The sequence below is a fragment of the Malaya genurostris genome, chromosome 2 (assembly GCF_030247185.1).
Source record: "Malaya genurostris strain Urasoe2022 chromosome 2, Malgen_1.1, whole genome shotgun sequence".
Taxonomy (NCBI): domain Eukaryota; kingdom Metazoa; phylum Arthropoda; class Insecta; order Diptera; family Culicidae; genus Malaya; species Malaya genurostris.
The window spans coordinates 339422841-339567019 of NC_080571.1; the positions used below are offsets into that span (position 1 = coordinate 339422841).

At 36.8% G+C, this 144179-nt stretch overlaps 3 protein-coding genes and 1 pseudogene across 3 annotated transcripts; all 4 read left to right on the forward strand.

Moving 5' to 3' along the window:
• The first annotated feature begins 7969 nt into the window (after positions 1-7969).
• LOC131431752 (uncharacterized) lies at positions 7970-23081 on the forward strand (annotated as a pseudogene).
• An 11118-nt stretch (positions 23082-34199) lies between these two features.
• LOC131431753 (circadian clock-controlled protein daywake-like) lies at positions 34200-70041 on the forward strand. The gene is made up of 4 exons (XM_058597628.1): positions 34200-34583; positions 69162-69399; positions 69461-69594; positions 69666-70041. The coding sequence occupies exons 1-4, from the start codon at positions 34514-34516 to the stop codon at positions 69965-69967; spliced, it is 744 nt and encodes a 247-aa protein (XP_058453611.1). The 5' UTR covers positions 34200-34513; the 3' UTR covers positions 69968-70041.
• Positions 70042-70511: 470 nt separating this feature from the next.
• LOC131431754 (uncharacterized) lies at positions 70512-85860 on the forward strand. Its single transcript, XM_058597629.1, has 4 exons — positions 70512-70665; positions 82708-82948; positions 83041-83174; positions 85525-85860. The coding sequence occupies exons 1-4, from the start codon at positions 70602-70604 to the stop codon at positions 85827-85829; spliced, it is 744 nt and encodes a 247-aa protein (XP_058453612.1). The 5' UTR covers positions 70512-70601; the 3' UTR covers positions 85830-85860.
• Positions 85861-102845: 16985 nt separating this feature from the next.
• Positions 102846-126813, forward strand: LOC131431755 (putative beta-carotene-binding protein). The gene is made up of 4 exons (XM_058597631.1): positions 102846-103105; positions 125890-126133; positions 126196-126329; positions 126393-126813. The coding sequence occupies exons 1-4, from the start codon at positions 103036-103038 to the stop codon at positions 126695-126697; spliced, it is 753 nt and encodes a 250-aa protein (XP_058453614.1). The 5' UTR covers positions 102846-103035; the 3' UTR covers positions 126698-126813.
• The last annotated feature ends 17366 nt before the right edge of the window (positions 126814-144179 follow it).

Consider the following 144179-nt stretch of genomic DNA (forward strand, 5'->3'; position numbering starts at 1 on the left):
AACCGCCAGTTTCAGTTCAATTATTATTTGCTTCAAAACACGCATTGTAACTATGACAATGTTCATTCATGTGTTAATAACATCAAGTTACAATATGAACAAAATTTCTGAATTTTGTTGCGTATCCATTCTGTATATTCCTAATATGCCAAAACGAAAATCAATGTAAGTAACTAAATATTTTATGCGGACTGTTTCACATTTTTCTTCCTCGTATTGTTCGACGATTTTGAAGAAGGATTAATAAAATTACACTATTACTGAGCTTACTGGTACAACATTTTTCGTTAAAATAAATAAAATATTCTCTTGGATCGATTAACTGTTTATAAAATTAATAAGTTTGTATGTTTCTCGAAGATTATTGTCATAAAATAAAACAGTTTCATTTGTTCAGGATTAAATCTTTAGGTTGTTTGTATCTAAAATTGAGCTTTCAAGTAACTTTGAATTCTAGTTAAAGGACGTTATTCAAAATTTTAACAATGTAAAAAATTGTGGAAAGGGATCAAAATTGAATATAATTAATTATCAAGAAAAAATCTAATTGTCAATTTTATCATTCGCCAACAATCTAAGCGCTTAAACTAGAGCAAGTTTGTAATTAGTCAATTGAAAAAGTTTTTAGTTTAGTGTATCATCATCTCTTTATTTTTGTATATATTATGAAGACCTTAGAAACGTTCCATTTTTAATGTTATTGTGCTCGGTCGTGTCTTGAATACAACCCTCTAATTTTTTTGTTTACTTTCGATAAGCTATTCCACTTGTAATGCTTGTGGGAACTGCTGTGAAACTAATGTTGTTTTATTTTATTGATATGTCGCATTTGGGCAACAGTTATGCTGAAAGATTTTCACACGATTTGAATGGTGTCGTTGTTATCATTCATATTTTCTCTAGTCTGTATGCAACGTTTTTTTGCCGTCTTCACAATTAATTGGTTTGGAATAATAGAGTAATAACGCCAATTATCTTTTATCTTTATTGAAAGAAACGTGTTGAGCAATCAGTTTGTTTTCCTATCTTTTTCAAATACTTTAAAGTGTTGATGATTATAATAGTATTGGCTATAGATATATTTTTTACGACCCAGAGTGAGTCTCAGTATCGTACGGATTGAGATGGTAAATCTCCTTCGCACTAGTCACTATCCTATTCAGAGTTATAATTTTTTTTCTTAAGGATTCTTCTACCTTACTAACAACATAAGACAACTATTTCAGCCAGATGAGACGATTATTTGGAACAGCATTTACAACATAAAATCACGCAAACCCCTGCGCAATTCCGTGCGGCTCTCATCACCGGCAGAATTTCCATAAACATGCTGATTAATATGAGAGATGTGCAGGAAAAAAAAAACAGTGACTAGACGCAGCTCGATGTTAGGCGCAGTTATCTTGCTTTGATAATTCATAAATAACAGTTATGAAAGAGAGGGTAAAACGTACCCCCTAAGGAAATATCACTAAATCTTAGACACTGAACAATAATAGGGAAAATTTGGTTGATTGTTTTCAATCAAAATTGTTTCATCAATTTACGAAAAAGTTTGCATTTGTTCCTAAGAAAATATCTAACTTTTCAAAACCTTTTGAAATTTTTAAAAATTTTACTGTTCACACCAAGAATCGGTATGCTGGTGTTAGTAATTTGTGTATTGCGTACTTTTTATTTAGTCATAGATCTATTCTCAATACCACAAAAATGAAGATTGTGATAATGCCTGAATTTACAATAAGTAGTATTGATGTAAATGAATACAATTGAAGAGAAGTATCTTGATCTGAATGTAAAAAATATAGCAGATTATTTCTTGTCAGAATCTTTATATATTCAAAATGTTCTCCTTGGGCCAATAAAAAAATCATTCTATAACAAGAGTTACTAGTATTTTCATCTCGTAAATAAATAACAAAACAAAAAGTATAATTTTACAAAACCCGACGAACGACCATAATAACGTTGAAACCGGGTCGAAATTAAAGTTGGAAAACAAACAATCTTACACCTGAAGGAAAGCGATCAGACAATTTTAAATTGAAGGTGCAACAACCAACTGATAACTTTGATGGTGTGATACTTTGTTTCCCCATACAGCAGAGGACACTAACACTCACGTGATGCAGTACGCGCTACACCTACAGATTCAGTCGAATTTATATGTTCAGGGCAGCCAGTTGATCAAATTTGCATGCACAATTGCATTTACCGTTTTTCTTGTTCAATAGTTTATTCTCAAACAACTGTAAAGCCTTCTTACTGGTTTGCGATATTGAAATTTTTGATCCATTTTTCGTAAATGTTCGATGGAAACTTGCATACGTTTTTTATTTTTGATTTTTTTTTGCTATCTAGTAGAAAGTTTAGCTACACTTTTTTAGTACATCTGTATCCGATTTCGATATACAAAATACACAAAACTAATAAGCATGTTTTGTTTAAAAGCAGTTTTCTGAAAAAATAAAGAGTTTTACGATAACCTGCTATATCTACTGCCTTTGGCTTCTTGGAACAAAGGTTCCTATTTCGCAGAGGTATGTAAATCTTTATTTTACAACAAAATCTGCGAGATGAAATCCATATGGAAATGTGTTGTAATTTGGTGCCTTTTTAATGTTTACTGAAGCACCATTAGTAAATCATAATTAACACATGGATCAATAAGTCCCGAGACTAACAATGGAAACAACATTTTTTTTACAAAATTTTTTTTATTCGTCAACATAATCACCTTTTAGGGTGATACAATGGTTCCAACGTTTTTCCAATTTTTCAATACCATGTTTATAAAAAAATTTATCTTTCGCTTCAAAATAAGCTTCAGTTTCAGCGATGACCTCCTCATTTGAGCCAAATCTTTTCCCCTGGAGCATTTTTTTAAGATCAGCAAAGAGCCAGTAGTCACTGGGGGCTAAATCTGACGAGTATGGGGGGTGGGGAAGCAGATCAAAGCCCAATTCGTGCAATCGTGCAATACTCGCCATTGTTTTCATCGACTTGTGGCAGGGTGCATTTTGTTCCATCGAAAGCAATCGCGGCACCCACTTGGAAAAAACCTTTTTCATGCTAAATTTTTCATGAAGGATAGTAAATACACTTCCATATGATATCTGTGTCATCTCAGCAATCTCACGGAGCTTTACTTTACGATCTTTCATTATAATTTTTGTCACTTCACTCACATTTTCCGGCTTCCACAGGTCTACCCGAGCGTTCCGCGTCATTTGTGTCGGTACGACCACTCGGCGAACCACCGACAAATCGTTGCTTTTGATGGACAAGAGTCCGGATAACATTTTTCAATCCATTGTTTCGCTTGCACGCTGTTTTTTTTACCCATTAAAAAACAATGTTTTATCAAAACACGAAACTCGGTGTTTTCCATTTTTCTCAACAAACTACAAAACGACTTTACTTCAACCTCGATAACTCAGCTGTTTCTGGTCGGATCGACTTAAAATTTTGACCCGTTTCAAGCAAAAGTTAGTACTTTAGAAAGACGTGGTTACTGGTTTACTGCGAGCGCCATCTCTGCTTTAGTCTCGGGACTTATTGATCCATGTGTTATACAAATACGAAATAAACATTTTGCGTGGCCAAACAGTATAGATTTAAGGGGTAAGTTTCAAATACGTTTTTCGGAAATATAGTGAAATATATGCATATTGTAATTGTTGCATAACTCCGATAAAAAATAGCCTCTTTATGATCATGTTGCTGCGGATAGTTTTCCGGGAGGTCCAAAATGGGTGAGCCGGCTGTGTCTACAAATTAAAAGCTGGAACAAGAACGAAAGTTTCTTTTTTAAGTATATACCTATCATTAACTAGGATACCACTTGTGTATAAATGAAAAGTTCAATTTTGTCGTGAATACGACCTACTTTACTATGAGGTGCCTTTTCAAAATTTACCCTCTGAGAGAGTGATAAGTTTTTGATCGTGAATATCTCCTGTTGTATCTAATGAATCTACATAATTCTTCCTACATGCCATCGGAAATATGATCACAATTTTATGATAAAATTTTCAGTTGTGTGACATAATCGCAAATAGTTCAAAATTAAACTTTTCTGAAATGGTCGGTATAAACGAGTATCAAAGAGGATAATTCATAAGGCGCGTTTGCCTTTCTCGTATTTTGAAAGCTCATAGCTCAGTGATCTGTGGAAGGATTAATATAATCTAACTACCAATAGAATCGAAATTTTTTAACTTGAACGTGTATACAAGAGCATCCATATAAAAGTTGAATGGTTCATTTTTCCTACCAAAATCGTCTCACTGTTTCCCGTTCTGCGAACAGGAAAAGGAATTTTGGCAAAGGGGATGTCCGTACACCGCTGCCAGTAGCAGGTATAAAATAAATTGTGATGTGAGAAATAGTGTCATTTAAGTTAAAGCAGCTACTCTGAACATACGAGACACCGTCAGCACGATGGCACCGAAAACCGGTAGAAAGGCAGCCAGAAAGTCCAGCAAGGCCCATTCAAAGCACTTTTCAGTGCTAAAGATAATCATAAAGAACTAGTTGAATTTTGTCGCTTTCCTACCATCTTTTGAGCAACTGTTGCCGAAACAAGACACACACGAGAACCATCTCAGATCTTGTTGATTGTGACAATTCAAGGCACTTTTTAGTGCCACAATTTCAATATTTCCTACCAAAACATTCATCAAGATGGAAGTTAAAATAATTTGCACCGTCACTAATACATTCAATTACGAACGGCAATGCGAAAGCGAAAGTGACGATGTTGAACTCATCTTTATATTAGTATGGGGTTGTGTGAAAATATGCCATGCAAAACAGGGTTGCAATACAGATTGATCTGTATTCTTATTATTATGATTATTATTATTATTATCATTATTAATATTATTATTATTATTATTATTATTATTATTATTATTATTATTATTATTATTATTATTATTATTATTATTATTATTATTATTATTATTATTATTATTATTATTAAAATTACTCTTGCCTACCGAAGATCGTCGATACATTTCAGACCAGGCCATTGCAATTGTCTCGTACTGAAATTTCGAGAAGAATCAGATATCATCGAACTTCATAGCTTCAATAAAAAAATAAACTACAAATTTGTCGTACCTAGCCTCCTATATTGGCAAATTAAAAAGGAATTGTTTCAAGTTTGGAATCTATAGTTGTAGAATAGTAGCTGTTTAATGTAACTAATCTGTACTTTAATGTAGGTGCATCGCTTCAAACTCTGTTAGTGACAAAGGGGAAAGCTTGCACAATTCATACAATCAATAAACTAACTGATATTCGAAAAAGTGATGGGAGCGTGCCAGTTTTTTTCGTATTCACGACATCCAGTGATGTCTCTGATATTACCCACCCGCCTTTTTTACATGAAAATTGCATATTGTATTGCTCGTGAAAAAAAAATTACAACATATCAAGAAACTTCTCCGTGGTATACTCGATAAAGTGTTCATGAAAGTCTTCTCAAAATTTGGAAACGATAAAGATTTGTAGCTGCTACGAGTTCACCCGATTTGAAAGATCGTGTTTCGTGAAAAAAGCGTTTAAAGTTGTCTCAAGATGTACGAAACGCTTTCGCAAACTGTCGTAAACAACTAGTTCAAGATTCGGTTTGACCACAAGTCATTTTCTTTCGCAATCTAGATGAAAATTTTAGGTTCACAAAAAAATTTGATTTTTTTCAAGTTCCAAGGGGGCTTTACCCCTTAAAATACTGCTCAAAAACTTTGTTTAGAAACGAAAAAACTGATAGACATTTCGAAATCTCGTAGATTTTGGCATATTCGAAATTTTCTGATGAATTGTTAGAATATGCTCTGGAGTATCCCAATTTTAGAGAGGGTAAGGGCTCCCTATTTCATCTCATTTGTAAGGACGTCGCCTTCAAACCCCGATTTAGCCACTAAAATCACTATAACTATTTAATATTACTGCTTCATTCGCCTTGCTCAAAGTTGAGAATTGATTCTCAATTCTTGAAAATATAACTAATATTCATAAACCAGCTAAAAACACTTATGATGTGTTCACTACTCTGCTCCTTGTTTCATCTCAATGGATTTTTATCCATCCTACCGTTGGTCCTTTATTCATCCTATAAATTAGCAATGGCGACAGCAATCAAAACAAAATATTCCACTATTACACTCTCAGGTTCAAACTGTCAGAATTCTTCTTAAAAACGGCCTAATGCCAACTATGAGACAACACACGATATTCATTTTAACGTTTAAAAATTTTTCGATCGTTTCCGTTACCTTTCGCTTTGAATTTAAATTTTGACTGTAAAGTTAATTTGGTGAATTTTAAATAAAAAAAGAGAAATTTTTACTATTCAGGCATTAGCCCTTCTTAAAACAAAATGCAGAGCCAGAGATGCCATTTATACAGATTTATCTGTGTTGTATAGATTTTTGCGTTCGCATACTGATTTAAATCAAAGTACTGATTTTATACAGATTTCCTTAATTTTATACAGATTTGTACAGGTTCATAAAAAGTGAGAAGTAAAAATTAGACTTTTCTCTCTGAGTATCTATTAGGTATCACGGATACCAAAAACATACTTTTTGATGATAATTTGAAGAAGAAAAACAATTTTTGCTTTGTAACATTATGAGATAAATTGGCAACTTTGCGAAATCAAATAAGATGAAAACAAAGCGCAATCAAGTGAACTAAGTGAAAAACTTTCATCTCATATGTTTGAAGACTTTTATTGCTTGTTGGGTAATTTTTGAAGTTTTTAATCGTTAATTAAACAAGTGGCAAGTGAGCATTACTAATTATGAAGTCATCCAGCCTTCATTGGTAGTGTAATTGTGCGAAATAGTGATCATGTTTTGAGACGAATCGATTAGTAGATATTCAGAAACATGACGAACTGTAAATCTTGAGACGAAAATGTGTCCTAAATTGACAAGTGAGTTTATTTTAAATGAAAAAAACGATCACCGAAGAATTTGAAACCATTTCTTTCAATGGAAAAGTGTGACAATAGCTTTTATAATCATTTTAAAACATTTCACTGTTTGGTTCAGGTAGGTTGTAAAATATTATTCATGTTCAAAGTAATGAGGTGAAGGGATGAGATGGAAATAGGAGCTCAGATGAAATAGGGAGCCGTAACCCTACTTAGTTTATGACAATTTTATAATTGAAGTCTGAAAATAATAACAAAAGACACTTGTTTTTTTTTCGAATATATTTTTAATTTTGACATCAGAGCTGCTCGACTGAAAAAAACTATCTTTCTGGGTTTAATTCTATCCACCCCACATACAAAATTTCGAGCTGTTGAAAACTCTCCTATGTTAAGGAACAGTAAAAAGATGTGCGATATCGGAAAAGAAGTAAATTTTTTTTCACAATTCTTGGAAAAAGGCTGTTGATTACTGAATAATCAGCATAATTCAGTTTGCGAGCTTGAAAATCGGTTTTAGGAAATGAAATCGATAATATTTGGTAATAATACTGGGTTTATATTTCTGGGTACGCTTCATTTATAGTTACCAAAATTTTATACTTTTCTTTGCGTTTCGTCTTAGACTCGTCAGTGCAGAGCAGTTCAAATTGAACTGCTTAGTGCAAACTTAAACAGTTCAATTTGAACCGGTAAGCAGATGAATATTTAATACTTTTTGCAAAACACTTTATCAATTGGCACCGACGTCTTTTTCGGCTAATACTAGCCGATTCAGGTATGGTCATTTAGGGGTTATCCTCAATTTTCGGCCCTAGACACAAACTTAGGATAATCCCTAAATGAAAATTTCATAGCTATGAAAATAAAACTTTTCGAGAAAAGCAATGCATTACATTATGCCCACAGGGTGTGTTTTACCCTCTACCTCTACCAACAGGTGAGAATGTCGATACCCATCGAATAATAATAGTATAAATAGATTAGCTCAGGATACGACCTATTCCAGTTGACCAAAGAAGAATTTCTCCGATGCACGGTGGAGCTGCTCCCGGTGAAGCGGGCTTTGTTCGGTAGCAGGAGCATAGAAACCAGCCTACTTGGATCGTGAAATTGGTTAATTAAAGTGACAGGGAAAACCAACCGCGAAAGTGGAAAATCGCTAAAGAGTGATTTTAGTACAAAATGGGTCGATTAGAGCTCATATTTATTTCTAGTAGCGTGCTTAGTCTAATAACTGTGATACAAGTTGACTGTGCTTTGCGTAAGTGAATTATTTTATTTTAGCACTGGAACTGATCGCACGTGGCAGAAAATCAGTTGTGGAAAACTTACTACCGAACATTCTTCTCGATGATATTTAAGAAAAAAGTTTTCACATTCAATATATCGGAAATGTTCCGCCAACGGAAGATTCTTGCGAAATGTCTTGTCATAGCCGTTATATCTCAACCATTTGCAGAATACAGTAGGGTCTCGTATAACGCGGTTCACTGGGGGCGTGCAAAACGAATCCGCGTTAAACGAGAAGTTGCTAGTAAGCTACTGGAGTATTAGGATAAATATCGACATCTGAAATCTGAAGAACTTTATAGAGTGAAACTCGTACTTCATATTAAAATTTTGATTATTTATATAGTGAGATATAATGTTAAGCACATAAATCGTGGCATGTATTGCTTATTTCATTTAGTATAATTTTTATTTTTATTTCTTATTGAACAGGGAAAAGCCCGATGAAGTGAAAATTTCATAGTCTCGCTCTTTATCAGTCAAATAATCTCTTCACCTTGGGATATCGTAATTCGTCGACATTTATCATAGCCCAACCGATACATAATTGAAATGATCATAGACTTAATACTGTCATTTGACACTAATCCTATAACTGAGCCTAGCACTTAAGAATTAAAAAGGTGGCAGCGGTTTTTTCAATCATCTAATAAGTTTTGAAACCCTGAAACACCTTCCAAAAGAAACGATCTTAATGAATCAACACGATTTTGATTAACAGGAATCTTCTACATATAATTATAAAGCTTGCTTTATTTAGAATTGGAACAAACTTTTGCTCATATTGTGGCGCTCCTGGTGGACGGATTTGGAAGCTCTTGGCGCCCACGTGTCGAGAATTTTGTCAGCTTCACGTATGATTTTTGACATTCCGAAAATCGACTGTACTTTGTAAACAATCAACATGGAAGCCGAAAGAAGGAAAAAAAATTGTGCACAGTTATTTGGAAAATCCATTGTGGTCTGCATCTAGGCTAGCTAAACAGCTGAAATTGCCCAGAAATACCGTATGGCGCGTTATCAAACGGTATAAGAAAACATTGACGACGATTCGGAAGCCTCAAGCCGATCGTCGGAGTCGAACTGACGACCGGAAATTGCGTGGTAAGATTTTGAAGACGATTAAGAGGAATCCTAATCTGTCGGACCGTGATCTGGCCAGAAAATTCGGTGCTGCCCATAGTACCGTGAGGAGAACTCGACTCCGGGAAGGCATCAAGTCGTATCGAGCTAGCAAACAGCCAAATCGGACCATGAAACAAAATAGTGTGGTCAAAATTCGTGCTCGGAAACTTTATGACCAGGTGCTGACCAAGTTCAACGGGTGTCTTCTGATGGACGATGAAACCTGTGTCAAGGCTGACTTCGGTCAAATCCCAGGTCAAAAATTTTACTTGGCAACGGCTCGGGGGGATGTTCCAGCCAAATTTAAATTTGTTTTTGCCGACAAATTTGCAAGAAAATTCATGATTTGGTCGGGCATTTGCACCTGCGGCAAAAAAACGAAAGTTTTCGTTACAAATAAGACAAATGACATCGGAACTACACCAAAAAGAGTGTCTCCAAAAACGAATTTTGCCGTTCATTCGATCCCACGACCATCCCGTAATGTTTTGGCAAGATTTGGCAAGCTATCATTACAGCAAAGCCGTTTAAGAATGGTATGCAGAGAAAGTGGTCCAGTTTGTTCCGAAAAACCTTAACCCACTCAACTGCCCCCAGTTTCGCCCTATTTAGAAATACTGGGCAATCATGAAGAGGAGACTCAAGGCAAAGGGAAACGTTGTCAAAGACATCAATCAGATGACGACCTGGTGGAATAAGATAGCTAAAACGATGGACGAAGAAGGTGTGCGCCGCCTACTGAGCCGTGTTACAGGAAAAAATCGAGAATTCCTTTGAAACCGTGACGAATAATTTTATCCGTATTTTTTCTTAAAAGTATGAAGAAAACGCTACATTTGTATAAAAAAAGATCTTGAATACAATAATAAATAACTGAAATACAGGCAATTGTCTTTGTTCCAATTCTAAATGAAGCGAGCTTTACACTAGCACCACCAAGTGAAATTAATGTCTACTACTGTTTATACTATTTAATCTTTTTTGAACTCCGGATATACTAACATTCTATATCATCACTTATTTCCAATAAACAAAACCATCCTATTTGCTACTAACTGAAAACCGAGGTGTAGACCAACGATCGAATCCGTCGGCCGTGCACGAAAAATCAAGAGAATGACATCATTTTGGTCAGCTGGGATTGGTGGATGAAAACATAAGTCTAAGATTCTAACCAAGTTTTCAATAGTATGCTTTTGAAATACTGAAACGGCGTTGCCAAACATGCTTAAGCTAAAAGTTTCCGAATCGATTTTTTTTTTCCATAAATACGTTTATTTCTTAAGGCAGTTTACATAAGTTTTTCTTCGCCGTAGCATCACTTTTACATAATATTCTTATCCTAATTTAATTCTAACATAGTCACAACGTTTTGAATTTATTAAAACATATTCTCTTATAGCTTAAATATCATCTTAGGTAACTCGTCATTAATTATGAAATCTACTCGGAAATATTATTTGAACCAAACGATTAACTTCTATAAATTATAAAATAAGCTGTTACTTTCAGACATTTTGTTGATAATTTCATAAACTGTTTCGAGTTTGTTTGTATCATTACATAATTTTTATTCTAATTTAGCTATTGGTTGAACTCATGGACGCAGCTGGGATCAGAACTAAGTCTTAAAAGGAGCCTTTATTAAATTGAAACTCCAATTTTCTTTATGAAATGATAAATAAGTTTCATGTATGAAAGGTCACGACAAGCAAGAATGTCTCGAACTGGGATATTGGATAGTCTACCTTGGGTACGCAAAGAATTTATTAGTTGAGATCTGACATCACGATACTCCACGCATGTCCAAACGACATGATCAATATCCCGATAACCTTCTCCGCAAGCATAATGATTAGTCTTGGAGAGCCCAATTCGAAGGAGATGTGCATGTAACGTGTAGTGATTGGACATGAGTCTGGACATCACACGAATGAAATCCCTACTCACATCCAGTCCCCTGAACCATGCCTTTGTCGATATTTTCGGAATAATTGAGTGCATCCACCGACCCAGATCATCTCTATCCCAAGATGCTTGCCAGCTGGCAAGTGTTCTTTGGCGAGACGAGCTATAGAATTCGTTGAAAGCAATCGGTCGCTCATAAATTTCACCCTCAATAGCACCACGTTTGGCTAAAATATCGTCTCCTTCATTGCCAGGAATGGAGCAATGAGCCGGGACCCAGACTATAGTGATTAGATAATTATTGTTCAATATGTCGTTCAGGCACTGTTTTATTTTGCCCAGGAAAAACGGTTCATTTTTGCCAGCAGCGTTTGAGCGAATGGCTTCAATTGCACTCAGACTATCTGTGAAGAGGAAATAATGGTTTGGAGATAATGTGACGATTACACTCAAACTATAATGAACTGCTGCTAGCTCTGCTATATAAACAGATGCAGGTTCTTGAAGCCTAAATGAGGCCGAAACATTATTGTTGAACATACCAAACCCTGTCGCTTCTTCAATTCGCGATCCGTCCGTATAAAACATTTTCTCAGAGTCAATATGCCTGAACTTACTTGAAAATATTTTTGGGATTTCTGTCGAGCGTAGATGATCCGGGATTCCACGCACTTCACGCTGCATGGATGTATCGAAAAATAAAGTTGAGTCAGGGGCACTTAGGATGCTGACACGGATAGGAAGATATCTTGAAGGGTTGATTTCCTGTGACATATGGTTAAAATATACTGTCATAAATTTTGTTTGAGATCGAAGCTCGACTAGTCGTTCGAAATTATTAATTACCATGGGATTCAGCACCTCACATCTTATTAGCAGGCGTGATGAAAGCTCCCAAAATCGATCTTTTAATGGAAGAACTCCCGCCAGAACTTCAAGACTCATTGTATGTGTCGAATGCATGCAGCCTAAGGCAATTCGCAAACAACGGTACTGAATTCGCTCAAGTTTGATAATATGAGAGTTTGCAGCGGAACGAAAACAAACGCATCCATATTCCATCACTGAAAGTATCGTTGTTTGATACAATTTTATTAGATCTTGCGGATGAGAACCCCACCAAGATCCTGTTATTGTTCGAAAAAAATTTACTCTTTGTTGGCATTTTGTTATCAGAAACCTAATGTGTCCTCCCCACGTGCATTTGGAATCGAACCACACCCCGAGGTATTTAAAAGTTAAAACCTGTTGGATCATTCTTCCCATCATATGGAGCTGAAGCTGCGCGGGATCATGCTTTCTTGAAAAGACGACTAACTCTGTTTTCTCCGCAGAGAATTCGATACCAAGATGAACAGCCCAATCGGACAAGTTATCTAAGGTATCTTGCAATGGTTTATGCAGATCAATAGCTTTGGGTCCAGTAACTGAAACCACGCCATCATCTGCCAATTGTCTTAGTGTACATGGGGTTACTAGACAGCTGTCAATGTCATTTACGTAAAAATTATAGAGGAGCGGACTGAGGCATGAGCCTTGCGGGAGACCCATGTAACTATTTCTGAGTGTTGCCAAATCGCCATGTGAAAAATGCATGTGTTTCTCTGACAAAAGGTTGTGCAAATAATTATTTATAACCGCTGGGAGTCCATTTTGGTGAAGCTTGTCTGAAAGAACATCAATGGAAACTGGATCAAATGCTCCTTTAATGTCTAAAAATACAGATGCCATTTGTTGCTTTTGAGCGAAGGCAATTTGGATGTCAGACGAAAGTAATGCAAGGCAATCATTCGTCCCTTTATTTCTACGGAAGCCAAACTGAGTATCTGACAACAAACCGTTCGTCTCGACCCAAGTGTCGAGACGTCGTAGAATAATTTTTTCGAACAATTTTCTGATGCAGGACAACATCGCAATGGGTCTATATGAGTTGTGATTGGAAGCTGGTTTCCCCGGCTTTTGAATGGCGATAACTTTCACTTGTCTCCAGTCAGGTGGAACAATATTTTGCTCAAGAAACTTGTTGAACAATTCCAACAAACGTCTTTTTGCGAGGTCGGGCAGATTCTTCACCAAGTTGAATTTAATTCTGTCCAACCCAGGGGCGTTATTGTTACAAGACAAAAGTGCTATAGAAAATTCCATCATTGAAAATGGGTTATTAATAAAACCATTATTTGGAGGAGATTCCCGTATAATGCTCTGCGTAGGAACAGAATCTGGGCAAACTTTCCTAGCAAAGTCAAATATCCATCGGTTCGAGTATTCATCACTCTCATTGCCCACGTTACGATTCCTCATTCGTCTGAACGTATTCCAAAGAGTGCTCATTGAGGTTTCTCTTGACAAACCTTCGACAAAATGTCTCCAATAGCTACATTTTTTGGCTCGAAGTATGCTCTTGTACTTGGTTTCTAAAACCATAAGTTTTTCAAAATTCTGAGGAGTTCCTCCTCCCCGTTTTAGAAACGTCTTGCAAGCATTTTGTTTTGCGAGTTTAGCCTCTGAGCACTCTTTGTCCCACCAGGGGTTGGGAGGCCTTCTGTTAGTCGTTGGCCCAGGAAAGCGTTTAGTTTGGGATTGTTCTGCTGCCTCCAGAATCGAACAAATGAGGAAGTCATATTCTTCAAGTGGAGGGAGCTCTTCCATTGAATTCAAAATACTAGAGATTCTACTTTGGTATTTAATCCAGTCGATATTTTTTGTCAAATCATATGGAATACTAGCTGAATTAGCAATACATTTGTTACAGCTAATTGAGATGATGATTGGTAAATGATCGCTACCGTGTAAATCAGGCAAAATTTTCCAGGTGCAATCTAGTCGAATTGATGTTGAGCAAAGAGATTTCCGAATCGATTGGTTTGTTCAATTATATCAATCCATCAACAAATGACTGAGCTATTGACGTTCAATTATTATTATTGATTATTACGGTCCCCGTATAGTGGAGGGTAAAGCATTTTTAATGCCAAAAATCTAAGCGCCCAAAGTATAGTAATTTTGTAATTTGTCATTTGTTCAGTGCATCCACCATCATCTTTATTTTTGTATTTATTATGGGAACCTTACAATTATTTCATTTTTAATGTAATTATGCTCGGTCGTGACTTACATATAATCAGACCCTGTCAGCTTGGAGCGAAATCAATCTTCAGTTCAGAAACGCCATCGCACGGCATCACATTCAACATATGATGTCAATTGTGTGAGTGCGCAGTGCTACTATTTTGGCGCGCACGAATTTGACATTTCTCTCCCCTACTTCTGTGTACGAGATTCGATGCGGACTCGCCTGAGGGCGCCATGCTCGCAAAAAATGTTGTTGCCAATTATTTGTTCGGGAAATGTGAGAGCTGGATATCTTGTTAATATGATGTCTTTGATATGATCCTTGATTTTTTTTTTGTAAGAGCATAATTCTGATAATTAAAATGTGTATTGAAGCACACTAACTACATCTGATGGAGTGACACCTAGTTAAAACATATTCCGTTTGACAAATTTTGAATCCCCGTATTCTCACAAGTACTATAATTTACGAGATACTTGAAGCTCAAATCGTTTTGTCTTTTGTGAGCAAATTACTTTTTTTCATACATTTTTCGAAGCGCCCCTGGAGGAGCAGCTCTCAACTAATTGTCTGCCAAATGACTCTAAAGCAGTGATTCCCAAAGTGGTCCCAACAGCCCACTGGGTTTGGCTCATCCGGTTTCTATTTTCCTTCCGATCTGGACTTACTAGCTTTCGACAAACGGTCTCCTAATACTATTATGAAAGTAATTCAAGTTAATTTGATCAGATTCATCAATTTCGACTGCTTTGCGAACGAGTAGTATGGATTTTCGCGATGCACAAGCAAAATTTTCTTAAATGCCATTTCCACAATCGAGAAGTGATAATAAAATTAAAACCCTTCTTAATCCACCTAGTGGTGTGATAATGCCTTTCTCTTCTATCATAACAGTCTCATGAAAATATATTTCATACTTTTATTAAATAATTTCGGACACTAATTTTGACACCAATTGATTCAGATTGATTAGAGTAGTTCACAAAAGCATTCTTCAGTGTCGGCATCATTTTTCCAACCTAGTGCTTGACATTTGTGTTGCCTATTTGTATGAGAAGAGTGATGCTAATCTAAAACAACCCTTCTTAGTCCACTTAGTGGAATTTTCATATATCTAGAAAAATCATCATGAAATTTTCGAAATCGAAAAAAAATTGTTGATGCCAAAAGGCTTAGAATTGCATGAAACGTCGAGATTTAGTGTCATCTCGAATTTTTTTTTTAAATCGACTTTCTGGGACTTAGAAAAAATAGCAAAAGTCCCAGAAAGTCGATTTTTTTCAAAAAAAAATTTTTTTCAGATAACACTAAATCTCGACGTTTCATGCAATTTTAAGATTTTCGGCACAAAAAAAAATTTTCGATATCGGAAATTTCATGTACTCCTCCTTGTGGTGCTTTTTCAAGATCGAAAATTTTCAATCTTTAACCGCCGGGCAGCACCCCTTACCCATGTCCGATTTAGCTCAAATTTTGCATGAGGACTTTTTTCGAGGTGCTTAAACTTTTGAACAATTGCGCTTTACGAAATTAGAGGTGATCCCAAATGATTGACACCCTTATATACATTAGAGCGGTAAAAACGACGTTTTTTGTCGGTTACGTCACTTATACCATCATATCTCCGGAACCAAAAGTCACAGTCATTTGATATTCGATCTTGATAAATGGCCCAATAGTAGCTTTCAAACGAGTCTAAGTTTGTTAAAATCGGTTCAGCCGTCTCTAAGAAAATTGAGCGGTAAAAATATCAGCGAAAAGTGCACACACATACAAACACACACAGACATTTTCCGATCTCGTCGAATGGTATATAACTTTATGGGTCTTTGTATCGATATTTGTCGATATTTCAAATTGGATTCAGTAGTTCACATACTAATGTCACATTATGACATCTAATAATCGCCAACTAGCATTAAAATCGTTGTTGAGACTGAGTTAGGGTCAACTGTGGCAAAATATAGATTTGCTATGCTTAGATAATGCTTATTTATGGCTAGTGTGCATTCTGGAAGCTAAATTGTGGTTGATTTATAGCAGATGAACTTTTGGATTACAGATGAAAAGCTATAAGAAGTTTCGGAGATAAAAAAAGCTATTTTAGAACTATTATTAGTGTTTACTGGTTTCTTGGGTTCCCTAGATATATTCTTGTCTATGAAACATTGTTGAAAAAAAATTCTGATCTTTTCTTTATAGATTTAAATTGGGTGTTCAGTAACAAGTGGTGACTTTTCAATCCTATTATATATATGATTTGGATATTACCATGAGGACATCATTTGCTTGTATTGTGTAATGGGGAAAAGGAACTTATATACTAACTTACTAAGGGGCTGTCCATAAAAGACGTCACGCTTTTTTGACGATTTTTTACTCCCCCTCCCCCCTTTGTCACAAATTGTCACAGAAGCAAAGACCCCCCACCACCCCTATGTCACATGTCACGAATTCAAAATAAATAAAATTCATCTCAATACATTCTCAATATGTATGACAAACCATACAAATATGAGGGAAAAATCGATTTATTACATGCTGTCATTAGATTTAAAAATATCCCTAAAACTACGAAATCATCGGAATTATTTTATTAATATCAATTATATAAATTTACAAAAGTATTTGGTTGGAATTGATGAAACATTTAAATCATCTGTTTTATTTCTCCTAGGGGTACACAGATATATTATTGTTTTAGGTAAAACCGGAGAATCTTTTCATTATCAGTTGATCAGTGAATTTTAAATCATATCGATCAATATCGGTACTGATCTTCCGTCGCACAATGGGTAGTGATTTTGAGCTAGAATGATTCAAGATTCATGTAAGTTCAATCATTGGATGATTCGATAAGCTTTGATGTTGGTGGAGGAAAGTCACATATGATCAAGATAAGACATGACATGATCTGTTTCTGAAATCGTTGATCTCCCGCCCTTTTTCAAATGGAGTACAATTGAGTAAACTGCATCAGAATCAGATAAGAGAAATTCTTATGATATACTATTATCAATGCTAGAAAATCAACTTACTGAAAAAATTGTCAGTGCATAGCTTAACTTAAACCGTTTGAAGGCATTTCTTTCTTTTTCACTCGTATTAGGCAAAATTTATTAATTTCGCTAATATACTCGCTCCTCCGTGCACTTCTGCTGATCACAACAGAAATGATTTCCTGCATCATTCATTTCCGAATTTACAAGAAGAAGCTTTTACATCAACAAATACACGTTTTCCTATAGAATGTAAACGTTTATTGTGGAGATTTTTTCAGGAAATAGGGCAAAGCAATAATATAATTAGGTATTTCAAAAATGCGCTCATTGAAAATATTGGACGTCACATTCCAAAAACCTCCCCCCCTTCCCCCTGTCACAAAAGGTCACGTTTTATGAAACACTCCCCGCTCCCTTGCGGCGTGACGTCTTTTATGGACAGCCCCTAACTAGAGAGCGAATCGATTCAAATAAAGATTGCATCGACTTTTGTCGGAATTTGCTTACAATATTATGTGACATTACATCTAATGGTTCTATATTTGTGAGTCTGTGTAACTCATTTGTACTAAACCAGTGAGGACGCTTCAAAATCATTTTCAGAATTTCGCTTCAAAATCATTTTCAGAATCAATTTTACACTTGGTTTAAGAAATGTTTCTGTCATAATGGCAATATGAATTTTGTGAACTTTGAGAAAATTATAAAATTCATCTTCACTCGATTTCAAAGATCGAGCATTCCAATTTAAAATATTCAAATAATTATTTAACATCACTGTTAAATTTCTAATTCATTATAATATTATTTGCAAATTGCCATCCGATTTAAAATGCTTCAAAAAGTGATGAAGTCGAATTCATTCGGATGATCATTTGGAAAATTTGATCTTGTAGGTAGATGATTTTATTTTCAGTTATATCGCCTAAATCAACTTCATTTAAAGAAGCGAATGGCATTGAAGGAATATTTGTAGGTAGACTGCCATTAGAACTGCCATTAGAAGAAGATGATTTCTCCGATCTACCTATTAATAAATTGTTTTCGTTAGAAGATGAACTGCAAGGCGTTCCTTAGCTTTGATTATTTACATTAGAAGAATTTAGTGGTAATTTTCTACCTGTGACACTAGCGTAACTGTCATTAGAAGAAGATGATGAAGAGGTCGATCTACCTGTCAATAAATTGTTTTCGTTAGAAGACGAATTGGAAGGCGTATCTGTTTTTTGTTTTAAATTCGAAGAAATAAGTGCCTTAGAAGAATTAGGCGTGGCATTTGTAACGGTTTTTTTGATTTACAGGTATGCTCTGTAAATTTAAGGTCGCTGATTTGACTTGTTGTCTAAGCGAACGAACGTTCAATTTTTTTAATGTGGAACACATTTTTGTTTTCTATATAGCGGTGCAAACTAGAAACTCAAGAAAAATACACGTAGAAATGTGGTCAGGTTTTGAACAATTACAGCTCAGTCAATTTTGTATCAATTATTAATATTATGTCACCATTTAATAGGTTATATTTCTACGTATTGATTTGAAAGTTCTTAGCCATGTATTTTTAATTGTATATCATTCAAATGTTGATTAATAGCTAGCAGTGTCCTATTTTGTCTGCAAAAAATCTCCGGCATACCGGATTTCCCTGCCATAGTCGACGGTTTTGAAGGAGTAAGCGATATATTAAAGGGAAAGCATCGCTCTGATTGGTCAATCGATGCAAAAACGAAGCTGTTGGACGCACGCGAATCTATAAATAGAAGCGAAATTATAGCTAACTTTCAGTCCCACGCGTACCATGCTAGAGGTAGGTTGTTGCTAGACAGCAGGACAGAAAGCGCCATAAAACGATTTGAAGCTTTAATTGGTATGCTTTGATCATGTGTCATGCAAGATTGGATGAAATCCCATGTTTTGTCGTTCCGCCTGAGAAATTGACAACTACCCCAGGGTAAATTTTGAGTGCATAAGATTAATTTCTAATTTATATAAGATGAACTCGATTGATAATGAGAAATAGTTTATCGCTTCAACCGAAATTGCAGAATGGTAGTAATGGTACAGAAACGCTATAAAAATAACTGCTTGCATACAAAACTTGAACACAAGCTTGGTGAAGAGAAGCTTAAATATCGATATCCGTATCGCAAGCATGTACAAACATTTAATTGTATACATTTGGGCTATTGATGGAATTTCGTCCGCTACGAAACAAATACAAATCACGATAAATAGAGTCTATATTCTGTGTTTGCGTGTTCGGTGTTGATAAGGATCAATCTAAGCAGACTCTTGTGCATTTGCGGATTCAAGAGTGTGACGATTAATTGAAAACGTCAATGATTGGAAATTTCGGTTGCCTTGTTCCACATCAACGGCTCGAACAACCCCATGGGGCTGATCCTTGTAGTTTTTCCCTGACAGGACATTTCAAATAATTGGATTTTTGATTTCCATTGCAATTTGAGCATAAAAATTTATCAGTGGTTTCATTCATAGAACAAACGTCTTTCGAATGATTTACTACAATTCAAACACCGTATATCCATATGACAAATTTTGGTTCCATGGCCGAAGCATTGGCAACGACGACATTGCGCTAAGTTTGCAATACGGTTATGCCGTTTATAATGTTCCCAATGAATTTTAATGTGGGAATGGGCAAAACCAAGCAATTCTTTTAGTTCATTTTTAATTTCATCAGTACTTTGATCATTTGATAAGCCTTTCAAGACAGCCTTGAAGGGTCTGTCTGATTTTATATCACATGAATAAAATTTATGAAGTTTTTCGAACAAATATCGAATAAGACGTTCGTAATCTTCCAATCCATCAAACAAGACTCGATATTCTTCTCTTCGTCCGATTTGAAATGAGACTTTTACTTCCGGGAGAAAAGTAGAAAGCTCAGTACGGAATGCTTTGAAGTCGGAAATCATCACCGTCACTGGTGGCATAGATTGATGTTTCTTCCCAGAACGACAAGCGTTCATTTTGGGAATTTTTGAAGAATTTTATTCTATGTCGCTACAATCGGATTCAGGAAGAATCTCGTAAATATTGTTAGACGGCATAGGATCAACGGAAGGGAAATCCGTCCGTTGTCTTTTATTTTTACATTCGGATTCTATAAGATCGTGAATGTTATTAGAAAAATGTTGAATAACGGATTGTGATTTATTTCGTATTGAATTATTATTAGCCTTAGGCTTGTTGCCTTTTCCGGTTGGACGCAGGCATCTTTGAAATGAATGAAATTTGATATTAACTTAACTAGGCTAAATTAGTCTTCGATTAGACTCCTAGGTGGAAAAGTCTTGATAAAGACTGATTTTGTGGTAGTCTTAATAAGGACTTATTAGTTCGAAGAATAGTTCTTTGAATAGCTAGCCTTAAAAAAGGCTGATAAATTTCCTAGTCTTGAAAAAGATTGATTATATTAGAATATCACTCTTTGTATAGCATTGAGAAAGGCTTTAGAAAGACTGTTAGTGATTCAGGTAGCATTGAAAAAGACTGAAGCCTTAAATCGATGAAACCCTATGTAGCCAGAAAAAATTTCCATGAACCAAAAGCTATACGCGTGGGGTGTGAACGACTGTTCAACACCGACTGAGAAATCGCCTAATTATTACTGGATTTATAAGTTTCTCTAACAATCATGCAATCAAACACTAACAAAATTTCTATTAAAACTGTTGTCTCAATTTTCCATTTGGAAAACTCCAAGTCGTAAATAAACTGTTTGATTTTGAATTTTTTTTCCTCTCACACACAAGAAGTAAAATGTTGCAAAAGTTACTTTTGGGAGAGAGTTCAAGTTTAAATTTTAGAAAATCATCTAAGTGAGGTACACAGTTTTGTCCACACATTCAACAACATTCCCAATGTAGAACTTTTCTTTGCGAATAAAATAAAGATAAAATTTCCGTAAAATTAAAGTAACGAAATACGAAAACTGGAAGACTAGTTAATAATTGGCAACCTTATCCAATCCGGAGAAATCGTTCTGCCAACTGAACTACTGTGGATGTGATTTTCGTCTATTCCTAGAAAGAATAAGTTTACATTTGGCGAACTACAATACTCTGAAACCAGTATTTTGCTCCTTTTTTAAAAGGATCTGTTCAAAACGTTAGTTTTAAGAGTTATTTTTTTTTGGCGTATGATCTTTGTTAAGTCGAGTAATAGATCGTTTTCTTCTTCCATAAAGCAAGTGTCATAAAAGTTTGCTCCCGCTATGAACCGAACATGGAAAAGTGTGTTATCGACGCGTTGGAGCACATTCGGCCCAACCTGGCGAACGGGAACTTCGGTCCGGAGTTCGAGGTACCCAAGATAGAACCGTTCTACATAGACCAGATGAAAATTCAACGAGGCAAGGACCTACAGGCGACGTTCTCCAAGTTTTACATTTACAATGCCAGCAAATTCAAGATCGAACGAGTACAGTGAGTTGGTTTTTTTCTGTTACCGTTGTTGTCGGTATGAATGAACTTTGCTCATTGGTTTTAGCTCAAACCCGAACAATTTGTCTTTCGACATTTCGTTGACGATGCCAAAACTCAACTTCACCGGATAATATGCACTCAAAATGAAGATACTGTTGCTGGATGTGCAAGGCAAAGGAAACATCACGGGAGTGCTTAGTAAGTGTATCGCAATAAATTCTTTCTAAGACGAAATTCTAATACGACGTATGATAACTGTCATACGGTGTTCATCAAGCTCATTTTGTGAGGCTATGTCATTTTCGCACTCATCTACTCGTGCTTGTGCAGTGTTGCCAATTATACTTTTCAACTTTTTTATTCAATTCTGTTTTCAATTCCAGCCAATGTCCGCATGGGGATCCGTATCCGAGGATTCACGGAAAAAATCGACGGCAAAGAGTACGTTCGTTTCCATCGGATTGGCATACGGCTGAAGGTCGGCGATGGCAGGTTCGAGCTGGGCAATCTGTTCGGTGGCGATCCGGCACTCGGAAAGATCGGCAATGCGGTGATCAACGATAATGCGGGACTTTTCATCGAAGAAATGATTCCGGGCTTTGAGCGCAATTTGGGTAAAATTTACACGACCATCGTCAACAAACTGCTGAAGACGGCAACCCTGGACGAAGTGCTCCCGGAAAAGGTTGACAACGTGAAGCGGGACGAAAAAGTGAAGGCCGACAAAGACGAAAAGGATGAGGAAAAGGAGGACGACAAAGAGGATAAAGACGATGAAGATAAGAAAATCAACAAAGTGAAAGAAAACAAGAAAGAAGAGAAAATCGACAAAAAAGATACAGATGGAAAAGTGAAAGAAGTCATCAAAGATGATAAAGTTGACAAAGAACAGAAAAACGTTAAAATGACGCAGGTGAACAAAGTGGAGAAGATCGGAAATGAAGAGAAAATCGACGAAGATAAGAAATCCAACAAAGCGGAGAATGTCGACAAAAAGAAGGTTGACAATGAAAAGAAAGCGGAGAAAGTTAAGTAAGATGCGAAAGAAGAGAAAGTTAGGTTAAACTACTGACTCAACTTTTTGTGATATACGCTGTGTTATTTTACATGCAAATATAGTTCAAACGATCGTTAACTGGATTAGGAAAGCTTTTTGGTTGGAATATCAACTAACAATAGATTTTGATATAAAAAATATTGGAAACGGGCTGATTACCATTACTTGTAACCTGTCGAACTTATTATAGAGAATTCGAAGAAATAAACAATTTGAATTTAGCGAATCCTGAGGTAATTCAAATTATTCCTAGGCTCACAGTAGAATAAACAGTGCGTTAGGTTAGCATCGAATGAAATTCAGCTGTAAAATTTATTTTGGACGTCTTACTCTAGACAAGAAGCCAGTCCTCCGTGAAACTGGAACCAATGGTGATAAATTGGTTGCACTGTTGAGCTCCCATCATACATTCCTAATGCAAATGTCAAACCGTGAGAACCCTTTCGATTCGGTAGCTCATTTGTGTACATTGAGATTTCATGGCACACTTTGGTCGAAATGATAACGATGCAATTAATCTCGCGCTCCACCAAGCGGTGAGTGCGGTCATTTTAGAAGGTACCGGGAACGGACCAGATTTTTTTTAGTATTTGTAAGCACATACATGTCTTTATTATTTATTTTTGTTTAAATCTTAACAATTCAAATTCAACTCATTTCGAAATAAAAAATAATAAAAGAAATGACCTGTCTTAAAATATAGATAAAACATTTCTAATTTTCTTTAACACAATCATTTGATTACAATTTGAGGATTATAGTTGGTTAAAAATCCTTTTCCGTGTCTATTACTGTGGGAATCAGAGGATTTACTTCTCTCGAAAATATCTATAGATCTGGCATCGCTGTGCTGAGGTAGGTGAAATTATCGTGGCGACCATAGATTAGTCAAAATTTTATTCGGATTCGTTATTCCTTTCGCCTACAGTTAACCATTCTCTAGAAGACCTTTTACTACGTCAATCCATAGTTGTGATGTCTTTCTCGAATAGAACTCGCTGAACCGCAAGTCATCCCTAGGTCATAAACAAACAACGATAACGACAGGGAAACAAGCAACTACGAAGTCTGGAAAAAAATGTTTCACATCCCATTCGATGATAGAATGTGGCAAATATCACTTAAAATGATTACCCTTGCTGCACTTACGAGACGAACGAGAAAGAAGACGAGGTAAAATAATAATTCAAGCAGAACATCGGTATAAATTTTGCACGCAAAGAACGTATGATTGTTTAAACCCTTAAATGGACTAAATCTGTAGGAAATTTATTTTCAACAGCACATTTATTTGCTAATATCTAAAATTTTCGCTCTCGCCAATTTTTTCACAAACACCATGAAGGCGAGCATGTGTCATTTTTTCTGTAAGGTTGTCCCAAGTAACATTTTGAATTTGGGTAAATACTTGTAAGAAAACATAGTGCGAAGGCTTTTAGGTTTTGCAAAAGTTTGAATAATTAAATATTTTTTGTTGTTTCACTTTTTGAATACTTGTACAAGTTCTTACACAACAAAGCTGATATATACCAAAATGACAATATTTCGATATATATTAGCTTCGTTGCGTAAAGACTTGTGCAGACTGTTAACGATATTTGTCGTCAAGAGTACTTGTGAACCATTTTCCCTATCCCTCGCAAGAAAGTTACCACAGGGAATAAAAGTTACGTGACTCATGCTCATGTTTGACAGACGACAGCAGGAGTGAAAGAGAAAATTAGAAATCAATCATCGTAAGCAGTTTCGTAGCGCGCAGTGAAATTTATATTTATTTCTTGGATTGTTTAATTATTAAATCTAAATTGATTCAACCGCGTAGTGAGTGGAAAAACTAGTTCATTTGAGGTACGTTGTGAATTGCGGATATTTGCTTAGATTACTTACCTGAATAATTGAATTACACTTACCTGAAAAGTTGCTGACAAATACTTACCTCAAACGTGTTAAAACTTAACCTAAAACTTACCGTTACTAATTAAAGAAGAGGCGTGCAGAAGAGGAGAGGAAATCCCGGAAGTTGGAAGAAGAAGCGAAGCTGAAGCAAATCGATGAAGAGCAGGAGTATTTAAGGAAACGATATGCATTGCTACTTCAGATTGAAGAGGATAAGGATTCTAGCAGATCGAGTCGGAAAAGGGAAAATAGTGTGAAGAGGAGGTGTGAACTGCTGTAGAACTGGCTTAATAAGGGAACACAAGTTGACAAAACGGGACAGTCTAAACCTACAATGTCAGAACAGGAAGTTACCCGGCCAGTACCAGTCGTTTGCCTACAGTTCCGGTATCAAAGCCAACGTCACTTGTCTCGACCATTTGTACTTCGACTATTCCGGATATCCTTCATCCGAATCCAGCAGTTCCAGTTTCCAGTGGAAGTCTTGGTGCTTTGGCGAAATCGAATTGTTTGCATCGATACCGGGAAACACGACGTTAAATTCATGTTTGGTTTCTAAGGCAGTTCCAGATACAGCAGTAGCTACGATAAGCGGAAATTGTATCACGACGGTCGCTACTGCGTCAACGAGTGTTTCATCAATTCATGCACCAGTATCTACTACGTTTCCAAATTCGAATCTGCCGAGTATTACGGATACTCTAATGCATATAACGCCTGTCTATTCGTATCCGAGAATGAGCACTGGACAAGGACTCCAGTTCTTTACTTCGATGCCTTCGTTGCAGTTATCTGACCAATTCAAGACCTGTTATTTCTTCGAATACAGGTGTATAATCAACAGTCCAGTACCCATCTACTTCTACTGCGGCGGTTTCCGGAGTTCCTTGGCTACCGGAATATCCCGTTTTGAATCTTTATCCACCAGCAAGCGTGCCCTTTTCTACTGTAGGATCAGGAGCGATATCGTCTGCAGTACCATCATCGCTAGGAATGTACGGAAATGGAAACCATGTTCCAGTTAGCGTAGGGCCTAATAGTGCTCAGTTGGCGGCTAGGCAGGTTATGCCACGCGAATTAACGAAGTTCAACGGAGATCCTCAAGAGTGGCCTATTTTCTACAGTTCATTCAAGAACACAACGGATGTTTGTGGATACACCGACGCCTAGAATCTAGCAAGATTGCAGCGTTGTTTAGGAGGTCCCGCTCTGGAAGCAGTAAGAAGTCGCTTACTTTTGCCAGCATCCATTCCGTACGTGATGGAAACACTACAAAAGCTCTACGGTAGACCCGAGATTCTTATCAGTTCTCTTCTGAAGAAGGTGCGAAACGTTCCACCGCCAAAGTAGGAAAACCTTAGTTCCATCATCTGCTACTGGCTAGCAATACAAAATCTCGTTGATCATATTGTTTTGGCTGAGCAGTAAGCGCATTTGTCGAATCCGATGTTACTTCAAGAGTTGGTCGATAACTTGCCCACTTCGTTGAAGATGCAATGGGGTACGTTCAAACAAGCGTACACAAACGTCAACTTGGCGACGTTCAATGATTTCATGTCGGGACTAGCTTCCGAGCTGAGTATTGACGTAGTTTCCGCTCAAAACTATCAGCAGTCGCTAAGAACGGAAAATCAAAAGGAGAAGCTTTTCACTCACGTAAGCGTGTCGCCGAATAAATCGAACATGAACAGTTCAGTCGAGGAATCCACATCAAAAGCGTGTTCTTACCGTGAGAAAAACAACCATCAGATTCTAAATTGTCGCAGTTGTAGGACGTGGAAGGTCGCTGGAAGGCAGTTCGGCAGAAGAACTTGTGACGATTGTGCCTGATTCCGCATCGCAATTGGCCGTGTCGATCGAAGAAAGAATGCGGGCAAGACGGGTGTCGAGTTAGACATCATATGTTGCTACACAGTAGTCGCGATGACACCAGTGAGGGTTACAGGTCCGGAGAAGTCGTTCATCAGAACCATCATCATACGAAATCCTTTTCGTTATTCCGTTATTTGCCAGTTACTTTGTATGGGAATGGAAAACAAGTAAAAACCTTCGTATTCCTAGATGATGGATCATCGTGTACACTGCTTGAAGAAGGAATCGCTGCACAGCTTGGCATAGAAGGAGAACCTGATCATCTATGGCTGAGTTGGACCGGAAAGGTTAGCAGACACGAGAAAACGTCAAAGCATTTTTCGTAGTCCAAGGAAAAATCTTAATGCAAGAGATTTGGCGCACAGGAACGAACTGGGATGAACCTATTTCGGAGAGCTTGCACGATCTATGGAGTAGATGGATCTAGTTGTATGATATGATCGACGAAGTAAGAATACCTCGATGTTATTTCGGTGGTCTTCAGTCTCAGGAGGTGGAGGAAATCGAGTTTCGTGTGTTCACCGATGCCAGTGTGTCGTCGTGCGCTTGCGTAGCATATTTAAGGATGTCGCATAACGGCAGTAGTTGGTGTTCGCTAGTAGCAGCAAAAACAAAGGTTGCGCCAATTCGTCCGCTTTCGGTTCCTAGGTTGGAAATTCAAGCAGCTATGATGGGAGCTCGATTGATGCAAACGGTATGCTCTGCACTCACGATCAACATAAGAAGACGTTTTCTGTGGAGGGATTCAACAGTGGTTCTAGCCTAGCTTCGCTCTGACAGTCGTCGTTATCCCCCGTTCGTGTCCTTCCGAGTCGGCGAAATTCTTTCGCTGACCCAAGCAATCAAACACGGTAGATGAGTTAGATGCATCTGTTGAGGAAGTTCGAGTGGTAGCTGTACACCAGACAGTTGATGAGATCATGGACGCTGGAGAAATTCAATTACAAAGCTTGTTCATGCAGATAATTCAAAAATATTACAACTAGTTACCTCAATTTCATACACGAAGTAACAGGAGCACATCATTTGTCTTTCTGGTATGACGCAAAGACAAGAAATCTTACCGCGCCGAGACTGCGCTTCTGATAGATTCTAATATATTCTATTGGAATATGATGCAGTTTTCATGATTTTTGAAAAGTCCAGAACATTGGAAAAAAATTAATTGTTTTCAAAAATTGTATAGCAATAAAATGAAAAAAAAAAATATTAAATTTAATTTTCTTGTATTTTCGATCTGTGAAAGTTCTTTCTAAAAAAATTGACGAAAACTTTCATTTTACTATACTTTTTTCTTACGAATTCTGATCCTCCTTTTGAACAAGATTTTTTCATTATTCATTCTCGTTCAGAGCGCGTCAGAACAGTTTTGTAAAATTTTGTTAATTTGAAAAAATGGCTCCACGAAAAATAGAATACTCTAAATACAAAATTGTCCGTTTCTCATCAAACATTCGTGTATTTTTTAAAGTTTTTATTGAATTGAAAAAAGAAAATTAATATAAACTATTGAAATTACGAGAATAAATCTTACTTTACTATGAGAATACGACTTACTTTACTATGGGGTGCCTTTTCAAAATTAGCCTTATGGAAGAATGGGCAGAACTTAATCGTGAATATCTCGACTTGTATTAAAGGCAGCAACATAATTCTTTTACCATTTCATCAAAAATATGATCAGGAATTTAGGATAATATTTTGAACAGTGTGAAATAACCACAACCAACTCAAATATTAAGTTTTCTCAAACTTTGAAAACAACGCGGAAAACTCTTTACTTTTGCTTGGCTTTTTCGCGCAAGGACGACGATTTTGAGGTAGTCAGGCACATATCTTCAACTGACTGCGCATAAAAGGGGAACCGTTTTCGAAATTCGATCATTAGGTCTCTGTATCCGCTGATTTGTAGAACATCTAAACTTTGCCTGAAGAATCAGATGGCTGTCTATAAACAAATCATCTACCCCGCAATTGAATACGCAGTCCCTGTTTGGCGAGGCTGTGCACGAACACACAAACTTAGGCTTCAGCGCATTCAAAGTAAGATCTTAAAGATGATTCTAAATCTACCCCCTTGGACAAGGACTAGTGAAGTACATGAGATGGCCTCCCTGGATATACTAGAACAAAAATACGAACAATACTGCACGAAATTTGAAGAGAGGTGCTCAATCTCTGAAATACAAATAATTCAAAATTTGTACGTATTAGGTTAGGGATAGTTATAAGTAGGTAGATATTTTATAAATAATTAAAATAAATATTATGATTAAACATTAGTATGTAAAACAAGAGTAACTAAAACACCTATTATTAATAACGAATCGTATGAACAACAAAGATGAAAGGCCAAAGGGTCAAAACACTTGTACTGTAAAATGTTGATGTAATACACAAAAATAAGATTAATAAACAGATATTTATGCAAAAAAAAAAAAAAATGCGAAATTCGATCATTTCTTCTTGTGCGTTGGATGCAAGCAGACGTCGTGGGACCAGCAGCTTCGGAGAGTGCACCTTCTGCGTGGTTAAAAACCTCAAACGCTCAGGTCGTAGTTCTCATTTGCTTCCGGTCTTCAAGGCGAGAAGACGCATTAACCAGTTTCGCATCATTTGGCACTGCGAGCGTATGTGTCGGGTTGTTCGCAAAGCTAGTTTCAATTCAAGCAAGAACGATTGCATCAGCTGCTGGTCGTTTGCATTGAAGAGAAAGAAAACAAGAAACTAAAAGTGGCAACATTATATAAAATCAGCCGTTCTAATGGCTCTAAAACCCAAAATAATTTGATTAGGTTCGTGCACTTTTCGCTGTGCGAAAATCGTTTGAGATAAATGTTCCGAGCTGTGCTAAATATCGTAGAGAACTCCACAATTTGGTCCTTCTAAAAGTCAGAAATGAATCCTGTACAACATCTTGATAGTTTCTTTCAATGAAATATGCAAATCCGAAATGAGATAATCGACGTCAAAACTCGTTGAAAATTTTAGTAGTGAAAAGGGGGAAAGTTTCGCAATTCACACAATCCATCAACTATCAATTCGAATTCGAAAGTGTAAACAAATCGTGTCAGTTTTATTCGTATTCACGGCATCCAGTTATGTCTCTGACATTACACACCCGTACTTTTATTGAAAATAAATTTTCAAGAACAAATACAACAAGGCATATTTGTTCCTTTTTTTCACTATTGTTGCGTAAAATGCCTACTGAAAAATGTACTGGTTTTTTTAAATTTCAAAATGTAATGTTTTTTAATACATTTAAATTATTAAAGACTGTCCCAGAAAGTATGGACACACTTTGATTTCGCTGTAAATAATTCACAAGTGTTAGAAGTGTCAAATTTTATTCGATATACTGATAATATTAGACTACAACAACAGAATATTATTCTAAATATTTGCTACTTAGCCATTGTAGACTAGCTGGCGCACCTTCATGCGAACATTCCTCATTAAATTCCGTACAGACTTCTTGGCGACAAGTTTTGACACTTTTTTCCAATCTTTTTCGAACTGTTGAATGGTTTTGGCTGCCGAGACATGTTTCCTAAGACGTGCCTTCGTTAATGCCCAAAATTCCTCAATTGGTCGAAGTTGTGGGCAATTTGGTGGATTCATGTTTTTTGGGACGAAAGTGATATTTTTAGTAGTATACTCTTCTACCGTTGATTTCGAGTAGTGGCAAGAAGCAAGATCTCGCCAGAAGACAACAGGAATGTGGCTTCGAATCATGGGTAGAAGTAGTTTTTGTAAACATTCCTTGATGTATATTTCGCTGTTCATTGAAGCAGTGGCGATGAAGGGTTTCGAAATCTTACCGCAGCTACAAATTGCTTGCCAGACCATAGCTTTCTTACCAAATTTGTCGGCTTCAATTGATGTCTCGGACTGGTTTAACACTTGCCCTTCTAGCACCGTATAATATTGTGGTCCCGGCAAGGATTTGTAATCGAGTTTCACGTAGGTGTCGTCGTCCATGATTATGCAGTTCAAATTTCCAGCAAGAATCGTATTGTACAGCTTTCGAACCCTCGGCCTGATCTATGCTTCTTGTTTCTGTCTGTTTTGGTTGTTTCTGCTTCTTATAGGTTCGATGATTCAAACGTTTTTTAGCACGAAGAACATTCGACTTCGAAGTGCCCACTTTTTCGGCCACATCCTGAACTGAAACCTCCTTCTTTTTCTCGAACGCCTTCAGTATACGTTTATCCAACTGAGAGTTAGCAGGACTTTTTTTCGACCCGTTTTCGGTTCATCCTCAAAGGTGTTATCCTCACCGAACTTCCTGATCGCATTTCGCACGGCTTTTTCACTTACTCCTTCCATTTTTGCTATCTTTCTTAGTGACAGTCCGCGTTCTGTGCACCATTTGTACACAATTTTTCGACGTTGTTTTGCTGAAAGTCCACGCATTTAGAATCAAACTAATGAAAACGAATAAACAACTGCACAAGTGGTTAGAGAAGAGTTTCTGAGACAGTTTTTATATATCGAATTCATATACTATTCTTTATTGAATCTATCCAACAACAATTTCTTCTATATAAACTTCGTAAACTAAACCGGGCAGCATTTCCTCTACCATCATATAAAGCACGCTGCAGGCTGATCAATATATAAACACATAAAGAACGTCGTATTCTTGCAATGATTTATTTTATTAACGACATTATTTCTCAACGCGTACAATCAACGTCACTATTGAAACAATTAAATTTTTATATACCTGACCGTCAATCACGAACTTGGAAACTCTATTTAGAAAGACACAATAGAACAAATTATGCAAAGAATAGTCTAGTCAACTGAAAACTGCGTCACTATAATCAATTTTGTAATAATCTTGAGCTTACTTTATCAAAAAAAATAAATAAATAAGTCCTAACTGCATCGTAGAAATAGTGCGTAGTATAAGTGAACTTTGTGAATTATTGATGTGGAATACATCTTAGGGGTGCAAATTTAAAATTCAAGGGTATATACAAGAAGAAATATGGTAAGGTTTTAAACACTTACAGCTCAGTCAGTTTAGTTTCAATCAGTAATATTGTCTCACCAATTGATTGGAAATATTACTACGTATTGATATGACTGATCATAGCCATGTATTTTCAATTATATATCATTGAAATGTTGATTAATAGCTAGCAGTGTCCTATTTTGTCTGCTAAAATTCTCCGGCATACCGGATTTCTCTGCCATAGACGACGCTTTTGAAGCAGTAAGCGATATATCAATGAGAAAGCATCGCTCTGATTGGTCAATCAATGCAAAAGCGAAGCTGTTGGAAGCACGCGAATCTATAATTATATCTAGAGGTAGGTTGTTGCTAGACAGCAAGACAATAAGTACCATAAAACGATTTGAAGCTTTACTTGGTATGCTCTGATCTCGTGTCATGCGAGTTCGGTGAAATTCCATGTTATGTCGTTTTCGCCTGAGAAATTAGCAACTACCCCAGGGTTTGAGTGCTTAATTCCTAATTCAGATAAGATGAACTCGATTAATAATGACAAAAGGTTTAACGCTATAAAAATAACTGTTTGCATACAAAACTTGAACGCGAAATCCGTATTGCAAGTATTTACAAAGGTATGATTGCATACATTTGGGATATTGATGTAATCTCGTCAGCTACAAAACAAATACAAATCAAAACAAATAGAGTCTATATTCTGGATTCGCGTGTTCGGTGTTGGTTCCTAAAAAAATCAATCTAAGCAGACTCTCGTGCAGTTGCGGATTTAAAAGTGTGACGATTGATTGAACTCTTTGATTGAAAATGTCGATCAATAAAAATTTTGGTTGCCTTGTTCCACATCAATGGCCGGAACAACCCTATGGGGCTGATCCTTGTAGTTTTTTTATGTAGTCTACATTTGCTTGACGAAATATAAACTTAAATCAACTATCCTCCACTTGATCGATTCACCATGCTCGCTTTGTTCCCCTTTTTGTTTGTTCCGTCTGGATCAGATTCAAGAACCATTTTCACTGGACTATGATCCGGCATCCTTATGACATGTCCAGCCCATCATAGCCGTCAAACTTTAGTTGTCTTTCATCTGTACTCTGCCATAGATGGTCCACAGTTTCTGTCGAAATCACTAAGGGCGCGTTAGTCCTCTGCCAACATGGTCCAGGTCCCGTGGCCAATAGAGAACAACCGGTCGAATGAACGTACGACGTATGACGCTTATTTTCCTTTCCTTTCGAAAATACCGCGCCACGGATCATCAAGGGTTAACCCCATCGCGGATTGCTTTGTTTCCCAAGAGGTTCGCCTGCTTGTTTGTTTTCTGCTTCTTTTCGGGAATTTACCATGCCGCGTATCGGCATTGAGTTCCGCAAGTTTGCGAGTTATCCTTTGTTGTCCGCCTCAGCTCAACAGTCGACCTGTCGGCAGCCTGTTTTTGTTTCTGCGCGCGCACGAATCGGTACCTCTCTGTAGGGTTATGCGGTCCTCGACGGAACGAACTTGTTTTTATGGTTAATGAATTCGCATTGCCGATGCACGCACTACCATTTCGGATGTACTTCGATTGATTGATTATCTTTTTCAGACGGGAGAAACGGAATGTTTTCTGAATCGGCAATCTGCCAACCACGCGATACCTAGCGGAACGGTAAGACTTTGACTTTGATTTGATTCTAGCTCGATCGAATTGGGCCGTATCGATTATTTGAGGTAAGATATAGAATTTAGAATGACCGATGTCGAATACCACACATTCGAAACAAACATAAATAAAAATCAAGAGTCGTTCCACCATTCATTGATGACCGAACGAAACTAATATTCAAGCCATAAGACCTAAACACGTCAGTATGTCAATGGCAACAAAGTTCGCACATTGCACCGTTCATTTGCATTACTGTCTGTACTCCAACGCGCAATATTCGGATATGATGACAACGAAATTTAACAATTGCTTCTGAGATCATATTACGCAGAATTTGTTATTGAAAAAAAATAACGCACATGAAAAAACATCTTCCTCCCATCAACGAAAAAAAAAAAACAAAAACAATCGAATCTTGAATACCAATCACCATTTCCAGGGTTCGTTGCTCCCAGCATCGAAATCTCCGGCAGTCGGAAAAAAATAAATTTAACTGTGTACACTCATAATTGCCCATGCGATGCGTCCATCATCATCTGTTAGTGAAGTAAGAATTTGTGCGATGTCGAACTTTACCTAGTTTACCCAGAGCCCGAGTTCTAGAAGGTTCCTCTGCGGTCAACTGAAAACCCGCCATCACTTGATGAGCATCCCGAACTGCGTAAGCCCACAGAAGTACACAATTTTCCGACCAACATGCGGCATCCGAGTCATTCGTGCAGAACTGTTTTGTTTTTGCACGGTCAAATGTAGGCAAATGTGAGGGGGTTTGTTGGTCCCGCAACTGCAAACCTGCTGCGCTGGCTACGAAGGCGCTCGCATCGGTTGAGAGCTAGTGCAACATGCGACTTGGAACAAAAAAGCCCAACCAGAAAAAAGATGTTTGTACTTACTTCGATGATTTCGCGAGTAGCAGCGATACAAATATAAAAACCAGGCGAATTCGATCGCACCGAGATCAGTTTGGTTAGAGTAATTGACCGGTCAAGTTCACAGCTTTTGTGGAGGTGGAGGCACAGCGGTCAGACGGTCGTTAGCAGTTAACTGAAGTATCCTTTTTCTCGCGATCGGACAAAAGTCGGAATAGTCGGCTACCGAACGCCTAGTAGTCGTCACTTACGGTGAACCGGTTTCCACAGTTGAACTTGACCGTTCGGGTTTAATTTTGCGATCGCGGTGTGCTCAATCGGTTAACACTTAGGAAGTGGCCCCAGTTCGTGTTGCATCCGGAGAGGAGATTCGTGCGGAACATTCGAGTAAAATGACACGGTTAATCTTTGCCGGTCTGCTGCTGCTGGTGTTGAATCTAGGATTCAGTTACGCCTATTTGGGTGAGTAGCTGGGTAACGACTGGAAGGATTGAAGGAAGCGGAACAATTGATTGAAATTAAGGATTTAAATCTAGTGAATTTGAGTAGGTTGCGCATCCTAAATCTACTTTTACTCTGCTGCATCAATCCAATAATCTCCTTTGGACGTAAATATATATTAGTTCCACTTTGATACATAAAATTCTAAAATTTAGTGTGTGATTATGTGAAACTACGAGTGGAGTAACTTTATAAGTTTAATAAATTGAACAAATACAATTTTTAAAGACAAACACAATCCTCAGAAAAAATCTACAAGGATCAGCCCTCATGACGATATTTGAGCTGGTGATGGAACAAGGCATCCAAAATTTTAGACGATCGATATTTACAATCAAACAATTCAATTAATCGTCATATTACTTCATATTTAACCCTCCGTTTGACAGATGGGTCCAACTAGATTTTTTTTTCATAAATACGTTTATTTCTTAAGGCAGTTACATAAGTTTTTCTTCGCCGTAGCATCACTTTTACATAATATTCTTATCCTAATTTAATTCTAACATAGTCACAACGTTTTGCATTTATTAAAACATATTCTCTTATAGCTTAAATATCATCTTAGGTAACTCGTCATTAACTATGAAATCTACTCGGAAATATTATTTGAACCAAACGATTAACTTCTAAAAATTATAAAATAAGCTGTTATTTTCAGACATTTTGTTGATAATTTCATAAACTGTTTCGAGTTTGTTTGTATCATTACATAATTTTTATTCTAATTTAGCTATTGGTTGAACTCATGGACGCAGCTGGGATCAGAACTAAGTCTTAAAAGGGGCCTTTATTAAATTGAAACTCCAATTTTCTTTATGAAATGATAAATAAGTTTCATGTATGAAAGGTCACGACAAGCAAGAATGTCTCGAACTGGGATATTGGATAGTCTACCTTGGGTACGCAAAGAATTTATTAGTTGAGATCTGACATCACGATACTCCACGCATGTCCAAACGACATGATCAATATCCCGATAACCTTCTCCGCAAGCATAATGATTAGTCTTGGAGAGCCCAATTCGAAGGAGATGTGCATGTAACGTGTAGTGATTGGACATGAGTCTGGACATCACACGAATGAAATCCCTACTCACATCCAGTCCCCTGAACCATGCCTTTGTCGATATATTCGGAATAATTGAGTGCATCCACCGACCCAGATCATCTCTATCCCAAGAAGCTTGCCAGCTGGCAAGTGTTCTTTGGCGAGACGAACTATAGAATTCGTTGAAAGCAATCGGTCGCTCATAAATTTCACCCTCAATAGCACCACGTTTGGCTAAATTATCGGCTCTTTCATTGCCTGGAATGGAGCAATGAGCCGGGACCCAGACTATAGTGATTAGATAATTATTATTCAATATGTCGTTCAGACACTGTTTTATTTTACCCAAGAAAAACGGTTCGTTTTTGCCAGCAGCGATTGAGTGAATGGCTTCAATTGCACTCAGACGATCTGTGAAGAGGAAATAATGGTTGGGAGATAATGTGACGATTACACTCAAACTATAATGAACTGCTGCTAGCTCTGCTATATAAACAGATGCAGGTTCTTGAAGCCTAAATGAGGCCGAAACATTATTGTTGAACATACCAAACCCTGTCGCTTCTTCAATTCGCGATCCGTCCGTATAAAACATTTTCTCAGAGTCAATATGCCTGAACTTACTTGAAAATATTTTTGGGATTTCCGTCGAGCGTAGATGATCCGGGATTCCACGCACTTCACGCTGCATGGATGTATCGAAAAATAAAGTTGAGTCAGGGGCACTTAGGATGCTGACACGGATAGGAAGATATCTTGAAGGGTTGATTTCCTGTGACATATGGTTAAAATATACTGTCATAAATTTTGTTTGAGATCGAAGCTCGACTAGTCGTTCGAAATTATTAATTACCATGGGATTCAGCACCTCACATCTTATTAGCAGGCGTGATGAAAGCTCCCAAAATCGATCTTTTAATGGAAGAACTCCCGCCAGAACTTCAAGACTCATTGTATGTGTCGAATGCATGCAGCCTAAGGCAATTCGCAAACAACGGTACTGAATTCGCTCAAGTTTGATAATATGAGAGTTTGCAGCGGAACGAAAACAAACGCATCCATATTCCATCACTGAAAGTATCGTTGTTTGATACAATTTTATTAGATCTTGCGGATGAGAACCCCACCAAGATCCTGTTATTGTTCGAAAAAAATTTACTCTTTGTTGGCATTTTGTTATCAGAAACCTAATGTGTCCTCCCCACGTGCATTTGGAATCGAACCACACCCCGAGGTATTTAAAAGTTAAAACCTGTTGGATCATTCTTCCCATCATATGGAGCTGAAGCTGCGCGGGATCATGCTTTCTTGAAAAGACGACTAACTCTGTTTTCTCCGCAGAGAATTCGATACCAAGATGAACAGCCCAATCGGACAAGTTATCTAAGGTATCTTGCAATGGTTTATGCAGATCAATAGCTTTGGGTCCAGTAACTGAAACCACGCCATCATCTGCCAATTGTCTTAGTGTACATGGGGTTACTAGACAGCTGTCAATGTCATTTACGTAAAAATTATAGAGGAGCGGACTGAGGCATGAGCCTTGCGGGAGACCCATGTAACTATTTCTGAGTGTTGCCAAATCGCCATGTGAAAAATGCATGTGTTTCTCTGACAAAAGGTTGTGCAAATAATTATTTATAACCGCTGGGAGTCCATTTTGGTGAAGCTTGTCTGAAAGAACATCAATGGAAACTGAATCAAATGCTCCTTTAATGTCTAAAAATACAGATGCCATTTGTTGCTTTTGAGCGAAGGCAATTTGGATGTCAGACGAAAGTAATGCAAGGCAATCATTCGTCCCTTTATTTCTACGGAAGCCAAACTGAGTATCTGACAACAAACCGTTCGTCTCGACCCAAGTGTCGAGACGTCGTAGAATAATTTTTTCGAACAATTTTCTGATGCAGGACAACATCGCAATGGGTCTATATGAGTTGTGATTGGAAGCTGGTTTCCCCGGCTTTTGAATGGCGATAACTTTCACTTGTCTCCAGTCAGGTGGAACAATATTTTGCTCAAGAAACTTGTTGAACAATTCCAACAAACGTCTTTTTGCGAGGTCGGGCAGATTCTTCACCAAGTTGAATTTAATTCTGTCCAACCCAGGGGCGTTATTGTTACAAGACAAAAGTGCTATAGAAAATTCCATCATTGAAAATGGGTTATTAATAAAACCATTATTTGGAGGAGATTCCCGTATAATGCTCTGCGTAGGAACAGAATCTGGGCAAACTTTCCTAGCAAAGTCAAATATCCATCGGTTCGAGTATTCATCACTCTCATTGCCCACGTTACGATTCCTCATTCGTCTGAACGTATTCCAAAGAGTGCTCATTGAGGTTTCTCTTGACAAACCTTCGACAAAATGTCTCCAATAGCTACATTTTTTGGCTCGAAGTATGCTCTTGTACTTGGTTTCTAAAACCATAAGTTTTTCAAAATTCTGAGGAGTTCCTCCTCCCCGTTTTAGAAACGTCTTGCAAGCATTTTGTTTTGCGAGTTTAGCCTCTGAGCACTCTTTGTCCCACCAGGGGTTGGGAGGTCTTCTGTTAGTCGTTGGCCCAGGAAAGCGTTTAGTTTGGGATTGTTCTGCTGCCTCCAGAATCGAACAAATGAGGAAGTCATATTCTTCAAGTGGAGGGAGCTCTTCCATTGAATTCAAAATACTAGAGATTCTACTTTGGTATTTAATCCAGTCGATATTTTTTGTCAAATCATATGGAATACTAGCTGAATTAGCAATACATTTGTTACAGCTAATTGAGATGATGATTGGTAAATGATCGCTACCGTGTAAATCAGGCAAAATTTTCCAGGTGCAATCTAGTCGAATTGATGTTGAGCAAAGAGATAGATCTAATGCACTTGGGCGTGCAGGAGGTCTTGGGATCCGTGTCATGCTACCCATATTTAATACCGTCATGCTAAAATTGTCACAAATGTTTTGTATTAAAGATGATCTGCTATCATTGTAAACGGAACCCCACATCATTCCGTGCGAATTTAAATCCCCCAGAATCAATCGTGGAGCAGGAAGGGCTTCAACCATTTCATTAAGCTGTTGCTGTCCAACTTGTGCTTTTGGAGGAATATAAACCGAAGCTATGCAAATATCTTTGCCTTTAATGTTTATTTGGCAAGCAACAATTTCTATACTAGAAGTCGAAGGAATGTTTAATCTATAAAAGGAATAACATTTCTTAATTCCTAAAAGTACTCCACCATACGGAGAGTCTCTTTCGAGACGTATAATGTTAAAATCATTAAAATTTAAAGCTATGTTTGAAGTAAGCCATGTTTCGCATAAAGCAAATACATCACATTTTTGACTATGCAATAAAATTTTAAATGAATCAAGTTTTGGCATGATACTTCGACAATTCCACTGCAGGACAGTGATTGTATCATTTGCGGCGGGTGATAAATTATCCATCAAAAGATACAAAACCTGAGACAATTGGCCATTGAGCTGATAACTGCTTCAAAAAATTTCTAGCTATTGGAAGGAATGCCATTATGAGGGTCTTTAAGGGTTCAGATATATTGAATGCTGAGAAAATCCATTCAACAATTTCCGAAAACTTCAGTAATCCTGTTGGTGGCTGTGAAATGGAGCCCACAGGATTATTACCTTTTTCTGTGCTAGATCCTGGATTGGTTTGTGAATTTGACAAACCAGGAGGCACAGTCTTTGGTTTTGACTTTTTTTGTTTAACACGGGGATCTTTTTTTGAAGATGAAATTTTAGGTGTCTTTTTTGGTAATTTGGAGGAAGACTTCTTTCTCTTAACTGACCCTTGGGTAGTGATAAACGAATTACCTTCACTATTTTCGTCAGAGTCAGAGTCCTCTGGTTCCTCTAGATTTGAAAACCCGTTTTCGGTTTCCAAAGGGGGGACATCAATGACCGTTTTAAGCATTTCTGCATATGTGCGCTTAGACCGTGCTTTTAAAGAAAGCTTAATTTTGTCTTTGTGCACTTTAAATGCAGTGCATACTGAAATATCATCATGAGGACTTTCCCCACAATAAATACATTTTTCAATTTCCTTGTTGCAATCATTATCTTTATGAGGCCCTTCACACTTAATACATTTTGGTTTATTGCTACAGTAAGTAGCTGTGTGTCCGAATTTTTTGCAGTTCGTACAATTCATTACATTTGGAACAAAAAGCCGAACAGGGAGGCGAATTTTATCGACATAGACATGGGACGGCAACGCAGATCCGGCAAATGTCACTCGAAACGAGTCTGATGGGCGATAAACTTTTTTTCCCTCTTCATAAACTACTGAGTACAGTTGTTTGCACTCCAGTATTTTCACACCCTCAAGCATAGAGTTCTTGAAACGACCAACACCATGCTTGAGTAAATCATCTACCGAAAGACTCCCTTCGGTAACAACACCGTCAATTTCGACATCTTTGGAGGGTATGTAAACTTTATACTCTTTAATGAAATGTTCCGAAGAGACAATATCATTCGCGTGTTTCAAACTATTTACCACAACACGAATTTTATCGTTATTTACTTTTATGATCTCTTTGATTGAAGAGAATCGTGATGTCAAACCTTTAGAAATTTGGTAAATGTTTAATGGCTTTGATATACGTCTAAAAAAGACTATCCAAGGCCCAGAAGAGCTCTCCTGATATTTTTTCGTTCGTGGGGGTATCGGATTCATGCTAGGATTTACGTCCATGGATTCATCCATTACATTAAAATTTTTAACTAAACTTTAAAATAAAATTTGAAACCAACACTACACAGTACTCAATCAAAAGGAAAAGAAAAAACTTCTACCTTGAAATTGTTGTCTATCTCCGTTGCACTGCCGTGTAGATCCTCGTTGCTCTAGATGTTCTTGTTGGATGCTGATTGTTGGATGTGATGCTACTGCTACCTGACATCAAGCACCACTCGATTTCCGATTTACTTTTGTCTTCGCCAGGTGCAACCAGCGCAGGTCACCGGTGTATACCTGCGTGTTTTATGGCAGTGGAAAGACCGAGTTGTCTTGTCTCCTTCTTCCTTGTGCTCCGCACCGATATGCTTCTGCACCGAAGTGCCTTCGCACCGGTGTGCCTTTGCACTCTCCTGCTTCTGTGTGCCTTTGCACTCTTCTTCTTCAATGTGCCTTTGCACTCTCCTGCTCAGCACTTGTGGCTGTATATTGTGGCCTGGGTAGAGCTTGGGAAACGCCCTTTGTTGTTTCCTTCACCAGCTTGGCCCAGCACTAGGGCTCTCTTATGCAGCACGACTATACGTTTTAACGGCTGCTGCCAACAGGTCTCTACCTGTAGTTCAACCGTTGTCGTATTTAACGCGTGTAAACTAACCAGCGTTATTAAACTGTACGCTTCTATACACAACCTTCTCGGTTGAACGGCTATTACTGAATGGGTCCAACTAGATATTTTGTCGTATTTACCTGTTAATTTAACATATTTTGAATTGGTTTATCAACTATTTATGTAACGTTCTTTGAACTACTTTTTCTCGGAGATTGCTGAACCGATTTTCATAAAATTAGATTCAAATGAATTCTATACAAAACTTTTGAATTTCATCTGGATCCGACTTCCAATTCCGGAATAACTATATAAAGAGTGTTGAATATTTCAAGCAGCTATACAGAGCAGTGATGAAAAACAAGGAAAAATGGGGTTGCTGGGGGCTCAAATCAGTGCCAATCGATAGGCCTTGTCGTTTGGCGGGCGAACGTATTCATTCCGGCTATACCAGTCTCGACTTTCAGTTCCGGAAGCACCGGAAATATCGATCATGAACTCTAAAATGGAACGAACTCACTTTTCTCAGCGATGCACAGTGGTTTGAGTCGACAAAAACGTGAACTTAATTCCCTAGCTGCTAAACCGTTGATCCGATATAGATAGTTCCTTTGGAGAACTCATTCACAAAAATATACCTCGTGATTTCATCTCAAAAAAATGTGCAAAGCCTACTACGATAAAAGTTCATTTTAACAACTTTTTCCCCTTAAGAGATAGAAAAACGATGTCTTCTACAAAGTTTTAGAACTTCTAACGAGAAAAAACTTTGCCGAAGAAACTATAGGCCTAACGCAAAAAGTTTCGGATATATGAAGCAATTTCGTTTGAAATCAGTTAAAATCAATTTTTTGTACATAACTTTTTCCACAATTATTTTCAGTGTCTACTATGTTGGAGACAATTACTAAAAACGTAAAATTACACATTTTTGTTGAAGGCTGTGCACGGTTTGGCCTTTTCCTTAAAAAGTTATTTTACATTTAAACTTTTATATAACTTTAACTACTAATAGGAAATAGGGCCGCAGACCAAAAGGCACATACATATACTTTTTTATTTAAATCAAGTTATATAAAGTTACGAAGTGTGTAGCGTGGCCCATTTAAATTGTGTAAATAAGACAACGAAATACAGAGTACTTTTTTAACTTTTTCTTAGCAAAAACATTCACTAAAACCTCTATTTTTGGTTTTATAAAAGGAGCTTTGTAGGAAATATTAAAAAATTGAAATCGGTCGTTAGTGTAGCTTTGGTGCAATGGTGTATTGATCAAACTAAAGAAGCATGTTAACGTGCGCATTAAATTTCAACAAGTTGTACTCATCCTTCTAATAGGATATTCCTCATCCGTTCTTTTAATTCCAATCCTATTCATTTCAAGGATATCTTACACCATTATCAAATACGTTCTTATGAATTAAGCCATACACTAAAAAAAATAAGGAAATTTACACGATTTCTAAACAAATAGTACTATGGAATGGACATTAGTTGAATAAAAAAAATCGATTCAAAACCATCCTCGATGTAAAACTAAATTGGATATCATTAATCTCAATGCTAGTTCCATTATCGATATTATTTAACAACTCCTTAAGAGAAGCAATTTTCCCCGAATTATGGAAAGAATCATACATCTTCCCAGTTTTTTAAAAAAAGGCGCAGAAACGAAATTTCCAATTACCGAAGAATAGCGGCATTATGTGCAGTATCTGAATCATTCGAACGGATTGTCTTGGACTTTATTACGCATAACTGTTCAAATTATATATCCGAGAGCTAACACGGTTTTATACCTAAACGATCTACATCTACAAATCTTGTATCATATACTTCGTTTATCATTCAATCCTTACAAGCACGACTACAAGTAGATGCCATATACACCGATTTCTCTGCGGCTTTTGATAAGATAAATCATCAGATTGCCATTTCCAAACTAAGTAGATTTGGTTTCAATGGCTCTTTTACCTAATAGGGCGCAAAATGTCAGTGAAAATTGGTGACTGCTTCACATCACCGTTTGCTGTCAGCTCCGGAGTTCCACAGGGTAGTCACCTAGGACCATTCATATTTTTGCTCTACTTAAATGATTTGAATATTTTGCTGAAATGCATGAAATTATCCTTTGCTGACGATTTCAAACTCTTCCATCTAATCAAAACTACCAACGATGCTATATTTCTGCAGTCACAATTAGACATCTTTACAAATTGGTGCAGAGTAAATAGAATGACTCTAAACGCCTCGAAATGTTCAATTATGTCGTTCACACGAAAACACTCAGTAGTTAAATTCGACAACTCTATTTCACAAACCGTTCTTAAAAGAGAATCGTTCGTTAAAGACTTAGGAGTTATCCTGGATGCAACAATGAACTTCAAGCAGCATGTGGATTACACAATCAACAAAGCTTCTAAGGAACTCAGATTTATTTTTCGTGTTACGAGATGCTTCGAGAATATACATTGCCGAAAAACCGCTATATTGTACTATGGTTCGTTCTACACTCGTTGTTGTTTGGTCACCTTATTATCAAAATGATATTCAGCGTATAGAAGCCATCCAACATAAATTCATTCGTTTCGCGCTTCGTAAACTTCCTCGGAGAGATCCTCTGAATCTTCCGACTTACACAGACCGTTGCACACTCATAGGTCTTGATCTATTGTCTGTTCGTAGAGACGTGTTTAAGGCGACTTTCGTCACAGATCTGCTTCAATCTCGAATCGATTGTTCTGAACTCTTACGCTCACTAGACTTCAATATTCGCCGTCGTGTTCTTCGAACTCATACTTTTCTCCCTCTTCCTTCCGCTAGAACCAATTACGGTTACAACCAGCCTTTCGTTAGTATGTGCCGTCTGTTTAATCGTTGCTGAAATGTTTTCGATTTTCACTTAACTCATAAACAGCATAAAGAATTTGTTTCTAAGATTTTTGTCTAACTAGCTATTAGTATTAGTATTAGAAATAAGAATGGTGCTGTGTGTAGTAGTAACCAATGTCATTTAAGAAAATGTATCATTTGGATAATTATAATCTGTTGGTACAAAAGATGAGAGGTTTTATGCCTGCTGGAGAGAGAGCTAAAATTTGGTGATGCTCAGCTTCAGTGGGCTTTTCCCTGCTCCAAATAAACAAATGAATATGACAATTTATTTATATTGACGCTTAGTTTTACTTTTAATGGATATCGAAGAAATGAAGCACAGTGAAGTAACTTCATATTAAATTTCCTGCTCCAAATATGCACTGTTGGTGTTGGTGAGAGCAGCGCTACATACTATTTATAAGAACACAAAAGAGTTGGTTGACAATACAAATGCTGGAGCATTTGGTCGATGATAATATTACAATAAAATGCGTGAGTGGTTCAACGTTACATACAGGCGTACACGTTAAAGTATCAAATCAAATTATGTATATTATGAGTCTAGACATTTGTGACAACGGTCAATAAGGCACCTATCAACATTCACTTTGAAGAGGAGTTCCGAAAGACTCGGTACTCGCTGAGAGTAATACTACCCGAGTAGCAATCCGCAACTAGTTATCATGCGACTAAGTCCAAACTATGTTGCAACAAGAGCACGAATATGTTTTTTATGTTATACTGGTTGAAACAAGGTGACATCAATGTTTCTTCATAACACAACTAGTTACAAAATAGTTATTTAGGTTCCAAATCACCACATATTTTTGTCATATTGAATTAATTATAATTTATAAGCTATCGTTACTTAATCCAAACATATCTTTAATAACAACTATGCTTCTAGCTACTAGTTGAAAATAAGTTTATTTGACTCCAATATTAGCAACCCGTAACTAGTTCTGATACCACTTAGCCCAACTATGTTGCAACAAGAGCACGAACATGTTTTTTTTATGTTATGTTGGTTAAAACAAGGTGACGGCAGTGTTTCTTTATAACATAAACATTAAACTAGCTATCATTTGTAAATTATCGTTACTTGATTCTAACATATCTTTAATCACAGCTATAGTTTTAGCTACTAGTTGAAAAAAGGTTGCGAAACCATTACAAATACGTAAGCGTATATGTAAATCGTTACGGTTAATTGATGTAGCAATAACTTAGATATTATAAGATTATAACATACAATTTCTGCATTGATTCAGATAGTTATCGGTAGGTTTTCCCAACGTTATGATAACGAAAATGTAACCAAAAAACTTTTATTGGCTTGAATATGGCGAACACAATATGGGGTCTCAAGAAGTGTATGAAACGTAAATAAAACCAGGATATTACTTTTTTCAAAACTACTTTTTTTTTTTGAAAGGCAGAATAGTCATTTTTGTTCTATGCACTGTCATAAACACGAAGAAAATAATATAGGGATTAAACATCGCTTGTGATAATATTATAATTCTCATGATATATGAATTTAAAATGATGAGAAATCACTCTACTTGGAACAATTTTGAGCATTCTGAACATAGGGTTATTTTGTTGTTTATTTTTTATATCTTTATAAACAGATTTTGATTGACGGCGCATAAAAAACAGTTAAGTAAAATTGAATTCCGCTCGACAGTTTTATAATCGTTGTGAAAATTGTACCTTGTATTAAATTTTTATTTTCAAGTACTATATATACTATACTGTCTTTTTATTGTTGATAGAAAAACATTATGGATTCATTAAATGTTTATAATGTCGATGGTAACAAAGTTTTAACTAGTTTACTTGAAAATAAGTTATATTCAAGTTATGGAAAATAAGTTATTTCAATATGGCATTACAACGTTACGACAACTTATTTTTAACCGACATAGAAACTAGTAGAAACTGCGCTTTTTGAGTCACGCAAGTGGTTAGATGTTAGTAACAAAAACTCAAATTTCTGGTTGCAAACTAGTCACAAATAAGCTAGCATACCAAAAATTGTTACTTGGGTATGTTCACACTATGAGTTAAAACATGTTATAACTCCGATTTCATGTTTTAAGCGAAATAACATATTTTACTTGTGCGTTATTTCATATTCATAAATGTCACATTAAAACATGTTTTCCCGAAATAACATGATATAATTGTCAGTAAAGCACAACCCTGCTAGCATTTTCCTTCACTTTTCGACTATGTCAATTGACAAGCTGTTCAACAACGGCGGTTTTCCATCAAAGTAGCCATGTAATCATAATATAACAAAACTGAAAACTGGTATCAACGTTGCCAGGTATACCGATTTCTCGGTATTTATACAGATTTTTGACCTCCATACCACCATACAGATATGTACTCCCAAAATACCGATAATTCACGGATCACACAGATAAGTACCGATTTTGGTTTTTAGCTTGAATAGACATAAGAAAAGGTTGTCGTGGGACCTTTTTTTGCCCATCTCTTGGTGACATTTTCTACTACTTATGTAGAAGAGATTCTGATACCGATGTAATACAGATAGATGTTTGCGCCGAATACAGATTTTCGGAAAAATGACCTGGCAACGCAGATAGGTACAACCATTTTTCTTAGTGTGAACAGTGCGGTTTTAACTTTATATTACTATCGTTAAAACATGTTATTTTCGGCCGGTGTGAACATAGTATTAGGTTAAAGTGTTATAATATGACCCCCTCCCCCCTTAAGAATACATTGAGATATTTCTAAATGTACTGATATATTTTCTTCGAGAATGTAGGTATTTCTTTGCAATACTTATGAGCAAAAAAATTTTCAATGATTTCGGTAGAAGTGATGAGAATTGCTTGATACAAACACATTTTCCAAAACGACCACATAATGACCTAGCAACCGTATAATATGCCTCACAACAAAGCGGTGGAATACCCCACAACAATGATGCAATATGCCCCTTGAAATGTCGTTATAGAAGAAAAGCAGATAAAGAAGATATTCTTTGCATCAGAAATCAATTGCATAATCAACTAATTACAACAATAAAACAATAGTTTAACTAGCAGCATACTGTTGAATCGAAGGTGGAGCATAATGTCCGTAGAGTGACTGTTATGAGAAAATCGTCATCGACAAAATATTGATCAAAATTCATATTTCAATATGAAATCATGCTTTACATTTATTTGACCATATTGAATTGAAATTTGAAATTACATTGTAAACGCGTCTTTGATAAACTGGTTGCACTGAACATATCAATTCGGCGGAATCAACAGGACTAGTACCGGTTGCATCACATGAGTGGAGGTGTCCCATGCTGTAATTGAAAAAAAAGTATTACACCACTAAATTTATCAGCTGGTAGCTGCATCTTTCTTGTATAATTTTCTTCGGGCGTAAGCTTATACATGAAGCTATTTATATACAAATGTTGCGATGAAAAAACTGACTGCGCTTGTGATAGAGTTAAAAGAATATTGTGGAACAGGAAATATTTTTAATGATATTTCGTGTATCATATATTCAAAGACCTTACATCAACATGCTAGAATGCGCAATTTAATATTATTGGCCCAGGGTGATCATTGCAAAATTTATCAATATTTTTTCCAAAATTTAATCTACAGTATTCTGTTTTGTTCGGAACAAGATCTACGACTATTTTTACCTATAACCATCATCTTCATCACTTAAAAATTAACTTTGATTGTATTCATTGTTATCCATACTACCCATTGTAAAGACAAGAAATTGTACCTTCTTTATTTTGGTGGTGTGGGGTGTCGATCTATGATATACGTATCAGATATGAAGTACGTGATACACAAATTTCTGACATCAGGAAATTTGGTTTACACTTGATCACGGCTGCTCGGCCATCTATGGAAGTTGACCATCAATGTTTAACTTCCCTCTCTGAGCAGCCTAGATAGCCGTGTAGTGTCGGTAGCGGTTTCCCAACTGGCTAAGAATAACGCTACGGTCCACCTGTACCGGTGGTATAAGTCCACCAAACAGGTAAGCCGTGTGGCATCCGGCGGAATTATTTTTTACCAAGAATTGATCCACTGGTTTCCTGTTCCATGTCGTAAAAGGCCACAAAAATAGGAACTCCTAAGCCAAGGTGTATTTCCGTGCCGATGGCTGAATGGCTGCAGGAGGTTAAACAATGCAGTCGTGAACGGAATATCTTGGGGTTTTCCCTTACTGGATACACGCAATGCTTAGCAATCAACTTCTTTGATCATCGCTTCGACAGGCCAGAGATTAGAAAGCCGAGTGTCCGTGGGTGTCCTCAAGGTGGTGTACTATCCTCACTTTTATGGAACCTAGTCGCTGATGGTTTGTTGAGGAAACCTAATAACCTTGGATTTCCGACTTATGGTTTTGCCGACGATTATCATATATTGATGACCGGTATAAGTATTAACACTCTCTTTGATTTAATGCAGCAAGCCCTGCGATCTGTTGAACAATGGTGTTGTCAGGTTGGATTATCTGTAAATCCGGGTAAAACATCAATGGTGCTTTTCACTCATCGTAGGATAATTACAGGAGCTCGTCCGTTACAGTTCTTCGGTTCAGAGGTCACTGTGGTCGATCAAGTTAAATACGTCGGAGGTATTCTTGATTCAAAACTGAATTGGTCTGCTCACATTGACTTCAGGATTAAAAGAGCTTGCATGGCTTTCGGCCAATGCAGACGAGCTTTTGGAAAATCATGGGGACTCAAACCCAGATATATTCATTGGATCTACACAACTATTGTTAGACCAATTTTAGCATATGGATGTCTTTTATGGTGGCAGAAAGGAGAAGTCGCGACAGTTCAGTCAAAGCTAAATCATCTCCAAAGGATGGTCCTAATGGCGATGACAGGAGCATTCACGACAACTCCTACTGCTACTCTAGAGGGGCGCTACTGTGCATTAAACCACTACATGTGTTCCTAAAACAAGAAGCATTATCTTGTGCATATCGTCTTAGGGTTGCAGGGCTTTGGAACAGTAACCCATTAGATTATGCTACCAGTCACACTCGCTTGTGGTCTCAAATGGTTACGTGGGATGAGTATTTACTCGCTCCTAGTGACCTAACTCTCACATGCAGTTTTCCTTTCAAAACATTCAATGTGAGCTATCCTTTTCGTGAGGAATGGTTGTCTGGTTGTCTGGAACGACAACTTGATGAACACATAGTTTGTTATACGGACGGTTCTCTGTTGAATGGTCGTGTTGGTGCTGGTGTCTACTGTCGTGAAATGAGGCTGGAGCAGTCTCATTCACTTGGTAGATACTGTACTGTGTTCCAAGCAGAAATCTACGCAATTCTGTGTGGAGTACAATCGGCACTTCAGCAGAGGATCTGTGGTAAACGTATTTATTTTTGTTCCGACAGTCAGGCAGCCTTAAAAGCACTCAGTTCGAATGACTCACGGTCGAATCTAGTGATCGCATGTCGAACTCAAATTGAAGACCTCAGCATTTCAAATGCTGTTTACTTCGTATGGGCACCCGGCCATTCTGGTATTACTGGAAATGAATGGGCTGATGAGTTGGCTAGAGCTGGTGCAACGAATGATTTCGTTGGTCCTGAACCAGCTTTACCACTTACAACTAGTTGGATAAAGCACAAGATACGTTCTTGGGCTGCATCCAAACATGCCAGCTACTGGCGCAGCTTGCAAACTTGCGCTCAGACAAAAGCATTTCTACCAGATTTAAATCTAAAAATGTCAAAGTGTCTACTGCATTTTACCAAGTATCATTGAAGTATTCTGGTCAGAGCTCTGACTGGACATTGCAAACTCAATTATCACATGGCTACTATTCAACGTGCTGAGTATTATTCGTGTGATTTGTGTGAATGCGATTATGGTACTTCATATCATCTGATATGTAACTGTCCCGCATTGACGCAGCTACGTATCCGGGTTTTTGGTTCTCCATACATGGTTGAGTCTGTGTATGCGGAGCTAAAATTGAAGGATATTCTCTCGTTTCTCACCCAATGTGGTAAGGAGCTATAGACAGAAGGGTTCATCGTTCTTCCTGGAGTGAATGAATCCCTTCTGTATTCACCTTAAATAGGGTTTGGCAGATTGTTTGGCATCCTTTGGGGGGTACCGAATTTACTTCTGCTCGTACATACTGCGAGTCGTTCTGCATTCTTCCGGGAGTGCAGAATGGTGTCGCTTTTGTAAGATCTCTAAATCCTCTCGGGGGTTGGAGGTTTTATTAACAGCAGACTGTTCGGGACCTCGTAGAGGTTCAGAATTTCCTTCTGCTTCCACTAAATGTGATCCTCAGCAGATTGTTCAGCATCCCTTAGGGGTGCAGAATTTACTTCTGCTTTTATGTGTTTTTGTGTCGTCAATTTTTCCCATCCTCCTAGTCCAACCCTTACCATTTCCTTTCAATCCTTCCCTCTTATATATCGGGAAAATGATGCTAAAAACAAATTGATGGCAAGGCACAAATCTCCAAATATCAAGGGGAACGTGCCATTTGAGCCAATTTGTTCTGATTCCTGATTCCTGAACATCAGGAAATTTGGTTTACACTTGATCCTTAAGTGGTTTTTGATTTCCTTGTACCTGTTTTAATCCATCTAGTGGTGTGATGATGCCATTCTCATAGTAGTCATATTTTCATAAATATTACCAAAGGATTCTTCTTTCTTCCATTGAAACTTGCATAAAGTAGCATAACTGTTTTATTCTGTAAGTATGTTGGTTACCGGCCAAACAAACTTTCTTGCTTTTAATCAAACCATTTTTGGTAAAATCCCATAGAATCCCGTTTAATTTTATTCGAATTGGACTTTCGGTTCCGGAATAGCAGGTTGATAAGAGCTAAATATTTACACCCGTCGAAAAAAACGGTACGATAATTTGTAAAACTCTCAAAAATATTTCTATCTATAATTCTTGTTAGTTGGTAGCCATATAAACTTTTTTTGCTATGTTACACCCGTCCCCAGTTTCCTGTTCCAAACACATCGTCAAGCCAAAGTCAAAAATGTCAACATGGATCTTGTGTGGGATTTTTCTCGTATAAAACCGTAGCCTGATCGGCATCATTATACTACATAGTAGATTGGAACAGGTTCCTTGAATCATGCGATACTTTCAATTAAATAATAAAATCGCCGGAATGACCAGATCGCGTCAAGAGTTTTTCTTCTTGATGTTCATTGAATTTCGTTGAAACTTAGATTCTGCAATATTTATAACTATTTCGCACGGCTAGAAAGTTGTATCGTAAATTGTTGAAAATATTTTTCTATGGCATAGATCAATACAGACTATGTTACGTTCGCTACAACAGAAGACAATCGCGATCAAATATTTGAAAAGGCAACCTAAAATAAAGCATTCATGAAAAAAAATGAAAAACTGCACATTTTAAAGATCTTTTCAACGGCTGCCTATTTCTTGACTAATATCTTGAACAGAGGAAAAGGGAGCAACTGCAAGTGACAAGAGAAATGTCTGATAAAAATGCAAAAAAAAATCAAATTTTATATGTTACAAAACTCTTCTTAATGCATCTAGTGGTGTGATAATGCCTTTCTATTTCTTCAAAACAGTCTCATGGAAATATATTTCATACTTTTATTAAATAATTTCGGATACCAATTTTGACACCAATTGATTCAGATTGATTCGAGTAGTTCACAAAAGGCATGCTTCAGTGTTTATGTCACACAGTCAGCTTCATTTTTCCAAACTAGTGCTTGACATTTGCGTTGCCTATTTATATGAGAACAGTGAGGCTAATCTAAAATAAAAAAAAAAACCCTTCTTAGTCCACTTAGTGTAATTTTCGTATATCTTGAAAAATCACCATACATGAAATTTTCGAAATCGAAAAAATAATATTGATGCCAAAAGGCTTAGAATTGCATGAAACGTCGAGATTTAGTGTCATCTCGAAAAATTTTTTTTGAAAAAATCGACTTTTTGGGACTTATCAAAATTTTTCCAAGTCCCAAGTGAGGAGTTGATTTTTTCAAAAAAAATTTTTTTGAGATGACACTAAATCTCGACGTTTCATGCAATTCTAAGCCTTTTGGCATCAATATTATTTTTTTAAGAGTTTCGGCATCAAAAAAAATTTTCGATTTGGGAAATTTCATGAACTTGATCAATGGCCCGACAGTAGCTTTTAAACGAGCCCAAGTTTGTTAAAATCGGTTCAGCCATCTCTGAGAAAATTGAACGCGTTCAAACATCTTCGAAAAGTGCACACACATACACACACAGTCGGTTTTTTCAGCAATTTCAATACCTTTCTATAGAGAAAGGCAAAAACACACAATGTTCTTAAAAGTTTGTGACGCCTCAACATTTAATCATGGGTTCGAAATGTTTCTTAATTTTATGACGCTATGAGTTCCGGATTTCGAAGTTTCATTATACGCAAAATTTGCTAACTTTACCCATCACAATCACAGTAGAACTCGCAAAATTTCAGAGACAAACAGATAATGAGAGAGGTTGCTTGAAGCAGTAAAAAAACATCACTTTTAAAACAGTGACCCGGTGTTTAGATGGCCGGTTCAAATTAGGATTTGCAACCTTGCTAACGCGCCAAGCATGCTAACGCGTCACGCAAGTACTAAGATTACATGGTTTTATCATGTCTACTGCAATTGAGTGGGATGGGAAAAATGTAATAAACGGGTTATGCTAGCAGAATCAATGGAACAAATCGTTTACCATCATCACAACCGGGCAACTGTACCTGTCTTCGTCATATTAGTATGCCCGAGTTATTTCCTAATAGTTTATTAACGAAAAAAACTAAATTCTTGAAAAAAAAAATAATTTGAGAGCTGTGGAATCCTATGCAATGTAAAAATTCAAATTGAATGCAAAAGTTTGTAGTTCTTTTTCATAGCTGTAATTTAATCATGTGTACATGCTCTGTTTCTACTGATGGTTTCGTATAATTAAACGTAATTTGGAAACTGGGTCCAAAATAGGAACAGTTTCGCCAGAAACTAAATCGCACGCAATGCAAAACATGAACTACATCCATTGACCATGTTATTAGCGAACAACGTGCAACATCCAAACAAACACGGTTGTGTGTAATTTGTTCGTATCAAGTCGGCCGCTCATCGCCGTTTATGATCGATTATTAGAAATATAGTCTAGTGAACACAGATTTAATCGTTTTTACTTCCTAGAAGCGACAGATGCGGCTTCTAGGCAGATGCGGAGATAATTGTCAATCTGCTTTTTTTTAATCAATCGATACCAGAGTAGCCGGTGTGACAAATAATGAGTGAGAAATAATACTATATATATTTCGTGGTCAAGATCATCATCGATCGCGCCTTGTCAAGTTACACGCTGGGTCGGTGAACGCGTAGAGCAAATTTAGCTGAAACTTTACCGGCCGGAGTAACGGTCGGCTAGGTTTGTTATCTACCTGTAGGCGTTTAATCGAGTAACAAGCACCTTCCGAGTAAGGTGGATTGCTTTGATTAAATCATACTCTATACTATACTAAGGTATGATATCTGGTTTAGACTAGTTATACACTAGTTATTCTGAATAAAAAAAATCGTGTGAAAGTTTTATGTATATTATTGTTCTTAATTCCACTGAACTTAACTAGTGCAATTATTACTATCAACATCAACTCTATCTGGTAGCAAAAATCAATATTTGAAAGATGAAATCTTCAATGCCGAGAGACTACAAACATTATGTTTATGTAGCAACTATTTTTTCGAGCTAATAAAGCTATGATTACTTCCTACTTTCTCTCTGATATCAGATAAAACTACTACTGGGAGTACAAATTAGTTCGGTCCGTTTTCAAAAGATGTAGGGTTACCACATATATAGATTAATCTGTTTTTTTAGATTTTTCAGGTAAATTTGTGACCAAGATTCTGTATATACATATTTTACAGGTTTTTGTAGCGTCAATCAAGGCTTGAATAACGTTCGAGTTAAAATGTATTAAATATTGGGACTATTTTTTCACGAAGTAAAGCCAATTACCCTGATTTTGTGTAAATTTTTAAAATGAGAATAAAACTTATATAAAAGAGGATATTAATGTCAAATGTTCCCATCTGCTAAAACGATATTTCTGTGTTCATTTCGTAATTACCTATGCTCACAGAAATTTCTTTTGATTAGATGAAAAGATGATGGTCTCGGTCATAGAGCTAGATTATAGGGGAGAGTGTTCGGTTAACGGCACCCTTTTTTACTTTAAGCTCATAGATTTATTGCACAATACGCGGACATCTATACATCAATGGAAAGCTAACAACTGATTAAGAAACTAAGCTGATTCATTTGGTTGAAAAAAAAAATATTATCAATTTAGTAAAGCGATAAATTTTGGCCATTTCAAAAAAAGTGTTCGGTTACCGGCATCCCAAGAAATTTCTAACTAAAAATGGAAAAATATAAGTAAAGACGGCAGTTACTCAAAGAAAAAAACAGAATTTTTTTTCTTTTCGGTAGCGTTTTGGACAAAAGTCTTCATATGTATGTTGTATAACTACTTGCCAAAAAAACTTACGAATAGATTCTTTCATAATAATTGATTCTAGCATTTCCAGAACTTCTTATATGACAGTCGACTTTTCAATTCTATTATCTACTGGCTTTATGCGTTTAGTGCGAAAGTTCGGATTGTTGTGATTGGCTCGTGATAACACAGGTAAATTCAAATCGATTTTTTTGATGATGTACTATTGAAATATCTAAACGACGATTCACAGGTGTTTGAGTTAAATGTTTCCGAGTCGATTGGTTGTTAATTTATATTAATCCATCAACAAATGACTTATGAGCGCTCAACACTATGACAGAAAAAGTATTTTTTTGTTTAAAATTAGAGGTTTTAACCTTCGGGTCAGAATAACTTTCAGACCCTATGTGCGGGGTTAGGAATCAAACCTAGGTGGGCTGCGTGATAGGACTTACCCATCACGATATACAGAAAAAGATTGCGCGGCTAGTTTTGAATTCTTGTTGAAAATAAATGATATTCAAAATACTCATTATGATATTTTCACGCTCATTTGGGGTAAACATTTTGGATCCATTGTATACAAATATCCATATAAATAGCCGAACGATATGCGTCGTTTTTAAAAATAGTCATCTCTCTGCGCTTCATAGACCGTTGAATGCCGTCTTTGAACCGGTTGTTACCGGGAAGTGCAGCAACATGGCAACATGAATCATCAGCCATTCTAAATAAAACTGACTTAGCGGACAAAACTACTTTTGAACCCGTATAGGCTTTGAAAGCATCACAGTACTCGCTGATGAAATCCCAGTATTGTGAAAGATCTAAGAATGAGTTCTGAATGAGCTAATTTATATGGGTTTTAAGCTTAACGAACTTATAACTTATGTTTGCATCAATACATAATGAACGTTCCAACGGGTAGCATTTGGAATCGGTGGAAATTTTTGTTGGTTTAGATTAAATGCTTCTCTGTAGTCAACTTTGCGATAAGCTTTTACAATGTGAATTATATTTGGCATAATTCGACCTGTTTCCTCATTATTCAATTCGTTTGTAATATCGCCCACAACTAAATTCAACGAGTGAGTTCCGCATCTAATACAAAGCATCTCATGATCACCTAACAACTTATTGTACATTTCGATGTGCGAGGTGATTTCTTCATCAGTCATATTTTCTTGTTCCAAACATTCGGCACATTCTTCCACCCATACCTTTTTTTCTTCACGCTGTGATTCTTGAAGTTTTTTTACTGTTGCACAAACATTCCGAGCATTATCCACAGTACCCGTATAAATTTGCATGGTTCGATTTCAAATTTACGATATATTTCTTCTATCTTAATTTTCAAATTTTTTGCCGTATGTTTTTCATGTAGTTCGATCATCCCTTTAAAGAAACATGTATCATAAAGCGGTATATTGCTACTCTGTACTAGATGTACGCAAATCAACATGACTCATTAATGTTTGAACAAATAAACAGAGAATCTCAGTATTTTACAACACTGATTTAAAAAACTGTTCGTCTTTCAAAGTAAAGCTTTTATTTATAGTAAAGTTTTCAAATCGAACTTCATAATTAATAAAATAATTAAGACTAGTAATACAAAGCACAAACAGATAACTTTTGTATAATATTGACAAATATTTTTTTCAAAATGATGTTGATGAAATCACGGACAAATAATTATGAGAATACAATTTAGAAAAAAAAAACATTACAAAAACCTACCAAAACTTACATTACAAGACTATATATTTTATTAAAATAGGTTACGAAAAAAATGCTTTGGATTATCGAATGGTTTACGCACTTCATTAGAACATTGATACTTACCAAGAGTGCGTTTAACGAGTTGTGTTCCCTTGAAAAATTGCACATTCACTCCAAGGACACTTTTGTAGTTTTTTGTTGTTGTATCAAACTTGATCGAAATCATTTGGTGCTTTACTTCCTTGGTAATGATTTTATCCACTTCTGATCGCACGTGACACCTACATATTCGGCAATGTTTTTGTTGTTCATTTTTACGCCGAATGGCGCTAATTGGGTATCTACGAGATCACGTAGCCCTTCCCAATTCAGTATACCACCTAGAATACGTGTTTTTGATATCTTCATCATATAGCTCGATGCCCGCTTTTCGTAAATTCTGATGTTCCTGATGGTTTCAATTCAATTTTCTTTTCACGACTTCCTCGTCAGATATTGGATCCAGTCACGTACTTGAAGGGGGAGCCCGAGGGGCCCTGGCCCCTCCCGAAATCAAAACCAGATATATAATTATTTAGAAGATCTCAGACATGTGTTACAGAAAAAACAAGACAGTAAACGTAAAGAAATGTAATACAATAACAGTTCCAGTGGAAAAGTTTATAGTGTCTGTTAAAGACTGTCCCAGAAAGTATGGACCCACTTTGATTTCGCTGTAAATAATTCACAAGTGTTAGATATTCAAATTTTATTCGATATACTGATAATATTAGACTACAACAACAGAATATTATTCCCAACATTTGCTACTTAGCCATTGTAGACTAGCTGGCACACCTTCTTGCGAATGATTCTCATTAAATTCCGTACAGACTTCTTGGCGTCAATTTTTGACACTTTTTTCCAATCTTTTTCGAACTGTTGAATGGTTTCGGCTGCCGAGACATGACATCCTAAGATGTGCCCTTGTTAATGCCCAAAATTCCTCAATTGGTCGAAGTTGTGGCAATTTGGTGGATTCATGTATTTTGGGACAAAAGTGACATTTTTGGTAGTATACCATTCTATCGTTGATTTCGAGTAGTGGCAAGAAGCAAGATCTGGCCAAAAGACAACAGGATCCTTGTGGCTTCGAATCATGAGTAGAAGTCGTTTTTGTAAACATTCCATGATGTATATTTCGCTGTTCATTGAAGCAGTGGTGATGAAGTGTTTCGAAATCTTACCGCAGCTACAAATTGCTTGCCAGACCATAGCTTTCTTACCAAATTTTTCGAGTTCAATCGATGTCTCGGACTGGTTTAACACTTGCCCTTCTCGCACCGTATAATATTGTGGTCCCGGCAAGGATTTGTAATCGAGTTTCACGTAGGTTTCGTCGTCCAAGATTATGCAGTTCAAATTTCCAGCAAGAATCGTGTTTTATAGCTTTTGAACCCTCGGTCTGATCGATGCTTCTTGTTTCGGACTACGTTTTGGTTGTTTCTGCTTCTTATAGGTTCGAAAATTCAAACGTTCGTTGGCACGAAGAACATTTGACTTCAAAGTGCCCACTTTTTTGGCCACATCCCGAACTGAAACCTCCTTCTTTTGCTCGAACGCCTTCAGTATACGTTTATCCAACTGAGAGTTAGCAGGACGTTTTTGGAATTAAAAATGCCTTACTATTCACTATACGGGGCCGGGGATCAATTAAAAGTTTCCAAAACAGCCGCGTAACATTTTTTCGTCATAATTTTGAACGTTAATAACTCAGTCATTTGTTGATGGATTGATATTATTTAACAACCAATCGAATCGGAAACTTTTAACCTAAACATGTATGGCAACGTCGTTTCAGTATTTCAATCGCATACTATTGAAAAAATGGTTTGAATTGAACTATGTTTTCATTCACCAATCCCAGCTGACAAAATTGACGTCATTTTCTTGTTCGGCATAGAGGGCTTTGCGTCATGCATAAAAAACACCGCATCGTTCTGCGTAGTATGAATAGAAATCTATAAATATAGGCTGCACAATATTTCTTTGTCTAGTTGATGATTGACTGTGAATGAAACAAGTAGCTCGTCCAGTGAGGTGATGACTAGATTGTATATGCGTTCGCTCGTTGGTTTGTCGCTTTTGCTGAATCTTCACTGTACGAGGCTTGGGTGTCAATTTAAAAAAATACAAAAATAACCGCGTAACCTTTTACTGTCATAGTTTTGAACGCTTAGAACTAAGTCATTTGTTGATGAATTTATATAATTTAACTCCCAATCGATTCGAAAACATTTAACTTAAACTTATGCGGTAACGTCATTTAAGTATTTCAATTGCATACCATTGAAAAATTGGATTGAATTGACCTATGTTTTCACGAGCCAATGACAGTCTCAGTGAATGATGTCAAACTCTCGTCCGATTTGCGCCGTATGAACTACAGCACAAAAGGGAATCTAAAAATATATGCACGAATGAATTTCTGCTTTAGTTTACCCATGGCTTATCTTGATTCTCCGGTAACTAGCAGGCCAACTTAGAATTATCGGCGATAGATTTTTCGAACATAATTTGAAGCACTTGATTCGAAAAAGTTTAAACATGTTTTAATTTATCAACGAGTAGTTTGCCTACTGAAATCTCCATTTACATACGAACAACACGGTGGCGCGCAAATAAATTCAGTATAAAGTTGTGTTATGATGATAATCATAGATAATTCTTTTTCATTAAATATGGCTAAATACAAAGAACTATCTTTCAGCATAATCCCTCAGACCCTATTATTAAACCAAACAATAATCGTGTAACCTAATTGAAGTATAAAGTATAATATTTTGGTCTAATCTTGCTTCCAAGAATCTTATAGAAGGGATCCAGACTAAGTGTAGCAAAAATAATGCAATGCAAATCGTTATGCAGTATCGATTTGAACAAGCTGTTGTCCCACCAGGAATAAAACGCTTCAAAAGATTTGGAACTTAGTACACATAAGTTTCACCTACTCACATATATAGAATTATCAAATGCAATAAAATACAGTATTAGAGGTAAACTCAAGACAAGCTGATCTGCGATTTTACATGTATCATTTAAATCCTTACTAAACTCGGGTCACCGCCAGTTTCAGTTAAATTATCATTTACATCAAAACAACAAGTGTCTTATCACTACATGCGTTGTAACAATGACAAATTCGTTCATGTAATAATAAAATCAAGTTACAATACAACAAAATTAAGGAGTTTGGTTGCATGTGCATCGGTTCCTTAATATGCAAAAGTGAAAATCAATGTAAGTAACAAAATATGTCTTGCGGACTGTGTCATTTTCTTCCTTGTATTGCTGCCATTCTATTTTCAGACACTTTCCGAGGATTATCGACGCTTTTTAACGAAGGATCATTAAAATTATACTATTATACTGAGTTTATTGGTTGACGGTTATTCAAATTTTTCACATTCACATTTTTCGATCAAAATAATTAATATCTTCTCTAATCGCTGTTTATAAAATGATTGAGTTTGTAAGTTATCTGTCTTGAAAATTATTATGATATAAAATCGTTTCATTTGTCCAGATTTATATCCTGAGGTTGTTCGTAATTGATCTTTTAAGTAACTTTGAAATCATTATAATTGACTTTCATTCAAAGGATATTTTCCAAAAATTGTCAAATGTACAAATTTGTTGAAGACATAAAATAGAGTAGAATCAATTGTTTTGAAAGAATCTAATTGTCATTTGAATCATTCGCCAAAAATGTAAACATTAAAAGTAGAGTAAGTTTGTAATTCTTCACTGTCTAATGAATCCACCATCATCTTTATTTTTGTATCAATTATGGGTACCTTAGAATTATTTCATTTTTAATGTAATCGTAATCGGTCGTGTCTTGCATACAACCCTCTAAATTTTTTTTTTCGACTCGTTTTCGGTTTATCCTCAAAGGTGTTATCCTCACCGAACTTCCTGATTGCATTTCGCACGGCTTTTTCACTTACTCCTTCCATTTTTGCTATCTTTCTCAATGACAGTCGCGTTCTGTGCACCATTTGTACACAATTTTTCGACGTTGTTCTGCTGAAAGTCCACGCATTTCGAAACAGACTAATGAAAACGAATAAACAACTGCACAAGTGGTTAGAGAAGAGTGTAAACAACAGGACGCAGCCATAAAAAGTGACAGATTCTGAACCTTTGCGAAATGGCAGCGGTTTTTGGTTGCGTCCATACTTTCTGGGACAGTCTTTATAAACACCCGTAAAAGCCACACCGAAAATTAGGTACATAAGCAATCTTCAGTAACATTATTTTCTATCTTTGGACCCCTTCCGAAACGAGATCCTTGGTACGGGCCACCATAACCACTATTTCCGGAATCAAGAACAGAAATGAGTTTTTTGGTCATCAAATAACAAGATTTGTTAATTAGAAGATTTTACCAACCAGTTTCATATAACACAATCGAATTTTTTTCGAAGCTCAAAAATAGGTTTTCACAGTGATTACAATCAATGTCAAAATGATAGTTTTAGCAAGAATCTGCGAATGAAAAAGATGGCCTGCCGCTTGCATACTCAGGATTAAAACGATGAACGCGAGCACACTTCGGAAGCATGTCCGCCTATGATGATGGTGTCGGTTAGTTACTGTTGACGAAGTCTGGATCCATTATTATACACCAGAGAACAGAATGATTAACCGACAATATCGAAGCGACCTAGGTAGGCTAAATTGGGCGGAAGGGTTATGAAGTCGGTTCTTTGGGTTTGTCTCGGTATACTTTTCGTGGACTACCTCGAACAAAGAAAAACACTTTCGACAGTAAGTATGAGTGTGCATTATTGGAGCGATTGGAAATCGGTTTTTCGAGACAATGCACAGATACACAAGTTCGGAGTGTCAGCTTCATTTAGGAGTTCTGACCGCTTCTTCTGGACCTGTTCCGAAACCGGTAGCCGGAATGGGTTAAAATAGCATACAAGTCTATGTATTCATAAGACCATCCATTCTTACATTTGTGCAAATCGTCCTAGTTATCTCTGAGAAATTTATGTGAGTTCCATTTTGGAGTTTTTGACCGCTACTAAGAAGGTTTTTCTGTTGTTGCATCATCACTCCCAATGACGAATTTAAATTTGTATACTTTGTATTAGCAGACCAGAGACGCAAAGTAAACATTTTGAATATATTCATGCAGGGTTGAAGAAGTCTGTAAAAACTCTGCGAACTCCAAGTTTTCTTCAAAGAATGATGTAAGGAAATGGTGTAGTGAACAAAAAAAGACCGCGGCGATTTCAAAAGTCTGAAATTTTTTACAAACGTCTACAAAAAAACTACAAGGATCGAGCCGTTGATGTGGAACAAGGTAACCAAAATTTCTAATGATCTACAATCAAACAGTTCAATCAATCGTCACACTTTTGAATTCGCAAATGCACGAGAGTCTGCTTAGATTGAACCAAAACCGAACACGCGAACCCAGAATATAGACTTTATTTGTCGTGATTTGTGTTTGTTTTGTAGCCGACGAAATTACACCAATAGCCCAAATGTATGCAATTATATGTTTGTACACGATACGGATATCGATATTTAAGTTTCTCTTCGCCAAGCTTGTGTTCAAGTTTGGTATGCAAGCAGTTATTTTTATAGCGTCAAGTTTCTCTACCATTCTGCGATTTCGGTTAAAGCGATTAACCTTTTCTCATTATAAATCGAGTTCATCTTATAAAAATTAGAAATTAATCTTAATCACTCATTTACCCTGGGAACTTGTCAATTTCTCAGGCGAAACGACATAACATGGAATTTCATCCGAGCTTGCATGACACAAGATCAGAGCATACCAATTAAAGCTTCAAATCGTTTTATGGCACTTTTTGTCTTGCTGTCTAGCAACAACCTACCTCTAGCAAGCTACGCATAAGACTGAAACGTTAGCTATAATTTCGCTTCTATTTGTAGATTCGCGTGTTTCCAACAGCTTTGCTTTTGCTTTGATTGACCAATCAGAGCGCTGCTTTCCCTTTGATATATCGCTTACTCCTTCGAAACCGTCGACTATGGCAGGGAAATCCGGGTATGCCGGAGATTTTTTGCAGCCAAAATAGGACACTGCTAGCTATTAATCAACATTTGAATGATATACAATTAAAAATACATGGCTATGAACTTTCAAATCAATACGTAGAAATATTACCTATCAAATGATAACATAATATTAATAATTGATACAAAATTGACTGCGCTGTAATTGTTCAAAACCTGACCACATTCATTCTACGTGTATTTTTCTTGAGTTTCTAGTTTGCACCGCTATATAGAAAACAAAAATGTGTTCCACATTAAAAACAAATTTGCCTTAATCTCTTTCACTACTCCGAGTATCTTCATTTTCAATGAAGGAGCGGAATAACTATCTATAACTATGACTATCAATAAATTTAAACGATAATGTTACTTCTAGACCGCATACAGAGCCACATAATGAAATCACCACTACATGGCTTAAATGAGAAGTTTCATTGAAATACAGGCACATGAACTCATCCTCATCTGGTTCAAGTTTCGTTTTTTCTTTGTTCGTTGGTTCATTATATTCATTAAAGTACGATTCACACGATCCGGTTTCCTATCCGTGTCCGTCATGTCATTTTCCTACACGCAGAATTTGAAGAACTTAGTTTCGCACAATTTTATTCCACTAGTACAAAATCTGGGAGCTTTTGAAGCCAATCGATCTGTTGCTTTCCTACCTTTTAATCGAATAAATAACTTTCACAATTAACTAGAAAGAGGAAACAACAAAACAATCAGTTCCACTCAACAACGTAACGTACTTTGCAAATCTACTGATAAGTTTAATTACTTATCGATAGTCCCACGACAAAAGGGCCTAACTGCAGATGAGAGCCTCTCTTTGTTTACCTTCTCTTTTGATTATTACGGAGCCATTATTACAAATTCTCTAAAGTTTCCAATATAAATCGAAAGCTTGTAGTTTTACCTTGAAAGTTTTGTGAAGAGTGAAGTATCAAATATAAAATCAGTTCGGTGAATCGTGAAAGAAAAAGTACGCAAGGAGAAACTGTCATTTGCAGTTAGGCCCTTTTGTCGTGGGACGGTCGAAATATTCTTTCGGAGAAATGTTGACAGAGCTTGCCGTTGACGGACGTTGACGTTCCGGATCTCTGCTGGATTGGCACATTGTCGCAAAGCTGATTTACCGGTAGCGACACCTGCCAATGAAAACTGGAACCAAGAAAAGGAGGATTCTTTCTGAAATTTTCATATTGGCAGTAGTGATTTGCAACATTTTTCTCGTTTATTCAATAGCAGAGCTAATAAAAGTCATTTTCATTGACTGCAAAATAGACGAAAATGACAAGAAATTACTGTCACTCTCAGCTTCGCTTGCAAACTATGAGAACGAAATTCATGTCCAGTCAATGACATAAGTGGGACAGTAGTTTCAAAATTGTGTTTTTTCTTCCATTTGCCCTTTCTGTCATGTGCAGTTTTCAGTGAAAATCCCATAGTATGCAGTGTCGATATTCAACCAAAACTGTGAGAATTGAAAACGACAGAAAAAGGTTTCACAATAAGTTTTAACTGTTGGTGCTCGAATTTGTAGTAGTTTTAGTTTCCAAAGAAGTTCTGTGATGTAATTAGGGTAAGGGCTCCCTATTTCATCTCATTTGTAAGGACGTCGCCTTCAAACCTCGATTTAGCCACTAAAATCACTATAACTATTTCATATTACTGCTTCATTCGCCTTGCTCCACATTGAGATTTGATTCACATTCCTTGGAAATTAAAATAATGTTCATGAAACAGCAAAAAACACTTATGAAATGTTCACTACTCTGCTCCTAATTTCATCTCAATGGATTTTTATCCATCCTATCGTTGATCTTTTATTCATCCTATAAATCAGCAATGGCGACAGCAATCAAAACAAAATATTCCACTATTACACTCTCAGGTTCAAAATGTCAGAATTCTTCTTGAAAACGGCCTAATGCCAACTATGAGACAATATACGATATTTTTAGAACCAGTTTGAAATCATTTCAACGTTTAAAAATTTTTCAGTCGTTTCCGTTACTTTTCGCTTTAAATTTAAAATTTTACTTTAAATAAAAACAAAACTGTGATTGTTACTATTTATTCATTAGCCCTTCTTAAAACAAAGTGTAGAGCCAGAGATGCCATTTATACAGATTTATTGTATTGTATAGATTTTTGCGTTCGCATACTGGTTTAAATCAAAGTACCGATTTTGTAAAGATTTCCTAAATTTAATACAGATTTGTACAGGTTCATAGAAAGAAAGAAGTAAAAAATTAGACTTTTCTCTCTGAGTATCTATTAGTATTTGATTGCGGTGATTCTTTAAAAGTTTATTAATCAACGGACATGTTAAAGTGGAAATCTTTTATGTAGATAATTGATTATGAACACTGACAAACATTTATATTAAAATTTGGAACCAATTTGAACTATTTGAAGCCATATATTTTCATAGAATATGTATTACGTTGCATAGAAAGTCTATATCTGGTCTATCTGTTTTCACTAATAAAATGATGTTAACAGATTTTATTAGTGGAAACAGATTTAACATCATTTTACTAGTGAAAACAGACAGACCAGATACAGAGCCTCTACGCAACGTAATACATATTTTCTATGAAAATATCTGGCATCTCTGTGCACAGCCAATGAAACACATACACTTAACAGCGTTATGTTGACGTATAGCGGAATGAAACCAGTGCTACTAGATTTGCCACAATGGTTTATTCATTAGTATTTAACATGCTCTTCCTGGTAATATTCGAAGCCAAAACAGTTTTATTGAAATATTAATATCAATAATATAATTAAACTAATGTCACGGATACCAAAAAACATACTTTTTGATGAGATTTTGAAGAAGAAAAACAATTTTTGTTTTGTAACATTATGAGATAACTTGGCAACTTTGCGAAACCAAATGAGATGAAAACAAAGCGCAATCAAGTGAACCAAGTGAAAAACTTTCATCTCATATTTTTGAAGACTTTTATTGCTTGTCGGGTAATTTTTGAAGTTTTTAATCGTTAACTAAACAAGTGGCAAGTGAACATTACTAATTATGAAGCCATCCAGCATTCAATGGTAGTGTAATTGTGCGAAAAAGTGATCATGTTTTGAGACGAATCGATTAGTAGATATTCAGAAACATGACGAACTGTAAATCTTGAGACGAAAATGTGTCCTAAATTGAAAAGTGAGTTTATTTGAAATGAAAAAAAAAAACGATAACCGAAGAACTTAAAACCATTTCTTTCAATAGGAAAGTGTGACAATAGCTTTTATAATCATTTTAAAACATTTCACAGTTTGGTTCAGGTAGGTTCTAAAATATTATTCATGTTCAAAGTAATGAGGTGACGGGCTGAGATGGAAATAGGAGCTCAGATGAAATAGGGAGCCGTTACCCTACTTCGATTTGCCATATTTTAGTCACTTTTTATAGCCAAGCGTCACATATTTTCAATACATCGATGAAAGAATGAGAATTGAAATTCTACTGTGGCTACCTGAAGACGTTAGGCTACCTGGTTTCGTCTTGTCACAGAGGAAAGAGTGACGTTGGCAATTATGCTCTCTCATTTTTTCGTTGAGAAACGAAAATGCTTCGTCTCTCTTCGTTTGTTCTGGTGTCGGTCATTTACGAATGAGACAGTAAAACATTAAAAATGAGACTGCTGGAACGGTTTATTTCATTGAAAATGCGTGAAATTTTTAAGCTCTGTTCAATAGTACAAATAGATATCAGCAATAAAAGTACCTCGGAGTAGAAGAAAATCGATTTCAAAGTGATTACCTATTAGCTCTCTCCGGACTGTACCAGCCTAGATGCCGTGTGGAATCCGGCGGAAAAAAATGAACCAAGAATAGATCCGCTGGATTCCTACTTCCATACCGCAAAAGGCGACAATTGCAGGAGTGTCTTTTTCCTTCCAGTTATCAGATATTTTCAATGTTTCACTTCTGATTACTCTATTTTACTAAATTATCACTTTATTCAACCTATCAATTTCCGTTTAGCTTCTGAGAAAAGTTTTATTAGGAATGATTTCTTCTTCCATGTTATTGATTTCTTTCAGGATTATAAAAAGAATGATGAAAATCAACCATTGCGCAAATCCGTTTATATTACAAAGTTAATAACAGAGATAACATATATCGGTATATTGAATACATAGTAAAAACCTGTTTTAATCCACCTAGTGGTGTAATGATGCCTTTCTCATATCAATCATACTCTCATATAGAATACTGTGGTATTCTTCAAAATAATTTTCTTCGATTTTTAAAAGAATAACCGAAATCGGTTTGTTTGACCGTCACTGATAAAAACTGTCAATTGGAAAAGATTTGAGGTCGATTTAGAATTTTTTTTAAAGTTTTTCCCCATTTTCAGTGATGGTATACAATTTTTAACCCACTTTGCCCTATATTTCCAGATCCGGAAGTCGGATCCGCATGAAATTCAGGAATTACGTATGGGACTACAGGACCTTTCATTTGAACCTAAGTTTGTGAAAATCGGTCGTGCCATCTATGAGAAAAGTTAGAACACATATTTTTTTTGCACATTTTACCCCATAACTCTCGAACCGGAAGTCGGATCCAAATAGTATTCAGGAATTTTTTATGGGACATCAAAACCTTTCATTTGAATCGAAGTTTGTGAAAATCGGTTCAGCCATCGCCGAGAAACGTTAGTGCAAAAAAAAAAACGTTACATACACACATACACACACACAGAGATTTTGCGTACTCGACGAACTGAGTCGAATGATATATGACAATCGGCCCTCCGGGCCTCGGTTCCAAATTCGGTTTTCACAGTGATTGCATAACCTTTCTATATGAGAAAGGCAAAAACACTTGTTATTAATATTTCAAACAATAAATTAATATTTTTTTCGGTAGTCGGCTGCCCAGATCAACCAATACAACCAAATAATAATTTTAATAAATAATTAAAATAATAAAGCGAAAATAATAATGAATCAAGACGCGTGTGAAATCTCAATGTCAATGCAATGAATCAACTTTTTTGTCTAAATCCTATTCACTCGTTTATTTTGTATCACGTAGTTTCATTTATTAAAAATAGGGAAGTTTTTATTCTTTACGCGATAATATTGCAAATTTTTCTTCAGTTTCCTCGAATAAGAGCTGTTAATCAAGAATTCCCGGGACTTCAATATATGATATTGTTGAAACGTTCACTCGGGAAGTTAGTGAGTTTAGTGGTGCATCCGAGCATCTTGAACATCCGGAACATACTGAGTCGCAAGCGAATAACACCAATACTGAAATTTGTACTAACAAATATCCTTTTCTCCCGTGTCACTTGTGGAGTGCGCAGTAGTATAAACGGCCTCTAGTAACAACAAGTGTTGGACTAACATCCCTTCCCATTCCCATTAGACGATATACGTTCGGGCCTGGCCGGCGCCGATACTGATCAATGATTTCTGTGAATACCAGAAGATGTACATTGAAGGATGATTTACCAGTCGCGGGTCGGATCATCTAAAAACTCCCTGTACAATTTCAGCTAATCCCGATCAGTAACGGAGTAGCAACCAGGGGTGGTCGCTCAAGCTCAAGCTCAACATTTTTTAAACACAAACCAGTGTAATGTTGATTTCTCGAGTATTAGAATGTATAGCGATCGAGTTCTATTTATTTTGGATACTTTATTTGTTCTTTCCAGGCATTTGAAAAATGGTATCAATGCTCTATTCTGAATAAACATTACCACCTCAGAGTAAAAACATTTTCTTCAACTACTACTATGATTTTTCAAATAAATTTGCCCGTTTTCATAAGAAATCGTTAAAAAGATGGAGTAATTAGAAATTTTCCTACCGATTTGACAGCTCTAAACAAGCAGCTCCTCTACATTTCAGTTTTGCGACAATATGCCAATCGTGTGAATGTGCAAAGGGAAAACTCATTGGACTAATTTTGACGGAGGCTGACGTTCCGGTGACGGTGCCGGAAGAAGCCGGATCGTCTGAATCGTACATGAATGTGCAGAAGCATTTGATAGTTGACGATCATCAGTGTTTTGGCGAAAACTGAATAATCAATCCTTAGCACTGCCAAGTCTGGTAAGGCTAGTTGTTTGCTATGAATTATGGGTTGAGACATTCTCTCTTACCGAGAGAAGGAGAAACGGTGGTATACGTAAACATGTTTCGCTCTCTTCCATTCCCGTGCATTGACAGTTGTTCCAATGAAGTAACAAGGCTCACGTTTCCTCAAAAGCGACATAGTTCGTAAAGCAGATATATTCATGAATAGCACACGCCGTGAAGCATGTATACTCATCTTCACTGCTTCGTTCATCCAAACCCTGCAGTAATGAAACATGGTATGGTTCAATGGCATTTTTATGATGAGATGTGTATATTTACATAACACTTTTCGTCGAACACTTATGATTTTGAATGCAAAATATGTTCTACTTACCTTTTTGCAAGGAAAAATGTAACAAAAATGAAATATGCCATTTCCATATTCTATTTCGATTGAAAACAAAATTTAATTATGTAAGTCAGTATTAATTGATATAGGCAATAACGCATTTAGGTGTAATTCGCTAATCTACATTCTGGTACAATTTTTGACTGCAAATGAGGTCTACTATCACCAGTCACCCTGTGTTACATATATACGTAGTGGAAGATAACAACTTTTTTTTTTAATTCACCGAACTGAGCCGGAAAGTACATAACACTAAGGGTCTCCGAGTTCCGAGCAAAAGTTTGGTTTTTCAAAAAAAAAACCCGTTCCGGAAATATCCATTTTGTTACGCGTTTTGAGAAACATCAATGAACCGGAAGTCACCATTTTGGATATTGAAACAAGTTCAAGTTTCGTTTTCCGACATCTACTTTGTTTTAATTTTTGTAGGTACATGTATGTCTTTATTATTTATTTTTGGTTCATCTATCTCCTGAAATCACCAAGTCTAAAAGTCCGTTTTCCTTCATAATTCCAGAACCTGTCCTGTCGGTATGCAAGGCGAAAGATCCAAACCTTGACAAATGCATCGTCGAAATAATCGAACGCATCCGACCCAGTATCGCCTCGGGAAACTACGGTTCCGAGATACAGCATCCCAGGATTGAATCGATGATACTCGAGCAGATCCGCATCGAACGGGGCCCATCGTTCTCGGCTAACTTTTCCGATCTTATGATCAACGGGTCTTCCAAATTCATCATCAAAAAGCTGAAGTAAGTGCGCAAATGTTTCTATCGATCAAGTGTTTTTTTCTGTCAATCTCATATTTCTCAGGACTGACCTGTCGCAGAAACAGATCAATGTCAGTGTGATTCTGCCGGTTCTGGATGTGCTAGGAAAGTACGCCCTAAATATGAACATTCTGGTCCTGCGCATCATCGGAAAGGGCGACATCAACGTTCAGCTCAGTTAGTTGTTTTGTCAACTCAGCAATTGTTTTCACCTATTAACTCAAAATCAACACATTCTTCGATTTCAGATGACACCAAAGCCATCCTGCGCCTGCAGTACTTCACCGAACAGGTCGACGGGAAGGATCTCGTTCGCTTCCGGCCGATTGATTTGAAGCTTAAATTCGACAAGGCCTCGTTCTACCTGCAGAATCTGTTCAACGGTGATCCGATGCTGGAGAAGGTCGGCAACGATGCCATCAACGAGAATCCGCACGTCCTGCTGGATGAGGTGAAATCGTCCTTCGAGGAGGGCCTCTCGGAGAAGTTCACCGGCATCGCCAACAGTCTGGTGAAGGATTCCGAGCTGAAGGAAATCTTCCCGGAGTAGAAACGACTGAGCGATTAGATCAGTAGCGATTTATGCTTGTGATGAATGGGATAATATAAATATTTATGTAGAAACGTGTCAAGTTTTTTTTTCTCTTTGTGAAAAATGCGGCACGTGTTTAACCGAGATCGTCGTGTGAGATAGTACTTGTCTGTCGGCTAGTGACTAGTGCTAGTCAGTGCAATTCAATTAGCAGGAGGTCATTAGTTTCGAGTGGAGCTATTCCTCAGTGTCTGAGAAGTGGGATGATTCTTGTTCGAGTCAATTTTGTAGGTCCACCCAAATAATAATCCCAACTAAGATGATTAAGGAATAAGATTTGGATACTCACACGGATTCGATCGGGAAGAGGAGAATGTTCATTGTTGCTAATTTACCAAGTGATGACGTCTGTTTATTGCAGTTAGGTTGGCCGTCGGCGGTGAGGTCGGTAAAGATCAAGTACCTGGACGGCAAACGTTGAATCCTACAGTCACAATCAAATAACAATTGGCAATGAGCAGTGACAACTGAGTGCTATATATAAAAGATTGTTACGGGGATACGCTCGGATTAGTTTTGTACTACTATTTAAACGTACGGTTAGTGTTCACCGGTGTACTGCAAGTGCATTAACGGTTACTGCCAAGTCAGGATGAAATTCGATGTGATTGTGGTGCTTGTTTTTTTACACTTTGGATTTTGCTGTGCTCGACTTGGTCAGTTTCAATATTTGAGTAGTAGTAGTAGTTGAAGTATAATTAATCAAACATAACTTGACAGTGTAATATTTTTGGAGTTTTTGATAGGATACTAGTTCGCCAAGATTTCGGTGTTGGGATGAGATCACGTCACGTCAAAGTTGTATCTGTTAAAACCACAACTATGTACAGTATTGAAAATAGCTATGCTGTGTTCCATTTCAAACATCACCATGAAGACACAGACATTTAAATAGTGTTACTTCGTTATTGATCAAGACCATTGTTGGGAAAATAATGATCAAAAAAAGTTCATTTCACTATCACTCGGCAAAAAATCACTTCAAGAGATACTCTGAAAAAACTCAATGACTGAAAAAATCACTTCCGATATTTTCTTTGGTGAAACAAACATCCACAAAACTCTGAACCTCGAAGTTCACAAGAGATTTTTTTGTGTCAGCGAAACTTGATGACGAGTTTTCACCCAAAGAAATATCGCTAAAGAGATAATTTAAAATGAGAAGAGTCTCCGATGATACTTCGATGCTAAATTTCCACCACGCTTCAGTTCGACACCGAAGTGATTCGTGCAAGATTTATATTTTCTTCAATGAAAAAATCTTTACTGAATAAATTCGCAACTGAGCCGCAACTGTAAAATAATGACTGCAATATTTTCGATGCACGTAGGGTGATTGATATGAACAAACATATTTTGACACATTCCAAATAGTGATTATAGCGACGAAAGGCTGTTTTCATTCCAGCTGGCTGATTACACTGAACTATTTAGATTAAACCCAATAAAATGCTATTTAGCATGAATTTGATTCATAGAAGTAACAGGAGCGCTACATCGTCAGTAAGACTCAAACCAGAGATGGAAATAGACCCATTTTGCGCACGAAAATGTGAATCAAGATTTCCGATTGTGAATCAAAAAACCGTACACCGTGAATTAAAAAATTGGACAACAAAAGTAAAATTGAAATTATTTTTTCTAAATTGTGGAAACTGTATATTACACAGAGTCAAAGTAGCAGCATACCGCGTTATTTTTATTGCGCTTAGACAAATTTGTTCTCTTTCTTAGAAGACAACCAAGCGCAAGCGCAGAACTTTAGCTGATCTCTCAAAAACTCGTTTGCGCATTTTTGTATCGCGGCAGAAATGAATGTACAACGTTTCGTACGGTTTTAGCACATTTAGCCAAGAACGAAGTTCGAGTGACTTAACTCTCCGATAAGTCCCCGAGAATATCAAACCCTACATTTTTTGCCAGTTGTGTTTTCTGAGGCTTGTTTAATTACTTTCCTTGGCGTACGGCTCAATTGTTAACAATTAGACTATCAAAAGTGGGAAAAATGGTCTGTAACTATTCAATCATTCTAAATTTTTCATCTACTTCTTGAAAAACCTGATGCGATCTTGTTCAATACCACCTTAAAATTTATTAAAAATTGTTTGCGTTGTCATACAAGGTCTGTTCAAAAAGTTCCCGGAATTTTTTAATTGCGCGCGTCTGGAGAGTCCGGTGGTCAAAATTTTTTTTTATTGTGTTGGTACATATGTCCCTAATGTATGGTGAAATTTTCAGCTGTATTCATTGTTTACATTCTGTCTTGTAGCGGCAGGTGTAGACGTGTTTTTTTTTAGATCGGCGATTTTTGTTAGTTTAAACAATGGAAGAATTGAAGAGTCAAAGAATTTGTATTAAATTTTGCGTGAAAAAAGAAATAAAGTGTAACCAAGTGTGCGAAATGTTACAGAAAGCCTACGGTGAGTCTGCTATGAAAAAAACAAGTGTTTACGAGTGGTATAAGCGTTTCCAAGATGGCCGCGAAGACGTTGAAGACGACGAACGCTCCGGTCGACCCAGCACGTCAATAATCGATGAAAATGTGGGAAAAGTGGAAAAAATGATTATGGATGATCGCCGAGTCACTATTAGAGAAGTTGCTGATGAAGTTGGCATATCAGTTGGCTCATGCCATCATATTTTTTCAAATGTTTTGGGCATGAAACGAGTGGCAGCAAAATTCGTTCCAAAACTGCTGAATTTTGATCAAAAAAACAAACGCATTACCATACTTTAATCATGCCCCAACCTCCTTATTCACCAGATATCGCTCCGTGTGATTTTTTCCTGTTACCAAAGTTGAAGAGACTCATGAAAGGACTGATCGCTGAGAGTGCTACAGAGCATTACAAAAAGTGACTATCAGGGGTGTTTCGAAGACTGGAAAAAACGCTGGCATAAGTGTATTATATCTAGGGGGATTACTTTGAAGGGGACCATATAGATATAGACGAATAAGTAAATATTTTTTTAGAAAAATGAGAATTCCGGGTACTTTTTGAACAGACATCGTACATAAAAATCTTTCAAATACGGTCTAGCATTAAATATAGTAATTCTGTTAGTAATTTCATTTATAATTAAATACTTTTCAAACCTGATAGTATGGATAGTTAAAATAATTTTTGACACGAAGACGAAACATTAAGTATGTGACTAATGAATTTTGATTCCGAAAAATATTTTAACATATACTATCGAACTTAATTTGTCAAAATAACAATATCAGATTTCTACACAATTAGATTGAAATAAAAGGTTCGTCATCAGTATCCTGTTTTTTAAAAACCTTTCAGAACTCAAAAAAGTTGTAGGTTAAATAGTGGGATGAAAGCGCATACGTTGAATTAATACAGCAAACGACTTTGAATCTGTTAAATAAAATACATAACATTCAATATGTGTAATGAATCCCGCAGCCGAGGGAAACACGTAGAAAGTTTTCATGCAAAAATCAACACATTTGCTCTGACAGTACCGGCTAAGATGTTGTCCGGTCATCCTATTCAAAGTTTTTTGCATGGTTCTTGCACTAAAAATTATTTCAAATGTATTCTGCTCACAAAATATTATATCGGTTTTCGTATTCAAAACTACTAAAAGGGGCTTTCAACGATAAGTTGCACTTATCAGTCGTTCATATAACGCTCAATCACTTTAGGAAATCTGCTATGTTTCGAACAGTATCACACACAGAGAGTTTTTGATAAAAAGCTTTGTAAATTATTGTTTCATTCAGGATAATAATTATTTTTTGTTATTGTCGCTCTTTTCAATCACGATGTAAAAGTCTAATATTAAATAAATTCAAAATGGAACTGGTATCGATCAATTTTCACGAACTTACAACTTACTTACGGTTCAAAACGAAGTTATTATGAATTGAATTTAACCAACTTCCCATTCTACATTTCCAGAATTATGAGTCTTTTAATCTTATGGTTGTTTACCTCTCGGGGTCAGAAAAGCTTCACCAAATAAAATTAAAACTGGCACATAAATGAACACAAAGAGGTTATAATGTACGATTCAGACGATCCGACTTCTTCCGTCACCGGAACGTCAGCCTCCGTCAAAATTTGTCAAATGAATTTTCCCTTTGCGCACGATCCAGCAGAGATCCGGAACGTCAACGTCCGTCAACGGCAAGCTCCGTAAACATTTCTCCGAAAGAATATTTGACGGACTGTGATTATCGGACACATGCACGATTCATATGATTACGGTATTGAGCTGACGTTTGTTATGTATGTATTCGGTGTCAAGATCCCATTCTTATACGAAATGTTCCACTTATAAGTAATTAAACTTATTAGTACATTTGTAAAGTACGTTACGTTGTTGAGTGGAACTGATTGTTTTGTTTTTTCCTTTTTCTAGTTGATTTTGAAAGTTATTTATTCGATTAAAAGGTAGGAAAACAACAGATCCAGGCGCGTACCCAGAAAAAAATTTCGGGGGGTGTTTCAGAACATGTTGATCATTTTCCATACAAATGGAACTTTATATATAATTATTTGATTTTTTTTTATTGTGAAGTCGTTTGTTGAAAATTATTCATTTTATTATTTACTTATTTGAAAAAAAGAGTTTACATAATATAATACTTTTTTGAGTTTCGGAAGGGGTTTGAACCCCTAAAACACCCCCCTGTATACGCGACTGAACAGATCGATTGGCTTCAAAAGCTCTTAGATTTTGTACTAGTGGAATAAAATTGTGCGAAACTAAGTTCCTCAAATTCTGCGTGTAAGAAAATGACATGACGGACACGGATAGGAAACCGGATCGTGTGAATCGTACTTAAATCTTCAAAACTGGCCTCACACATACATTTCAAATTACCTTTTATGTCGAATATATAAACAGAATCACGAATATATTCAAAAAATATGTCAAGTTTTTCTGCTCATTTGATGGATCGTTTTGCTGAGAATCTACGAGTAGTTTAGACATCATTTTTCAAATGTTTGCTTCTAATTAGAAAACGATACCCATATGTAAAAGATCCTGCCGTAGAATTCTTGAACTTTACAAACAGTGAAACAGTTAACTTCGAAGATACTGAATACTGAATACTGAATCAGGGCTGGAAAAATCAAGATCTAAAAATCATCAAATCGTAATCACTAGCGAAGATGATCGCTTGTGACCTTTCCCAATAAAGATCACTCCTGATCTAATCTTTCTAAGATCAGTTGATAAGTGATCTTTGAATCACATTGATCAAAATCAATCCTGATATTCCGTCACACAAAATCGGTAGTGATTTTGAGCTACTATTATCAGTGATTCCTGTAAGATGAAATTACTGGACGATTCGATCAGCTTTGAGCATTGTGGATGAACATCACATATGAGCAAGATCAGACATGAGTGCCGATTGATTTACGTCTAAAATCGTTGATCCCGATGAGGGGTGTGAAAACTTGTGACAACAGTAATCATACAGGAATTTTTAACTAAGGATAACGCGTGTCAATGAGACTTTTAAAATCGTGGAAAATTGCCAATTTTTTATCTTTGGGATGTTTAGTGATGGGTGATAAGGAATTTCAAAGGAGCATGTACATAAATGATTTTTGTCAATTTATATGCATGAAGGTGCTCAAATTGGGGAAAATTGTCAATTGGTAACTTTCAGGAATGTTCCTTTAACAGTCTTTATCACTAGAGTTGGGAAAAAATTGGTTTCATCACGGCACGGTTTACGAAGTTTCAACACATGTTCTCGTTCTCGTTCGGAGGATTTTCCGAGTATTATCAAAAATACCTCTGAAAAATGAGTGTTTTTGTGATCTTTCACAATTATCTGGAAAAATAATGCGATGACATAATTTTTTTTTCAAATAAACCCTATGATGGATACAAAAATTACATTCGGAATTTGAATTGAATTTGAAATTTCGGAATACTCTGAGTTGATATAATTCGAATCGCGTTTGGGCCAATTGAAGACGTTTGGACTCAAATAAATAACCGAACTTGCAATTTGAAGCAATTGACGAAATTTGGAGATCGTTTCCAGAAAAATTTTCACAAAATCCCGTCCAAAAAATCCTTCGAAGGTATAGCACGGGAAATTTAAGTCGAAATAAAAACAGAAAACATCTTTCTAATTGGAATGGAATTGTTCCAAAAAGTAGACAGCCGGACAGTTTTGGTGTTTGAGTTAACGGTCTTAATTTGAAGTGGCAGCACACCTCAATCCTGTTGTCTCAGTGCATTATGACAGCAATAATTATATCTATCAAGAAGATAAGATTCACATTTTTGGAGTTTTAGTGAAACAATGAACCATAAAAAAAAAGTTAAATACTTTCTTTTCTTAGAGTCGCTTTATAATTTGACTTCACGGTATTGAACCCAAATTTATATATCGGAAAATGGAAACCTGTATACTGTTCATTTGGCGCCCTTACCTAATTGAACATGTGATTCGAAATAAAGAAACACGTGAATCAAGTAGGCTGTTTTCTCATGCGGACTTTGGTTATGATTTTGGATATTTTTGTTCTTATTTCGAACTAAATAATGTTAATTTCTACCACTGTTTAGTTTTGAAAATAAAATTTGTTCTTGATTTGCAAATCACTTCTTCCCGGGTTAGTAACTATTTTTTATCCGAAATTTAGAGCTGTTAAAATACATGTTTTAGGTTTAAAACAAAGTTATATAAAAATAAATTGAAGGGACATTTTAAATACAATTTTTTCGGTTAATAATTTAATTTCTGATGAATTTTTCGACAATTCGACAACAGCTTTTCAGTGTACATATTTTTAGCAGCTCTCAATCTCTCAATTTCTAGGAACTTCTTTCTCGATACAATCCAACTATCAGTAACAATTTGCGAGTTATAACGATTTGAAGAAATGTTCACGCAAAAAAAAAACAAACCTCCTTTTCAAAAATCAGTCCTACGTCAAATTGATCGGTTCATTCGTGCAAAACAAATGGTTTGTCAGTTCGTGCTCGAATCTCATCCGACACAGTCGAAAATTTCTTACGGTCGAGACGACAGAAACAAAAACAATACAGTCAACAGTGAACAATAGAGTGTACGAAATGGGCAAATACGATTTAACCGTGCCACATTTGCGGCTAGACTAAAGTACCATTCTAAGCACATACTGAACGAGCTAATGTAGTTTTTTGTTTTATAATGTATTTATCGTCAACAGTATTTCATATTAATAACTGATTTCCTAATATATTTGTACTTTCTTTCCAGCGCTATGTAGTACACTAAGGTCTCTTTTTACACGGTTTTTTTTCGCACGGTTTTTTTATACACGGCTTTTTTACACGGATTCCGGAATTAACACGGTTTTTATTTACACGGTTTTTGCAATTAACACGGTTTCTAATGAGAATATAAAAAGAACTGTCATTTGTTTTTTTTTGGAAAAATTTTAAAAAAGGGAACAGGTTGTCTGTAAGAAAACGATTATGAGAGTTAATTAAAAGTTTGAAAGTTAACTAAAATCATTCATTCAACAATTCACGGGAGTGTTGACTGTCGTTCCATAAAATGATTAATCAGTCTTCAGATCTTGAACCCCTGTCGTAAATTATACGACAACGTCTCTTCCGCTCAGTTGTGGTGTATGATGTCAGCATCATCATTGATATCATCGAGAATTTCGGAGCGTTGAAGAACTAGTCAAATTTACTTCAACCCTTCATCATATCGAGCAGTACAGTATTTCATACCCATTTGAATGATATAGCTCTAGTAGCATTATGATTTACGCCGATGAAATGAGTTACTTCAGCATGACACATAGTTAACGCTCGTATCCGTACTGTATTTTACAGTATTGTACTGTATTTTCGACTCAAATACTGTGTACTGTTTTTACCCTCAAATCCTATCCCTATTTTAATTTGTACTGTATTTTTATACTGAAATGTACTGTATTTTTCACACTTAAATTTAATACAGAATTTTAAATCTTCAACGCATCGAATTTCGATCTGCCCTAAAAAGGAAATAAAAAATAATTGAGTTTATGAACTTGCTTTGAACGAGTTCTTTAGTCTTGTTAATACGTAGAGCCGTATTGAGTAAGTTTTACATGATATGCGAATACAACTGTGTGATAAAAACCGCGAAAAAGCTACCGCAGAAACGGTACTCGAACCCGATAATAGTTCCTATCCTCCTAAATCGTTTTGCCAATTAAGCTATCCTGCATGTGAAACATACAAAAAAAACGGACTAATTGAGGGCTGAAACACCTTGCGGAGGAATTGTTATTGAGAAATGACTAAAAATAAACGCCGTAGGGCCCGAGCACAGGAACCTAAGACAAGACCTGACAACTGGGGGGGCTGCTTTTGTTCCAAAATGGACCAGTTTCTGATTGGCTGATTTTGATGTTGCTACGCACACATTGTGAAAAAAAAACCTTTGGAGGGTACGCGAGCAACGATGCCAAGTATAAAGAAAATCAGAAAACAAGTTTATTGTAATGTATAATTTTAGCTCACCAATGAAAATGAAAATTTTCACTTTTTTCCAATCTCATTTGTAATAAATGTTTAGAGGCAGCACTGTGTAATTAAAATTAGTATCAAGCCGTTTTTCTCTTTAGTGAAATGAAGTGTTTCTAAAAAAGATTTGTTAAATTGGTGTAAACTCGAAAGTGTGTTTTACGAGAAGAATGAACTGTTGTGTTCCACACTGTGGTCACACTAAGCATTTATATCCAAACTTGATTTTTTCCGGTTTCCAAAAGATCCGGTAATACGTCAACAATGGACTCGATTTTTCGTGTTTTGTAATCAAATATTTCGTGTTTTGTCATCAAAGCTCAATTAATTGTTTTTAAGCATTAATATATAATAATAAAACCGGGTCTAAAAATTTAAATTTAAAGCACTGTAGCCGATACGTTGGCATTCATTCCACAGGACGAAAATGACGAGAAGGATGATTCGGAAGGAAGAATAAGAAGCCAGTTGTCAGGTCTTGTCTTAGAGCTGAACATGCTCGGTTCTTATGTTCAGTTAGACTGTTTGTATGTGTGTCTCACATGTAGGATAGTTTAATAGGCAAAACGATTTATCCGTATTTGGCTTGCTACGGGTTCGAGTCCCATCTCTGCGGTGGCTTTTTCGCGGTTTTCATTACATAGTTGTTTTCGCATGCCATTTTTTCAATCTGTTTTCCTCGTAAGATGCTGATCAAATTTATTTGCTTTTGTTTTTTATTCACTATTTTTAGAAAAAAGCGTACTGTAAAATGTACTATATTTTCAAAGTCGATGTACTGTATTTCCTTGATGTTTACGCCAAATGTACTGTTTTTCGTAAAAAAATATACGAGCGTTACACATATTATTACAACTTTTCTAATTTGATTTATATTCATCTCTATGAAGTCTTCCCCTTTTTTTCTGTCTCTGGGTGCATAGATCTTCATCCAATACCCATGTCTTCCCACTCAGTTTAGTTGAAAATGACTGCTAAGATCGTTAGTGTTATCTACATCGCACCTTCGGAATTGAAAAGAACTTATTCTCAAGCTTTGTTTGCAGTGAAAGTTTTTATTGGTGGTATTACTAGCACTTCTTTAGTTGAACGTTCTAAATTGTACGTTATATCGTTCTTTTGAAAACTGAATGCATTATACAGAAGGCATGAGCCATTTAGATTAATTTGCTTGTCGTACAACGCGTTTTCTAAGTGTTCTAATTTTAATTTATCATCCAATGTGTTTTATCTGCACGGATTTTTTTTTAACACGGTACGTAACTCCCGTGTAAAAAGAGACCTTAGTGTAATTAAATTGTGGAACTCTTGGAAGGAAATCTTTTCCACTGGGACTCCACTTTATGTTAATAATAAATTGCACATCAACGCATGAATAAATAGAATCTCAGCGGAATTTGTATCAAAATTAAATTTGTATTTCCAGTAAAAAAAACAAAGCCTGAAACTTGGCCTACAAGACAAAATTCAATTTGTATTGATCTCAAGCGCTGCAAAGTTAGATCAGCAGCAACGGAAATTGAAATCTTGCTTAAGGAACGAAGGCATCTAAATGTTAATGATGTAAGTGAAATTCAGTTCAACAAGGCGTCTAACTGTGTATACATTATGTTCAAACGTGAAAGAGGTGCAATTGCATTTGCTTCGGTTAATAACGGGGTGCACAGTGTTGATCATGACAATGTGAAATATAAAATCCCTGTGTACTTGATGAACAATGCCATAAAAGTACGCGTCCATGACCTTCCCCCGCAGACCAGCGATCAGTCCGTTGGAAAATCATGTCGCAGTATGGTGAAGTTCTTTCCATCGAAAGGAAAGTATGGTGGAATTTTTTCCCGGGTATCCGGAATGGCGTGCGAGTGGTACGTATTTAACTACGTAAAGCAATTCCATCTTACATCATTTGTGATCAAGACGGGATACATCCGTGTAAAACGCTGATTACGTATGAAAATCAACTGGTTACATGTCAGTTTTGTGAACAACCTTCACACTACGGTAAACCTTGCACTGAAACTGCGAAAAGGACATCTTCAAACAAAAACAAGGACAACCGCTCAACAACGGAAACTAGTGAATGCAGTGCTCCTCTTTCAAAAACACTTTCACTATCAAACCAAATATCAACTGCAATTAATGTACAAACTAGCAATGAACCCAAGACTGCGATCAACAATGAAAACAAGGAAACGGAAACCACTCACAACTCCAACGATGTAGTAACGGATGATATGAGCCACGGACAAAGTGACCTCCAATCTTCGCTTGAAGGAAATGGAAGCTCCTCTCCCATCAGAAGAAGGGTGATAATGAGATCCAACAATAAAAAAATAATATTGTGTAACAAAAACATGGGTCAATCGGCCACGTAAAGCTTATATATACGCAAATTGGCCTGAACAAAATTGTTATAAAAAAATGGTTTGTCATACTGAAGATGAGTACAAAGTTTCATCCAAATTGGAACAAGTCGATCCGGATTTTACTAGTTTTTCTGCTGTCAATTTCTTGAATTTCTCATTTCTAGATGGTTTTATCTGTTACTTTTGAAGGTATTCATGTCAATATGGAATTGAAAAATATCTCGATCTCGGTAAATTGAGTTCATTAGGGCATAGTACCTTAAAAAAAGTGGTTTATTTTAACTATAACGAACAAGTTTCTGTTACATGCAAATCTCACATGTATTGTTAAAAATAGTTTTCTTGCAAAAAGTGGTTTTGGGAGCCCTTTTTCAGAAAATGTCTTTCATCTTGAATTCTATATGAGTGCCAGCTATAATTTAGTATATTTGTACATTCAAGACTAAGGTAGGAAAAAGTTCCGTTAAATGCGTAGTAAGGAGATAAAGCTCGAAGAGAGTGTGATAAGTGTCTAATGTGTTATCTGACGTTTCACTAATCGGCAATATTTTTCATTGTGCTATTACATAAGAAAGTTTAATTTTGGTTTGAAGAAAATACTGTAATTACCTGCGCCCATCGAAAAACATTCGGTAATTTACTGTTGGAATCAGAGCTTAAAATTGTCACACATTCTCAATGAAAGAAACCATTCCAAAAGTCTCATTTTCAATGTTTTACTGTCTCATTCGTAAATGATCGACACCAGAACAAACAAAGAGAGACAAAGCATTTTCATTTTCATCGAAAAATTGAGAGAGTATAATTGCCAACGTCACTCTCTTCTCTATGACAAGACGAAACCAAACTAAGAATTTCAATTCTTATTTTTTCACCGATGTATTGAAAATCTGTGACGCTTGGCTATAAAAAGTTACTAAAATATGGCAAATCGAAGTAATTACATCCCATAACCTCATTGGAAACTAAAACTACTACAAATTCGAGCACCAACAGGTAAAAGTTATTGTCAAGCCTTTTTCTGTCATTTTCAATTCTCACAGCTTCGGTTGAATATCGACTCTGCATACTATGGGATTTTCAATGAAAACTGCAAATGACTGAAAGAGCAAATGAAAGAAAAAACACATTTTTTAAACTACTGTCCCGCTTATGTCATTGACTAGACATGGATTTCGTTCTCATGTTTGCAAGCTAAGCTGAGAGTGACAGTAATTTCCTGTCATTTTCGTCTATTTTTAGTCAATGAAAATGACTTTTATTAGCTCTGGTTGGAATTCCGATGTTTGGGCATCGGAATGGGATCACCGAACAGGGTTTAATCACATAGACATTTCAAATTGAGGCATGCTCTTGCTCCTATGAATAATGCAAATCGGTACTCGACTGAATGAACTTTGAAGCTTATTTTTTGCAATAAATCAAAGAGACGTCGGTTTTGTTCTAAAGAGCTATTGTTATGAAGAACACTTTGGATAAATTTATTCGATATTGCAATGTTTCCTGGTACGCTTAGTCATGAATGAGAGACAAATGTGTAAAATAAAATAGCGGATTCAAATTAGTCTTTTATTATTGAAATTATCATCTGTTGACTGGGATCGGATCGGATGAGTTGATGGAAATGATTAATTATCTAAATTAATTTTCCTAACTTAAAAAGAAACTAAACATCAACAAAAAAGTTTACTAACCGCGTCAACAGTGTGACAGAGTGTGATGTTCACTTTTGGAACCTTTGCAGGCCGCCCTGGTTCTAATGTATTAGACAAGTCCCATCGAGATTGTACCAGTTTACATTTACAGCAACACGTCATTTATCGTTACTTTCAGCCCCAATTCTGACGGCATGCTCACGCACCGATCCGGAGTACGAGAAGTGTGTTAAGCAGGCAGTGGAGCGGATCCGATCCAACATTGCGGTAGGAAACTATGGCGAAGGACAACCGTCGGCCCCACCCCTGGAACCGATTTATATCGATCAAATGAAAATCGATCACGGTGCCAGTTTTCAGGCCGTCCTCAGCAATGTGACAATCAAAGGAGCCGGAGATTTTTCCATCCGACGGGTTAGGTAAGTCGATCCGACAGAGGATCGAAGCGAGGTAGGCGCTGAGAAAAGTAAAAATTTTCATTATTTAATTTCGGCATCGGCTTTGGAATCAGGCTTGCTTTAGACGAGAAAATGATGTACGTGAGCGTGGATCTTCCTAGCATGCTGGTCAAAGGGCAATATACTCTGGACATGAAACTAGTGCTGCTGAAAGTCACCGGACAGGGAGATTTCGAGTTACAGCTAAGTATGTTCTTATTAATGTGTGTAGAAATTTTGCATTAGTTTGCCATTAAGGGCTGAGGCCAGTAGGTCGCGTAAAACCACGTGGCTCGCTGTGCGTATTACATTTCTCTTCATGCTCTCTTGCAAATGTACAAAATGACTCTCGATGTGGCCGGGTGGCCAAGAAAGTTTTGATATTTTCGGTTACAAGTTTGCATAACATGTGTCTGTATCCAATAAAGCTACCGCTTGTTTGGCGTTACGTTATCAGGAAACTGGATGGTGCTTGCAGAGAAATCGACTTACCTTCACAAAAATAACATTCACTTCATTTTTATCTCGACAGCATCTATTTTTTATGCACTAATCGCATCTAAGTTAAAATATTTATACATTGTCAGGATAGATTTTTGATCCATGCTTTTGAAGGTGAGATATTCAATGAACAAATTCAAATACGGCGTTTTCAGCTATGCAATTCTTCCGTCAGAAAAAAGACTTTCCCGATTGCTAAAGTCGATGAATCATTCTGAAATTTTCACAGAATAATCTAAACTGATTTTGTAAGAGATTGTCGGTTGGGTTTCTTGATATTCGTCACCGTTTCTGAGAAAATCAGATTTGAAACGTGAAAATAGCCCTCTGAAACACACTAACCTCAGCCATCCTAAAACACACTGCTTCACGGAAAGACCGAAATTAGCATTTTGGCGAAAAAATTAGTTGATTTTCTGATTTTAGTTAGTTATTTTTTGAGACAACTAAAAAAATCTTACTTTTGCTAATTTAAATTTTTTAATTCTAATTTTCTTTATAATAATAAAATATTTGTTGAAATGGCTATTTTTTTAGTTGAATTCACCAATTAAACGTGCTGTCATTTCTTAGCTAAGGCACGCTTCATATCCATTCAACTAATTTTTTAGTTGAATTAGAGAAATAAAACGTTGTTTTCAACCAACATAAATGGTTGAATTGGTTTCTGCAATTAGCAGCTATATGGCGCTCGTTAACACCGTAATGACTACTAGCCACTAGATGGCACACTACTACCGAAAAAAATTTCAGTCGCAGTTATCTTTTCTATATTTGCAGGTATAAATACGATGTTGTATTGGAGAAAAAGACATAAGCGAAACATAAACTTCTTTTTGAAAATTTTACTTCTAAATCGCTGTTTTCTTCATTCGACTTCGCGAAATCGACTCTCTCACTGAAAACTTTGAGCACTCGGAAAACAAAAACCGAATACAAGTAGTACACCGGACGGCGTAGCCCGGAATGAGAAAATACAAAAAAAACATCATTTGACGTGTACAATTAGAGTGCAACATTCGAAACTCACTTCACTGTTTCGCGTAAAAACATTATTACCCACAATCGCTTTAACTGCGCACAATTTCTGAATAAATACACTTTCCACTAACAGTTTACGTCAATTTACATATCGGTTTAGAAAATTATATAGGGATATATCGTAACACATGCGAAAAACATCTAAACAATTTGCGAGCAGTTTCAACAAGACTGTCCCTTTTAGCTTTTTAATGGATTGTTTTGCTTTGACACTGCTGTCCTTCAGTAATGACGGTGATAGATAAATAGAATCAAAGTTTCTGATTTTAATAACGAAATTAGTTATCAATGAGAATTTCGTGTTGGATTGAAATATTGCTGGTTTGTGTCCAGAATATTCGCCAACTAAACACTTTCTCTAAAAATAAAAGTTTTTTTCAGCTCAGTAAATTCTAAATTTTAACTAATTTTATAGTTATTTTGGAAATGTTGTTGTTAAAATCAACTAATTCAAAAACAGTAATACGAATTAGGCGCAGAGCTAATTTCGGTCGTTCCGTGTTCAAATCTGATTTTCTCAGAAACGGTGACGAATATCAAAAAACCCAACCGACAATCTCTTAGAAAATCAGTTCAGATTATAATGTGAAAATTTCAGAATGATTCATTGACTTTAGCGGTCGGGAAAGTCTGTCGCGATAAAAATGAAGTAAATGTTTTTTTGTGAAGGTAAGTCGATTTCTACACAAGCGCCATTCCAGTTTCCTGGTAACGTAACGAAACATGAGAGAGAAATAAAATCGGCTCATCAAGGCTGCCAAACAAGTGGTAGCTTTATTGGATACAGACAGATGTTATGTAAACTTGTAACCGAAAATATCAAAACTTTCTTGGCCACCCGGCCACATCGAGAGTCATTTTGCACATTTGCGAGAGAGCATGAAGAGAAATGTAATGTAAGAGAAAGAAATTTTTCAGGAACGAATGAACCAGATTTGTTTTTTTTTGACGAGCTAGAGTTGAACAGTTTTAATTGCAATAGAATTAAACTATCTGAGCTCCCAAATAAATTTCAGATAACACCATTGCCAACATGCGACTGAAATATCATCTGGTGGCAGACGAAAATGGCCAGGACAGGGTTGTGATGTATCCGATTCCGGTGAAACTACGCTTCAACCAGGGACAGTTTAAGTTGCAGAATCTGTTCAACGGAGATCCGGTGCTGGGGGAAATCGGAAATAATGTCATCAACGAGAATCCACTCGTTCTACTCGATGAAGTGAAACCGGCGTTCGAGGAAAATTTGGGCCGAATCTTCAGCGAAATGGCTGACAGTGCGGTTAGCGGGGCAACGGAGTTGGAAATTTTTCCCTTGTGACAAGAAATAAACGTAATCGTTAGATGAAATATTATTTGCTTGAGAAAAATGTTTAGCCGAAAACTCAATCAACAACAGGTTGAATTATGGAAGTCAAGCAACTGAATAAGGTATGCGCACAGGTAAGGGAGAGTGATCGGTTACCGGAACCCTTTTCATTATAGCTTATAACTTCTGACTAAGTGCCCATTATGCGAACATATATACATCAATGGAAAGCTAAAATGCCTAGCTAACAGCTGAATAAAAAACTAAGTTGATTCAATCGATTGAAAAATTTTATTATAAATTTAGTAAAGTGATAAATTTTGGCCATTTCAAAAAAGGTGTTCGGTTACCGGCACCCTAAAAAATTTCACTAAAAATGGAATAATATATGTAAAGACTGCAGTTATTCAGAAAAATACAATTTTTTTGGACAAAAGTTTTCACTGTCTGATGGTGACTTCACCTGGGCTCTCTTGGTCGATGATTTGGCCGGTCTTCCACGTTTTTTTTCTTAGCCGGAGCATCTGCTGTATAACCAATGTGTGGCTGAAACTTTGGCTTGCTTTGTCTCGACAGCAGCCTGCATATCGCTAACAATGGGGTGTCGGTAATCGAAATCGGTAGACATTTTGAAAATGACAAAACAAATCTTTGGTTGCGAAAATTTTGATAGCATCCAGTATAAAATCACAGAAATAGATCGATTTCACCTCATAAATATTCAATCCACTCACCTTTCCGATTGATGCTTTTCAATTTATGATACTGGCCCTTATTACCGTTCTCACTTACACTTTTACATTCACTTTACTTACATGTCACTTCACTTTATTTTACCTATTACCAGTATCACGCATAGTGAAGTGATCACTGTGGTGGAAAAAAACTAATTTTTTCAACAAAATGTTGGTAGCGTGATAGTAATAATAATATCAAGTGCATCCAAGTATTTACTTTTGTCTCTAGAGCGACTTTTGTAATAAGGACCTAAATTCACTTCATTCGATTTTCACCGTGAAGTGACACCGGTAATAAGGGCCACTATAAAAAAAGTTATAAAAAACTTTTGTGTTGATTTTCACGCAATTAAAATTTGTTTTGAGCGTACCAAAAAGTACAAGCGTCTGTTTGCTTTGGTATTCGCCACAAAAAGCACGTGCTGCTGTTACACACACATGACATTTGTCGGAATGACGCTATCTGCTTTCTGTCAAAAGTTACGGTAGGGTGCCGGCAACCGAACATCTTCCCCTAGTATAAGACGACTTCCATCAATCAATTTCTGATACCACAATCTTTTTCAGTCTACTGCCTGGAAGCACAATCTTTCTCGTTATTTTTCTGTTTGGAAGATTTCAGTTCTTCGGTACAATGTGGATATTGTTTCCTGCATATCACTTCTGTGTTGTGTCGATTTCACTTTAGAAAACAAAACGGACCCTGGGTAGTTTCATAAAACAAGCACTTTTCAAGAAAATGTGCTGGTTTTGCATTTAGCAACGTCTCACACCCACGATTAAAAAGAGCATAAGAATCATATCGAAACTGACTTTGATTTCAGTTCAATGACGTGGGCACTAGGTTCGATACTGGCTCCAAACAAACGATTTGAAAACTGGGTTAGGTTTGGCATCAAACAGAAACGATATTAGAGAAAATGAAAATTGCACATGACGTAAATCCAAGCAGGCCATATCGTATGTCATTTTCAATTTCTAACCGTTCATTTGAAGCCAGTATTCGCGACCTAGAAGGAGCAGGGCTGCTATCTATGAAAGTTTTTCTCTGAAAAAAAAAATTCTCTGAATATTGTAGATCATGCATCTAAAACATTCCCTGACAGTGTTTGTTATGCCTACGAGAACAACAACAAATGCAAATTGTTGAGCCAAATTGTATGTTATGTTCCAGATTGGTAAAGTAAGGTATCAATAATCTTCTATATATATAAAGGGTGATTTTTTAAGAGCTTGAGAACTTTTTTAAACAATAAAACGCATAAAATTTGCAAAATCTCATCGGTTCTTTATTTTAAACGTTAGATTGGTACATGACATTTACTTTTTGAAGATAATTTCATTTAAATGTTGACCGCGGCTGCGTCTTAGGTGGTCCATTCGGAAAGTCCAATTTTGGGCAACTTTTTCGAGCATTTCGGCCGGAATAGCCCGAATTTCTTCGGAAATGTTGTCTTCCAAAGCTGGAATAGTTACTGGCTTATTTCTGTAGACTTTAGACTTGACGTAGCCCCACAAAAAATAGTCTAAAGGCGTCAAATCGCATGATCTTGGCGTCCAACAGCATCTTTGAAAAAATACGGTCCAATGATTCCACCAGCGTACAAACCACACCAAACAGTGCATTTTTCGGGATGCATGGGCAGTTCTTGAACGGCTTCTGGTTGCTCTTCACTCCAAATGCGGCAATTTTGCTTATTTACGTAGCCATTCAACCAGAAATGAGCCTCATCGCTGAACAAAATTTGTCGATAAAAAAGCGGATTTTCCGAATGGACCACCTAAGACGCAGCCGCGGTCAACATTTAAATGAAATTATCTTCAAAAAGTAAATGTCATGTACCAATCTAACGTTTAAAATAAAGAACCGATGAGATTTTGCAAATTTTATGCGTTTTATTGTTTAAAAAAGTTCTCAAGCTCTTAAAAAATCACCCTTTATAAAAATGGATGTAAGTTTGTATGTTTGTAACGCGATAACTTCGGAACTACTGAACGGATTGCCACCAAACTTGGCACAGGTACTTCTTGTATTTCAGAGATGGTTTAGGGAGTATATTTATATGGGAGGGAGCGTAGCAAGTGTCATAAACAAAAGGGGGGGGGGGGGGGGGGTCATGGAAAAATTCATATAACTTGACAAGAATCGATACGTTTTCGAAACCGTAGAACCATTTTGCATACCTTAGATATGACTATACGGGGGGTGGATGTAGCAAGTGCCTTTAAATAGGGGGGTGTAATGTTTGTAATGGAATAAATCCGGAATTACTGAACGAATTGCTATCAAACTTGGCACATGTACTTCTTGCTCTTCAGAGATGGTCATAAGCGTATTTTTATGGGGGGAGAGAGCGTAGCAAGTGTCATAACCAAGAAGGGATCATGAAAAAATTCATGTAACTTGATGCAAACCGATATTTTTGAAGATCTTAGAAACATTTTGCATACCGTAGATATAATTTAATGGGGGATGGATGCAGCAGATGCCTTTAAAAAGGGGGGTGTAATGTTTGTAATGGCATAACTTCAAAATTACTTAATGGATTGCTATCAAATCTGGTACATGTACTTCTTGCTCTTCAGAGATGGTTATAAGAATATTTCCATGGGGGGAGGGAGCGTGGGAAGTGTCCTTAACTAAGGTGGTCATTAAAAATATTATCTAATTTGACGAGAATCGGTACTTTTTGAAGACAATTATGGCACAACTTAGATAAGAGTATAAGGATATTCTGTGGGGAGAGGGTGTAGTAAGTGCCTCTAAAAAAGGAGTGTAATGTTTGTAACGGCATAACTCCGGAACTATTGCACGAATTGCTATAAAATTTGGTGCAGTTATTTCTTGCTCTTCAGAAATAGTCATAAAGGTGTTTTTATAGGGGAGGAAGCGTAGTAAGTATCATTAACAGGAGGGGCCATGAAAAAAATCATAAAATTTGACAAGAATCGATTATTTTTGAAGATTAGCAAACATTTTCCATACCTTAGATATGATAGATATAAGGAGTGGATGTAGCAAGTGCATTTAAAAAGGGGGATGTAACGGAATAGCTCCGACACTACTGAACGGATTGCTATCACACTTGGCATAGCTGCTTTTTGCTCTTCAGAGATAGTTGTAAGTGTATTTTCATGGGGGAGAGAGCGTAGCAACTATTATTAACAGGGGTCATGAAAAAAATTATTTAATTTGACGAGAACCGATACTTTTTGAAGACCATAGATACTTTTTGTGCAACTTATTCGGGGTATTCGTGTTGGGTGGATGTAGTACATCCCTCTAAAAAGGAGATGTAAAGTTTGTAACGGCGCAACTCCGGAACTACTGAACGGATTGCTATTAAATTTGGCACAAAGAAGCTCTTCAGAAATGATCATTTGGACATTTTCAGTGTGTAGGAAGTGTCCTTAACATGGGGGGAGAGGGTCAATAACGAAATTTGAAGAGAATCGACATTTAGATTAGAAGGAGGGGTTTTTGAAAATAAATTTTAATCTCCCATTTTTTATAAAACAAGAGAGTGGCAAGAATTTCAAGGTCGTATTTTTCTTTAAATAATTACAAAAGATCTGGTTCTATTTTGCCGGGGAATTCAAAAAACTAAGGGAAAATAATCTTTGTCGGCCTATGAACGTGAGTGTATTGAAGTCTCAGCCTAACTACAAAACAACTAAACGAATCGCCACCAAGTTTGGCACATGTACCATCGATGGGAATTGATATTTTTTGAAAAGCAAAGATACTTTCTACACTACTCAGGGTAATCATGAAGGAGATTTGTAGTAAGTTCACTGACAAAAAGTAAGTTAAATAAAAATAGATTATAAGATTATTTAGAGGGTGAGAGAGTGGAGTAAGTGCCTCGAACATGGAAAGTGAAAGGGAAAATTGATCGGGTTTTACGAAAAATTGGTACTTCTTTACGAGTACAGTATGTTTCTAGCAACTAAGTGAAGTTCACAAAAATATTCACAAGAGTGAGGGGGAATAAGTATTCTCAACATTGATCTGGATTGACGAAATCATATAACCAATGTGCATTTTATTATGAAAATTGAAAAAACTGTCGACTCAAGATAATGGAAATAAGTTTACAACAACATTTGTATTAACTGAATCATTATTCCATAAGTTTTGAACGGGCAAAATGATTAAAGCCTTGATAAAATAAATTATATAAAAATGTTATTCTATAGTACGAATGTAGTTATGATGTTAAACAATCTTACGTTATAAAATAATCATTATCAAATGGAAATTTTGAACAATTGATGATGTCATAAAATTTTTATAAAGAGGAGGGAGTAGCAAATGATTATATCCATGGAAACCAAAGGTATTGTAGATTGAATGTGACGAGGAAGTACGGAAGTACGTTACAAGCACATATACATATGAAACTCGGAGGTTACTAAAAAGGTATTAATAGAGAGAAAGGTGTTTTAAATGTTTCTAACAAAAGGGTTCAAATATAAAACTGACCCAGTTTGTCGAGAATACCATGAAAATTATGATTATTGTGAGATCTGAGATGGGACACTGTTCATTCGCAATCTGAACATGAACGGAGTATTGTTCAATCGAGTTGCCGTCTAAGTTATGTTTCACTACAATCAGAGTATTTCACTAAGCAGGACAACTTCGAGAATTTTTTTCGGCCTTTCCTTCACGAAACATTTCCGAGCAACGCCGGGTAATTCAGTTAGTAAATAAAATGAAAATCGAGCCAACGAAAATAAATTTCGTTTCCCCAAGTAAGTTTCAAATATTATTCTAGCTCAAATTCAGACAACTGTAGCTCTTTTTCTTTTCCCAGATATGAACAACACAACTAAACGAGGAATTCTGAGGACTTCTTCTGCACCCGTTGTCTTCATCGATTGTCGTTCAATGCGTCCCACCAATTTGTTTACTTATATATTTATTTAATTTATTCATTTGTCAATAAAATATACTTAATGAATAAATGGCAAATGTCCTTAAAATGTTATAGGTTTGGAATATCCAAACGCCATTCGTGTAATGTCGTTGGATGTTGATCGTTCTATAAAGTCGATTTTCTGTAAAAAATCAAACGTTAATAATTTTGTAATCTCAATTACGGATGTTAAAAAAACAAACCCATATAAATGATTCAAAACAGCCATTTCATGTTTGCATTTTCATTTACTGGCTTTGCAAGTACATGAAAATAACCATACAGAAAGGTCACTTCTAGTGCAAACTTTTACTGCGTGCGGCTCAACAGTTGAAGAGGATTACTGTACACACTTAAAAAAACCGTGTGATTTTACATCTTATTAGATGCACATAAATGGAGCGTCGCAGCTCACGCAAATTTACGTGGGAGAACATTAATAATGGGTCTAAAACTCCATGACATGAAATTCGTTGAAATAAAAAAAAAAAAAAAGAATACTGATAGCAACCGTCGCGACTTGAACCGAGAATCATTGGATCGCAAGTACGTCTGTTAACCGACCGAGCCACAGAAGCATGCATCTGCTTGGCTGGTAAAAGGTGCATTTAAATTTATACAGTCGCACCTGCTAGCAGAACGCAAGTTACAGTCGAAACCAGTAAAATTCAAGCTCATCTAACATTAAGTCGTTACAAATAAAACCTTCCGTCATTTGACAAATTAGGTCTTTATAAATTATATCGTATGAGGGATTAAGTCACCTGTAAAATTCCAATTTTTTTGGAGTGTAGACAAGTCGAAAATAAGCCAAATCCATCATTGTAGATCTCATCTACTCCAACTATTCGAACGGTTTCCTCCGGCAGCGTAGTTAAAAAACATCCGAAAAGTTAATTAACACAGTGCACGTATCACCTTTTCAAAAATAGCAGTAGATTTTCATTCATAAATATTGTTCTGAAATTATCTTTACTTTTTTCCACATCACTTGTATTTTACACGAGAAAATAGACACCGCTCAAAGCGATTATTTTATATTCATTAATATCTTCAAAGATTTTAAGAAACACTGGTATTTACCATTTCAAACAGCAAAACTGAAATCTAAGAAAACGGTACGGTTTAAAATTTATCAAAAAAAAGTTGCTTTTGCTTGTTTACTTCCACTTCATACACATAAGCTGTCATTGATTCCTGTATCGAGTGGTCTTACATCACCGTTGCTGAGTGAAAACCCAACTCAGTTTCGTGAAAGTTGTTTCCACTGAAACTAATCTAGATATGTTCCAAGGTTATCAAACAAGAAGTCAATGGCATGATTGATACTTCTTTAATTTGTATCTTTCAATACATAAATTTACATGATTTTTTCAGAACTGTGCATAATGCTGCCAAATCCGGTTAACCAAACACAGAATTCAAGCGCTTCTGGATGAACAGGTGCAGCCGATATTGTAGACACTCGTTAGCGTGAACTTGATGATTAACCGCACCTGTAATTATGAAAATATTTCTCTTCAAACTACTACTACAAATAGCCTTCCAAACCGTTTACTTATTTCGACAGCTTCTTGCCTTCGACCTTGCCTGGTTGTTGTGCGATATAAAACTCTAGACTACTTGAAGCTCAATTTGACAATGATCATAACCACGCTGTCAAATTATGCTCTTGTTTTCAAGCTGCCTCTTGTTCCTGCTTGAGGTTTTAATCACCCTGAACTACCGGTCTCTTTACTGGCTTCTTGAACGAAAGAATAGGGTGTTTGGGCCGGTTTTAGCCCTATTTCAGGTGAAATGTTTTGGATTAATCAACCTTAGCACACAAATAAAAATGATGTGACTAGTGCACCATGATTAGATTTTGTTGTGAACATACCGAAAAGGCTTTGCGTTAATACGGCAAAATTTAAACAGCCAAGTTATCGGTAATGATTTCAGCATATCGTAAAACTACCGAAAATCTCGATATACACTTATCACACCGAAGCGCTATGTCTTTACTGACGTACCGAAAGAAACGAAATTAAGTGACGACGTTCCGGCCGTCAACAGATAGTAGATTTTTAGGGGTTTGGTACCGCGTGGGTACCAGATTTGTGCTAAGTACACATAATTGATGAGCTGAAAGCGAAACGGTAACCAAATGAAAATAGTAACGCGTCTTGAGACCAGGTAAATGAAATGAAAATACTTTTATATTGAGAGAAGTAGCTTTGCATATCATGTTTGGTAGTGCAAAATATATGATAATGTCCATCATTTAAACTTCTAATGAACAAAATAAAACCAAAGACGCTAAAAATGAAAAACCGGTGTGTGGCAAAAATCCGACAGAAGCAGAACCGTTAATTACCGCGGGGCGAAATTCTCCACTGGATGCGGTTGTTGCATTGGTACCAAACCTTCTGGCAGACACTGTCAGTCGTCAGGGGGGAAATCTGCCAGGCACATGCAAGCGGGATAAACATTCGTTCGCGAAACAAAACGGTTACGGTTCGTCGTAAGTTGAATCAGTTCGTAAAAAAGTTTATGTTTGCTTTAAAAAAAGTTCCATTGATTTTAACTATGTTTTAAAAATCTTCACTATCTCATATTTCCAACCGACAGCATAATGCGTATATCACCCGAACTTTCAACTCACTCACAATACAACTTCATGTCCTAAGAATAATGAAAATAGTTGATAGTTGTTTTTCATCCAATGACAAAATACTACTTATTGCCAAATACTACGAGCATGTACTACAAGTATCAATCTCGATTCAAGTAGATTCCAACAGCTACTGGTTGATACTTGATTCTAAGTTAATATGAATAAACCTAACTGTTAACGTCTCCAAATCCGCATGCAATCATCATCTTATTCAACAATAAAAATAAACACGAAAATATGTAACAAAGGCTGATGTTAAACTGTGACACTAATTAACCATACCTGACAATGTTTGAATTAACGTCATTCCCACCGATTCGGGGAAGCGCTAAATGAACTCTTATTTCAATCACCACAAAATGTGCTGCGTCAGCTTGACAATGCGAAAGCAAAATACTTGAAAGACGGTTCCGACCAGTCCGGGAATTAGTTCTACTTTAATTATTTGACGATGAACCGTGAAATGATGGAAACCACACTCCACCCTGTTCCGATCCAGATTATAGCTCAAATTAGTTGATGTTAGGGGATAATCGGGTTGTTAGATAGAAAAAAATGGGCTGCAAGGGTAATGAAATGTCGAACACGTCTTATTTAATATAATTAGTTCAACCAACAACGTGTTTCACTCGACAGATTCAAAGTGCAGTAAAAAGTGAGATTGTAATTAAAACCATTTCACGAAACATTAACCAGAAGCACATGGAGCTGGTCATCTTCAAAACGGCAAAAAAAATTTACTCCACCTCTGCATGACATTAAATTTCGAGTCATTAAACGTTCCATGCATGTAGCTGAACTTATGGGAATATTATTTGCATTTTATTGAAATTTTCCTAGCACATCTCGATTCGAGCATTTCGAATTGAGTTTGATTTTACACGATCTTTTTTGAATTAATCGGTAAGCGAACTACGACCACGATTAAATTCGTTAAACCAGGCCTTTAGACTTGCATATGATGGTACTACACTGCCAAAAGTCGAAAAGTATTGTTATAGTTTTGCAGCAAAATACAAAATTCAAAATTATTTGAGCGTGTTCATCCAACTGTTTTATCGACAATGTCAAAAGAAACAAAGAAACACATTATAAATGTTTTGTGTTTAAATGCACCTTTTACCACCTAAGCAGATGTGTTTCTGTAGCTCAGTCGATTAAGGAGTGTATCGAAAATAAGCTATCCACAAATTTTTCCTTCAAATTATGATAAAAAACGATATTTTATTCAAACTAATAATTGATCCTTTATTGTACGAGGTTAAACTTGAGCATAATGAAAACCGGATGAAATATAAGCTATTCCTCAGCGAATTTTCGAACTTTTAATCGAACGCTCTTCATCAAGTACAAGTGTAGCATCGCATTTTTTGGACGCTTGAGCCCAAATTTTTTGGAACTCCTGCATGTTCCCAGCTGCCTTATCAGTCTTCTTGAAAACCCTCTTCACGATTGCCCAGTAACGTTTGATGGGTCGAAGCTGAGGGCAACCAATTCTGAGTGGTTTTGGCATAGTGAGCCGACACTAAATCCGGCCAAAATAGTGGAGGTGTACTATGCTTCTTATATAAAGACAGCAATCTCTTCTGAAGACACTCAGATCGATAAATTTCTGCATTTATAGTTCCGGTAGTGTAAAAAATGGTTGACTTCAAACCACAGGAACATATTGCTTGCCATACCAGTACCTTTCGGTCGTATTTCTCCACTTTTAACGACCTGTCCGCATCGCTCACATCCTCTCCAACGACGACAGTAAAGTATTGTGGACCTGGAAGGGATTTTGAGTCTCATCGTCCATCAAAACGCATGCATCCGGACAATGCAATAGACGCGAATACAATTTCCGGGCCCTTGTTGCTGCTCACTTCTTCTGTTCTACACTTTGTTTGGAGATTTTCTGCTTCTTGTAGGTTTTCAAGTGATTTCGCCTCTTGATACGCTGGAGCATTCCGACACTTGTTCCTTCTTTTTTCGCCAAATCACGTATAGACATTGAATTGTTCTTTGTGATTAGAGATACCATCTTCTGGTCCAGTTTCGGGTTGGAAGAACCGGGTTTTCTGCCTCTTCCTGGTAGCTCTTCCAAAGAATAGTGTTCCCCTTACTTATTAATGATGGTTTTAACACTGGCATGATAAATTCCAAACCGATTCGCCCATTTTCGCATAGCCATGTGTCGAGAACCTGAATTTTCACTTCCTTTTCAATGCGCGACATTTCGAAAACGCAGAATTCCAACCGCACAAACAAGTAAACAAACGAAAGCTGACAGCCAAACGCACAGCATGCTGTGATCTGAGCATAAAAAAGTACGGGTTTGTAATGTCAGAGACATAACTGGATGTCGTGAATACGAATAAAACTGACACTCTTTCTTTATACTTCCGAATATCAATTAATTGATCGATTGTGTGAATTGTGCAAGCTTTTCCCTTTTTCATTGCTAGAAACGATACACCTAAACTAAAGTACAGATTAGTTACATTAAACATTCTGACATACAATTAAATATAACAAGCAAATCAGTATAGTTATTTATAATAAAATAATGGTGGATCTGCAAAAAACCTTTTGTGAAGGCGTTCGTGATGGAGAGTGACGAGTTTTTTGATGTCGATTACTTCATTTTTGACTTGAATAATTCAGTGAAAGAAATTTTCAAAAGGCTGCACGGGATTAATTTCTGGCATTCAAAAAGGCCAAATTATGCAATTCTGTAAAATATTAAAAACTGTTGCGAATTTTGCACTGCGGAAATTGCAGCAAACCAATCAAATTATCCCAGATTTGCATTACACTGATGGTTTTAATTAGCGATTTGCAAAAAAGCAATCTTTATAGTTCTTTAGATAACATTTGGAGCCATTAGAAGGACTGATTTTGCATAACGTTCCCCATTGTTGTTCATTTTTCGCTGTATTTTGCTCCAATGCAAACGACCAGCAGCAGGATGACGCAATGTTTTTTGAAGGTAAACTGGCTCTGCGGTCTGTGCGTTTGAGGTTTTGTACCACGCAAAACGTCTGCGCTTTCATTGCCGTCTACTCCTCCTGGCGATCTAAGTCCAAATGAGAACACGACCTGAACGTATCACGCTTTATACTTGGTTTGTTCTTACTAATGTTGGTGGGAGAACCTCACCTCGACATCCAGTTCCGTCTGAAGCACTAGAAGAAATAAACGATTTTCAATTAAAGTTTACCTTTTATACTCGTTTAGGAGATAATCGGAACTGATATGCGCTTGACTACCTCAAAACCGTCGTCCGGGTGCGAAAAAGGCAAGCAAGCGTGATGAATTTTCCTCATTATTTCCAAAAGTTTTAGAAAACTTGGTTTTTCAGTTATTTATGGTTATCGGACGCTGTTGAAAATTTAATCACAAATTCCTGATTATATTTCCAATAGCTTGTAGAAAAAAATATGTTGTTGGGTTAGGTACATCAAAAGATATTCGTGATAAAGTTCTGCCCATTCTTGTACAGGGTAAATTTTGAAAAGGTGCGCCATAGTAAAGTAAGTCGTATTTACGACAAAAACCATCACAAACGTACTTTGTGATCCAATGGCTCTCGGTTCAAGTCGCATGGTGGTCGCAATCAGTATTAATTATTTTCTTAATTCAATGAACTTATGTCTTAGAATCTGAATCACAATATTGAATGATGTTCCACGTAAATTTGCGTGAACTGAGATGCTCCATTTATGTGCATCTAATAAAATGTAAAATGTAAAATGTAATGTTTTTTTCGAATTATATATTATTAACTTTCGATAGAACACCATATGGATATATGTATAATTTCTATTTTTGTTTTGTCCTGTCATTTAACGTTTGAATAACCGCGGTGCTACAGAATTCGATAGTCCCACGACAAAAGGGTCTAACTGCAAATGACATTTTCTCTTTGGTGGGACAAAGTGTGCTCAGATGCTAAACACGCGAAACAAAATGCTTTCAAAACAAGGAGAAGGAACTCCTCAGAATTTTGAAAAATTCTTGACTTTAAAAACCAAGTATAAGAGCATACTTCGGGCCAAGAAAAGTAACTATTGGAGACATGTTGTCGAAGGCTTGTCAAGAGAAACCTCAGTGAGCACTCTTTGGAATACGGCATGACGAATGAGGAATCGTGACGTAGGAAATGAGAGTGAGGAATACTCAAACCGATGGATATTTGATTTTGCGAGGAAAGATTGTCCAGATTCTGTTCCTACGCAGAGCATTACTCGGGTATCTCCTTCAAATAATGGTTTTATTAATAACCCCTTTTCAATGATGGAATTTTCCATAGCACTCATGTCTTGTAACAATAACGCTCCTGGGTTGGACAGAATTAATTTCAACTTGGTGAAGAATCTGCCTGACCTTGCAAAAAGATGTTTGTTGGAATTGTTCAACAAGTTTATTGAGCAAAATATTGTCCCACCTGACTGGAGGCAAGTGAACGTTATCGCCATTCAAAATCCGGGGAAACCAGCTTCCAATCACTACTCATATAGACCCATTGCAATGTTGTACTGCATCAGAAAATTGTTCGAAAAAATTATTCTTCGACGTCTCGACACTTGGGTCGAGACGAACGGGTTGTTGTCTGATACTCAGTTTGGCTTCCGTAGAAATAAAGGGACGAATGACTGCCTTGCATTACTTTCGTCTGACATCCAAATTGCCCTCGCTCAAAAGCAGCAAATGGCATCTGTATTTTTAGACATTAAAGGAGCATTTGATTCAGTTTCCATTGATGTTCTTTCAGACAAGCTCCACCAACATGGACTTCCAGCGATTATAAATAATTATTTGCACAACCTTTTGTCAGAGAAACGCATGCTTTTTTCACATGGCGATTTGACAACATTCCGAATTAGCTACATGGGTCTCCCGCAAGGCTCATGTCTCAGTCCGCTCCTCTATAATTTTTACGTGAATGACATTGACAGCTGTCTAGTAAACCCCTGCACACTAAGACAATTGGCAGATGATGGCGTGGTTTCAGTTACTGGACCCAAAGCTATTGATCTGCAAAAACCATTGCAAGATACCTTAGATAACTTGTCCGTTTGGGCTGTTCATCTGGGTATCAAATTCTCTGCGGAGAAAACAGAGCTGGTCGTCTTTTCAAGAGAGCATGATCCCGCGTAGCTTCAGCTCCATATGATGGGAAGAATGATCCAACAGTTTTTGGTATCTGATAACAAAATGCCATCAAAGAGTAAATTTTCTTCGAACAATAACAGGATCTTGGTGGGGTGCTCATCCGGAAGATTTAATAAAATTGTATCAGACAACGATACTTTCAGTGATGGAGTATGGAAGCGTTTGCTTTCGTTCCGCTGCAAACTCTCATATTATCAAATTAGAGCGGATTCAATATCGTTGTTTGCGAATTGCTTTAGGGTGCATGCATTCGACACATACAATGAGTCTTGAAGTTCTGGCGGCAGTTCTTCCATTGAAAGATCGTTTTGGGAGCTTTCATAGCGACTGCTAATAAGATGTGAGGTACTGAATCCCCTGGTTATTAATAACATCGAAAGGCTAGTTGAGCTTCAATCTCAAACAAGATTCATGACAGTATATTTTAACCATATGTCACAGGAAATCAACCCTTCAAGATATATTCCTATCCGTGACAGACTCCTAAATGTCCCTGACTCAACTCCAATTTGCGACACATCCATGCAGCGCGAAGTGCGTGGAATCCCGAAACACCTACGCTCGATGGAAATCCCAAAAATATTCACAAGTAAGTTCAGGCATATTGACTCTGAGAAAATATTTTACACGGACGGATCACGAATTGAAGAGGCTACTGGGTTTGGTATATTCAACAATAATGTTTCGGCCTCATTTAGGCTTCAAGAACATGCATCTGTTTATACATCAGAGTTAGCAGTAGTTCATTAAAGCTTGAGTGTAAACGGCACATTATCTCCAAAGCATTATTTTCTTTTCACAGATAGTCTGAGTGCAATTGAAGCCATTCGCTCAAACGTTGCTGGCAAAAATGAACCGTTTTTCTTGGACAAAATAAAACTGTGCCTGAACGTCATATTGAATAATAATTATCAAATCACAATAGTTTGGGTTCCGGCTCATTGCTCCATTCCAGGCAATGAAAGAGCCGATAGTTTAGCCAAACGTGGTGCTATTGAGGGTGAGATTTATGAGAGACCGATTGCTTTCAACGAATTCTATAGCGCGTCTCGCCAAAGAGCACTTGCCAGCTGGCAAGCATCTTGGGATAAAGATGATCTGGGTCTGTGAATGCACTCAATTATTCCGAAAATATCGACAAAGGCATGGTTCAGGGGACTGGATGTGAGTAGAGATTTCATTCGTGTGATGTCCAGACTCATGTCCAATCACTACACGTTAGATGCACATCTCCTTCGAGTTGGACTTTCCGAGACTAATCATTGTGCTTGTGGCGAAGGTTATTGATCATGTCGTTTGGACATTCGTGGAGTATCGTGACGTCAGATCTCAACTAATAAATTCCTTGCGTACTCAAGGTAAACTATCCAAAGTCCCAGTTCGCGACATTCTTGCTTGTCGTGACCTTTCTTACATGAAACTTCTTTATCATTTCATTAAGTCCATTGGAGTTCCAATTTAAATTTTATTTTATGTTAGACTGTTTTCTCTTCCATGAGTTCAACCAATAGCCAACTATCTTATGTTGAATAAAAGTGATGAACTGATATAAACAATCCTGAAATAGTTATAAGATCATGTACAAAATAAATGTATTTTATTGAATGAAATTTAAAATAGCAAATCGCTTGATAAAAACAGTGTTTAGATTAACTAATGAATACCAAAATACTAATATGCCATGCAATGGTTCTGTACACTCTGAATCGGCTGCGAAGTCTGTTGAAACAGATGGTCAAATTCCACTACAGGAATGTAATACCGAGGCTTTCTGATGACCATACAAACGTGATTTGTCCGGTTCCCGGATTCAGGTTCCGTAAGTAGTGATAGAAAATTTGAAATTCACATCGATTTCTAAAAGGTGGCTGTGAACAGATTACAGTTCGAGAAAGTCATATCGGGTAAATAAGGAGGATGGGGAAGCGATCGGGGCCTTAAAACGTTAATTTTTGCCATGCACAGTTCGAAAATCTAGTGCCGTATTTCTAACAAATTTATATTCAAGAAAATGTAAAATTGTGTATTTTACATGGCTTGAAATAGCATAAAATAAAAAAACAAAACATCGATAGCAACAGCGCGACTTGAACCGAGAAACATTAGAGATCAGAGCACGCCAGTAATCGACTGAGCCATAGAAGCACATATCTGCTAGGTATAAATCCATACAGCGGCACTTGGTAGCCGAATGCAAATTACATTCCGAATTTAAATGATTCGAACTTTTATCTCGGCTTTTTTTTTGCAGGTGTAATTCGTCCGAGCAGCAGTCTTCATTATCATAAACAGTACTTATCTAGTGCTAGTGCTTGAATAGGATGATTTGCAGCTGATGGTTTTGTTCAAGAAGAATCAATACTTTTCGATGGGAATCGAAGATCATTCATCATTGAGAATATTCTCGCTCAAAAAAAATGATGTTCGACTTAAGTGCGATCCTGTTTTCAGTCACAGCGACCTCGGATTCTGAGTGTCAGTAGATTCGTACTACAAGCCGTGCAATTGTTCTGTAAACTGGCTGTGAACTCTGTTGTCACTCAGCAGGTCAAGTTCCGCATCGGAATGTAGTAACCTGACTTTGATTTGTTTACCTTGTCACATATTTTGGATTGCTAATTAGCTACCGGTAGAACTAATCCCATGAAATACGCGTAAAATTTACTGTCTCACTCCATCCAAGCGATTATCGAAAATCATCGTCTTCGATCTGTCTCAATAGACAAAGACACTTCGAAAAGCCAGCTAAGAGATTCGCACTCAATCCTGTTTTGGGCCATCTGCATTCGTACGGCACTAAAACCAAATTTATTTATTTTATGATTTCATTAGTTTTTTTTTTTGGCTGCCGGTGTTCTTGTTTGCGTCAGCTAATCCAGACAGAACGCAATGAATCACGAAACCTAGAACGAGTTTCCTGATCGGCGGTGTTCGGCGGCGCAACGCACCGCGTCCGCGCGATCTCCAAATGGTTTCGCTAGAGATCAACTAAACTAAAACAAGCAAAACATACGTCACAGACGTAGACGGCGGTGTCTTCGTGCTTGTCGTCGATGGCGACGGGGATTTCACGTGTCTCAGCGCGACTGGCCTGGTCTGGTCTCAATGAACGGCAGCCGTCGAAAGATTTCAACGCGATGCGATGCGACGAACCCAAGCAGAAGAGGATTTCTTCAGAAAAGTTTCCAACCCAGCAAACACCGTCTCCGCCGCCTACTTCGCCCGGTTTCCGGAAGGTATTGGATCGCAGAGTAGTCGTAGGGTGGTTTAACCATGCGTAGAAAGCGAAGGAGTCGGCTGTCTTCGAGGGTGATTAGCGCGTTTGCCGAAACCGGTGTCGGTTATTTTGTTTCTTTTTTTTTGCGGCCGCTACTGCCGGCGCTTAGAATATTTTGTTTTTTTTTTTGTTTTTTGATGAACCTGTTTCGTTTCGGCTTTACGCACAGGATCACATCAGTTCTACGGTCGTTCTGAGCAACAACAACAAAAAAATACTTGTTAGACATTCTATAAAAGCTGCCCGATTGCACAACCGTCCGAGTAGTCAATTTTTGGGAAGCTGCTGTGAAAGACGGACGATTGGGAAATTTTTGCGTGATTAAAAACACGCTGTCGTTTAATAGAATTCAACAGTTTTTGGTTCTGAACAGAAAGTGAAAGTGGTTGAGGTGTGATTGTGGCAAAACAGAAACAAACGATCTCAGTTAATAAACAAAAAACCGAAAGTGTACTGATCCGCAGCAATGAAGCAGTTCGTATATTGTCTCGTTTTTTGCGTTCTACTGAGGATAGAGTCGAGTTTTGGAACCTTACGTAAGTGTTGAAGAATTCGTTGGATCATTCAGTAAACTGAGCTGAGTCTAAGATTTTCCTTGAAGCAATTCTTGACACCAGCTGCTTTATGCGAACGATCTCTTTCAGAATAAGACGGAATAAATGCTAAATTTGAACAACAAAAGATACCTAATCATTCCATCAATAACAACGAACGCTATTACAAATCGTAAATATGTTTTCGTTCACACATCATCGAACAGATCGTCGGAATGTTTCCGAACGAACGGATGAATCATTACGATGCTTCAGTGTGTAAATGTTATCCGATGGTACTTAATTGCCAAATAAACTTTGCAGTTTGCATATCTTTCGGAAACGTCACCGTATTGAAAACAATCGGAATGACTTGTTGTGATAGCAAAAAAAATATGGTCAACATTGATTGGGTTTTTTACAAAAGTGCATTCGGTCTGAACAAATATTGTGCTAAGTCATGTTAATCATTTAAGATACTTGTAATTTACCGGATCGGTAACAAATCAATTTGTGACGACTTCCATGCTGAAAACGATAAAAAATCTTTTCTTTCGATGAAATGTGGGAGCGTATTTAACCTATCCCAAACCCTCTGTCTGACAGCGGTTCACAGATAAAAGATGTTTCCATGTGTTTTATTTATACATGCAAATAATTCTAGTCCAGGACTCAGGACGGTGTTAACTCAATCGAATTCCGATGACCCATTTCGTATTCAGGGGAAATCATGTTCCGAAATCACCGTCCATCGATCAGCCCTGCCTTTTTGCAATGTTGACCTCAAATGGATTTAAACATTACAGAAACACTTTCAATCCCTTGCAAATACGTCATTTGTGCATATTTAGTTTTTGTCCTTCAATTTGGCATTAATATTTTCCGATCTTAACAATACTCCAGTTTGGAGTTAGTCTTCGGAACCAGCCAATTACATCCTTGTGACATAGTATGATATTGTACACATCTGGAAATTTTTCCTATAGAAGCTACTACATAAAATACTCATAATAAGAAAAGAAAAATTATTCATACCCAACTCTTACTCATAAGACGTATTTTGTTTTATACGTCGAATTATCTGAAAAATGCTAATTTATAAATAATGAAAGGAGTTTTACAGGTGTTTTTTAAAAGCAAAAGTTGACAAAAAGGCTAGATACATTACCGTCAATTTAAAACCTATCTAAAGGACTTTTCTTTAAAAATAACTATTTATTGAAATATGAGTTAAAATCAAATTATTAAGATTTAAATTGGGTGTTCAGCCACAAGTGGTGACTTTTCAGCTCTATTACATATATGATTTGGTTATTACCATGAAGACATCAATTGCTTCCGCAATTCTGAGATTTTTGTGTAGGGAAAATTCTAAACCTACTTGTATTGTGTAATGGGGAAAAGGAACTTTTATACTAACTTACTAACTAATACAGAGAGCGAATCGATTCGCATCGATTTTTGTCGGAATTTGCTTATAATATTATGTGACATTACATCTAATGGTTCTACATTTGTGAGTCTGTGTAACTCATTTTGTACTAAACCAGGGAGGACGCTTCAGAATCATTTTCAAAATTTTATTCTGAATCCTTTGAAGCGTTTTCTTCCTGGTGGAACAACAGCTTGACCAAATTGGTACTGCATAAAGCATGGCTGGTCTGAAAATTTGTTTATAAATTAACAATTTGTTTTTTAGACAGAGCTTAGAATTTCTGTTTATAAGAGGATATAAACATTTAATATATTTATTACACTTTGCCTGGATTCCTTCAATGTGATCCTTGAAAGTGAGTTTTTTGTCATACGTTAAACCTAAGTATTTAGCTTGATCAGACCATGTCAATTCCAAGCCATTCAATTTGAGAATGTGATTATTGTTTGGTTTAATAAAAGAAGCTCTTGGCTTATGAGGAAAGATAATTAAATGCGTTTTTTCTGCATTCGGTTTAATTTTCCATTTTGACAGATAATCACTGAAAATATTTAAACTTCTTTGTAGGCGACTGTAGATCACTGTCGTCACAGAATAGCAATTTCTGACAACCAACGGGTAGTTTTGGAAGATCAGAAGTGAAAATATTATACAAGATTGGAGCTACGCTCAAACCCTGCGGAACACCTGCTCGTACGGATAGGAATTCAGATTTACAATTCTGATAACTAACCTGAAGAGTACAATCAGTTAAATAATTTTGAATCATTTTGATCAAATAAATATGAAACTGGAAATCAGACATTTTTGCTATTAAACCTTTGTGCCAAACACTGTCGAATGCTTTTTCTATGTCTAGAAGAGCAACTCCAGTGGATAACCCAGAAGATTTATTTGCTTTTATCATGTTCGTTACTCTGACAAGTTGACGAGTAGTTGAATGTTCATGACGAAATCCAAACAGCTCTGGTAGAAAAATTGAATTCTCATTTATATGAGACATCATTCTCAACAAGATAATTTTTTCGAAAAGTTTACTGATAGAAAAAAGTAAGCTTATTAGTCGATAACTTGATGTTTCTGCTGGGTTTTTATCAGGTTTGAGGATAGGAATTTTTTTGGCGTTTTTCCATCTTTTTGGGAAGTAAGCTAATGAAAAACACTTGTTGAAAATTTTAACCACGAGTCTCAAGGCAACATCGGGAAGATTTTTAATAAGAATATTAAAGATTCCATCATTGCCAGGAGCCTTCATGTTTCTAAGTTTCCTAATAATTGACTTAATTTCATCAAAATTCATCTCAATAATGTCATCTTGTGATAACACTTGGGTTCAAATATGATCATATTTCAGTGAGACTTCCTTTTCAATAGGACTCACAACGTTCAAATTAAAACTCTTGAACTGCTGAGCAAGTTTTTGAGCTTTTTCGCCATTCGTAAGAAGTATTTGATTTCCTTCCTTGAGAGCAGGAATTGGATTCTGAGGTTTCTTAGGAACCTTAGAAAGTTTCCAGAAAGGTTTAGAATAGCCAAAATGCCTTAACTTACTTGAAAATATTTTTGGGATTTCCAACGAGTGTAGGTGATCCGGGATTCCACGCACTTCGCGCTGCATGGATGTATCGAAAAATAAAGTTGAGTCAGGGACATTTAGGAGGCTGACACGGATAGGAATATATCTTGAAGGGTTGATTTCCTGTGACATATGGTTAAAATATACTATCATGAATCTTGTTTGAGATTGAAACTCAACTAGCCTTTCGAAATTATTAATAACCAGGGGATTCAGTACCTCACATCTTATTAGTAGTCGCGATGAAAGCTCCCAAAAACAATCTTTCAATGGAAGAATTCCCGCCAGAACGTCAAGACTCATTGTATGTGTCGAATGCATGCAGCCTAAGGCAATTCGCAAACAACGGTACTGAATTCGCTCAAGTTTGATAATATGAGAGTTTGCAGCGGAACGAAAGCAAACGCTTCCATACTCCATCACTGAAAGTATCGTTGTCTGATACAATTTTATTAGATCTTCCGGATGAGCACCCCACCCAAAATGTTGGCATTTTGTTATCAGATACCAGAATGTGTCCTCCCCACGTGCATTTGGAATCAATCCACACCCTGAGGTATTTGAAAGTCAAAACCTGTTGGATCATTCTTCCCATCATATGAAGCTGAAGTTGCGCGGGATCATGCTTTCTTGAAAAGACGACCAGCTCTGTTTTCTCCGCAGAGAATTCGATACCCAGATGAGCAGCCCAAACGGACAAGTTATCGAAAGGTATCTTGCAATGGTTTTTGCTGATCAATAGCTTTGGGTCCACACGGAACGACCGAAATCAGCATTTTCGCGAAAAATTTAGTTGATTTGCTGATTTTAGTTAGTTATTTTTTGAGACAACTAAAAAAATCTTACTTTTGCTAATTTAGATTTTTTATTCTCATTCCCTTAATGATAATAAAATATTTGTTGAAATGACTATTTTTTTTAGTTGAATTCACAAATTAAACGTGCTGTCATTTCTTAGCTAAGGCACATTACATTTCCATTCAACTAATTTTTTAGTTGAATTAAAGAAATAAAATGTTATTTTCAACCAATATGAATGGTTGAATTGGCTTCTGCAATCTGCAGCTATATGGCGCCCTGTCACCGAAACGGTAACACCGTAATGACTACTAGCCACTAGATGGCACACTACTGCCGACAAAATTTCAGACGCGGTTGTCTTTTCTATATTGGCAGGTATAAATACGATGTTGTATTCAAGAAAAAGACATAAACGAAACATAAACATCTTTTTGAATTTTTTTCTTCCAAATCACTGTTTTCTTCATTCTCACTGAAACATTTAGCACTCGGAAAACAAAAACCGAATACAAGTAGTACACCGGACGGCGCAGCTCGGAAGGTTTGAAGATACAAAAAAAATTCATCACAATTAGGGTGAAACATTCGAAATTCACTTCACTGTTCCGCGTAAAAACATTATTACGCACAATCGCTTCAAGTGCGCACAAATTCTGAATAAATACGATTTCCACTAACAGTTTACGACATTTTTAAATATCGGTTTAGAAATTTAAATAAAGATATATCGAATACATGCGAAAAACATCAAAACAATTTTCAAGCAGTTTCAATAAGACTGTCCTTTTTAGCTTTTTAATGGATTGTTTTGCTTTGACACTTCTCATGAGTTTTTGGCTAATAAACTTGTTAATAATACCCATTTCAGTTTTGGTTTCTTTGTGCTGTCCTTCAGTAATGATGGTGATAGATAAATAGAAACAAATTTTCTGATTTTAATAACAAAATTTGTTGTCAATGAGAATTTCGTGTTGGATTGAAATATTGCTGGTTTGTATCCAGGATATTCACCAACTAAACACATTCTCTAAAAATAAGAGTTTTTTCAGCAAAGTAAATTCTCAATTTTTACTAATTTTATAGTTATTTTGGAAATTTTGTTGTTAAAATCAACTAATTCAAAAACAGTAATACGAATTAGGCGCAGAGCTAATTTCGGTCGTTCCGTGCAGTAACTGAAACCACGCCATAATCTGCCAATTGTCTTAGTGTACATGGGGTTACGAGACAGCTGTCAATGTCATTCACGTAAAAATTATACTGGAGCGGACTGAGACATGAGCCTTGCGGAACACCCATGTAGCTAATTCTGATTGTTGCCAAATCGGCATGTGAAAAATATATGCACTTCTCTGACAAAAGGTTGTGCAAATAATTATTTATAACCGCTGGGAGTCCATGTTGGTGGAGCTTGTCTGAAAGAACATCAATGGAAACTGAATCAAATGCTCCTTTAATGTCTAAAAATACAGATGCCATTTGTTGCTTTTGAGCGAGGGCAATTTGGATGTCAGACGAAAGTAATGCAAGGCAGTCATTCGTCCCTTTATTTCTACGGAAGCCAAACTGAGTATCAGACAACAACCCGTTCTTCTCGACCCAAGTGTCGAGACGTCGAAGAATAATCTTTTCGAACAATTTTCTGATGCAGGACAACATTGCAATGGGTTTCTATGAGCCGTGATTGGAAGCTGGTTTCCCCGGATTTTGAATGGCGATAACTTTCACTTGCCTCCAGTCAGGTGGAACAATATTTTGCTCAAGAAACTTGTTGAACAATTCCAACAAACGTCTTTTGCGAGGTCGGGCAGATTTTTCACCAAGTTGAATTTAATTCTGTCCAACCCAGGAGCGTTATTGTTACAAGACATGAGTGCTATGGAAAATTCCATCATTGTAAAGGGCTTATTAATAAAACCATTATTTGAAGGAGATACCCGAGTAATGCTCTGTGTAGGAACAGAATCTGGACAAACTTTCCTCGCAAAATTAAATATCCATCGGTTCGAGTATTCCTCACTCTCATTTCCTACGTTACGATTCCTCATTCGTCTGGCCGTATTCCAAAGAGTGCTCATTGAGGTTTCTCTTGACAAACCTTCGACAAATTGTCTCCAATAGCTACATTTCTTGGCCCGAAGTATGCTCTTGTATTTGGTTTCTAAAGTCAAGAATTTTTCAAAATTCTGAGGAGTTCCTCCTCCTCGTTTTAAAAACGTCTTGAAAGCATTTTGTTTCGCGTGCTTAGCATTTGAGCACTCTTTGTCACACCAAGGGTTTGGAGGCCTTTTGTTAGACGATGGACCAAGAAATCGTTTGGTTTGGGCTTGTTCTGCGGCCTCCAGAATCGAACAAACGAGGAAGTCATTGAAGTTAAGACACTTGAAATATTACTTTGGTATTTAATCCAGTCAATATCTTTTCTCTAATCATATGGAATATAAACTGAATTAGCAATGCCTTTGTTACTGCTAATTGAGATGATGATTGGTAAATGATCGCTACCGTGTAAATCAGGAAATACTTTCCAGGTGCAATCTAGTCGAATTGAAATCGAGCAAAGAGATAAATCTAATGCACTTGGACGCGCAGGAGGTCTTGGGATCCGTGTCATGTAACCCATATTTAGTACCGTCATGCTAAAATTGTCGCAAATATTATATATTAGAGATGATCTGCTATCATTGTAAACGGAACCCCACATCATTCCGTGCGAATTGAAATCTCCTAGAATCAAACGTGGACTATGCAACAAAACTTTAAATGAATCAAGTTTAGGCAAGATGCTTCGACAATTTCACTGCAGGACAGTGATTGAATCATTTGCGGCGCATGATAAATTATCCATCAAATGATACAAAACCTGAGAGAACTGGCAATTGAGCTGATAACTGTTTCAAAAAAGTTCTAGCTATTGGAAGGAATGCCGTTATGATGGTCTTTAGAGGTTCAGAAATATTGAATGCTGCGAAAATCCATTCTACAATTGCCGAAAACTTCAGTAATCCTGATGGTGGCTGTGAGATGGCGCCCACTGTATTATTGTCCTTTCTTGTGCTAGCTCCTGGATTGGTTCTGATCCGGCAAATGTTACTCGAAACGAATCTGAGGGTCGATAAGACTTAATTCCATCGTCAATAGATGCTGAGTACAATTGCTTTCACTCGAGTATCTTAACTCTCTCAAGCATGGAGTTTTTGGAACGACCAACTCCATTTTTAAGTAAATCATCGGCTGTCAGACTTGCTTCAGTCACAACACCGTCAAACTCCACCTCCTTCGATGGAATGCAAACTTTATATTCAACAGCAAATAATTTAAAGGTTACAATATCGTTTGCCTGTTTCAAGTCGTCAACAAAAACTCGAATTTTATCTCTATTAACTTTAGAGATTTCAACAAGTTTTGAAAAATGTGATGTCAATTCGCATCAAATTTAATTCCTTTTCTGTTTTTCGAAGATAGACTATCCATGGCCCAGTGGTACACTCTGGATAATGTTTAGCCCTTGGAGTATTTAAGATCTTTCTATTCCGGAATCGGATGATCTTTCACGACTGTTTTTTTCTTCCATTAAATGTTTATTAAATTAATAATATCAAAATGAAAACTTATGTATAGTGAAATTTCAGTTATAAGAGAAATAAATTAAATTAAATTAAATTAAATTAAATCTACCTTGTTGCTGTTGTCTCTGTTCCTCTATCGTAAAGAACGACGCGAAGCTTATCCAACGATTTCCAATAGGAAGTCTCTTGGTACCGTCTTCTGCTATCTCAGTTGCTCTGTCGTCGTTGTGGACACCACTGAACTTGGTGTGCTACCTGTACCTGACCACAGGTACAGTGCTTTTGCTCTTGGTGGCGAACAAATGTGATGCTTGCAGTGTAGCACCTCGCGATATATGTCGTCTCTTTCGATCCTTCGCAACGTACAAATTCTGGTACCTGGTAGATCAGCACTGGGTTGCTTTAGCACCTCTGTGTCTCTACACCTCTGTGCGTATGAATGGGATGGCCTTCGTTGCTAGCTTTCCAGTCGGGAAACGCCCCGAATATTGCCTTGGCTGTTAGCACCAGCAGTTTTAACTACCTGCAGCCGTTAACTCACGAGCAGTATAATCGAAACACAACGTCTTCGCTTGAATGGTTTTTACTGAATGAGTCAAACCGATTGTTTGAAGCTTTAAAAAAGGAGTTAAAAAAGGTTGTTCTGCTGAAAACGGTTGGCAGCGTATAAAAATGCCCTGGAGACAGCGATACAGGAACAGAAGAAACAGACAGATTACCTGTATTCAAAAATCAGAAAAATGTTATCAATTAGCATTAATATGGGCAGTAATATTAGAGCACCGAAAGTTATGTTAGCTCTTAATCAGCATATTAAAAGCTTATCTGTTATAAATCGATCTGCATTCGGAGCTCTGAGTGCACATAAGACATAAATAAGCATAATAAACTAAAATCTATAGAGCGACTTAAATGTCAATTAGCGATTGTATGCTGTCATGATGTGGCACCATGGTTATCTGGGTATTGATTGCTTCGAACCGGTATATAATAGATTCTAAACGAACGTTCTTTCAAGCAGGTCTAAAATGCAGTTATTTCATGATTTTTGTTGTTGTAGAAGTGCAATTTATAATCGATCTTCTCCTTGCGAAACAATCTGTTTTGATGATGTGTAAATTTAATGCTTCAATGGACTTACAAAATTCTCGAAATAAGACTTGATTGAATTTTTTAGTGCCAGAATGCTTATACGTGTTGCGAACAAAAAATATATAAAAGCTGATTTTATCAAGTTCGAAAAACGTTGCTCGTTTTTAAATCACGTTTCATTTCTTTCTAGTTTTGAGAATCACGCAGGCTGTAATTAATTTTGATTAACTTTTTTAGGAGAATATTTTAATGCACCTATGGGCTAGGTACGTTCAAAGTCACAGCAGAATATTCACAAAAAACTTGATTATCCTTTTTGAATTTCTATCACCCAGCAAAGTCGAGTTCTCAGAACCAATCGACGCAATATTCAAAAGATATGTCCGGTTTTAACCGGATCCAGAAATGAGAGAAGAACTAAACGCTTGTAATATTCTTTTCCCGCTGGTCAAGGTAAAATAATTTGAATTTTTCGGATAATGAACTAGCTTAAAAAAAAAAACAAAAGAAACTCGAGCTAATGATATGCGTTTGCATCTTTTGCCATACTAACCAGAGAGGGTCGGTCTTATCTATCGAGCATAGGAAAAAGACTGTGCAAAACTGTTTTGAAAGTTTGTTTGACTGAAGATTGATTGAATTTTGATGGTGCTTGGTTCCGCTTCGTCATTATAAATAAAAGGGTTGGAACATTTAACACGGTTTACCCTGTTATTTCGAAATCGGGAGGCGGAATCCAAATAAAATTCTATGGGATCCGATTCAATAAGACCGAAAGATCTTTCAAGTTTGTGAAAATTGTGTTTGTGAAAATTGGCCATGTGAGTTTTGTGGTTTTTTACAACTATGCTACAGTAAAATATCTGTTTTTTCAGGAACACCCTAAGTTACTCTTTGAAAATAGCTGTAAGACTAAAACCGTTGGAGATACCACAATGGTGTCTTCAGCAAAGCTGCTCGATATAAGTTTATCTACAATTTTGCCGAAGGATGCAGTCCTGTATCTCAACACATCCGCAAAATAATTTTTAAATCACCTTAATAATAAGAGCCACCCTAATACCATGTACATAAAAATATAGCTTATCTTTCATTGATCATTTGTTTTGAAGACATCATAGCTCTAAAGTATAAGGTTAAGCCACAAATGTTTTTGTCCCCCTAAATTGTGGATCCGGACCACTGTGCAATGCAATTTAACTCGGAAATTTTAAAATTTCCTATCTCTTACCTATTTTTTGAGATTTTACGGCAAACCTAAAACAAAATCAGAATTTTAGTAGTTTTTTTATTCAATATTATAATATAATTTTAAGGCACACTGCTTAAGCTCTAAGATGCCAAGGGTATTTACTAATCTTAATTACGACTAACTTAAAACTAGAATAGTATCATTATGTAATGTAGCGGTAGCGGATTCTCGAGAAGCGATCGGTAGTGGCCGGTGAATTGAATATCGCATGAGGGTCTTCCATATGCCGTTGGCGAAGATCCATGTTGGCCGCATCCTTCGGTCCGTGTGGGTCCGCGGGAAACACCCCCAGGCTACGAAGGCCCGGCGGGTGGCCCGCATGCTGGTTTTCGACTGGGGCGGCCTTCCGTGGACGATGATGGTGATGTTACGGAAGAGAATGAAAAAAAAAGTAAATATTGTGGAAACGGGGTAAAAAGGGGATGTGGGAACAAAATGTTTGAAAACGATAAAGATCTAATTAGTTGCCATCGAGATGGTGAAGAGACAGGGAAGGGGTAACGAAAAAGTTAGTGACAAAAAAAGATCTTGTTAGTTCCAATGAAGATGGTGGACAGGGACGGGGATCGAGAGAATCGGGCGGATGTTAGTGTCGAACCTGTAGGTGGAGTTTATACTTTCTGAGCGAGGGATAACACATTACACTTGTATATCAATGTGTTTAAGGTACTGGTATATGAGAAGCATATATAAACTATCCCGACTCGCCAACACATCCCGAACCGGAACCTCAGGCGGTCTACCTCGGGCCCTAAGGGATTCCAGTAGCTTCGACCTGGCGTCACGATACTCTACGCACGACCACACGACATGCTCGATGTCCTGATAACCGTCGCCACAGGTGCAGAGACCGCTCTCCGCAAGCCCAACACGCCGGAGATGTGCGTTGAAAGTGTAGTGATTTGACATGAGCCGTGACATAACACGAATGAAATCGCGACTCACGTTCATCCCCCTGAACCAAGGTTTCGTCGATACCCTAGGGATAATGGAATGTAGCCATCGTCCCAGTTCGCTTTTGCTCCATGAAGTTTGCCAACTTTCGAGAGTTTTCTGACGAGAGATACTGAAAAATTCATTGAAGCAGATTGGTCTTTCATAAATATCACCTTCTAATGCGCCCACCTTAGCCAATGAGTCTGCCTTTTCATTGCCCGGAATGGAACAATGCGAAGGGACCCAGACTAACGATATTAAATAAGACCGTTCAGATAAAGTTCTCAAATGTTCCCGTATTTTCCCCAGGAAATATGGGGGATACTTTCCTGGCTTCATTGCCCGGAGAGCTTCTATTGAGCTTAGACTGTCCGTGACAATGAAGTAATGGTCTTTGGGCAAGGTTTCAATGATCTCAAGGGTGTACTGAATAGCAGCTAATTCTGCGACGTAAACTGAAGCCGGATCATTGAGTTTGTGAGAAGCGGTGATGTTTTGATTGAAGATGCCGAAGCCTGTGGACCTGTTGATGTTTGAACCGTCAGTGTAAAACACCTTTTCACAGTTGACTGTTCTAAATTTATTATAAAAAATATTTGGGGCCACTTGAGGGCGCACGTGATCCGGGATTCCACGAATTTCTTCTCTCATGGATGTGTCGAAAAACACAGTAGAATCAGAAGTATCCAAGAAATGAGCACGGTTGAAAACAAACGAAGAAGGATCAATATTCTGAGCCATGTAATCAAAATACAAGGACATAAAACGGGTCTGAGAATTGAGCTCGACAAGTCTTTCGAAGTTTTCAATCACCATCGGATTCAAGATGTCGCATCGGATTAGCAATCGATATGAGAGATCCCAGAATCGGTTTTTCAACGGTAAGACGCCCGCGAGCACTTCGAGACTCATCGTATGAGTCGACTGCATGCAACCTAAGGCAATACGCAAACAACGATACTGAATTCTTTCCAGCTTGATAAAATGGGTGTTCGCCGCGGATCGGAAGCAGAAGCATCCATATTCCATTACGGACAATATCGTTGTTTGGTAAAGCCTGATCAGGTCTCCTGGGTGGGCACCCCACCATGATCCGGTTATTGTACGAAGAAAATTGATTCTCTGTTGGCATTTTTGTTTCAGATACCTAATGTGACATCCCCAGGTGCCTTTGGAGTCGAACCAGACCCCGAGATATTTAAATGAGAAGACCTGAGCTATGGTTTCACCCCCTAGTTGAAGCTGTAATTGTGCTGGTTCTCGCTTCCTTGAAAATACAACCAACTCAGTTTTCTCCGTAGAGAACTCGATACCCATCTGAAGAGCCCACGTCGACAAGTTGTCGAGGGTATCTTGCAATGGTCCTTGGAGATCGGCAGCTTTGGGTCCTATAATAGACACAACGCTGTCGTCGGCAAGTTGTCTTAGCGTGCAAGATGTGTTGATACATTCATCAATGTTGTTCACGTAAAAGTTGTATAAAAGGGGGCTTAAGCATGAGCCCTGAGGAAGACCCATGTAACTGAATCGTATTGTCGACAAATCACCATGCGCGAAATACATGTATTTCTCGGACAACAGATTATACAAAAAGTTATTCAAAATTGTTGAAAGACCATGCTGATGCAACTTCTCAGATAGGATGTTTATGGAAACTGAATCAAAAGCCCCCTTGATGTCTAGGAAAACTGACGCCATTTGTTCTTTACGAGCAAATGCCATTTGAATTTCGGTTGAGAGCAACGCAAGACAATCGTTCGTTCCTTTGCCCCTGCGGAAGCCGAATTGTGTATCTGAAAGTAAGCCATTAGTCTCGACCCAATTGTCTAGACGAAAAAGAATCATTTTTTCGAACAATTTCCGGATACAGGAAAGCATAGCAATCGGCCGATACGAATTGTGATCGGAGGCTGGTTTCCCTGGTTTTTGAATGGCAATAACTCTTACTTGTCTCCAGTCATGTGGGACAATATTATCCTCAAGAAGCCTATTGAATAAATTCAATAAGCGCCTTTTGGCAGAGTCAGGCAAATTTTTCAACAAGTTGAATTTGATTTTGTCTAACCCCGGAGATTTATTGTTACACGATAAAAGCGCAAGTGAGAACTCGACCATCGAAAAAGGTGTTTCGTTTCTGTTTGATGAAGCGACGCGCATGATTGTCTGTTCCGGAACAGAGTCAGGACATACTTTTTTAGCGAAATCGAATATCCAGCGGTTAGAATATTCCTCGCTTTCGTTTGTGGTGTTTTTGTTGCGCATTCGTCGGGCTGTGTTCCAAAGAGTGCTCATTGATGTTTCTCTCGATAATCCGTCTACGAATCGACGCCAATAACCGCTTTTCTTCGCTTTAATCAAGCTTTTCATTTTAGCGTCTAATGCCGCGTAGTTTCTAAAATTATCAGGTGTTCCGTTCTTCCTAAACTCGACAAATGATGAAGTTCTCTCCGCGTTTAATTCTGAGCACTCTTTGTCCCACCACGGGTTGGGGGGACGGATGTTAGTTTTCGCGCCGGGTACACGTTTCGTCTGAGCTTGAATCGCGGAGTCGAGAATCAAGCCAGCCAAAAGCGTGTACTCTTCCTCCGGAGGAAGTTCTTGTGTTGTTTCCAGTTTCTCAGATATCAAATTTGCGTAGCATTTCCAATCAATATTTCGTGTGAGGTCATACAAAACATTGATTGTTTCCGATGGTCTTAATCCGCTGGCGATTGAAATTACGATAGGCAGATGATCGCTACCGTGGGGATCAGGGATTACCTTCCACGTGCAATCCAACCGTAGCGATGTCGAGCAAAGGGATAAGTCTAGCGCACTTGGTCTTGCTGGTGGTGCAGGAATTCGTGTCATTTCTCCCGTATTCAAGATTGTCATATTGAAGTTATCGCAGATATCATGGATCATGTTGATCTGTTATCGTCGTGAAGACAGCCCCATCCCGTACCGTGTGAGTTAAAGTCTCCTAAAACCAACGTCGGTGCGGGAAGAAGCTCTATGATATCATTGAGCCGCCGATGCCCAACCGAGGCTCTTGGGGGAATGTAGATGGAAGCAATGCAAAGGTCCTTGCCTTTGATTGTAACATGACATGCGACAACTTCAATACCTGGTATCGAGGGGAGGTTAATGCGATAGAAAGAATAGCACTTTTTGATCCCCAAAAGTACTCCTCCATAGGAATCATCTCGATCCAGACGAATAATGTTAAAATCGTGGAGGTTTAAGGGTATTTCAGAAGTTAGCCAAGTTTCGCACAATGCAAATGCGTCACATTTCAGATTGTTTACTAGAAATTTGAAAGGATCTATTTTTGGGATGATACTTCTACAATTCCACTGTATAACAGTGATTGTATCCGTGACCTCGGTGGGTGTCTTAGCCATCGAAGGATACGATCGCTGAAAGAAGGGGCCATTTTGCAGTCAACTGCTTCAAGAATGTTTTAACTGTAGGAATAAAAGCCATTATCAGGCTTTTAAGAGGTTCAGAAATATTGAAAGTAGACATGATCCAGTCCACAATATCAGAGAATTTAACAAACCCAGTATTTGGTAAATTTTCTGACTGATCTTTAGGGACTTTCGGGGGTTTTGAAGTCCCAGGAAGTGATGGAAATTCTTGCTCGGAATTTAATTTTCCAAGGCCTGAAGCTTTTCTCTCTGGTTTTTTGCCATCACTACCAGTTGTTGTAATTTTTCGAGACCCATCAGAGGACATCTTCGAACCCTTACTAGGGAGCTTTTGAAAAGATTTATTTCTTCTCTTTCTGTATGATGAGCTAAGAGGGACAGCCGAAGATGTACCTTCGAGGGGGTCATCATATTCGCTCTCGTCAGTTGCCAAACAAGCGTACAGGTTTACTGGAGGCGTAGCACTCTTCAACATTTCAGCAAAAGAACGCTTTGAATGTTGCTTAAGTGAACGCCTCATCTTATCCTGGCGCAATTTGTACGCGGGACAATCAGAGAGGTCATGCGGCCCCTCCTTACAGTAGAGACACTTTTCATTGTCTCCACTGCAGGAGTTATCCGCATGACTCCCTCCACACTTTATACACCGGGATTTATTGCAACAATGGGATGCTGTATGTCCCAATTGTTTGCAATTAGTGCAGTTCATGACCCGCGGCACAAAAAGGCGAACAGGTAAACGAATTCGGTCCAGGAGGACGTAGTTAGGCAAAGCCGAGCCAACGAAAGTCACCCGATACGAGTCTGATGGGATATAGGACTTAGTGCCATCCTCAGCGGTCGATACTGAACGCAATTGCTTGCAGTCCAGTATCTTAACGTTCTTGAGTAAGGGGTTTTTAAAACCGCCTGCCCCATGCTTAAGAACGTCCTAGCAAGTCAGACTCGGATCGGTGATCACGCCGTCTATCTCGACTTCGCGAGCTGGTACGTATACGCGATACTCCCGCGTGAAATGCTCACTTCGAACGATCTCATTAGCCTGTTTTGCACTGGCTAACAAGACCCTAAGCTTGTCCGGGCGTACTTTTTCAATTTTTTGTACGGTATTGTATCGCGAGGACAGGTCTTCAGAAAGTCTTAGAAGATTCAATTTTTTACCGTTGGCTTTGGTCCGGATGTAAACCGCATACGGTCCGGCCGGGAGTGCAAGTCCATCGGGATAATTTTTTACACGAGATATTTGGCTATAAGATGATTCCATTTTGTCATCTGGAGGGAGGTCAGGCAATTCTGTGCCTTCTGTCATGGCACGGAGATGTGTCCGTGCGGGTAAATATTGGAGGACAAATGTAGTGGTATTGAAGAACAGGGGGAAAAAAGAAAAAGGCAAAAATACTTAGCTTTAGCTCTCAAAGGGTGAACGGCAGACAAGGCCCGGTCCTAGGCAATCGGTGGATATTCCTGATCAATAAAGTGCAAAAAACCTCCTAGAGGAAAAAGCACTTTTTTGCAGTCTCTTTCTGCACTGTACAATGAAACCAATCTTTTTATCACTATATATATTTATCACTGTTTCTAATGTACAACGATATATACGCAGCGCCCAGCGCTGGCGCTGGCTAACGGTACCACACGCAGTGCTGCTTTACACAACTCACAATTGACCTTGAAGACGGATTAATTCGAACTATCACTCGACCGCACTGATTCAGACAATAGAATACGAAATGACCTTGAAAGCGGAATAAAACAATTTACCGCACCACTGGAGAAACACGAACTTGCGTCCGATCAGCCCGATAGTTCCAGTGGAACTGATGAATTTTAGTAGTTATCAATTGCGTTTGAGTTGTGCATAAAAATTGTTTAAATTATTTGTCCGATACAAAACTATAATTATTTTTATAGTTTAGGTATATTTACCAAAATTTTTGAGATTTTCAGTGAAATCCAAGTTTCAGTTTTTTTTTTGTAATTTTTGTTCATATTAAATTTCCAACTGAAATAATAAAGAAATAAATGTCATATAATTTAAAAGTTTTGTTTTGATTTTGTTTGGAAAAATTTTCCCAATAATAGAAATTCTCTGAATTTGTACCAAATTTCTTGAGATACTTTGAACGGATATATAATTTTGATCATCAATACATTGTTTCTGGTAATGATTCCAATATTCTGAATAAAAAAAATGTACATGTCATCGCTTTAATTTTCGAGTTATATACAAACATGTGAAAAAAATCAAAAATTCATATATATTTATAAATTCACAAAATTCGAGGGTGTAACATTTATCGAAATTGGTCAAGTAACAACTGAGCTATGATAGCTCAAAGTTACCGTTCCAACTTTTTTTGAGGCTTGGTATTAGGAGTGTTACATTCAATATTGATCAAAGTAAGCGAGGAAATAGGAGCAGACAAAAACAAAATAAACAACTTTCCACAATGTTCTGAAACATGAAAGAAAGGAAAGGTTTCCTTATACAGCGTTCCTTCCAATAAAACCACTGAACAGATTAACAATATTTAATTGAAGAAAACATTGAAAAATTCATCTAAGTTTCGGAAATTCTTTTTTCTTCTGTCTGAAATTTTCCATTGCTCCTATTTTTTCGTTTACTTTAATTAATATTAAATTTAAGGTGCAGGGTTAGTGAATACTGTATGTGAGGGTGCGACATATATTTTGGAGAATGTTAGGACATGCTTTTCTAAAAGTGTTAAGTTGTCACTACTATTTTTTCTAATAGTGTTTTGATCATACTTTCAAACTTTATCGAAAATTTTTGCACATATTTTCGAGATATTCATACTTGAATGTGTAGTATTTTGTATTTAACACTTAATTGCATTGAGTCCCAATAAAAAACTATTGATTTTCGTGATTTTCAGATAATTAAATACACAATGTCCCATATATAAAACAGACTGTTTTTTCACCCCTGAAGCGGTAGTTTTGTCAGTTTTTTTTGGTATTTTTCCCGTGTTCCTGACCACTTTTAGTTTGTGAACTTAAAAGTATGTAACCTTTGATAAAAAAATGTATTTTGATAATTAAAATATAATTGTAGAACAATCGAAAATTCTAAAAATGTATGTCCACAATAAACAACACATTATATGTCGGTACCAATGCATTTTAAAGTATTCATATCTTCGGTATGTTTTCTTGTTTAAACATGATCTACAACTTTTTGAAAGACATAAATGCTCTACCTCTTCAGAAATTCTTCTGAAGACATGAAAGCTCCAAAATCAACTCCTGAAGCCATAATTTCTTTGGCGCAGGGGCGCAATTCAATTGGTTGAAGTTAAAATTTATTTTTTGCCTTTCTCTATAGAAAGGTATTAGAATTGCTGGAAAAACCGACTTTCGAACGGAGCCTCGGAGACCCATAGTGTTATATACCATTCGCCTCAGTTCGACGAGATCGGAAAATGTCTGTGTGTATGTGTATGTGTGTGTGTGTGTGTGTGTGTGTGTGTGTGTGTGTGTGTGTGTGTGTGTGTGTGTGTGTGTGTGTGTGTGTGTGTGTGTGTGTGTGTGTGTGTGTGTGTGTGTGTGTGTGTGTGTGTGTGTGTGTGTGTGTGTGTGTGTGTGTGTGTGTGTGTGTGTGCACTTTTAGAAGATATTTGAACGCGCTCATTTTAGATTAGCATCACTGTTCTCATACAAATAGGCAACGCAAATGTCAAGCACTAGTTTGGAAAAATGATACTGACTGTGTGACATAAACACTGAAGCATGTTTTTGTGAACTACTCGAATCAATCTGAATCAATTGGTGTGAAAATTAGTATCCGAAATTATTTAATAAAAGTATGAAATATATTTTCATGAGACTGATATGAAAGAAGAGAAAGGCATTATCACACCACTAGGTGGATTAAGAAGGGTTTTTTGAACTTGTCTTTGACGAATTTTGAATTTTTTTTAGATTTTTCTGCACGATGCGTTTCTATTACAGTGTTTAGTGAAATGCACTCAGCTGCAATTGTTAAACTTGATTTGAGATGCAGATGCTTGGCACCGTGTCCCGGAGAACTTCCTCCCCCCTTAAACTCATATTTTGTTTAAAATTGTTTTTCGCAATTATGAATTTATTCGAATTTAAACTGAAGAACTATCAGATTCTAAGTTATTCGCATTTCACTATGAATTTAATACATTTATTGAAAAAAATCAGGACTTTGTTTAATTAATCGAATAAAGCTCAAGCACTCTCTTATTTCTTTTTATTCATATTTAGCTACAAAAATTGTTAGAATAACCTTAACGAATCCAAAAGACTAATATATTAATCATCAAATTATATGCGGAAAAACAATGATATGTTTTCTTTTATATGTCGAATTAATAATAACTTGTAAGCTCTCCTAAAATATTTGAATCTAATAACAATGTTTTGAAATTAATATTTTATTTTGGGGCATTTTTATAGGACATGTTCAAATTCTAGTGTTGTTATTTAAGGGATAAACAAACTGGTTTGGTCAGTCAAGTCAACGGTGAGAATTCAACATCATTAAGAATCAATTTTACTTTCTTTCATTGAATTCTACTGTCCACTGTCACCTCATCACACTTTCACGAAGGTGTAATAATTAAAATACACATACCAGTCCCGATCTAATTTTGTAGTCTTCGTCAATGTTTGAAAATAAATAATGATTGGCGCCCTCAGTAGGAGTATTGAATGTATTCAAAAATATTACCACCCTGCGCCCTGGAATCATTCTTTAGGCGCCCTTTCAAATTTTCCTCACAAGATTTTTTATCTAGTTTTAAAATACATAATGATTTGCGCCCTCAGTAGGAATATTGAATGTATTTAAAAATACTTTCACTCTGCGCCCTGGAATCAAGTATAACATATAAGCGCCCTTTTGAATTCTACCTCCATGAACACGTTCTTTTAAAATTCTAAATTACTTTTGCACCTTTCGTGTTTACTTGAATCAGTCATTATTTAAATTTCCGAAAACCAATTGTCTCATTTTCTGAGATGTTTCAGTTTCATGAACTGGTTAGTCATTGACTAACTGTAACTAACCGCAACTACAGCACTGATTGGGACCCATATCCGATTTTGCTCAAATTTTCCATAAAGACTTTCTTTTAGAGGCGCTTAACCTATTGAGCATTACCGCGTAATAAAATTAGAGATGACCCTAAAATATTGGCACTCTAATGAACACATTAGGCATGCGATTATTTTTGCTAAAGACTGTCCCAGAAAGTATGGACGCACTTTGATTTCGCTGTAAATAATTCACAAGTGTTAGATATTTAAATTCAACAACACAATATTATTATCAACATTTGCTACTTAGCCATTAGCTACTGAGCGAAGTTGTGGGCAATTTGGTGGATTCATATCTTTTGGGACGAAAGTGACATTTTTGGTAGTATACCATTATACCGTTGATTTCGAGTAGTGGTAAGAAGCAAGATCTGTTCAGAAGACAACAGGATCCTTGTGGCTTCGAATCATGGGTAGAAATCGTTTTTGTAAACATTCCTTGATGTATATTGCGCTGTTCATTGGGTTTCGAAATCTTACCGCAGCTACGAATTGCTTGCCAGACCATAGCTTTCTTACTAAATTTTTCGACTTCAATCGATGTCTCGGACTGGTTTAACCCTTTCCCCTTCTCGCACCATATAATATTGTGGTCCCGGCAAGGATTTGTAATCGAGTTTCACGTAGCTTTCGTCGTCCAAATTTCCAGCAAGAATCGTATTGTACAGCTTTCGAACCTTCGGCCTGATCGACGCTTCTTGTTTCGGACTACGTTTTGGTTGTTTCTGCTTCTTATAGGTCCGTAGATTCAAACGTTCTTTAGCACGAAGAAAATTTGACTTCGAAGTGCCCACTTTTTTGACCACATCCCGAACTGAAACCTCCTTCTTTTACTCGAACGCCTTCAGTATACGTTCATCCAACTGAGGGTTAGCAGGACCTTTTTTTCGACCCGTTTTCGGTTTATCCTACAAAGGTGTTATCCTCACCGAACTTCCTGATTGCATTTCGCACGGCTTTTTCACTTACTCCTTCCATTTTTGCTATCTTTCTCAAAGACCGTCCGCGTTCTGTGCACCATTTGTACACAATTTTTCGACGTTGTTCTGCTGAAAGTCCACGCATTTCGAAACAAACTAATGAAAACGAATAAACAACTGCACAAGTGGTTAGAGAAAAGTATATACAACAGGACGCAGCCATAAAAGTTGACAGATTCTAAACCACTGCGAAATGGCAGCGGTTTTTGTTTGCGTCCATACTTTCTGGGACATTCTTTATGTTAATGCATTTAAACAACTTTTAACTCAATAATATTCCCAAGTCCATAAAATTTTCAAAAATTTCGAAATTCTTGGTGAGGAAATTGGAATTTTGTGGTCATTCGGTAAATCTCCCCCCCCCCCCCCCCTTCTTTATTTTTCCGAAGTCTGTGAAACTCCTGCAGCCGAATTCGGGTTACAATAATTTATTTATTGAAAGTAAAGGAAATTACAAAGAGATTTTAATTCCCGTCAAGTTACAGAATGTTGTGTCAGTTCTTTGACACTGGAGAAAGAAAAAGAAATTAATATATTTAACATTTTTGTGAGAATTCTGATTGAGTGATAAAATTCTGCTAAACTATTAAAAAGTTATTGCATAGGAGCTATGAAGTCATTATTCGTGCAATAATATCAGCAAAAGAAAAGGAATTACCCCCGGTAAAAGAAAACTAAGCTGCTTCACCACCATCGATTTTTATAGGATATTAGCAAACCGTTCAGAATACCGAATCGAAACTCGAATAGTTGTGAATATCGTCAGACAGGGTTGCAAAAGTCTGTGGGCTTCATGTGTCTATGAAGTATGAAACACAAAACCTTGTTCGGCGAGCAAAAAAAAACGATGTGGCCATTTCAAAAGTCTGTAAATTTTTAAGCAAGTTGGCGAAAAACTCGATTTTCAGATGTCTACAAAATGGTCTGCAACAAAATTTGTTAGCAGCACTATTTAAGAAATCTGCAGATTTACAGACAAATCTGCATTTCTGGCATCTCTGCTCCCTGGAGACGTTAGTTTGGTTTCGTCTTGTCCTACACGCTCTTTGAACATAACTCATGGTTTGAGTTCCGATCACTCAAGTTCATAAACTGGAACAATATGTCAAATTTTGAGTATCGATTTGAGTAAAATTTGCTCAGGCCATGAGTTCTCTCGCATTTATTCATACAATAGAGTAAGCGTTGAGTTTTCAAACATTTGAGTGAAAAAAAAACTTCTAGCAATTCAATGCGTTTTCTTTATCGGGATATTGATATCGAATTTGAGGATGCAAGAATACGTCGGTTTTCATTGCTGTTTCTGCATCTGGTTTTTGAAACCATAAATTATCAATCATAGATGTTTTCAATAGAAATTTTGTGGTTTGAATTATGCTAAGTGAGAAGTACAACATAAGGATATCAGCATCGTTCAATTTTGATTCCAAACCGGTCAAAAGGTTTGGAATCACTCTTCTGGGCTTTCCATTAAAAAGAATGAAGAATGACTTTGCATATAAACATTTACGAATAAGAATGTCTTTATTTTGAGTGCAAGGAATTCAAGTTTTGACTCAATTTTGGAAAAAAATATTTTTTTCGATATTTTGAGTAAAAAATACTCAAATTTTGAAAGCTTCCTCTCTTAACTCAAAAATGAGTAGATAGTTGGTAACTCAAGTTTAGGGTACGTGCACTTTTTGTGAATTTGAGTGGCGTGTCACTCAATTTTGAGTTATGTTGAATGAGGGTGTAGGAGAACAAGTGACGTTAACATTGATACTCTCTTTTTTGCAATGAGAGACGAAAATGCTTCTTTTCTTTTAGTTTGTTTTGGATGCGATCAGAGATGCCAAGTCTGCAGATTTCTTATATAGTGCTGCAGACTTTTGAAAATCGAGTTTTTCAAAAATTTTCATCAAAATTTACAGACCGAAAATTTTTATTTTTGCTCGCAAAGTCAGTTTAACGTATCATACTTTCTAAAGAAATTGAAGCCTGCAGACAGTTTTCGGATTCACTGACTCTTGCAACCCTGCCTGAAGTTATTTGAATGAAAATCGAATATGAGGCTGTTGGATTGGAATCTTTCATTGAGAATTCGTGACAGTTTTAAGCTCTGGTCTCCATTGCTTCTACGTAATAATGTTTTAACAATTCTGCTGAATTTTATCGCTCGAAGAATTTCAGTGTTTCAAAATTTCTTTCGCAAAAATGATGAAAAGAATATTGTTTTCGTTTTTCTTTCTCAAGTGTAGAATTTAAAATTTGGAAAATAGGAAAAATCTACTTGCAATTTTGTTTTTCTTTCTATACATTTTGTGATCGGACCTCAGCTGATAAATTGGTTGAGAAGGAAGGACAGTTTTGTGAAGAGAAAGACATTTTTCGATTTTGCTCTCTTAAAGAAAATTGTGAAAAAAATTTCTGCAACCAGAATTCGGTTACTGGTATGCTAAAAGCAAAACAAAAACACGACTTTTGTAATTGGAGTTGCGATATCGAAAAATTTATAATCAAAAATAATACAAAAGTTGCGTTTCCCATATTTGCATGTTTGCTCATTCATTCAATTCACACCCGGTCTCTTCGCACCTAAAAGACCGCATTGAACTACTCTTTGACGCGAATCCACAGCTAATTACACGCAAATAATGTACTTACAGCTTCGATCCTGCCGACTACCTGTTCCCGGAGCGACCCGAACTTCGAACGATGCGTCAAGGGCGTCGTGGAGCTGATTCGACCCAACATCGCGTCGGGAAACTACGGTCCGGGTCAACCGAAGGCCCCCGCCTTGGAACCGATTTTCATCGATAAGATGCTCATCGATAATGGACCGAGTTTTAGGGCCAAGATGTCCAACGTGACGATCAAGGGTGCCGGAGGATTTCTGATCGGAAGAATAAGGTAGGACAATTTCAGGATTGGTTTCACTGATAACGAATGTCTACTTCAACACTTCAACACAGTCTGAACTTGGCGGAGAAGGCTTTCAATGTGAGCGTGAAACTTCCTAGCATGGTGGTCGATGGAAAGTACACCCTCGACATGCAACTGCTGCTACTCAGGATCACCGGTCAGGGAGATTTCAATCTGCGCCTGGGTAAGTCAGCGCCAACATTCATAATCCCCAAAAACCCCAATTGAAACGATTCTTCAATTTCAGATGATACTCTCTGCAATCTGAAGCTGAAATATTTCTTCACCCGCGGGGCTGACGGTAAGGAATCCGTCCAGTTCCAACCGATCCAGGTGCGACTGAAGTTTGTCAAGGGACGCTTCAATCTGCAGAATCTGTTCAACGGTGATCCAACGCTGGGCCAGGTTGGCAACAATGTGATCAACGAGGATCCGCTGGTGCTACTGGAGGAGGTACGGCCGGCATTCGAGCAGAGTCTGGGCAAAATTTTCACCGCTATTGCCAACAGTGCAATCAGTGGGGCATCGGAACTGGAACTGCTGCCACTTTAATGACGGTTGTCCGGCGGTCCGAGTTTACTATTGTTAGTACAAACCTTTTGTTTTTTTTTTTTTTGGCACGAATTTCCTATTAAAATACTGTTCTTTACTGACTGGTGTATGACACTTTATGGACAAGAAATAATATCATTTTTTTTTTAAATAAAATCTGCTTGGTGTTTTTTATTCATGTTTGATGCAAGATGGCTGGACCGATTTCAACAAACTTCTATCGAACCTTTAATCAAGTTCAAGGATAAAATGGCTGTAATATTTTGTTTCGGAGATATAATGGTAACAGTGACGTAAATGTCAAAACCTATTACCGCTCAATTTTTTGTATATGAATTAAACGATATCAATAAATTTAGGCTCTGTTTTTAAAAGATGACTTGTTATGAATATTGAACAGTAACAGCTGATGTCGTTTCAAAAGGTTAGACATTTGTCATTAATGCTCCGTTCATATTGTTTCGATTTTTGTCGTGAATGCGACTTACTTTACTATGGGGTGCCTTTTCAAAATTTACCCTCTGAGAGAGTGATAACTTTTTGATCGTGAATATCTCTTGTTGTATCTAATGAATCAACATAATTTTTGCTATGCCATCGGAAATATGATCACAATTTTTTGATGAAATTTTCAGTTGTGTGACATAATCTCAAAAAATTCAACATTAAACTTTTCTGAAATGTTTGGTATAAACGAGTATCAAAGAGGATAATTCATAAGGCACATTTGCCTTTCTCGTATTTTGAAAGCTCCTAGCTCAGTGATCTGTGGAAGGATTTATATAATCTAACTACCAATACTATCGAAAATTCTCAACTTGAACGTGTATTGCAACGTATATTGAAGTTTTTCAATAGTACACTATTGAAAAACCTGTCTGATTTGACCCATGACCAGCCAATCAGAACGCGAGATATCCATATAAAAGTTGTGTAGTTCATTTTTCTTACCGTTTGCTGAGCAACAGTTGCCGAAACAAGACACACACGAGAGCAACATCGAGGACCTCACGAAATCCAGATCCAGCCGGGCCGGCTACACAACTATATCACACCAGAAGGGATCAGTCGTCTCGAAAGCGCTGCTCAGTTAAGTTGTGGGAGACCAATACGATGGAATGAAGTCGGGCCCAGGCACTACGTCAGAAGCGAACCACACCAAAAGCCTGCTTGCTAAAGCCACCATGTTAGCACCAGCGAATCAGAACGCATTCTGAGGAAAAGAACAAAATATCTGCTGCTGTACAACAAATCGTTCCGAACAGTGCTTAATATCGTAGTGAGTTCCACAATTTGATTCTTCTGAAAGGCAGGAATGAATCCCGTACAGCATCCTGATAGTTTCTTTCAATAAAATGCAAATCCAAAATGAAATAATCGACATTAAAATTCTATATGTTGCTATTTTTATAGCCGTTAGGACCGCTCATTAGTGAAAAAGCTACAAACGAAATCATGTAAAAAGAAATCTCTTAAGTAAAATTGATTCAGTTTGGAATCATCCGCACTGCGAGCGGATGTATCGCGGTTCGTTCACAAAGCCAGTTTCACTCCAAACGCTTCAAACAGGAGCTGCTGATCGTTTGCATTGGAGCAAAATACAACGAAAAGTGAACAACCTTGGGCAACATTAGCAAAATCAGCCCTTCTAATTGCTCTAAATGTTTTCTATAGAACTATCAGAATTACTTATCTGTTAAAATATGCAAATCGGAAATGAATATAGTCAGTTTAGTGTAGTTCTACAGTCTGATAGATTCTAATTTGAAAAATTTCGAATTTTTTTCTCCGTTATTTTTTGTATTGAAAAATTAATCCGCTGTTGCTGGCAATTTAGTATTCTCGTAAAAATACGCCGATGATAGTTGTGGGGGATTTAAATATAGATGCTTCAAAACAAGATAGTATTAAATTCATTGATTTCATGAACAAGTGTATCAAGTTGGACATGGAATCTTTTTTCTTTTCATATCAAAGGCCTATTGTATCATTGATCTACCCAACGAATTAAAGTTTTCTTCATTGGAAGATTATAATCGATAAAAACGCTATAGATACGCCTACAGACAACAGGTCAGGTTGAAAATAGATGTCAGTCAGTCAGCGACATCCATCGGAACTCGAATTCTACTCGTAACTCTCCAACACGAACGCCTTTATAAAAAGTTCTTTTCCACTATTATTTTATAAAATAATTTATTGATTAATTAATAAGTAAAGGACTGTGTCAGAATGTTTGATTTGAAATTTTTCGCTTTTGTCGTGAATACGACTTACTTTACTTTCAAAATTAGCCATATGGAAGAATGGGCAGAACTTAATCGTGAAAACTCGACTTGTATTAAAGGCAGCAACATAATTCTTTCACCATTTCATCAAAAATATGATCAGGAATTTAGGATAATATTTTGAACAGTGTGATATAACCACAAACAACTCAAAAATTAAGTTTTCTCAAACTTTGAAAACAACGCGGAAAACTCTTTACTTTTGTTTGGCTTTTTCGCGCAAGGACGACGATTTTGAGGTAGTCAGGTACATATCTTCAATTGACTGCGTATGAAAGGGGTGGTCAAAAATCGATCATTTCTTCTTGTGCGTTGGACGGAAGCAAACATCGTGGGACCAGCAGCTTCGGAGAGTGCACCTTCTGCGTGGTTAAAAACCTCAAACGCTCAGGTCACGGTGCCAAGATTGATTACATCATCCTGTTGGTGGTCGTTTGCATTGGAGCAAAATACAACGGGAAATGGACAGCAATGTGGAACATTATGCAAAATCAGCCTTTCTAATGGCTTTAAATGTTACCTAAAGAACTATAAAGATTGCTTCTTTGTAAATCGAAAATGAAAATTAGCAGTGCAGTGCAAATCTAAAAAAATATGATCCGTTTTTTTTTGCAATTTTCACAGTTCTATATTTGCAACAGTGTTCAAAATCGTTCATATCCAATCAGTGTTTAACACCTTAGAAAATTATACAATTTGGCCCTTCACGCACGCCTTCATAAGAGGTTCTTTCCAAAACCACCAATATTTTATCATAAAGAACTATACTGGTTATTTTATAATATTTGTGTGTCAGAATGTTTGATGTAACTAATCTGTACTGTAGTTTGAGTGTATCGTTTCAAATTCTAATGGTGAAAAATGGAAAAGCTTGCACAATTCACACAATCGATCAACTAATTGATATTCGGAAGTTTAAAGAAAGAGTGTCAGTTTTATTCGTATTCACGACATCCAGTTATATCTCTGACATTACCCACCCGTCTTTTTTTTTGTAGAAAACCCTTGTTTTTCACTGTTTTAATTATGAGCAAATTTGTGTTAACTAAGCAGCATTTGCGGGAAGTTTTAGTTTACTGTTTTAGTTGCAAAAAAAAAAGTGCAGCTGAACCATCAAATGCTTGTGAATGTTTATGGTGATAATGCTCCAACTGATAAATCATGTAGGGAATGGATTCGACGCTTCATGAATGGAGATTTCAGCGTTGAAGACAGGCCTTGCTCTGGACAACCAAAAAAAATCGAAGGCAAACAGTTGAATGCATTACGCCAAGTCAAACGCAAGAGGAGCTTGCCAAATCGTTGGAAGTGACTCGACAAGCAGTTTTTGTACGATTAAAATTCATAATTCAAAATCTAGGCAGTTGGGAGCCTTATGAACTGAAACCGAGATACATTGAATGGCAATGCTTCACTTGCGAGCAGCTTATTTAAAGGCAACAAAGAAATGTTTTTTTACCACGAATTGTTACTGGGGGGAGGAAAAATTGATATTTTTTATGATAACCCCAAGATGAAAACATACTACGCTATGCCCGGTCAATTGTTGCTATCGACATGAAAACCAAAGCCGAACATTCATGGTTCGAAGGTCATGTTGTGCATCTGGTGGTCATTTTAGAAAATCAGTTCAGGTGATATTTTTGTAGGAAGTTCCACGAGGAAGAAAACCTTTGATAACCGCAAAACAATCCGACATTTGTAGAAAAAGTTACTAAAGGAAAATCGATATACATATTTTTTAAATGATATGAGAAAGAGAGTTTATATCTCCGACAAAGTTATGGAAAGTTATCTAAAACATTGTCTTAGAAACCAAAAACCTATTTTTGTCTTTCTCATATAGGAAGGCAATGCAATCACTGTGAAAACCGACATTTTAACCGAGGCTCATTCGCCTCAGCTCGACGAACTGAGCAAATGTATGCGTGTGTGTGTGAAGATGAGTATGTACGTAACAAAAATATGCACTCACTTTTCTCGGACCCTGCTTCCTATAATTCAGTTTAAGTCAGTGCATAAAAAAGTTAAAAAGTCAAACAAAATTTTGTAATTTTACGTTTCTAGTAATTCTCTTAAACAAAAAATTGATTTTAATTCAAACATTCAAACGAAAATGCTTCATATATCCGAAACTTTTCGTGTTAGACCTATAGTTTCTATGGCCTCTACAGTTTTTCTCGTTAGAAGTCCTAAAACTTGGTAGAATACATCGTTTTTTTATTTGTTTGACTGAACTTTTATCATAGTAAGCTTTGTACATTTTTTACTGTGATCAAATCACAAGTTATATTTTTGTGAATGAGTTCTCCGAAGGAACTATGTGTATCAGATCAACGGATTAGCAGCGCGAGAGTTAAGTTCAACTTGGGAGCGGGTCACTTCGCCGAAAGCCATTACGCCGAAAGTCGATTAACCGAACGCCATTTCGCCGAAAGGGTCATTTTGCCGAAAAGGGACATTTCGAATACATTATATTATTATTTTTTGTGTTATTATGCCACCTATATAACTGATGTGGCGCAGCCACATAACCGTAGCCAAGATGTATCGGCTGCATAAAGCCGTCGAGGCGACGCCGACCCGCCGTCGGAAGCGGGGGCCTCTTTCATACAAACCTGTAACCGCCTGGTTTGCCCATTCTTCTCAAAGCTTGGTTTCTTTGCTTTAGTTAGGTAGCGTGGTCGGACAGCACATGAATCAAATTGATGTGGCGAAGCCGCATTAGATATTTTTTCACTTAGTAAACGGAAAACACCACATACATTTGCTTGGTAGATACACCTATACAATTGCTTTGATGCTTAGTGGCTAATAACAGTTCGGCTGAAAAGTTCGTATCGTTTAATAGAAACACACATTTTTTTGCCAAAATTCGTTTTTATTATTCAACATAATTGCCATCAGAGGCGATACAGCGATTATAGCGATCTTCCAACTTTTCGATACCATTTTTGTAGTACGATTTGTCCTTTGCCTCAAAATAGGCCTCAGTTTCAGCGATTACCTCTTCATTGCTTCTAAATTTTTTACCAGCGAGCATTCTCTTGAGGTCTGAGAACAGGAAAAAGTCACTGGGGGCCAAATCTGGAGAATACGGTGGATGAGGGAGCAATTCGAAGCCAAATTCGTTCAATTTCAGCATGGTTTTCATCGACTTGTGACACGGTGCATTGTCTTGATGAAACAAAACTTTTTTCTTCTTCAAATGAGGCCTTTTTTTGAAAATTTCGTCCTTCAAACGCTCTAATAACGCTATATAATAGTCACTGTTGATGGTTTTTCCCTTTTCAAGGTAGTCGATGAAAATTATACCATGCGAATCCCAAAATACAGACGCCATAACCTTACCGGCCGATTGTTGAGTCTTTTCACGCTTTGAGTTCGAATCATCGCGTGTAGTCCACTCAGCTGACTGTCGATTGGACTCCGGAGTGAAGTGATGGAGCCATGTTTCGTCCATTGTTATATATCGACGAAAAAAATCGGTTTTATTTCTATATAACAGCTCCAAACACTGCTCAGAATCATCAATTCGTTGTTGTTTTTGATCGATTGTGAGCTCACGCGGCACCCATTTTGCACAAAGCTTTCTCATATCCAAATATTCGTGAATAATATGTCCAACACGTTCCTTTGATATCTTTAGGGTGTCAGCAATCTCGATCAACTTCACTTTACGGTCATTGAAAATCATTTTGTGGATTTTTTCACGTTTTCATCGGTAACAGCCTCTTTTGGACGTCCACTGCGTTCATCGTCTTCGGTGCTCATATGACCAGTACGAAATTTTGCAAACCACTTACGAATTGTTGCTTCGCCCGGTGCAGAGTCTGAATAACACTCATAAAGCCATTTTTTGGTATCGGCGGCACTTTTTTTCATCAAAAAGTAGTGTTTCATCAACACACGAAATTCCTTTTTTTCCATTTTTTTCACAATAACAAAAGTAGCTTCACTCAAAATGCAATATTTCACAAACTAATAATCAGACAGCTGTCAAATTTATACACGTATCTTTTGAAGGTTGGTACTAACTGAAAATGGTATGGATTTAATTCTAGTGACGCCCTCTCAAAGAAACGATACGAACTTTTCAGCCGTTCTGTTAGTCAACAAGTTTTCTTGGGAACTCCGCTCTGAAGTTCATGAATCAATCTTTATTCAAAAGTACAAGAATCAATATTTATTCAAGAAGTACAATTGTAGGTCAACAAAACGGGCGTTAACGTATTATCATTCATTCATTTATCATCATTCCAATTATAATATTAAGACAATTGCAGGAATCGGCGGAAATCCGTTCACCTTTTCATCGATTCAAACCACTACACAGTGGTTCCAATCTGCAATGTCATGTATTTAATTGTTTAGTGGCCTGATCGAAAACTTTTCCATGTTGGTGTCTTCTGCGAAGTTGTACGAATTATTGACGCGGTCTTATAGAATGACCACGATCTAGTTTGCGTGTATGGACAAATAGAAAAATTAACTTTTTACTGGAGACAGATAGGGAGTTTTCTTCTTCGACCATATTGTAGTTATTGCAATGTATGGTATTGAATTCAGAAAATGAAATAGAGTTCCATAGACGATTTAATTTATGTAACCAGTAAACTTCTGTGACAATTCATCGGTTCTCTAACTTCAGGTTCTAATACAGATGGTGTATTTGCAATTCAATTGAATAATCGTCAAACATATGTTAATGGGGCAAAATAATTCGAAATGTGTGGGACAATGGGCCGTATGAATAAAATGTAGTAAAGTTTCTTGTTTGTAGTATCTTCTCGAAAACGTAGTCCACAGAGTAAACCACGTTTGGTTTGGTTTTAATTTTTCTACTTCACTTTATCAGCAAACACACGAGTAGCATCCTCTGGAGCTACCTACCGAAAAATTGTAGTAAATACTACATGTTCGAATGTTGTTGTGTAGTAAAGTCTCTGCTTTTGACAGGAACGTAATCGACATGTAGCATTTACTACCGAAATTCAAGCATGCTACGTTTTATTCATACGGCCCAATATGCTTAGGAAATTGCTCGCAAAAATTATTCATAAATTTTCAATTTAACGTCCTAAGCTACGTCCTAAAAATATTTTATCCACGAAAAGATTAAAACTTTTTGTTTTTTCTTAATTTCAAGAAGAAGCATTATAAGGGTGCATTTTACCCCGTGGTTGCCGTGCATTTTGCCCCGTTGTTTTGATGAATGTTGACCCGTTGTTTATTTATTTATTTGTTATTGTAACCACCAATCAACGAACAGTTCTAGTAGATATTGTAACCGTTGGCAATCCTCTGCGGTACGAACTACGAACATTTCGCAAAGCAAATGAGACTTCGTTGAAAAACAGTACGAAAAGTAATGGTCCCAAATTACTGCCTTGGGGAACTTCTGAATTATTCGTAAATTAAAACGATGTGCAATTATTCAACTTCACTCGTAACATCCTACCAGTCAGATACGAGCTTAACCAGGAAACGAGCTGCGCAGAGAAGCCGAAACGATATAATTTACAAAGAAGTGTTTTGTGATCAATTTTGTCAAGTGCTGCTTTTAGATCAGTATAGACAACATCCATCCATGAGTGTTTTCCTCCATGCTAGTGATACACTTAGACGTAAATGTTAACAGATTCGTTGAAACTGATCTTTCTGGTATGAATTCACCTAATATGGCACCACTCACAATAATTTTAAAAAGTCTAGATGAAGCAGAGACTCTGGTGATCCCACAATAATTAGCAACATTTCGCTCCATCTTTAAATATGGGACCAAAATTGTACTCAATAGTCCAGCCAATGCACCAATACATCGATTTAAAACAACAGCGGGTAAGCCATCTGACCCGGGAGAAAATGAGCATATCAACTTTTTGATGTGGAACACATCTTTATTAGGGGTGCAAATCAGAAACTCAAGAAAAACTACACTTAGAAATGTGGTCAGCTTTTAAACACTTACAGCTCAGTCTGTTTTGTATCAATTATTAATATTATTTCATCATTTGATAGGAAATATTTCTATGTTTCGATTTGAATGTATCAAGCCACGTATTTTCAATTATATATGATAGAAATTTTGATTAGAAGCGCGCAGTGTCCTATTTGGCTGCTGAAAATCTTTGACATACCGGATTTCCCTGGCATAGACGACGGTTTGGAAGGAGTAAGCGATGTATCAAAGAGAGAGCATCGTTCTGATTGGTAAAACCGTGTCGCTCGCTGTGCGTATTACATTTCTCTTCATGCTCTCTCGTAAATGTGTAAAATGACTCTCGATGTGGCCGGGTGGCCAAGAAAGTTTTGATATTTTCGGTTACAAGTTTGACTACATCACATAAAATCCAATAAAGCTACTACCGCTTGTTTGGCAGCCAGTTTTATTTCTCTCTCATGTTTCGTTACGTTACCAGGATACAAGAGCAGAAAAAATGGTGCCGCCATATGCGGCCCTTACACGATCATTAAAAGTGTCATTACTAAGTAATGACACTTCTGCTCAAACGCTCGTCATTACTGCATTACTGTACATAATTTTTTTTTTTTTTTTTTAATAACTATTTATTGGAATATGAGTTAAAATTAAATTATTAAGATTTAAATTGGGTGTTCAGCCACAAGTGGTGACTTTTCAGCCCTGTTATAAATATATATGATTTGGTTATTACCATGAAGACATCATTTGCTTCCGCAATTCTGAGATTTTTGTGTAGGGAAAATTCTAAACCTACTTGTATTGTGTAATGGGGAACAGGAACTTATATACTAACTTACTAACTAATACAGAGAGCGAATCGATTCAATTGAAGATTGCATCGATTTTTGTCGGAATTTGCTTATAATATTATGTGACATTACATCTAATGGTTCTATATTTGTGAGTCTGTGTAACTCATTTGTACTAAACCAGGGAGGACGCTTCAAAATCATTTTCAGAATTTTATTCTGAATCCTTTGAAGGGTTTCTTCCTGGTGGAACAACAACTTGACCAAATTGGTACTGCATAAAGCATGGCTGGTCTGAAAATTTGTTTATAAATTAACAATTTGTTTTTTAGACAAAGCTTAGAATTTCTGTTTATAAGAGGATATAAACATTTAATATATTTATTACACTTTGCCTGGATTCCTTCAATTATATCATTAAACCTAAGTTTTTAGCTTGATCAGACCATGTCAATTCCAAGCCATTCAATTTGAGAATGTGATTATTGTTTGGTTTAAGAAAAGAAGCTCTTGGCCTATGAGGAACGATAATTAATTGCGTTTTTGCTGCATTTGGTTTAATTTTCCATTTTGACAGATAATCACTGAAAATATTTAAACTTCTTTGTAGGCGACTGCAGATCACTCTTAGATTTCTACCTGTGGCTAACAGACTTGTGTCGTCACAGAATAGCGATTTCTGACAACCAACGGGTAGATTTGGAAGACTGTACATCATTACTTTTTAGCATTACACGTTCATTATTAATGATGAGTATTTGTAACTACTAAAGCAATAGCAATAGCAATATCTTTATTCTCGTTTAGCTGAAAATGAATTTGATTTGCCATTGAAACGTTAAGGTTAATGAAATATTAACAATTCAAATCTATACTTTGTCATTTTTTCGCGTATAGTTCTAAAGATACTTCCACAAAAAAATAAGAAGAAGAAATAATGTTCTTAATGATGGAAAATCCGGAATTCCATCATTACTCGTGTCATTACTGAACTCGCAGACCTTACACGATCATTAAAAGTGTCATTGCTTTTTAGTAATGACACTTTTAATGATCGTGTAAGGGCCGCTATAGAAACATACTTACCATTACAAAAATAACATTCACTTAATATTTATCGCGACAACATATATGTTTTTATGCACTAATCGCATCTAAACTAAATTATCTAGACATTCTCAGGATAGATTTTTGATCCATGCTTTTGAAGGCGAGATATTCAATGAACAAGTTGAAAGTTGCCATTTTCAGCTATGCAACTCTTCTTTCAGAAAAAAAAGACTTTCCCGACCGCTAAAGTCAAACAATTATTCTGAAATTTTCACAGAATAATCTAAACTAATTTTCTAAGAGATTGTCTGTTGGGTTTTTTTAATATTCGTCACCGTTTCTGAGAATATCAGATTTGAAGCGTGAAAATAGCCCTTTAAAACGCCCTAAAACACACTGGCCTCGGCCCATAATTGGTATGCTCTGATCTTGTGTCATGCAAGCTCGGAATTCCATGTTATGTCGTTTCCCCATGAGAAATTGACAACAACCTCTGGATAAATTTTGAGTGCTTAAGATTAATTTCTAATTTATATTAGATGAACTCGATTGATAATGAGAAATAGTTTATCGCTTCAACCGAAATCGCAGAATGGTAGAGAAACTTAACACTAAAAAACTGTTTGCATAAAAAACTTGAACACAAGCTTGGCGAAGAGAAGCTTAATTATCGAAATCGCAAGTATGTACAAAGATATAATTGCATGCATTTGGGATAATGGTGTAATTTCGTCGGTTATAAAACAAATGCAAATCAAGACAAATGATGTTCGGTGTTGGTTCGGATTGATTGAACTTTTTGATTGTAGATCATTAGAAATTTTGGTTGCCTTGTTCCACATCAACGGCTCGAACAACCCCATGGGGCTGATCCTTGTAGTTTTTATAATTCTTATTATTATTGTTCATTTATTATTATTACCATTTTCTTGAATTGAATTCCTCATTATAAATTTAGATCACCTTTGCATTAACTTTAAATTATTTTGTTAAATATTTACTATAAATTATTCTTTAATATTCAACTTTACATCCTTGTCCCTACGGTGTCAGATTTTCCCTAAACCAATAAACACAAATTTAATGTGAAACAAACTTGGAATAAAACATCTAAAATTTGAATTTAAAATTTGCTATAAAAACTTCCCAAACTCCCTGGCACCATAAAATTCCTATCATTTGGCATTACCCGCTACCAACCAAAAATGAAATGTCCTTCGGTCCGTTCGACTTTTCTGTCAGGACGCCGCCGGGTATGTAAACCCCAGTGAATGATCATTCGTTCTCTTTTCTGGTAACAAAAGTCTAGCAATATAAAGTGGCGTTATTAATAAGTACGCATTATTCTTCCAGTGACAAAAGTGTTGACCACCGGTCTAAAAATAAGTGATTGTGAGTAACCCTGCATCGGGAGGAACTTAGTGCCTGATGAAGGTCCCCCGACATTCACCGCAGGAAAAGTGTAGAATTCTTCGGAAGAAATCCGCCTAGATATAGTGTATGTTAAGGCTTTGCACGTGTAAGCAAAACGGTTGTGAAACGGTAGCCATTGTTTTTGTTTCTGCTGTCGCTGATGGTGGACGGCTACAATTCCACCTGGTGGACTTCAAGCATCGCAGAGGCGGCCGCTGGAGATCGTCACTAGAAGACAACGCATCCTTTAAATCCTTTAAATCCCTAATAGTCAAACTTTATAAAATGAAAGACTTAAATAAATGATTCGTTCTTATTGTGCATATAAATTAGGTGTTATGTTAAAATTTTAAATCCTTTTCGATATACTTTTAAATTTTTTTTGTGAATTAAATGCAAGGGAAGTAAGTTCGCTTTGCATTAAATATGTCACAGTTAATATTGTTTATTATGTTTTAAGTGAATACAAAAGTAGTGCTTTGATTACTATCATAGAACCTGTTCTACAATTTGTAATGATTCTTTTCTATTTCCTAAATACGGATTTGTAAAATACCTTTTGTTAAGAATGTATTTTCTGGACACAAATTTCAATATATTTTTAGTATAGCCGAGAGCTGAGTGTAGTTGAAAGTTTCATTATTTTTTCAATTGGGTATTATTTGAAAACTCAATCCATTTCATTGATTGCAGGATACGTTTCAACCGTTTAATAATCAATTTGAATTCAATGGCAATTTATATTAAATATATATTATATATTATATATTAAATTAAATTTTTATATTTAATATAAGTTAAAACAGGAAGCACTGAGTCAGTTACTAAAAATGATTAATTTGATGACTTTAGTGAAGAACTGCCCAGAGAGCTTTGAAGCGTTTATGGCTTTATTTCCTGATCCATATGGTTCAAATTTTTTCAAATATTTCTGTAAGGAAATCAAAACTCTGAGAAATGAGTTTCGAATTGGGAAGGAAGAATATAAAGTAGTTGTTATATAGACCTGTCTGTATACAGTAGCCAGATGTAAAGTACAAGGAACCACTCAATTCAATGGAAAATATGGCTGTTCTCTATGCCTTCACAGTGTTAAAGTTATAAATGGAAATCAAATTCGTTATCCTATCCGCGACGTAGAACAAAGGAATCATAAACAAACTCGAGACTTAATGAAAGAGGTTCATGAAACCAATAGTCCTAGACTTGGAATAAAACATTTATCTGCATTTCTAGCTGTACCCGATTTCAACATAGTGAAGGGTATTTATACTAAAATTAATTAATTCACCATAACACAAAACATTTTTTTCGTAGGTTTTCCGCCTGATTACATGCACAACATCCTCTTAGGGGTAGATAAACTGATGTGGGAACTATTCACAGCGTCAATTAATCACGACAAACCATTTTATGTACTTAAAGCAGTTCAAATTGAACCGCCATCTCCGCCTAACAGTTCAATTTGAACCGCTAAGCAGACGCAAAGTCCACACTATTTATGTGACCCTTTAAGGATATGACACTAGGTGCCATATCCTATCTGACGTCTCGGACGAAAACGAGTGACGACTGACTACTGGCCGCCGCAGAATTTGAACATTTAGGGGTTTGTGGTCAGATAGGATATGGCACCTAGTGTCATATCCTTAAAGAGTCACATAAATAGTGTGGACTTTGCGTCTGCTTAGCGGTTCAAATTGAACTGTTAGGCGGAGATGGCGGTTCAATTTGAACTGCTTTAAGCACTGATGAGCCGAAGGCGAAACGCGAAGAAATCGAAACTAAATATGTACTTTACGTACAAACCAAAAACCCCTGAATGTTCATTTTATGTAGGCTTGCAAATTCAAGAAATTGAGGAACGCATGATAAGTATTTGTCCTCCTAGCTCATTTCCACGTTATCCTGGAAATTTGGACGATATGAAGAAAAACAAAGCTGCAGACTGGGAGAACATGCTGTTTCATTATTTTTATCCTCTATTTTATAACATTTTACCAAAACCTTTCCTGGATCATTTAATGCTTCTTTCCTAGTCTATATTCGAAATACTAGATGTACATATTACCTCAGTGCAAATTGACGCTTGCGAACTATCTCTATTTTTTTATTTAAAAGATATTTTATTCAGGCCTATTTGCGTACAAGCTTTACGTTGCCGATTTAGCTGAGTTTTTAGATAAAAAGGCGGGTGGGTAATGTCAGACATAACTGGATGTCGTGAATACGAAAAAACTGGCAACATATATCAGTTAGTTGATTGATTATATGAATTGTGCAAGCTTTCCCCTTATTCACTAATAGAGTTTGAAGCGATGCACCTGCATTAAAGTACAGATTAGTTACATTAAACAGCTACTATTCTACAGCTATATATTCGAAACTTGAAACAATTCCTTTTTAATTTGCCAATATAGAAGGCTAGGTACGACAAATTTGTAGTTTATTTTTATTGAAGCTATGAAGCTCGAAGATATCTGATTCTTCTCGAAATTTCAGTACGAAACAATTGCAATGGCCTGGTCTGAAATGTATCGACGATCTTCGTTATGCAAGTCATTTTAATAATAATAATGATAATAATAATAATAATACAGATTAATCTGTACATATATGTATGTATAAATAAAATACAGATTAACCTGTATATATGGCAACCCTGTATCGCATGGCATATTTTCACACGACCCCATACTAGTATAAAGATGTGTTCAACATCATAACATTCGCTTTCGCATTGCCGTTCGTAATTGAATGTGTTAGTGACGGTACAAATCTGCCTCAGAGTAACTGCTTTAACTTAAATGACGCTATTTCTCACATCACATTTCATTTTATACCTGCTACTGGTAACGGTGTAGGGTTCCTCCCCTTCGCAGAATGGGAAACAGTGAGACGATATAAAAAAGAGAGTTAGTATAGCAGTAGCCAGTAATACTGAATTGGCTGTCGAGCTGTTAACAGCATTTGTGGAATTTTTACGCAGAAACACGCACACAGGAGGAAGAGTTAAGGGCAAGGCAAAGTCTCGCTCGAACCGTGCTGGTTTGCAGTTCCCAGTTGGCAAAATCCATCGTCTGCTCCGAAAGGGAAACTACGCAGAGCGTGTCGGTGAAGGTGCATCGGTCTATCTGGCGGCAGTGATGGAGTACTTGGCTGCCGAAGTGTTGGAATTGGCCGGTAATGCTGCCCGTGACAACAAGAAAACGAAAATCGCCATCCCTCGCCATCTGCAGCTGGCCATCCGTAACGATGAAGAGATGAAAACCCCGTCCTTTTCAGGACGACCACATCATTGTGATAAAGAAATATTTAGGATTGCTTTGAGTTTAGCCAGTTCTGATACGCCTGGAAAGTAGAATGCGCAAATCAAGTGGAAACATTTGTTCATCTCTTTCATTTGTTCAATTTGTTCAACTCTGTTTCGCACGGCATATTTGTATACTAGTATAAAGATGTGTTTAAAATCATCACTTTCGCTTTCGCATTGCCGTTCGTAATGGAATGTGTTAGTGACGGTGCAAATTAATTTAGCTTCCATCTTGATGAATCTTTTGGTAGGAAATATTGAGATCTGATATGGTTCTCGTGTGTGTCTTGTTTCAGCAATGGGCCTTGCTGGACTTTTTGGCTGCCTTTCTACCGATTTTCGGTGTCATTGTGCTGACGGTGTCTCGTGCATTCAGATCGAGAAACAGTGAGACGACAGGTCCTCGATGTTGCTATCGGGTGTCTTGTTTTGGGAACAGTTGCTCAGCAAATGGTAGGAAAAATGAACCACTCAACTTTTATATGAATGCTCTTGAATAGATTCAGACATCTCGCGTTCTGATTGGCTGGTGCTTTCATGGGTTAAATCAAACAGGTTTTTCAATAGTGTACTATTGAAAAACTTCAATGTTGTTGCAATACACGTTCAAGCTAAAAAATTTCGATTTTATTGGTAGTTAGATTATATAAATCCTTCTACAGATCACTCAGCTATGAGCTTTCAAAATACGAGAAAGGCAAACGCGCCTTATGAATTATCTTCTTTGATACTCGTTTATACCAAACATTTCAGAAAAGTTTAATTTTGAACTATTTGAGAATATGTCACAGAACTGAAAATTTTACTATAAAATTGTGATCATATTTCCGATGGCGTGTAGCAAGAATTATGTTGATTCATTAGATATAACATGAGATATTCACGATTAAAAACTTATCACTCTCTCAGAGGGTAAATTTTGAAAAGGCGCCCCATAGTAAAGTAAGTCGTATTCACGACAAAATTTTTTTGTATTGGATCTCGTTGTTATCCTTTTTCTAGGGGGCTTCCATTTTCCTCCTGCGAGGATTGAGGGGCAGTTTGTTCGTGGTTTGTCTCGTCATCCATTGCCGTGGTATTGTTGTTGATTTCGTTGCTAGTTGCTGTAGATGCGCCTTGTTGTACATTGTTTGCAGTTGCTGGTTGGTTGGATGGTAAGCTGTTAACTGCAGCTGGTGTACTTTGTTCTATAGGGGTTACGTTGGATGGTTTCGTTGAAGGGGATACTTCCCTGTTGTTGGTGACTGTCACAGGTGTACTGGGGTTGGTGTAAAGGAAGCACCGTTTTCCTTTGGTATAGTTGTCTCCTTGTCCGGTTTATCACATGGCTTACCGTAGTGAACAGCTTTTTGGCAATATTGACATCGACTGAGATGGATGAGATGTAAACCCGAACTGCGAACTATCTCTGACGAGTTTTGTTAAACAATTTTTTGAATTTTATGGTGAAAATCATATGGTATTCAACATACATTTGCTAACACATTTGGCCGATAGCTCTAGGAACTTTGGAGCATTGTGAAATTCGTCTTTGTTTCCATACGAGAATACCAACGCCACAATTTTGTAGTACAGGACGGGCAACAAACATCCCGTCATCCAAATTAGTAAAAAATACATATTGAACAGAGTGTGTCTATACAGGACTAGACAGAATTCGGAAATCAAGGAATGACATTCCAAAATGTGGAGGGCAAACAGACGCAAAGATATGGACTATGATGCACGGCTACTCTATTTCATACCAGAAAATGTCTGCATTGACGCTGATATACAAGAAAAAGAGTTTAGCTATAATGACCGAATATCTATTGAAAATATCCAATATCGAACAAATCAGTCATGTAAAACACTTGGATACGACGATTCCTATGTATACATAAACAATGAGTTCTTTCGAATAGAACAGATATTAATAAGCAAAACCAAAGCATCATTCATTGTAGCAACAAAACTGAACACAAAAAATATATTTAAGAATATGTTTTCGTACCAAGCAACCGATAGTTTGGTATTAAAAAGGATAAGTGTAAATTTTAGAAAATGTGTCAACGTGGTCATATATAAAAACGGAAATATACTAAATTATATATCAATCTGTAAATATAACAGTTAAGTAGATTGACATTGAGCATTGACATCAATGGGACGTTGTTATTCTGATGAAAAGTCCTATGATCCCATAGTCTGCTGAAGAAGACTCCTGGTTCCGAAAATACAGGGTTTATCATGAATGGCTTAACCGAGTTTCTTAAATTTATATCAAAATGACGTAGAAATTAATCAGTTGATCCATATGAGTAATATTTGGTCTTTATACAAGAACAGTCCTGTTTGGGTCATGTGTAATTTTCATTTGTTGTGTGTGATAAAAAAGGTTCGAACTAAAACTAACAATAATTTCTCACATCGATATGAATAAGAAAAAGTATTATTACAGTACTAGATGGATTGAATCAGATTTAGCCTAGGGTTTGAGCGTGTAGAGTAAGTTATATGCTACCATATCTAGTTTTAAAACATCATAAGTAGTAGCGCAAAATGAAAACATAATTTGTTATCAGTTAATCAATTTATTAAGTAAAATCAAATTAAGAATTCAATCTGATGTCGATATCATAATCGTGGTGATCCCACGGTAATTAGCAACATTTTGCTGATCTCCATCTTTAAATATGGGACC

Excerpts from the sequence above, each read along its gene's own strand:
- LOC131431754 (XM_058597629.1), top strand. The coding sequence starts at position 70,602 with ATGAAATTCGATGTGATTGTGGTGCTTGTTTTTTTACACTTTGGATTT. Across the intron at positions 82,949-83,040 it reads TTTTCCATCCGACGGGTTAG|GCTTGCTTTAGACGAGAAAA; the intron begins GTAAGTCGATCC and ends CTTTGGAATCAG. Across the intron at positions 83,175-85,524 it reads AGATTTCGAGTTACAGCTAA|ATAACACCATTGCCAACATG; the intron begins GTATGTTCTTAT and ends AATAAATTTCAG.
- LOC131431755 (XM_058597631.1), top strand. The coding sequence starts at position 103,036 with ATGAAGCAGTTCGTATATTGTCTCGTTTTTTGCGTTCTACTGAGGATA. Across the intron at positions 103,106-125,889 it reads GTCGAGTTTTGGAACCTTAC|CTTCGATCCTGCCGACTACC; the intron begins GTAAGTGTTGAA and ends ATGTACTTACAG. Across the intron at positions 126,330-126,392 it reads AGATTTCAATCTGCGCCTGG|ATGATACTCTCTGCAATCTG; the intron begins GTAAGTCAGCGC and ends CTTCAATTTCAG.
- LOC131431753 (XM_058597628.1), top strand. The coding sequence starts at position 34,514 with ATGACACGGTTAATCTTTGCCGGTCTGCTGCTGCTGGTGTTGAATCTA. Across the intron at positions 69,400-69,460 it reads TTCATCATCAAAAAGCTGAA|GACTGACCTGTCGCAGAAAC; the intron begins GTAAGTGCGCAA and ends CATATTTCTCAG. Across the intron at positions 69,595-69,665 it reads CGACATCAACGTTCAGCTCA|ATGACACCAAAGCCATCCTG; the intron begins GTTAGTTGTTTT and ends CTTCGATTTCAG.